General features: G+C 47.8%; 2 protein-coding genes across 5 annotated transcripts; both read right to left on the bottom strand.

Moving 5' to 3' along the window:
• Window positions 1–22,182: 22,182 nt before the first annotated feature.
• layna (layilin a) lies at window positions 22,183–51,050 on the bottom strand. Of its 4 annotated transcripts, none has more exons than XM_067970830.1 (7): window positions 49,961–51,050; window positions 39,148–39,445; window positions 38,444–38,590; window positions 31,245–31,303; window positions 28,509–28,586; window positions 27,414–27,516; window positions 22,183–23,776 (listed from the first exon to the last, which is right to left on the bottom strand). In XM_067970830.1, exons 1-7 carry the CDS (start codon window positions 50,031–50,033, stop codon window positions 23,446–23,448), a joined length of 1,089 nt encoding a protein of 362 aa, XP_067826931.1. In that variant the 5' UTR covers window positions 50,034–51,050; the 3' UTR covers window positions 22,183–23,445. The 4 variants fall into 4 exon arrangements, with proteins under 4 accessions (XP_067826931.1, XP_067826930.1, XP_067826933.1 ...); XM_067970829.1 differs by having other exon boundaries at window positions 31,241–31,303; window positions 38,433–38,590; window positions 49,961–51,049; XM_067970832.1 differs by lacking the exon at window positions 28,509–28,586 and having other exon boundaries at window positions 49,961–51,049.
• Window positions 51,051–61,639: 10,589 nt separating this feature from the next.
• Window positions 61,640–121,993, bottom strand: hoatz (HOATZ cilia and flagella associated protein). Its single transcript, XM_067970735.1, has 6 exons — window positions 121,722–121,993; window positions 120,981–121,019; window positions 117,938–118,008; window positions 83,586–83,645; window positions 70,031–70,083; window positions 61,640–61,796 (listed from the first exon to the last, which is right to left on the bottom strand). Exons 1-6 carry the CDS (start codon window positions 121,927–121,929, stop codon window positions 61,727–61,729), a joined length of 501 nt encoding a protein of 166 aa, XP_067826836.1. The 5' UTR covers window positions 121,930–121,993; the 3' UTR covers window positions 61,640–61,726.
• Between the last annotated feature and the right edge of the window lie 22,186 nt (window positions 121,994–144,179).

Genomic DNA, 144,179 nt, shown 5'->3' with positions numbered 1-144,179 from the left:
TCAATCCCACCACACCCAATCCCACCTCACTCAATCCCACCTCACACAACCCCACCTCACTCAACCCCAGCTCACTCAACCCCACCTCATCCAATCCAACCGCACTCAATCCCACCTCACTCAACCCCACCTCACCCAATCCCACGTCACTCAATCCCAACTCACTCAACCCCACCTCACTCAATCCCACCTCACCCAACCCCACCTCACTCAACCCCACCTCAGCCAATCCCACCTCACTCAATCCCACGTCACTCAATCCCACCTCACCCAACCCCACCTCACTCAACCCCACCTCAGCCAATCCAACCTCACCCAATCCCACCTCACTCAATCCCACCTCACCCAACCCCACCTCACTCAACCCCACCTCAGCCAATCCCACCTCACTCAATCCCACGTCACTCAACCCAACCTCACTCAATCCCACCTCACCCAACCCCACCTCACTCAACCCCACCTCAGCCAATCCAACCTCACCCAATCCCACCTCACTCAATCCCACCTCACCCAACCCCACCTCACTCAACCCCACCTCAGCCAATCCCACCTCACTCAATCCCACATCACTCAACCCAACCTCACTCAATCCCACCTCACCCAACCCCACCTCACTCAACCCCACCTCAGCCAATCCCACCTCACTCAATCCCATGTCACTCAACCCAACCTCACTCAATCCCACCACACCCAATCCCACCTCACTCAATCCCACCTCACTCAACCCCACCTCAATCAACCCCACCTCACTCAATCCCACCTCACTCAACCCAACCTCACTCAATCCATCCTCACTCAACCCCACCTCACTCAATCCCACCTCACTCAATCCCACCTCACTCAATCCCACCTCACTCAACCCCACCTCACTCAACCCCACCTCACTCAATCCCACCTCACTCAACCCCACCTCACTCAACCCCACCTCACCCAACCTCACCACTCAACCCCACCACTCAACCCCACCTCACTCAATCCCACCTCACCCAATCCCACCTCACTCAATCCCACCTCACTCAACCCCACGTCACTCAATCCCACCTCACTCAACCCCACCTCACCCAATCCCAACTCACCCAATCCAAACTCACCCAACCCCACCTCACCCAATCCCAACTCACTCAATCCCACCTCACTCAACCCCACGTCACTCAATCCCACCTCACTCAACCCCACCTCAGCCAATCCCACCTCACTCAATCCCACGTCACTCAACGCAACCTCACTCAACCCCACCTCACCCAATCCCACCTCACTCAATCCCACCTCACCTAACCCCACCTCACTCAACCCCACCACACTCAATCCCACCTCACTCAATCCCACCTCACTCAACCCCACCTCACTCAATCCCACCTCACCCAACCCCACCTCACCCAATCCCACCTCACTCAATCCCACCTCACCCAACCCCACCTCACCCAATCCCACCTCACTCAACCCCACCTCACCCAATCCCACCTCACTCAATCCCACCTCACCTAACCCCACCTCACTCAACCCCACCTCACTCAATCCCACCTCACTCAATCCCACCTCACTCAACCCCACCTCACTCAATCCCACCTCACTCAACCCCACCTCAATCAACCCCACCTCACTCAATCCCACCTCACCTAACCCCACCTCACTCAACCCCACCTCACTCAACCCACCTAACTCAATCCCACCTCACTCAATCCCACCTCACTCAACCCCACCTCACTCAACCCCACCTCACCCAACCTCACCACTCAACCCCCCCATTCAACCCCACCTCACTCAATCCCACCTCACTCAATCCCACCTCACTCAACCCAACCTCACTCAATCCCACCTCACCCAATCCCACCTCACTCAATGCCACCTCACACAATCCCACCTCACTCAACCCCACCTCACCCAACCCCGCCTCACTCAACCCCACCTCACCCAACCCCACCTCACTCAATCCCACCTCACTCAACCCCACCACTCAACCCCACCTCACTCAACCCAACCTCACTCAACCCCACCTCACTCAACCCCACCTCACCCAACCCCACCTCACCCAACCCCACCTCACTCAATCCCACCTCACTCAACCCCACCACTCAACCCCACCTCACTCAACCCCACCTCACCCAACCCAACCTCACCCAACCCCACCTCACTCAACCCAACCTCACTCAACCCCACCTCACTCAACCCCACCTCACTCAACCCCACCTCACCCAACCCCACCTCACTCAATCCCACCTCACCCAACCCCACCTCACTCAACCCCACCTCACTCAACCCCACCTCACTCAACCCCACCTCACCCAACCCCACCTCACTCAATCCCACCTCACCCAACCCCACCTCACCCAACCCCACCTCACTCAATCCCACCTCACCCAACCCCAACTCACTCAATCCCACCTCACCCAATCCCACCTCACTCAACCCCACTTCACTCAATCCCACATCACTCAATCCCACCTCACCCAACTCCACCTCACTCAACCGCACCTCACCCAATCCCACCTCACCCAATCCCACCTCACTCAACCCCACTTCACTCAATCCCACTTCACTCAATCCCACCTCACTCAATCCCACCTCACTCAACCCCACCTCAACCAATTCCACCTCACTCAATCCCACCTCACTCAATCCCACCTCACCCAATCCCACCTCACTCAACCCCACCTCAACCAATCCCACCTCACTCAATCCCACCTCACCCAATCCCACCTCACTCAACCCCACCTCAACCAATCCCACCTCACTCAATCCCACTTCACTCAACCCCACCTCACTCAACCCCACCTCACTCAACCCCACCTCACTCAATCCCACTTCACTCAACCCCACCTCACTCAACCCCACCTCACTCAACCCCACCTCACTCAACCCCACCTCACTCAACCCCACCTCACTCAACCCCACTTCACCCAATCCCACCTCACCCAATCCCACCTCACTCAACCCCACTTCACTCAACCCCACCTCACTCAACCCCACCTCACTCAATCCCACTTCACCCAATCCCACCTCACCCAATCCCACCTCACTCAACCCCACCTCACTCAATCCCACCTCACCCAATCCCACCTCAACCAATCCCACCTCACTCAATCCCACCTCACTCAATCCCACCTCACCCAACCCAACCTCACTCAACCCAACCTCACCCAACCCCACCTCACTCAATCCCACCTCAACCAACCCCACCTCACTCAATCCCACCTCACCCAACCCCACCTCACTCAATCCCACCTCACCCAACCCAACCTCACCCAACCCAACCTCACTCAACCCAACCTCACCCAACCCCACCTCACTCAATCCCACCTCAACCAATCCCACCTCACTCAATCCCACCTCAACCAATCCCACCTCACACAATCCCACCTCACTCAATCACACCTCACCCAACCCAACCTCACTCAACCCAACCTCACCCAACCCCACCTCAACCAATCCCACCTCAACCAATCCCACCTCACTCAATCCCACCTCACCCAACCCCACCTCACTCAACCCAACCTCACCCAACCCCACCTCACTCAATCCCACCTCAACCAATCCCACCTCACTCAATCCCACCTCACTCAACCCAACCTCACCCAACCCCACCTCACTCAACCCAACCTCACCCAACCCCACCTCACTCAATCCCACCTCACCCAACCCCACCTCACTCAATCCCACCTCACGCAATCCCACCTCACTCAATCCCACCTCAACCAACCCCACCTCCCCCAATCCCACCTCACCCAAGCCCACCTCACTCAACCCCACCACACTCAACCCCACCTCACTCAATCCCACCTCACCCAATCCCACCTCACCCAACCCCACCTCACTCAATTCCACCTCACCCAATCCCACCTCACCCACCCCACCTCACTCAATCCCACCTCACGCAATCCCACCTCACTCAATCCCACCTCACCCAATCCTACCTCACTCAACCCCACCTCACTCAACCCCACCTCACTCAACCCCACCTCACTCAATCCCACCTGACTCAATCCCACCTCACCCAACCCTACCTCACTCAACCCTACCTCACTCAATCCCACCTCACCCAACCCTACCTCACTCAATCCCACCTCACTCAACCCCACCTCACTCAATCCCACCTCACCCAACCGTACCTCACTCAATCCCACCTCACTCAAACCCACCTCACTCAATCCCACCTCACTCAACCCTACCTCACTCAACCCCACCTCACCCAACCCTACCTCACTCAATCCCACCTCACTCAATCCCACCTCACCCAACCCTACCTCACTCAATCCCACCTCACTCAATCCCACCTCACTTAACCCCACCTCACTCAACCCCACCTCACTCAACCCTACCTCACTCAACCCTACCTCACTCAATCCCAACTCACCCAACCCTACCTCACTCAATCCCACCTCACTCAATCCCACCTCACTCAACCCCACCTCACTCAACCCCACCTCACTCAACCCTACCTCACTCAATCACACCTCACCCAACCCTACCTCACTCAATCCCACCTCACTCAACCCCACCTCACCCAACCCCACCTCACCCAACCCCACCTCACTCAACCCCACCTCACAACCCCACCTCACCCAACCCCACCTCACCCAACCCCACCTCACCCAATCCCACCTCACTCACCCCCACCTCACTCAACCCCACCTCACTCAACCCCACCTCACCCAACCCCACCTCACTCAATCCCACCACCCAACCCCACCTCACTCAACCCCACCTCACTCAACCCCACCTCACTCAATCCCACCTCACCCAACCCTAACTCACTCAATCCCACCTCACTCAATCCCACCTCACCCAACCCTACCTCACTCAACCCTACCTCACTCAATCCCACCTCACCCAACCCTACCTCACTCAATCCCACCTCACTCAACCCCACCTCACTCAATCCCACCTCACTCAATCCCACCTCACCCAAACCTACCTCACTCAATCCCACCTCACTCAATCCCACCTCACCCAACCCTACCTCACTCAACCCCACCTCACTCAACCCCACCTCACCCAACCCTACCTCACTCAATCCCACCTCACTCAACCCCACCTCACTCAATTCCACCTCACCCAACCGTACCTCACTCAATCCCACCTCACTCAAACCCACCTCACTCAATCCCACCTCACTCAACCCTACCTCACTCAACCCCACCTCACCCAACCCTACCTCACTCAATCCCACCTCACTCAATCCCACCTCACCCAACCCTACCTCACTCAATCCCACCTCACTCAATCCCACCTCACTTAACCCCACCTCACTCAACCCCACCTCACTCAACCCTACCTCACTCAACCCTACCTCACTCAACCCTACCTCACTCAATCCCAACTCACCCAACCCTACCTCACTCAATCCCACCTCACTCAATCCCACCTCACTCAAACCCACCTCACTCAACCCCACCTCACTCAACCCTACCTCACTCAATCCCACCTCACCCAACCCTACCTCACTCAATCCCACCTCACTCAACCCCACCTCACCCAACCCCACCTCACTCAACCCCACCTCACAACCCCACCTCACCCAACCCCACCTCACTCAACCCTACCACCCACAATACCCGGGGATGAGGGGGTGGACATATGAGGAGAGGTTGAGTAGATTGGGACTCTACTCATTGGAGTTCAGAAGAATGAGAGGCGATCTTATTGAAACATATAAGATTGTGAAGGGTCTTGATCGGGTGGATGTGGTAAGGATGTTCCCAAAGATGGGTGAAACTAGAACTAGGGGGCATAATCTTAGAATAAGGGGCTGCTCTTTCAAAACTGAGATGAGGAGAAACTTTCACTCAGAGGGTGGTAGGTCTGTGGAATTTGCTGCCCCAGGAAGCTGTGGAAGCTACATCATTAAATAAATTTAAAACAGAAATAGACAGTTTCCTAGAAGTAAAGGGAATTAGGGGTTACGGGGAGCGGGCAGGAAATTGGACATGAATTTAGATTTGAGGTTAGGATCAGATCAGCCATGATCTTATTGAATGGTGGAGCAGGCTCGAGGGGCCGATTGGCCTACTCCTGCTCCTATTTCTTATGTTCTAAAATGTTCTCACTCAATCCCACCTCACTCAACCACACCTCACTCAACCCTACCTCACTCAATTCCACCTCACTCAACCCCACCTCGCTAAACCCCAACTCACCCAATCCCACCTCACTCAACCACACCTCACTCAACCCCACCTCACTCAATCCCACCTCACTCAACCACACCTCACTCAACCCCACCTCACGCAATCCCACCTCACTCAACCCCACCTCACTCAACCCTACCTCACTCCATCCGACCTCACTCAATCCCACCTCACTCAACCCCACCTCACTAAACCCCAACTCACCCAATCCCACCTCACTCAACCACACCTCACTCAACCCCACCTCACTCAATCCCACCTCACTCAACCCCACCTCACTCAATCCCACCTCACTCAATCCCACCTCACTCAACCCAACCTCACTCAATCCCACCACACCCAATCCCACCTCACTCAATCCCACCTCACACAACCCCACCTCACTCAACCCCAGCTCACTCAACCCCACCTCATCCAATCCAACCGCACTCAAACCCACCTCACTAAACCCCACCTCACTCAATCCCACCTCACTCAACCCAACCTCACTCAATCCCACCACACCCAATCCCACCTCACTCAATCCCACCTCACACAACCCCACCTCACTCAACCCCAGCTCACTCAACCCCACCTCATCCAATCCAACCGCACTCAATCCCACCTCACTCAACCCCACCTCACCCAATCCCACGTCACTCAATCCCAACTCACTCAACCCCACCTCACTCAATCCCACCTCACTTAACCCCACCTCACTCAACCCCACCTCACTCAACCCTACCTCACTCAACCCTACCTCACTCAATCCCAACTCACCCAACCCTACCTCACTCAATCCCACCTCACTCAATCCCACCTCACTCAACCCCACCTCACTCAACCCCACCTCACTCAACCCTACCTCACTCAATCACACCTCACCCAACCCTACCTCACTCAATCCCACCTCACTCAACCCCACCTCACCCAACCCCACCTCACCCAACCCCACCTCACTCAACCCCACCTCACAACCCCACCTCACCCAACCCCACCTCACCCAACCCCACCTCACCCAATCCCACCTCACTCACCCCCACCTCACTCAACCCCACCTCACTCAACCCCACCTCACCCAACCCCACCTCACTCAATCCCACCACCCAACCCCACCTCACTCAACCCCACCTCACTCAACCCCACCTCACTCAATCCCACCTCACCCAACCCTAACTCACTCAATCCCACCTCACTCAATCCCACCTCACCCAACCCTACCTCACTCAACCCTACCTCACTCAATCCCACCTCACCCAACCCTACCTCACTCAATCCCACCTCACTCAACCCCACCTCACTCAATCCCACCTCACTCAATCCCACCTCACCCAAACCTACCTCACTCAATCCCACCTCACTCAATCCCACCTCACCCAACCCTACCTCACTCAACCCCACCTCACTCAACCCCACCTCACCCAACCCTACCTCACTCAATCCCACCTCACTCAACCCCACCTCACTCAATTCCACCTCACCCAACCGTACCTCACTCAATCCCACCTCACTCAAACCCACCTCACTCAATCCCACCTCACTCAACCCTACCTCACTCAACCCCACCTCACCCAACCCTACCTCACTCAATCCCACCTCACTCAATCCCACCTCACCCAACCCTACCTCACTCAATCCCACCTCACTCAATCCCACCTCACTTAACCCCACCTCACTCAACCCCACCTCACTCAACCCTACCTCACTCAACCCTACCTCACTCAACCCTACCTCACTCAATCCCAACTCACCCAACCCTACCTCACTCAATCCCACCTCACTCAATCCCACCTCACTCAAACCCACCTCACTCAACCCCACCTCACTCAACCCTACCTCACTCAATCCCACCTCACCCAACCCTACCTCACTCAATCCCACCTCACTCAACCCCACCTCACCCAACCCCACCTCACTCAACCCCACCTCACAACCCCACCTCACCCAACCCCACCTCACTCAACCCTACCACCCACAATACCCGGGGATGAGGGGGTGGACATATGAGGAGAGGTTGAGTAGATTGGGACTCTACTCATTGGAGTTCAGAAGAATGAGAGGCGATCTTATTGAAACATATAAGATTGTGAAGGGTCTTGATCGGGTGGATGTGGTAAGGATGTTCCCAAAGATGGGTGAAACTAGAACTAGGGGGCATAATCTTAGAATAAGGGGCTGCTCTTTCAAAACTGAGATGAGGAGAAACTTTCACTCAGAGGGTGGTAGGTCTGTGGAATTTGCTGCCCCAGGAAGCTGTGGAAGCTACATCATTAAATAAATTTAAAACAGAAATAGACAGTTTCCTAGAAGTAAAGGGAATTAGGGGTTACGGGGAGCGGGCAGGAAATTGGACATGAATTTAGATTTGAGGTTAGGATCAGATCAGCCATGATCTTATTGAATGGTGGAGCAGGCTCGAGGGGCCGATTGGCCTACTCCTGCTCCTATTTCTTATGTTCTAAAATGTTCTCACTCAATCCCACCTCACTCAACCACACCTCACTCAACCCTACCTCACTCAATTCCACCTCACTCAACCCCACCTCGCTAAACCCCAACTCACCCAATCCCACCTCACTCAACCACACCTCACTCAACCCCACCTCACTCAATCCCACCTCACTCAACCACACCTCACTCAACCCCACCTCACGCAATCCCACCTCACTCAACCCCACCTCACTCAACCCTACCTCACTCCATCCGACCTCACTCAATCCCACCTCACTCAACCCCACCTCACTAAACCCCAACTCACCCAATCCCACCTCACTCAACCACACCTCACTCAACCCCACCTCACTCAATCCCACCTCACTCAACCCCACCTCACTCAATCCCACCTCACTCAATCCCACCTCACTCAACCCCACCTCACTCAACCCCACCTCATCCAATCCAACCGCACTCAAACCCACCTCACTAAACCCCACCTCACTCAATCCCACCTCACTCAACCCAACCTCACTCAATCCCACCACACCCAATCCCACCTCACTCAATCCCACCTCACACAACCCCACCTCACTCAACCCCAGCTCACTCAACCCCACCTCATCCAATCCAACCGCACTCAATCCCACCTCACTCAACCCCACCTCACCCAATCCCACGTCACTCAATCCCAACTCACTCAACCCCACCTCACTCAATCCCACCTCACCCAACCCCACCTCACTCAACCCCACCTCAGCCAATCCCACCTCACTCAATCCCACGTCACTCAATCCCACCTCACCCAACCCCACCTCACTCAACCCCACCTCAGCCAATCCAACCTCACCCAATCCCACCTCACTCAATCCCACCTCACCCAACCCCACCTCACTCAACCCCACCTCAGCCAATCCCACCTCACTCAATCCCACGTCACTCAACCCAACCTCACTCAATCCCACCTCACCCAACCCCACCTCACTCAACCCCACCTCAGCCAATCCAACCTCACCCAATCCCACCTCACTCAATCCCACCTCACCCAACCCCACCTCACTCAACCCCACCTCAGCCAATCCCACCTCACTCAATCCCACATCACTCAACCCAACCTCACTCAATCCCACCTCACCCAACCCCACCTCACTCAACCCCACCTCAGCCAATCCCACCTCACTCAATCCCATGTCACTCAACCCAACCTCACTCAATCCCACCACACCCAATCCCACCTCACTCAATCCCACCTCACTCAACCCCACCTCAATCAACCCCACCTCACTCAATCCCACCTCACTCAACCCAACCTCACTCAATCCATCCTCACTCAACCCCACCTCACTCAATCCCACCTCACTCAATCCCACCTCACTCAATCCCACCTCACTCAACCCCACCTCACTCAACCCCACCTCACTCAATCCCACCTCACTCAACCCCACCTCACTCAACCCCACCTCACCCAACCTCACCACTCAACCCCACCACTCAACCCCACCTCACTCAATCCCACCTCACCCAATCCCACCTCACTCAATCCCACCTCACTCAACCCCACGTCACTCAATCCCACCTCACTCAACCCCACCTCACCCAATCCCAACTCACCCAATCCAAACTCACCCAACCCCACCTCACCCAATCCCAACTCACTCAATCCCACCTCACTCAACCCCACGTCACTCAATCCCACCTCACTCAACCCCACCTCAGCCAATCCCACCTCACTCAATCCCACGTCACTCAACGCAACCTCACTCAACCCCACCTCACCCAATCCCACCTCACTCAATCCCACCTCACCTAACCCCACCTCACTCAATCCCACCTCACTCAATCCCACCTCACTCAATCCCACCTCACTCAACCCCACCTCACTCAATCCCACCTCACTCAACCCCACCTCAATCAACCCCACCTCACTCAATCCCACCTCACCTAACCCCACCTCACTCAACCCCACCTCACTCAACCCACCTAACTCAATCCCACCTCACTCAATCCCACCTCACTCAACCCCACCTCACTCAACCCCACCTCACCCAACCTCACCACTCAACCCCCCCATTCAACCCCACCTCACTCAATCCCACCTCACTCAATCCCACCTCACTCAACCCAACCTCACTCAATCCCACCTCACCCAATCCCACCTCACTCAATGCCACCTCACACAATCCCACCTCACTCAACCCCACCTCACCCAACCCCGCCTCACTCAACCCCACCTCACCCAACCCCACCTCACTCAATCCCACCTCACTCAACCCCACCACTCAACCCCACCTCACTCAACCCAACCTCACTCAACCCCACCTCACTCAACCCCACCTCACCCAACCCCACCTCACCCAACCCCACCTCACTCAATCCCACCTCACTCAACCCCACCACTCAACCCCACCTCACTCAACCCCACCTCACCCAACCCAACCTCACCCAACCCCACCTCACTCAACCCAACCTCACTCAACCCCACCTCACTCAACCCCACCTCACTCAACCCCACCTCACCCAACCCCACCTCACTCAATCCCACCTCACCCAACCCCACCTCACTCAACCCCACCTCACTCAACCCCACCTCACTCAACCCCACCTCACCCAACCCCACCTCACTCAATCCCACCTCACCCAACCCCACCTCACCCAACCCCACCTCACTCAATCCCACCTCACCCAACCCCAACTCACTCAATCCCACCTCACCCAATCCCACCTCACTCAACCCCACTTCACTCAATCCCACATCACTCAATCCCACCTCACCCAACTCCACCTCACTCAACCGCACCTCACCCAATCCCACCTCACCCAATCCCACCTCACTCAACCCCACTTCACTCAATCCCACTTCACTCAATCCCACCTCACTCAATCCCACCTCACTCAACCCCACCTCAACCAATTCCACCTCACTCAATCCCACCTCACTCAATCCCACCTCACCCAATCCCACCTCACTCAACCCCACCTCAACCAATCCCACCTCACTCAATCCCACCTCACCCAATCCCACCTCACTCAACCCCACCTCAACCAATCCCACCTCACTCAATCCCACTTCACTCAACCCCACCTCACTCAACCCCACCTCACTCAACCCCACCTCACTCAATCCCACTTCACTCAACCCCACCTCACTCAACCCCACCTCACTCAACCCCACCTCACTCAACCCCACCTCACTCAACCCCACCTCACTCAACCCCACTTCACCCAATCCCACCTCACCCAATCCCACCTCACTCAACCCCACTTCACTCAACCCCACCTCACTCAACCCCACCTCACTCAATCCCACTTCACCCAATCCCACCTCACCCAATCCCACCTCACTCAACCCCACCTCACTCAATCCCACCTCACCCAATCCCACCTCAACCAATCCCACCTCACTCAATCCCACCTCACTCAATCCCACCTCACCCAACCCAACCTCACTCAACCCAACCTCACCCAACCCCACCTCACTCAATCCCACCTCAACCAACCCCACCTCACTCAATCCCACCTCACCCAACCCCACCTCACTCAATCCCACCTCACCCAACCCAACCTCACCCAACCCAACCTCACTCAACCCAACCTCACCCAACCCCACCTCACTCAATCCCACCTCAACCAATCCCACCTCACTCAATCCCACCTCAACCAATCCCACCTCACACAATCCCACCTCACTCAATCACACCTCACCCAACCCAACCTCACTCAACCCAACCTCACCCAACCCCACCTTACTCAATCCCACCTCAACCAATCCCACCTCACTCAATCCCACCTCAACCAATCCCACCTCACTCAATCCCACCTCACCCAACCCCACCTCACTCAACCCAACCTCACCCAACCCCACCTCACTCAATCCCACCTCAACCAATCCCACCTCACTCAATCCCACCTCACTCAACCCAACCTCACCCAACCCCACCTCACTCAACCCAACCTCACCCAACCCCACCTCACTCAATCCCACCTCACCCAACCCCACCTCACTCAATCCCACCTCACGCAATCCCACCTCACTCAATCCCACCTCAACCAACCCCACCTCCCCCAATCCCACCTCACCCAAGCCCACCTCACTCAACCCCACCACACTCAACCCCACCTCACTCAATCCCACCTCACCCAATCCCACCTCACCCAACCCCACCTCACTCAATTCCACCTCACCCAATCCCACCTCACCCACCCCACCTCACTCAATCCCACCTCACGCAATCCCACCTCACTCAATCCCACCTCACCCAATCCCACCTCACCCAACCCCACCTCACCCAATCCCACCTCACCCAACCCCACCTCACTCAATCCCACCTCACTCAACCCCTCCTCACTCAATCCCACTTTACCCAATCCCAGCTCACTCAACCCCACCTCACCCAACCCCACCTCACTCAACCCTACCTCACTCAAACCCACCTCACTCAACCCCACCTCACTCAAACCCACCTCACTCAACCCCACCTCACTCAACCCCACCTCACTCAATCCCACCTCACCCAACCCCACCTCACTCAACCCCACCTCACTCAATCCCACCTCACTCAAGCCCACCTCACTCAACCCCACCTCACCCAATCCAACCTCACCCACCCCACCTCACTCAATCCCACCTCACCCAATCCCAGCTCACTCAACCCCACCTCACTCAATCCCACCTCACTCAATCCCGCCTCACCCAACCCCACCTCACTCAACCCCACCTCACTCAATCCCACCTCTCTCAACCCCACCTCACTCAATCCCGCCTCACCCAACCCCACCTCACTCAACCCCACCTCACTCAACCCCACCTCACTCAATCCCACCACTCTCAACCCCACCTCACTCAATCCCACCTCACTCAATCCCACCTCACCCAATCCCACCTCACTCAACCCCACCTCACTCAACCCCACCTCACCCAATCCCACCTCACCCAATCCCACCTCACTCAATCCCACCTCACTCAACCCCACCTCACTCAATCCCACCTCACTCAATCCCACCTCACCCAATCCCACCTCACTCAACCCCACCTCACTCAATCCCACCTCACCCAATCCCACCTCACCCAATCCCACCTCACTCAACCCCACCTCACTCAACCCCACCTCACTCAATCCCACCTCACCCAATCCCACCTCACTCAACCCCACCTCACTCAATCCCACCTCACCCAATCCCACCTCACTCAATCCCACCTCACCCAACCCCATCTCACTCAATCCCGCCTCACTCAACCTCAACTTACTCAACCCTACCTCACTCTACCCCATCTCACTCAACGTCATCTCACTCCATTCAGGGAGCATCTCTTCGGAGTTGTAGATTAGGACAAAGGGCAGACATGGTTTAGGGAGGGACACTGGAACAGTCGACAGTTTTTGGAGGAAATGTTTATGTTGTTCTGTAAAACAAATATGGCTTTTTGCACCTGGATTTCTGTTTATAGATTCTGTTTTTATGGTCTGGATGTTGGGAGGAGGGCTCTCGCCTTGTGTAGGAATTTAGCAAAAGTCTTTGGGGTAATTTTCACTTTAGGCGATCATACACCCCCCTGTTATACACCCGCCCGTCATACACCCCCCGTCATACACCCCCCGTCATACACCCCCCGTCATACACCCCGTCTGTCATACACCCCCCGTCATACACCCGCCCGTCATACACCCCCCTGTTATACACCCGCCCGTCGTACACCCCCCGTTATACACCCAACCGTTGAAATCACCCGCTTTACATTATCTTCCAATGTGAAAGTTACTCCCTTTGTCAGTGAGGGACTTTGGGGGAGTAATGTCAGGTGTTAAATTATTATATTTGGAGAGTCAGATTTTATTCAGTGATAGCACTGAGCTATTGGCTGTGATCTCCTCTAACTGCTGGCTGCTCTGCCCCGCCCCCTCTCCTTTTTGTGCCCATCCTCATCCTGTGGGATTGGAGGCTCTTTGAGCCCCTTTTCATCATCACCCCCTTCAGTTTCTGGAAGCAGAAAGCTTTTCCTTCCTGTGAAATTATGCAGAATGTACAGAATCTACAGCTCATGTTTATATTCCACACGAGCTTCCTCCCACTCTAATTACCTCTTCCCACCCTGCCCCCATACCCCCGAACCCTCTATTACCTTCTCCCTCCTGTATGCGTCAAGCCTCCCCTCAAATGCATCAAAGCTCTCTGCTTCACCCACTGCATGTGGCAGCGAGATCCACATTCTCACCACACTGTGGAAAGAAATTCCTCCTAAATTCTCTATTTGATCTGTCAGTGACTATATCTTATATTTATGCCCCTTTGTTCTGGGCTCATCCACAAGTGGAATCAATTTCTCCACATCCACCCTATCGAACCCCTTCGTAATTTTAAAGACCTCTATCAGGTCACCTCTCAATCTTTTTTCCAGAGAACAGAGCCCCAACCTGTTCAATCTTTCCTGATAGTTGCTTCCTCTCAATTCTGCACTTTCTCCAGTGCCTCTATATCCTTTTTATAATATGGAGACCAGAACTGTGCACAGTGCTCCGAGTGTGGTCGAACCAAGGCATATGGAGACCAGAACTGTGCACAGTGCTCCAAGTGTGGACTAACCAAGGTATATGGAGACCAGAACTGTGCACAATGCTCCAAGTGTGGACTAACCAAGGTATATGGAGACCAGAACTGTGCACAGTGCTCCAAGTGTGGACTAACCAAGGTATATGGAGACCAGAACTGTGCACAGTGCTCCAAGTGTGGACTAACCAAGGTATATGGAGACCAGAACTGTGCACAGTGCTCCAAGTGTGGACTAACCAAGGTATATGGAGACCAGAACTGTGCACAATGCTCCAAGTGTGGTCTAACCCAGGTATATGGAGACCAGAACTGTGCACAGTGCTCCAAGTGTGGACTAACCAAGGTATATGGAGACCAGAACTGTGCACAGTGCTCCAAGTGTGGACTAACCAAGGTATATGGAGACCAGAACTGTGCACAGTGCTCCAAGTGTGGACTAACCAAGGTATATGGAGACCAGAACTGTGCACAATGCTCCAAGTGTGGTCTAACCCAGGTATATGGAGACCAGAACTGTGCACAGTGCTCCAAGTGTGGACTAACCAAGGTATATGGAGACCAGAACTGTGCACAGTGCTCCAAGTGTGGTCTAACCAAGGTATATGGAGACCAGAACTGTGCACAGTGCTCCAAGTGTGGACTAACCAAGGTATATGGAGACCAGAACTGTGCACAGTGCTCCGAGTGTGGTCGAACCAAGGTATATGGAGACCAGAACTGTGCACAGTGCTCCAAGTGTGGACTAACCAAGGTATATGGAGACCAGAACTGTGCACAGTGCTCCAAGTGTGGACTAACCAAGGTATATGGAGACCAGAACTGTGCACAATGCTCCAAGTGTGGTCTAACCCAGGTATATGGAGACCAGAACTGTGCACAGTGCTCCAAGTGTGGACTAACCAAAGTATATGGAGACCAGAACTGTGCACAGTGCTCCAAGTGTGGACTAACCAAGGTATATGGAGACCAGAACTGTGCACAGTGCTCCAAGTGTGGACTAACCAAGGTATATGGAGACCAGAACTGTGCACAGTGCTCCAAGTGTGGACTAACCAAGGTTCCATATAAATTTAACAATACTTTCCTGCTTTTCTATTCTATTCTTCTAGCAATGAACCCCATCACTTTGCAATCTTTTCCACCTTATCAACTTGTGTTGCTACTTTTAATGATTTATGTATCTGTATTCCCAGATCTCTGCTCCTCTACCCCCACTTAGTTCCTTATCTTCCAAGGAATGTGAGCTCCTTATTCCTTTTACCAAACTCCCATTTTCTTCCTTGTTCCCGGCCCAAAACAGGTAATAATTCGGAGGATAACCTGGGCCCATCGGCCGTGAGGGCTCCCATTGGCCAGGAGGTGCTGCTGGTCAGTGAAGCTCTCAGGAGCAGCATGTGACCTTTCATCTCCAAATGTTCATCCCCACCCGGCTTATTGGTGCAGGAAGTGGCTGCTTGGACGGGCGGGTTTAACAAACAAGAGTCAGACAAGTCCAAGCAGTAACCGGGACCGGTCTACCATGGAACTGCTTCATAGTGTGACTCATCTCTCAATGTCCATAAACACTTTCAATAAAAACAAAACATGCTGGAACATTGCAACATCTGAACAGGGAGAAGGGCCGTTAATGTTTCTTGCACAATCAAAATTGAAATCTAAAAATTAAGCAAGTTCCTGAATAAAGTATCAGCAAGAAATAGCAACAAGAAAAAGCAGAACAGACAATGCTGACACTGAAAGGTCAGAAATGGCTTTAACAACCTGGAAACTGAGGAGTGGTCTCTATGGTCTCCCACACTGTTCCACTCATTCATGCAAATTCCAGGAATAGGATCTTAACCTGAGCACTCTGTAACCCTGTGTATGAGGTTGCTGGAGATGTGGGTCGGGTCTGTCAGTGTCTGGCGGGGAGCAGGGGCCTGTGTTGGGGCAATGCTGGTTCTATTCTCTGTTTGGACTTGTGTCCTATTTTATTTCAGACCTGATGAATTTGCAGTTTTTTTCCTCTTTCTCCCATTTTGATCCTACAAATCTTCCCCAAATTGTTTCACCCTCCTATTTGTTCTTTTCATGTCTCTTCCTCCTGATCATCTTCTATATAAAGGACTTGTATTTATAGAGCGTCTTTCACCAACTCAAGACCTCGCAAACAAATGCAGCTGTCAATTTACACACAGTGAGTTTCCACAAACAGCAATGGGACAAATAACCAGATAATCTGTTTTTTAGTGATGTATGTTGAGGGATAAACTCTCTTCTCCCCCTTTTTCACTCTATTTTTCCAACCTTATTAAAATATTTACCGATCTTTTAGGCTTCAGTTGTGTTGAAGGATTGGACCCGAGACTTTAACCTTTTCATCTCTCTTCACAGATGCTCAGAGTATTCCCACAGTTGAAGTTTTTCTTTCTATATCTGTACCGCTGAATAGAAAAGCAGGGAATGTTTTAGACCATAGAAACTGAGTGACACCCGACCAGGCACTAAAAGTAGAAATTAACGTGCCAATTGCTAAGATGTCATCCCCGGCTCAGTGGCAGCTCTCTCACCTCTGAGTCAGCAGCTTGTGGATTCATAGTCCCACTGAAGAGACTTGAGCACATAATCCAGGCTGGCACTGTCGGAGAGTCAGTACTGAGGGAGCGCTGCACTGTCGGGGGGTCAGTACTGAGGGAGTGCTGCACTGTCGGAGGGTCAGTACTGAGGGAGCGCCGCACTGTCGGAGGGTCAGTACTGAGGGAGCGCTGGACTGTCGGAGGGTCAGTACTGAGGGAGCGCTGCACTGTCGGAGGGTCAGTACTGAGGGAGCGCTGCACTGTCGAAGAGTCAGTACTGAGGGAGCACTGCACTGTCGAAGAGTCAGTACTGAGGGAGCGCTGCACTGTCGGAGGGTCAGTACTGAGGGAGCGCTGCACTGTCGAAGAGTCAGTACTGAGGGAGCGCTGCACTGTCGGAGGGTCAGTACTGAGGGAGCGCTGCACTGTCGGAGGGGCAGTACTGAGGGAGCGCTGCACTGTCGAAGAGTCAGTACTGAGGGAGTGCTGCACTGTCGGAGGGTCAGTACTGAGGGAGCGCTGCACTGTCGGAGGGGCAGTACTGAGGGAGCGCTGCACTGTCGAAGAGTCAGTACTGAGGGAGTGCTGCACTGTCGGAGGGTCAGTACTGAGGGAGCGCTGCACTGTCGGAGGTGCTGTCCTTCGGATGAGATGTTAAACTGAGGCCCCGTCTGCCCTCTCATGTGGATGTAAAAGATCCCATGACACTATTTGAAGAAGAGCAGTGGAGTTGTCCTGTGGCCAATTTTTATCCCATAACCAACACATCACTAGAACAGATTATCTGGTCATTATCACATTGCTGTTTGTGGGATCTTGCTGTGCGCAAATTGGCTGCCACGTTTCCTACATTTCAACAGTGACTACACTTCAAAAAGTACTTCATTGGCTGTAAAGCACTTTGGGACGTCCTGAGGTCGTGAAAGGAGCTATATAAATGCAAGTCTTTCTAAGATGGTGAGAAGGCTCAGGGAATGTCCATAGAAGGAAAACAGGGCAACAAAAGAAATGGAGAAAGTCAAAAAAAGGAAAAGAAAAGATGCCGATGGGAAAGAGCAGAATGAAAACGGGAAAAAGTGCAAACTCACAACAGATCTGCCAAACCCCTCCCCACCAAAACCTTCCCACCCCCCCCAGAGACTGACACAACCCCCCAGCTCCCTGTCCCCAATCCCCGACCCCTGCTGTAAAATAAACAGGGGGTGTAGCTAAGGTCTGAAATGAGTCAGATTAATGTGTCTGTGGAATGCTCCTCACTGAAGTAGTGTCCCTTTAAGGGATACGGTTTGCCCACTCGCTGCTCACTCTCTGTGATCTATCAGTTCTCTCTCTCTCTCTTTGCCTCCTTCCATTTCCTTGTTTTTCTTACTTTAATCAGGAACTAAATTTTCAGTTTTCAGAACTGACAAAGGGCCTGCCCCAAAATGTTCCCCTTGCAGAGGCTGACTGACCCACTGTGTGTGTTTCCAGAATGTTCTGTGGAATGCTGCTCGTGCCTGAACCTGACATCACCCAACAAGAAGTCCGACAAAGCTCTGACCGACATCTTGAAATCTCACATTCTGTTCTTGTGTTCACTGTCTGGAGATTTCTCAAATAATATAAACCAGGGCTGTGATTTTTAATAGAAATGCACTCTACACTTAGTATTGTGTCTTATAATATGAGTCATTATGAATTATTAATATTTACCATTGTTATTAATATTTATATTACTTATTACACGTTCAATAAATTGTCATCGGCACCAATGTGACACCTAAAGTCCAACTGCGACCCTGTACAGCCCCAATCTGGGTTTTGTGCTTGGCTTGTGGCTTGAGATGAGAAGGGGTTTGGTCGTGTGTACTAATATTACTGGACTGTAATCCAGAGAACGTGAGTGCAAAACCCACACACAGCAGTTTGTGAATTTGAAGTCAGTTTACTGAAGGGCTGACATCACCAGTCTGACCAACGTATAACAGGGATGAGAAACTAGGGTTATAAGGAGAGACTTGAGATACTGCAGCAGAGAAAGTTAACAGGAAATTTCATAGATTTTTTTTAAATTATGAAGGGTTTTGACAGTGAATTGGGAAAGACTCTTCCACTGATTAGGGTATCAGCGGCATCAATAAGAGCGAAGAGAGAGGTTGGGAGAAATTTCTTTACACAGAGGGTTGCTGAAGCAGGAAAAGATAGAGACCATTGCATCTTTTAAGGGAAATCAGAAGGAGATACAGGGCTGTGGGGAAACAGCAGGGCAGTGGGATTAATTTTGGATTGTTCCAGCAAAGACCCAGTACAGGCATGATGGGCCAAATGGCCTCCTTCTGTGCTGAAAACCTCTAGTGAGGTGACTATTAAGCGGCCACTCAGTTGTATCAAACCACAGGAGTGGCTCACCACCACCTCAGGGCAACTGGGGATGGGCAAGAAACGCCGGCCTCTCCAGTGACGCCCACATCTTAAGAGGTAATAAAAATAAATCTTATAATTAAGAGGTTTGGGGGGGGGGTGTATAGGGGGTCACAGCTAAGTTGGAAAATGCAGCACGCAGGGGGTGACCCAGGTCCAAACCCAGACCCAACACTTTGTAACGTTGGGGTTGATCACTGCAAAGAGGCCGGTGAAATGAAATATAAAATTAAATATCAAATTTAAAAACAAATCTCAATAACACAGACCTCGCGACCCGTCTCTGAATCACAGAGATTTTCTGGTCAAACCTGGTAGCAGTTTAAATAATGTCAACCTTTCAAAAATGTTACCATGGACGAGGAAAATGGAACCAAAATAAAACATCGCAGATCTCTAAATAAAAACATTCACACTTTAAACAAATAAATCTGTGTGGAGCGATGAATGAACATCTTGTCTTCGAGGTGAGGGCTCCTTTCAGGAATCTGATCTCATGGATTTGTGGTATAGATTTAAGAAACATAGCACCAACAGTCAACTCTGCCCGAGTCCAGCGGCTCAGGGCAGCGATTGGTGACACATGGGGTCGGAATGCTGCTCGACTACGTCGGCCTTCACGGCCTCATAACCTGAGTTTGTGTCCAAACCAAGGGGACTGGGGATGTAGTGAGTCACCACACTGACCTATCAGATCTGGCACCTTGGTTCGAATCCAGTCACACTGTGGGATACGACAGACTCTTTCTGTTGGTTGGAAGAGTCCAAGTGAAATGAGTAAGTCCCAGTTTCAACTCAATTCCCAACGGGTCTCCCCAACTCAGCACAGTGTAACTAAATCGGCAATTTCACCCAGCGAGTCTAAAAGGACAGTTAGTGTGGGAAATGGATCACACACTCACCCCCGCTCACACTCACACTCACCCCCACTCACACTCACCCTCCCACTCACCCACCCACTCACCCCCACCCACACTCCCTCTCACCCACCCACTCACCCCCACCCCCACTCACACTCCCACACTCCCTCTCACCCACCCACTCACCCCCACCCCCACTCACACTCCCACACTCCCTCTCACCCACCCACTCACCCCCACCCCCACTCACACTCCCACACTCCCTCTCACCCACCCACTCACCCCCACCCCCACCCCCACTCACCCTCCCACACTCCCTCTCACCCACCCACTCACCCCCACCCACACTCACACACCCTCTCACCGACCCACACACACTCTCTCACTCACCCACACACCCTCTCACCCACCGACACTTTCTGCATTATTTTATCATATTGTAATATAGATATTGGGGAGTCCTTCACCTGATCACAGACCAGAAGTTGAAAGAACTCCCGAATTGTTACAAAGTGAAGCTTTTAACTTATCAGATGCTGAAACCCTCGGTTCTGGGAAATCTCAACAGTTGCCTTTCCGGAGATAATATCAGACGCTATCAGTAACAGTGAAATCATTGCACTTTCATCTGTTAATGGCATGAAAAGCTTTCTTGGTCGGCCCTTTCAGTTGCATTAACAATAAGTACAATCCACACAGGACAAATTACTTTTCTATTGGACATGAATGAAAATCTAGAAATGTTGAGTAGGAAAAATAATCAAATAATCTCATGTGGAATTTTCCAATTACGGAAATTGCATAAAAATGGTTTCGTGAACAATCAGCTCGACTGTAAATCCCGTTAAACCGGAAAAAAGATCACATCACGTCCCAAAGGATCAAAGGATATCCCAAATCACAGCTACAATTCAAACAGTTGATTGGGTGTGTGCTGGGTTATGTATCTGTATAACAGAGAGTTGCAGGAATCCCTGCCAGTTACAGCAATGCAGCAACATACAATTTAAAACACCCAATCTGATCGCTCTGTAAATGAAATAATTCACACTGTGCAGCAGATTCTGTGATCAGAGGGCTGATATGTTGGAAGGTGAGGGTTGAAGATCCAAATGGCCTTTGCTCCTTTCTGATTTCCCTCCTGTTTCTCCTGTTCTGCCCCATTCACTGAACCTAAAAATAAGGTTCCAAAAAAGCAGTTTTTGAGAAAATAATGAATTTCGATTTTGCTGGAACTGAGGTGAATGGGGGCTTGGGGAAACCCCAATGACTGATTTACAAAAACAACGGCAATGATTTATTACAGCAGAAAAGCCATTGCAGGTTTCATCATAGTTCTGTGGAACATACAGGAGTTTTGGAGGAAACGGCAGCATGCCCAGATACACACGTTTACACATCACCCAGCACATCTTCAGGTAATTACACAAAATCCACAGAAATTCATTCCCAGCAAAAAAAATAATTTACACATTTTTTAAAGTATTAATTGGACTCAGAAATTATGAAAATAAAATCCAGTGAACGTTCCAGATGTTAAAAACCATCAAATTGAAATCCCCAAAACTCAACCCTTGCTTTTCTAACAGTCACTGCTAATGTTTAGGCTTTTGCCCAAAGCATTAACACAAATCTTGGATTTAATAATCTGGAACTCTCTCCCCCAAAAGGCTGAGTTGCTGGGGGACAATTGGGGCTTTCAAGTCTGAGATCGAAGGATTTTTGTTGGGTATCGAGGGATGTGGAGCAAAGGCGGGTAAGTGGAGTTGAGGTGTAGAGCAGCCATGATCTGATTGAATGGCGGTGCAGGCTCGAGGGGCTGAATGGCCTCCTCCTGTTCCTAAAGTCCTCTGTCAGGTCGAAGGTCAGGTCTAAGTGCTACAAAAGAGGTTCTGAAAACCCAGGCATAGGATGTTTATCGAGAGTCGGTGGCATTTTGTGAGCAGGAGTCCAACGTCCAGAGAGAAGGAGCAGGGATGAGGTCTGAGCAGCCGTCGATTAAATGTTGACCTTGTGCGGTTTGCGTCTTGGTATCATTCAGTCCTTCACTACACGGAGATATATTTGGAGTTTGTTTCCCGTCAGCTGGCAAAGAAAGTGGGGTACCACTCAGTGACATTCTGGGGGAGACACCCAGCCACTATTTGGCAGACTCGGAAGGGGTGGTGAGATGCTGTGATGAACAAGGCTGTAAGATCTTTGAACCAAGTGTCCCCCACACTGGGCAGTCCCTCTGGGAGGCTTGGTTCCTGTTTCTGTCTCGATGAGATGCAGTTCGACTGTTCAATTGTTCATTAAAAGCTTCACTATTTACAGATGTTTCTGCTCACGAGCGCTGTGTCATTGGCTGTAACTCCTGCTGCATCATCAAACTGAAACAAAAGGGAAAATGGAGTCTTCTGTCTAGTCAAAAATGCATCCCCTCCCCATTGGGGAACTAAACCCTAGTATCGAGCATGGCTGGGACTCCCAGTACTGTACTCAAAGGAGCACTGTGGGGGAGCTCTCAGTTTGGGTCCTCACAGCTGTATAAAGGATTTCCAGGTCCTAGTAGCCATATATCTCGTTTTCCACCCAGCCTGACTCTCTGCTCCTCATTGGTTGGTCGTTGCAAGGTTCGTAGATCTCATTGGTGACGAAGCCACTCTCGGAAGAGTTGCCGGCCATGTTGTCGTAGTCCCCGGATAAATTGTCCAAACCTTGGTTAACAGGAGATACCTGGAAGGACGTGTTCTTTACGTGAGGCCTAGTTCTGGTCAGGTCTGCCTCCGACTGCTTCATGATCACATTGTAGATCTCCAGGTTTGGTGAGTTGTTTCTGATGGGCTCCATCCAGAAATTGTTCTCCTTCACGATGTTTTCACTTCTTTCCTTCTGCCTGAAGGGAAGAGGATTTTATTAATGGGAATCCTGAAAATTATATAACAGGAGCAGTTGTACAGGGTCCGGGGAGGGGGAGAGGCAGGGAAGGGGGAGGGAGAGAGGAGGAGAGGGGAAGGGGACTGTTCTGCTCGATGCCTGCTCTTCCTCGCTCCACAGAAATGAAACTATTAAAAACTTTGCTAACCTTTTTGTGGGTGGCCTCCAGTGATCGCTTTAAGGGTGGGCCACTGAAGATGTCGAACAATGGACGGAGCAAGCACAGTGTGTGGGAGCACGTTCCCATTCGCTCATCGATATTGCATCAGGATCCTTAAACTGGCGTTAGGACCCCGATTCGCAAATACAGGAAGCCCAACACCTGTCCCAGGCACCCTGAGCAACTGACTCACTTCCGGGGGAGGCTGGGAGAGAGAGAGTCCAGGGGAGGCTGGGAGAGAGAGAGTCCAGGGGAGGCTGGGAGAGATTCCGGGGGAGGCTGGGAGAGAGAGATTCCGGGAGAGGCTGGGAGAGAGAGATTCCGGGGGAAGCTGGGAGAGATTCCGGGGGAGGCTGGGAGAGAGAGATTCCGGGGGAGGCCGGGAGAGATTCCGGGGGAGGCTGGGAGAGAGAGAGTCCAGGGGAGGCTGGGAGAGAGAGGTTCCGGGGGAGGCTGGGAGAGAGAGATTCCGGGGGAAGCTGGGAGAGATTCCGGGGGAGGCTGGGAGAGATTCCGGGGGAGGCCGGGAGAGATTCCGGGGGAGGCCGGGAGAGATTCCGGGGGAGGCCGGGAGAGATTCCGGGGGAGGCCGGGAGAGATTCCGGGGGAGGCTGGGAGAGATTCCGGGGGAGGCCGGGAGAGATTCCGGGGGAGGCTGGGAGAGAGAGAGATCGGAACCCAAGATTCATCCCTCCAACTGTAATTTTTTTAAAACAGGAGAAATGAGGTTGAATTTCTCCCCATGTGCTCAACTGGGGAAAACTCACTGCTGATAATTCTCTCTATGTGCGAGAGTGTAAAACAGGAGATAGCAAATCGGCAGCGATTTTACACCTAATGGAAAGAAAGATGTGCATTTATATAGCGCCTTTCACAGCCTCAGGACGTCCCAAAGGTCTTTACAGCCAATGAAGTACTTTTGAAGTGTCGTCACTGTTGTAATGTAGGAAACGTTGCAGCCAGTTTGTGCACAGCAAGATCCCACAAACAACAATGTGATAATGACCAGATAATCTGTTTTAGTTACATTGGTTGAGTGATAAATATTGGCCAGGACACCGGGGAGAACTCCCCCAGCTCTTCTTCGAATACTGGCCATGGGATCTTTTATGTCCAGCTGAGAGGGGCAGATGGGGCCTCGGTTTAACGTCTCATCTGAAAGACGGTATCTCTGACAGTGCAGCGCTCCCTCAGTACTGACCCTCCGACAGTGCAGCACTCCCTCAGTACTGACCCTCCGACAGTGCAGCGTTCCCTCAGTACTGACCCTCCGACAGTGCAGCGCTCCCTCAGTACTGACCCTCCGACAGTGCAGCGCTCCCTCAGTGCTGACCCTCCGACAGTGCAGCGCTCCCTCAGTACTGACCCTCTGACAGTGCAGCGCTCCCTCAGTACTGACCCTCCGACAGTGCAGCCCTCCCTCAGTACTGACCCTCCGACAGTGCAGCGCTCCCTCAGTACTGACCCTCCGACAGTGCAGTGCTCCCTCAGTGCTGACCCTCCGACAGTGCAGCGCTCCCTCAGTGCTGACCCTCCGACAGTGCGGCGCTCCCTCAGTACTGACCCTCCGACAGTGCGGCGCTCCCTCAGTACTGACCCTCCGACAGTGCAGCACTCCCTCAGTACTGACCCTCCGACAGTGCGGCGCTCAGTACTGACCCTCCGACAGTGCGGCGCTCCCTCAGTACTGACCCTCCGACAGTGCAGCGCTCCCTCAGTACTGACCCTCCGACAGTGCAGCGCTCCCTCAGTACTGACCCTCCGACAGTGTCGGCCTGGATTTTGTGCTGAAGACTCTGGAATGAGACTTGACCCCGTGACCTTTTGAGTCAGAGGAATGGGGAGAGATGTCGATCGGGCTGTCGATTCGCTGTCACCCGTTTTACACCTTTGCACAAAGTCAGAATGAGCCGCACTGTGTCCGGAAGTGTTTGAATGGCCTCGGTCACTGGAGCCGCTCGCACTGGAAACCCCGTTTCTGCATCATTGTTCATTCTGCAGCACAAGCACTTGCAATGCTGTTTCCTGCTTTTATTCAAACTCCGAAGGGATTGTATTTACTGGGCTGTTGAATCCCAATCAGTCCTGTCACTCAGTGAGACACTCCGCACAGGAGGAGGGGAAACCATTCCAGTGAGTATCATGCCCCTCAATAACCAGTGTCAGCTGCTGCTTGCGAACAGTTCAACCAGGCAGGGGAATAAATAATTGAGGAATTTCCTGGGACCGCAATGGGTCTCTGTTCCTGGGGTAACGGAGGGTTTATTCAGCCAAGGTTCCTGCGTCTTTACGCTACCTGCTGACTGCTGGCGTAAAATCCATGGTCGAATAGCTTCCTTCAGTTTCTCCCTCCTCCCAAACTCCAAACTTAATCATTGCCTTTTAACTTAATTCGTCGTCTCTGCCAGAGAAGCTTTGAAGAAAACACACACTGCTCCTTTCTCCTTCACACAAAAACTGCCAGAAACTAAAGCCAGGAATTGATTTAAGCCGAGCACCCTCCACAGGTAGTCTCACCGTCAATCGCTCGAAGACCCACCCCCTGCCCAGTTTGGGACCGGAAAAAAATGGCGACGACCCTAATTGAGGAGCAATGTCCCAAATGAGCCTCTGACCCTCAGTGAGGCAGCTTCTCAGTTACTGAGGAGTGTCTCCTCTCACTGTGTGTCCATACAGCTGTGTCTGTGTACAATTTGCATCAGTGTTAAACCTAACCCCAGCTATGGGGGTACATGATTGTGGGCATTATTGTCCCAGCCTCAGAGGTCACAAGTTCAAATCCCACCATTGTGAAACTGAATTCAATAAATCTAGTTAAGTTATTTAAGACTTTAATGAACCAGTTGGGTTTTTGCAACATCTGGTTTAGTTGTACTAAATCATTAATGTCTTTGTGACTCTAGTCCTACGTGACTCACTCTGAAGGGCTCGGTTGTAAAAACAATCCATGTGACGGAGGGTCAGTCCTGAGGGGCACTAAACGTGGCCTGGCCAGTGTGGTCACATCCTGAGAACTAATCAAAAAATAGAAATAAAAGCTTACTTGAAAGCTGTTAAATCTCTAACTTCTTCCAGTTCTGATGAAAGGTCATCGACCTGAAACATTAACTCTCTCTCTCTCTCTCTCTCCCTCTCCCCACGGACGCTGCCTGACCTGCTCAGTGTTTCCAGCATTTCCTGTTTTGATTTCAGATTTCCAGCATCCACAGTATTTTGCTTTTGTTGAATTTTTAAACGTATAGTTGGATTAAAATCATTCAGGCGTGTATTTTCCCAAATCTTACTGTCAAATGGAGGTCAGACTCTGGGCTGCTTTCGCCTTGGTGTGGTTATATTCTGAGAGCCGCCTGAGAGTTCAGTGCGGGACGAGAAGGTCCAGGAACTGAGGACGGGGATTGGTCACTGAGGGGGAGAGCAGGCCTGATTCCTAACTCACCTTCTTACACAGAGGCGGAAACAAAACACCGCGGTCACTACCAGCAACAGGAGGAGCAGTGGGATTGTGGGAATGACGATGTAGATGATGTTTAGAGCATTGCCTGCAAGAAATAAAACTCCAATTACAACAGGAAACCTGCCTGTCTGAAACCAGCTAAATAGCATCTGAGGGCTTATTAGGTTCCTGCAGTTCAATCGAAATATTCAGATTAAAAGTGAATTTTGTTTAAGGCAGAGTCGAGGTTTTATCCTGGTCAGTGCTGACCCAGGATCACAGCAGCTACGAGACCGAGAAACTAATTCCTCTGGTGAGGGAACCAAGAACAAGGGGACTTAACCTTAAATTTAGAGCCAGGCTGTTTAGGAGTGAAATCAGGAAGCACTTCCTCACACAAAGGGGAGTGGAAATCTGGAACTCTCTCCCCCAAAAGGCTATGGGTGCTGGGGGTCAATTGGAGTTTTCGAGACTGAGATCGATGGATTTTTGTTGGGAAAGGGTATTGAGGGATGTGGAGCAAAGGCGGGTAAATGGAGTTATGATACAGATCAGCCCTGATCTAATAGAATGGCGGAACAGGCTCGAGGGGCTGAATGGCCTCCTCCTGTTCCTATATTCCTAAATCCACCAGGATTCCTGGTCACTATCCCACTGGAACACACACACTGAGCGAGGACAGGATCTGATTAGCTGTGATATCCAACCAGCACTCACTCTCTGGATGCCCACATGGGCCCGTGGGTGAGGTACAGGAGGGCACTCACCCTAACCCTAACCCCAGTCCAGCACGGGTCCAGCACCTTCAGGAGAGGAGGGGGCCTGTACCCCAGGGAGAGTCGGCACTGAGACAGATCGCACTGACACAGATTAAATACTTTATTAATAAAAATATTGTTTTAAAAAATGAATTGCTGGACAGATGACCTCGAGCCTTATGTGACCCCAGGTCACTCCCGCCACAGGTCAATGACACGCCTTCGTTAGAGGTTCCGTGAGCTGGGATTGGTGCAACAATGTTTGGCGATGCCAGAGGGATTGGGGGAAACAGAATTAAGCTTCAGATGGGCAGAAGGTGCCCAATATTTCCAAATTTACCTTCCGATTCCCTGACGATAACAGTCAAGTCCTTCTCACTCTCGACAGACAGGGGTCTGACGGAGACTGCAGAACCATCTAGAAGATTCAAAATGGAAAGAGATTTGAGATGATTATGTTTTGCCTGCTCTGGGGGTTAGTCAGGGCTCTAAGTGTTTGGGTGAGGGTCAGGGAGCTTGAGATACAGCCCCCGTTGGCCACAGTCACTGGGCCCTCACTGTGATGGTTCACTCGGTCACACCACGAACTCTGGTTTATGAAATCGTTCTCTGATATTCAGGGGAGATGATAACAGGCAGATTATGCTCCAGATTTTACAGCAGGTCTTTGAGGTTTGTGGAATTGATATATTCGCACCGACCCCCCCCTCACCGTATCCCCCAAACCCACCGACCCCCTCCTCACCGTATCCCCCAAACCCACCGACCCCCCCTCCTCACCGTATCCCCCAAACCCACCGACCCCCTCCTCACCGTATCCCCCAAACCCACCGACCCCCCCTCCTCACCGTATCCCCCAAACCCACCGACCCCCCCTCCTCACCGTATTCCCCAAACCCACCGACCCCCTCCTCACCGTATCCCCCAAACCCACCGACCCCCCCTCCTCACCGTATCCCCCAAACCCACCGACCCCCTCCTCACCGTATCCCCCAAACCCACCGACCCCCCCTCCTCACCGTATCCCCCAAACCCACCGACCCCCCCTCCTCACCGTATCCCCCAAACCCACCGACCCCCCCCTCACCGTATCCCCCAAACCCACCGACCCCCCCCTCACCGTATCCCCCAAACCCACCGACCCCCTCCTCACCGTATCCCCCAAACCCACCGACCCCCCCTCCTCACCGTATCCCCCAAACCCACCGACCCCTCTCCTCACCGTATCCCCCAAACCCACCGACCCCCCTTCTCACCGTATCCCCCAAACCCACCGACCCCCTCCTCACCGTATCCCCCAAACCCACCGACCCCCCCTCCTCACCGTATCCCCCAAACCCACCGACCCCGCTCCTCACCGTATCCCCCAAACCCACCGACCCCCTCCTCACCGTATCCCCCAAACCCACCGACCCCCCCCTCACCGTATCCCCCAAACCCACCGACCCCCCCCTCACCGTATCCCCCAAACCCACCGACCCCCCCTCCTCACCGTATCCCCCAAACCCACCGACCCCCTCCTCACCGTATCCCCCAAACCCACCGACCCCCCCTCCTCACCGTATCCCCCAAACCCACCGACCCCCTCCTCACCGTATCCCCCAAACCCACCGACCCCCTCCTCACCGTATCCCCCAAACCCACCGACCCCCCCTCCTCACCGTATCCCCCAAACCCACCGACCCCCTCCTCACCGTATCCCCCAAACCCACCGACCCCCCCTCCTCACCGTATCCCCCAAACCCACCGACCCCCCCCTCACCGTATCCCCCAAACCCACCGACCCCCCCTCCTCACCGTATCCCCCAAACCCACCGACCCCCCCCTCACCGTATCCCCCAAACCCACCGACCCCCCCCTCACCGTATCCCCCAAACCCACCGACTCCCCTCCTCACCGTATCCCCCAAACCCACCGACCCCCCCCTCACCGTATCCCCCAAACCCACCGACTCCCCTCCTCACCGTATCCCCCAAACCCACCGACTCCCCTCCTCACCGTATCCCCCAAACCCACCGACCCCCCTCCTCACCATATCCCCCAGACCCACCGACCCCCCTCCTCACCGTATCCCCCAGACCCACCGACCCCCTCCTCACCGTATCCCCCAAACCCACCGACCCCCCCTCCTCACCGTATCCCCCAAACCCACCGACCCCCCCCTCACCGTATCCCCCAAACCCACCGACCCCCCCTCCTCACCGTATCCCCCAGACCTTTCTATCTCCACATTACTCTTTAAGTGAAAAGGTTTGGCAGGACCTCCCCTCCCACTCCCCTCCCCTCCCACTCCCCTCCCCTCCCCTCCCACTCCACTCTCCTTCCCTCCCATGTCATTCCCCTCCCCTCCCCTCCACTCTCCTCTCACTCCCCTCCACTCTCCTTCCCTCCCATGTCACTCCCCTCCCCTCTCACTCCCCTCCCCTCCACTCTCCTCTCACTCTCCTCCACTCCCCTCCTCTCCACTCTCCTCTCAAACCCCTCACCTCCCCTCCACTCTCCTTCCCTCCCATGTCACTCCCCTCCCCTGTCACTCCCCTCCCCTCCCCTCTCCTCTCACTCTCCTCCACTCCCATGTCACTCCCCTCCCGTCCCGTCACTCCCCACCCCTCCACTCTCCTCTCACTCCCCTCCACTCTCCTCCCCTCCCATCTCACTCCACTCTCACTCCTCATTTCCTGATTGTTAACTTGCGTCCCCTGGTATTTGAACCCTTCACTACAGTGAGCAATTTGATTGGATGAACTTTGCCACCCTCCCCCATATAATCCTGAAAACTTAATTTCCAACTTAATTTCTTAACTTCCAATGCCACATGATCTGCTCCCCCCACCCCATTACCCCCTCGCTCCATCTCACACCCCCGTCGCCCCGATCCCCACCTTTCCCCCCACTCCCCCAGCTCCCCACCCCCACTCCCTCCAGTCCCAGCCCCTGCTCCCTGCCCCGCCCGCCTGCCCCCACAGCCCCCATGCTCCCCCCCCCCATCCCAGCCCCTTGCCCCCACTCCTCGACCCCCCCCCTCCCCTTCTCAGGTACTGCAGTGCGGAGAGTGAATACATCGCCTCTCACCCACATGGGAGCCGTTCCCACCAGTCGGAGTCGGAGTCGGAGTCAGAGTCGGAGACCCTCGAACTGTAAGCAAAAGACACACGGTCAGGGTAAGGGTCAGAGGTCAGCAGCTGTGGGAATAAACTGACACCAGGGCCTTCACTGACACTTCACTTTAAAAATACAATTCCAGTTTCTCCCCTCCTTTCCTGGCCTGTCTCTTCCCACGCCTCAGTTCCTCAGGGGGAAACTCTCCAGTGGCTGGAGTCATACCTAGCACAAAGGAAGATGGTAGTGGTTATTGGAGGCCAATCATCTCAGCCCCAGGGCATTGCTGCAGGAGTTCCACAGGGCAGTGTCCAAGGCCCAACCATCTTCAGCTGCTTCATTAATGACCTTCCCTCCATCATAAGGTCAGAAATGGGGATGTTCACTGATGATTGCACAGTGTTCAGTTCCATTCGCAACCCCTCAAATAATGAAGATGTCCGAGCCCACATGCAGCAAGACCTGGACAACATCCAGGCTTAGACTGATAAGTGGCAAGTAACATTCGCGCCAGATAAGTGCCAGGCAATGACCATCTCCAACAAGAGACAGTTTAACCACCTCCCCTTGCCATTCAACAGCATTACCATCGCCGAATCCCCCACCATCAACATCCTGGGGGTCACCATTGACCAGAAACTGAACTGGACCATCCGTATAAATACTGTGGCTACAAGAGCAGGTCAGAGGCTGGGTATTCTGCGGCGAGTGACTCACCTCCTGACTCCCCAAAGCCTTTCCACCATCTACAAGGCACAAGTCAGGAGTGTGATGGAATATTCTCCACTTGCCTGGATGAGTGCAGCTCCAACAACACTCAAGAAGCTCGACACCACCCAGGACAAAGCAGCCCGCTTGATTGGCACCCCATCCACCACCCTAAACATTCACTCCCTTCACCACCGGTGCACTGTGGCTGCAGTGTGTACCATCCACAGGATGCACTGCAGCAACTCGCCAAGGCTTCTTCGACAGCACCTCCCAAACCCGCGACCTCTACCATCTGGAAGGACAAGAGCAGCAGGTACATGGGAACAACACCACCTGCACGTTCCCCTCCAAGTCACACACCATCCCGACTTGGAAATATATCGCCGTTCCTTCATCGTCGCTGGGTCAAAATCCTGGAACTCGCTCCCTAACAGCACTGTGGGAGAACCTTCACCACACGGACTGCAGCGGTTCAAGAAGGCGGCTCACCACCACCTTCTCAAGGGCAATTAGGGATGGACAATAAATGCCGGCCTTGCCAGCGACGCCAACATCCCATGAACGAATAAAAAAAAAGGCATCAGGGACGCCCTCCAGGCAAGAGGCCATTCTTCACATGTGAACCCAGAAAGCATCTTGATCTGGTCCAGCCCCCCTCATCTGAGCTCAGCCCCTCACCCGAGCCAAGCCCCTTACCCGATTCCCTCACCCGAGCCAAGCCCCTTACCCGAGTCCCTCACCTGAGCACAGCCCCTCCCCTATCTCCTCATCCGAGCCCCTCATCCAAGCTTCTCACCCAATGTCCCCACATATTTTGTAGCAGGGGACCCTGGATAGAGACCAGGAGTGGGAATTCTGGCTGATTTGTCTCCTCCCTGACCCATGGGCTGTGAGACCGATTGCTGATACTCTCTCTGAGGTCAGCGACATAAGTACAGTCCAGGAATCGAACCTGGGATCTCAGGGCCAGATTGAAAGGCACTTTTAGCCATATGGCAATTGTCACTCTCAGGTTAGAACTGAAAACAAATGACCTGCAGCTTGAGAAGGGCTGGCCTCCCCCTGCCTTCTCCCCACTCTGCAACATTCCCTGAGGAAACTACCAGGCAATGGCCAGACAGCGGGGAGGCATCTCAGGTTGGAGAGAGTTGCGGAGGGTTGATTGCCGATTGTGTGCTTTCCTTGTTCAACTGGGGATGGGAAATAGGGAAAACAGAAAACAAAAGTGAGGATTATCACCGTACCCAGCTCACCTTAAACTGTGTGCAGATAGAAACAGAACTAACGTTTCAGGGCGATGAGCTTTCATCTTAAATCGCACTAATGCTGCTTGAAGCAGTATCTCTCCTTCTTTTCACGGACCCCACCGAACGCAATCCACTGGGACAGAGCTGAGCCAGGCTGTGCTGCACTAAACCATATCACTCATGGCTGGGGGAACTGACCCGTTTCCCACAGGTAACCTGGGATATACTCGCAGGCTGCAACAGGCAGGCAAGGACAAGATTAGTGAGTGTGTTTCTGTCGGTGAGTGTGTTTCTGTCGGTGAGTGTGTTTGTCGGTGAGTGTGTGTTTGTCGGTGAGTGTGTTTCTGTCGGTGAGTGTGTTTCTGTCGGTGAGTGTGTTTGTCGGTGAGTGTGTGTTTGTCGGTGAGTGTGTTTCTGTTGGTGAGTGTGTATTTGTTGGTGAGTGTGTTTCTATCGGTGAGTGTGTCTGTCGGTGAGTGTGTCTGTCGGTGAGTGTGTTTCTATCGGTGAGTGTGTTTCTGTCGGTGAGTGTGTTTGTCGGTGAGTGTGTTTCTGTCGGTGAGTGTGTTTCTGTTGGTGAGTGTGTTTGTCGGTGAGTGTGTTTCTGATGGTGAGTGTGTATTTGTCGGTGAGTGTGTTTCTGTCGGTGAGTGTGTTTCTGTTGGTGAGTGTGTTTGTCGGTGAGTGTATTTGTCGGTGAGTGTGTTTCTGATGTTGAGTGTGTTTCTGTCGGTGAGTGTGTCTGTCGGTGAGTGTGTTTCTGTCGGTGAGTGTGTCTGTCGGTGAGTGTGTTTCTGTTGGTGAGTGTGTTTCTGTCGGTGAGTGTGTCTGTCGGTGAGTGTGTTTCTGTCGGTGAGTGTGTCTGTCGGTGAGTGTGTTTGTCGGTGAGTGTGTTTCTGTCGGTGAGTGTGTCTGTCGGTGAGTGTGTTTGTCGGTGAGTGTGTTTCTGTCGGTGAGTGTGTTTCTGTCGGTGAGTGTGTTTGTCGGTGAGTGTGTGTTTGTCGGTGAGTGTGTGTTTGTCGGTGAGTGTGTTTCTGTTGGTGAGTGTGTATTTGTTGGTGAGTGTGTTTCTATCGGTGAGTGTGTCTGTCGGTGAGTGTGTCTGTCGGTGAGTGTGTTTCTATCGGTGAGTGTGTTTCTGTCGGTGAGTGTGTTTGTCGGTGAGTGTGTTTCTGTCGGTGAGTGTGTTTCTGTTGGTGAGTGTGTTTGTCGGTGAGTGTGTTTCTGATGGTGAGTGTGTATTTGTCGGTGAGTGTGTTTCTGTCGGTGAGTGTGTTTCTGTTGGTGAGTGTGTTTGTCGGTGAGTGTATTTGTCGGTGAGTGTGTTTCTGATGTTGAGTGTGTTTCTGTCGGTGAGTGTGTCTGTCGGTGAGTGTGTTTCTGTCGGTGAGTGTGTCTGTCGGTGAGTGTGTTTCTGTTGGTGAGTGTGTTTCTGTCGGTGAGTGTGTCTGTCGGTGAGTGTGTTTCTGTCGGTGAGTGTGTCTGTCGGTGAGTGTGTTTGTCGGTGAGTGTGTTTCTGTCGGTGAGTGTGTCTGTCGGTGAGTGTGTTTCTGTCGGTGAGTGTGTGTCTGTCGGTGAGTGTGTGTTTGTCGGTGAGTGTGTTTCTGTCGGTGAGTGTGTTTCTGTCGGTGAGTGTGTTTCTGATGGTGAGTGTGTTTGTCGGTGAGTGTGTTTCTGTCGGTGAGTGTGTTTCTGATGGTGAGTGTGTTTGTCGGTGAGTGTGTCTGTCGGTGAGTGTGTTTCTGTCGGTGAGTGTGTGTCTGTCGGTGAGTGTGTGTTTGTCGGTGAGTGTGTTTCTGTCGGTGAGTGTGTTTCTGTCGGTGAGTGTGTTTCTGATGGTGAGTGTGTTTGTCGGTGAGTGTGTTTCTGTCGGTGAGTGTGTTTCTGATGGTGAGTGTGTTTGTCGGTGAGTGTGTCTGTCGGTGAGTGTGTTTCTGTCGGTGAGTGTGTTTCTGTCGGTGAGTGTGTCTCTTGGTGAGTGTGTTTCTGTCGGTGAGTGTGTCTGTCGGTGAGTGTGTTTCCGTCGGTGAGTGTGTTTCTGATGGTGAGTGTGTTTGTCGGTGAGTGTGTTTCTGTCGGTGAGTGTGTTTCTGTCGGTGAGTGTGTTTCTGATGGTGAGTGTGTTTGTCGGTGAGTGTGTTTCTGTCGGTGAGTGTGTTTCTGTCGGTGAGTGTGTTTCTGATGGTGAGTGTGTTTGTCGGTGAGTGTGTTTCTGTCGGTGAGTGTGTCTGTCGGTGAGTGTGTTTCTGTCGGTGAGTGTGTTTCTGTCGGTGAGTGTGTTTCTGTTGGTGAGTGTGTCTCTTGGTGAGTGTGTTTCTGTCGGTGAGTGTGTCTGTCGGTGAGTGTGTTTCTGTCGGTGAGTGTGTTTGTCGGTGAGTGTGTCTCTCGGTGAGTGTGTTTCTGTTGGTGAGTGTGTTTCTGTCGGTGAGTGTGTCTGTCGGTGAGTGTGTTTCTGTCGGTGAGTGTGTCTGTCGGTGAGTGTGTTTCTGTCGGTGAGTGTGTTTGTCGGTGAGTGTGTCTCTCGGTGAGTGTGTTTCTGTTGGTGAGTGTGTTTCTGTCGGTGAGTGTGTTTGTCGGTGAGTGTGTCTCTCGGTGAGTGTGTTTCTGTCGGTGAGTGTGTTTCTGTCGGTGAGTGTGTCTGTCGGTGAGTGTGTTTCTGTCGGTGAGTGTGTTTGTCGGTGAGTGTGTCTCTCGGTGAGTGTGTTTCTGTTGGTGAGTGTGTTTCTGTCGGTGAGTGTGTCTGTCAGTGAGTGTGTTTCTGTCGGTGAGTGTGTTTCTGTCGGTGAGTGTGTCTGTCGGTGAGTGTGTTTCTGTCGGTGAGTGTGTTTCTGTCGGTGAGTGTGTTTGTCGGTGAGTGTGTCTCTCGGTGAGTGTGTTTCTGTCGGTGAGTGTGTTTCTGTCGGTGAGTGTGTCTGTCGGTGAGTGTGTTTCTGTCGGTGAGTGTGTCTGTCGGTGAGTGTGTTTCTGTCGGTGAGTGTGTTTCTGTCGGTGAGTGTGTTTCTGTCGGTGAGTGTGTCTGTTGGTGAGTGTGTTTCTGTCGGTGAGTGTGTCTGTCGGTGAGTGTGTTTGTCGGTGAGTGTGTTTCTGTCGGTGAGTGTGTCTGTCGGTGAGTGTGTTTGTCGGTGAGTGTGTTTGTCGGTGAGTGTGTTTCTGTCGGTGAGTGTGTTTCTGTCGGTGAGTATGTTTCTGTCGGTGAGTGTGTTTCTGTTGGTGAGTGTGTTTGTCGGTGAGTGTTTCTGTCGGTGAGTGTGTTTCTGTCGGTGAGTGTGTTTCTGTCGGTGAGTGTGTTTGTCGGTGAGTGTGTTTCTGTCGGTGAGTGTGTTTCTATCGGTGAGTGTGTTTGTCGGTGAGTGTGTTTCTGTCGGTGAGTGTGTTTGTCGGTGAGTGTGTTTCTGTCGGTGAGTGTGTCTCTCGGTGAGTGTGTCTGTTGGTGAGTGTGTTTGTCGGTGAGTGTGTTTCTGTCGGTGAGTGTGTTTGTCGGTGAGTGTGTTTCTGTCGGTGAGTGTGTTTGTCGGTGAGTGTGTTTCTGTCGGTGAGTGTGTATTTGTCGGTGAGTGTGTCTCTTGGTGAGTGTGTCTGTCGGTGAGTGTGTTTGTCGGTGAGTGTGTTTCTGTCGGTGAGTGTGCTTCTGTCGGTGAGTGTGTTTCTGTCGGTGAGTGTGTATTTGTCGGTGAGTGTGTCTCTTGGTGAGTGTGTTTGTCGGTGAGTGTGTTTGTCGGTGAGTGTGTCTGTCGGTGAGTGTGTCTGTTGGTGAGTGTGTTTGTCGGTGAGTGTGTCTGTCGGTGAGTGTGTCTGTCGGTGAGTGTGTCTGTCGGTGAGTGTGTTTCTGTCGGTGAGTGTGTCTGTCGGTGAGTGTGTCTGTCGGTGAGTGTGTTTGTCGGTGAGTGTGTTTCTGTCGGTGAGTGTGTTTGTCGGTGAGTGTGTTTCTGTCGGTGAGTGTGTCTCTCGGTGAGTGTGTCTGTTGGTGAGTGTGTTTGTCGGTGAGTGTGTTTCTGTCGGTGAGTGTGTTTGTCGGTGAGTGTGTTTCTGTCGGTGAGTGTGTTTGTCGGTGAGTGTGTTTCTGTCGGTGAGTGTGTATTTGTCGGTGAGTGTGTCTCTTGGTGAGTGTGTCTGTCGGTGAGTGTGTTTGTCGGTGAGTGTGTTTCTGTCGGTGAGTGTGCTTCTGTCGGTGAGTGTGTTTCTGTCGGTGAGTGTGTATTTGTCGGTGAGTGTGTCTCTTGGTGAGTGTGTCTGTTGGTGAGTGTGTTTGTCGGTGAGTGTGTTTGTCGGTGAGTGTGTCTGTTGGTGAGTGTGTCTGTCGGTGAGTGTGTCTGTCGGTGAGTGTGTTTGTCGGTGAGTGTGTTTCTGTCGGTGAGTGTGTCTGTCGGTGAGTGTGTTTGTCGGTGAGTGTGTTTCTGTCGGTGAGTGTGTCTGTCGGTGAGTGTGTCTGTCGGTGAGTGTGTTTGTCGGTGAGTGTGTTTGTCGGTGAGTGTGTTTCTGTCGGTGAGTGTGTCTGTCGGTGAGTGTGTCTGTCGGTGAGTGTGTCTGTCGGTGAGTGTGTTTGTCGGTGAGTGTGTCTGTCGGTGAGTGTGTTTGTCGGTGAGTGTGTTTCTGTCGGTGAGTGTGTCTTTCGGTGAGTGTGTTTGTCGGTGAGTGTGTCTGTCGGTGAGTGTGTTTCTGTCGGTGAGTGTGTTTGTCGGTGAGTGTGTCTGTCGGTGAGTGTGTCTGTCGGTGAGTGTGTCTGTCGGTGAGTGTGTCTGTTGGTGAGTGTGTTTCTGTCGGTGAGTGTGTCTGTCGGTGAGTGTGTCTGTCGGTGAGTGTGTCTGTCGGTGAGTGTGTCTGTCGGAGAGTGTGTTTGTCGGTGAGTGTGTTTGTCGGTGAGTGTGTCTGTCGGTGAGTGTGTCTGTCGGTGAGTGTGTTTCTGTCGGTGAGTGTGTCTGTCGGTGAGTGTGTTTGTCGGTGAGTGTGTCTGTCGGTGAGTGTGTCTGTCGGTGAGTGTGTTTCTGTCGGTGAGTGTGTTTGTCGGTGAGTGTGTCTGTCGGTGAGTGTGTCTGTCGGTGAGTGTGTTTGTCGGTGAGTGTGTCTGTCGGTGAGTGTGTCTGTCGGTGAGTGTGTCTGTCGGTGAGTGTGTCTGTCGGTGAGTGTGTCTGTCGGTGAGTGTGTTTCTGTCGGTGAGTGTGTTGCTCCGGTCTCCCAGCCTGGTCCTTTTCCCCAAGGAGCAGGTTTACCTGCCGCGTACTTGCAGATAAAGTTGTTCTTCATGTTGCATCGGTCGTCGTTCCACTGGTATAGGTACGGCCCGCCAATGCCCGAGGAAGCAGAGGGCTGGTGATACATCACCACACACACCTCACTGCCACACGACGGCTCATCCACATACCAGTTTCTGAAAGAGACGAGAAAGGCCAGACTGTGACAACCCAGCAAACGGCCAACAATAGGAAGACTTAGAAATCAGACTGACTCCCCGCGTTGATGGATCCTACACTCGCGGGCTTTTAACCCCTGCCCCGGTGATTATTCCTGGACAACAGTTCCTTGCTCCATTGGCAGCCTGGATTGGGTTTGCTCTGTGATCAGTGGTTTAGTTTCCCTGAGGGAGGACTGGGGAACATCCAGGTCTGTTGATGTCCAACATCCAAAGATGGGCGCAGTGAGCAGGAGAAACTCAGAAAACAAACGTGAGTAAAATTGACTGTCTGTCAAAGACGGAATCTTCAGTTAAAAGCCACTCAGTCGAAGAAGGCTCACCACCACCTTCTCAGGGCAACTCGGGACGGACAATGGATTCCGGCCTTGCCAGCAACGCCCACAGCCCGAGAATGAATAAAATAGAGTATTGCATATCTGTGAAACCCAGGGGAGGGCGAATGGGGGGTGAGGATGCTGATGGGGGTGAGGATGCTACCAGACCCGGGGGCACCAGGCTGGACTGCTGCCTACCTAAACTTGGCATCACTCCCGTCCAACCACTCGTACAAGCCGGGACAGGCCACCGAGCTCTCGTTACTGCTCTCTCTCCGCCAGAGTCCGATCCAGAAATCACCATCGCCTGCAGACAAGCCTTGTATCAGTTTCTCGATGAGCTGCTGCTCGTTCATTGACTCGATGCTGAGCAGGTGCCCCCCATCGCTCCGACACGCACTCCGCGCCTCCTCGAAACCCAACCTGCGCGACACGTCTTGGAAGTAGGCGATTTTGTAACACGGGCGCTCGACTCCTCTGCGGCACACGGTCTGACCTGTGGTTAAACGGACAGAGATGGTGAAAGGGTGCTTCTAAACCCAACAACAATATCTTGCATTTATATTGCATCTTTAATGTAGTAAAACGTCCCAAGGCGATTCACAGGAGCGATTACCAAACAAAATTTGACACCGAGCCACATAAGGAGATATTAGGACAGGTGACCAAAAGCTTGGTCAAAGAGGTAGGTTTTAAGGAGCGTCTTAAAGGAGGAGAGAGAGGCGGAGAGGTTTAGGGAGGGAATTCCAGAGCTTAGAGCCCAGGCAGCTGAAGGCACGGCCACCAATGGTGGAGCGATTAAAATCAGGGTTGTGCAAGAGGCCAGAATTGGAGGAGCGCAGAGATCTCGGAGGGTTGTGGGGCTGGAGGAGGTTACAGAGATAGGGAGGGGCGAGGACATGGAGGGATTTGAAAACAAGGATGAGAATTTTAAAATCGAGGCGTTGCCGGACCGGGAGCCAATGTAGGTCAGCGAGCACAGGGGGTGATGGGTGAACGGGACTCGGTGCGAGTTAGGATACAAACAGCAGAGTTTTGGATGAGCTCAAGTTTATGGAGGGTGGAAGGTGGGAGGCCGGCCAGGAGAGCATCAGACACTCCCAGGGCAGGTACAGCATGGGTTAGATCCAGAGAAAAGCTCCCTCTTTACTGGTCAATCATTATGCCTTAAACCCAAGCTCCGGGGACTATTTTTGCCTGAATTGAATTAGTTTGGATCGGGCGCAGTTCCAGTGACGTCCTGTTGGTGCCACTGTGGGTCAGTAAATGGAATAATCGTTGGCAGCGCCGCCAGCAGGAACACGATGGTATCGCAGTCACAGTTTTACTATTTTGTTGTCACTAAATTTAAGCATTTTTTTTGGGTTAAATTTTAAAAGTCTTTAAATCTATGGACAAACATGTTTATAGCATCTGCCATACAGCCTATAGGCATCACCAAGGGATAGCAGGACACACAATCTGTCCCATTTGGTCAAACCAAATTAGCAATAATACTGTGGGGGATGAATTCCTGGAGTGTGTACATGATGGTTTTCTAGACCAATACGTTGAGGAACCAACTAGAGAACAGGCGATCCTAGACTGGGGATTGTGCAATGAGAAAGGATTAATTAACAATCTTGTTGTGCGGGGTCCCTTAGGGAAGAGCGACCATAACATGATAGAATTCCTCATTAAGATGGAGAGTGAAATAGTTGAATCCGAAACTAGGGTCCTGAATCTAAATAAAGGAAATTATGAAAGTATGAGGTGCGAGTTGGCTATGATAGATTGGGGAACTTTACCAAAAGGGATGACAGTGGATAGGCAATGGCTAAAATTTAAAGAACGTGTGCAGGAATTACAACAATTATTCATTCCTGTCTGGCGCAAAAATAAAACAGGAAAGGTGGCTCAACCGTGGCTCACAAAAGAAATTAGGGATTGTATTAGATCCAAAAAGGAGACATATAAAATTGCCAGGAAAAGCGGCAAGCCTGAGGATTGGGAGCAGTTCAGAATTCAGCAAAGGAGGACAAAGAGATTGATTAAGAGGGAAAAAATAGAGTATGAGAGTAAACTAGCAGGGAACATAAAAACTGACTGTAAAAACTTCTATAAATATGTCAAGAGAAAAAAATTAGTGAAGACAAATGAAGGTCCCTTACAGTCCGAAATGGGGGAAATTATAATGGGGAACAAAGAAATGGCAGAACAATTAAACACATACTTTGCTTCCGTCTTCACAAAGGAGGTCACAAAAACCTCCCAGAAATGTTAGGGAAGCAAGGGTCTCGTGAGAGGGAGGAACTGAAGGAAACCAGTATTAGTAAAAAAAAAGTGCTCGGGAAATTAATGGGGCTAAAGGCTGACAAATCCCCAGGGCCTGATAATCTACATCCCAGAGTAATAAAGGAAGTGGCCCTGGAAATAGTGGATGCATTGGTGATCATCTTCCAAAATTCTATAGACTCTGGAACAGTTCCTACAGATTGGAGAGTGGCAAATGTAACCCCACTATTTAAAAAAGGAGGGAGAGAAAAAACAGGGAATTACAGACCAGTTAGCCTAACATCAGTAGTGGGGAGAATGCTAGAGTCTATTATAAAATATGTGATATCAGAACACTTGGAGGCATTAATGGGATTGGACAAAGTCAGCATGGGTTTATGAAAGGGAAATCATGCTTAACAAATCTACTAGAGTTTTTTGAGGATGTAACCAGTAGAAAGATAGGGGAGAACCAATGGATGTGGTGTACTTGGATTTTCAGAAGGCTTTTGATAAGGTCCCACACAAGAGGTTAGTGTGCAAAATTAAAGCACATGGGATTGGGGGGAATATACTGGCATGGATTGAGAATTGGTTGACAGACAGGAAACAGGGAGTAGGAATAAATGGGTCTTTTTCAGGGTGGCAGGCAGTGACTAGTGGGGTACCACAGGGATCAGTGCTTGGGCCCCAGCTATTCACAATATATATCAATGATTTGGATGGGGGAACTAAATGTAACATTTCCAAGTTTGAAGACGACACAAAGCTGGGGTGGAATGTGAGCTGTGAGGAGGATGCAAAGAGGCTCCAATGTGATTTAGACAAGTTGGGTGAGTGGGCAAGAACATGGTAGATGCAGTATAACGTGGATAAATGTGAGGTTATCCACTTTGGTTGTAAAAACAGAAAGGCAGATTATTATCTGAATGGTGATAGATTGGGAAAAGGGGAGGTGCAACGAGACCTGGGTGTCCTTGTACACCAGTCGCTGAAAGCGAGCATTCAGGTGCAGCAAGCAGTTAGGAAGGCGAATGATATGTTGGCCTTCATTGCAAGAGGATTTGAGTACAGAGCAGGGATGTCTTACTGTAGTTATACAGGGCCTTGGAGAGACCACATCTGGATATTGTGTGCAGTTTTGACCTCCTTATCTGAGAAAGGATGTCCTTGCCATGGAGGGAGTGCAACGAAGGTTTACCAGACTGATTCCTGGGATGGCAGGACTGACGTATGAGGAGAGATTGGGTCGACTAGGTCTATATTCACTAGAGTTTAGAAGAATGGGAGGTGATATCATCAAAACATATAAAATTCTAACAGGACCAGACAGACTAGATGCAGGGAGGATGTTCCCGATGGCTGGGGAGTCCAGAACCAGGGGTCTCAGTCTCCGGATACGGGGAATGCCATTTAGAACCGAGATGAAGAGAAATTTCTTCACTCAGAGGGTGGTGAACCTGTGGAATTCTCTACCACAGAAGGCAGTGGAGGCCAAGTCATTAGATGTATTCAAGAAGGAGATAGATATATTTCATAATGCTAAAGGGATCAAGGGATATGGGGAAAAAGTGGGAACAGGGTTCTGAGTTCGACGATCAGCCATGATCATTTTGAATGGGGGAGCAGGCCCGAAGGGCCGAATGGCCTACTCTTGCTCCTATTTTCTCTGTTTGTTTGTTAACAGACTACAAAGAGGAAGAGATTTTTTTGTATTTCAGTTCACAGAAACAGGCCGTTTGGTCCAGAGTTCATCGTCTGTGTCCTAATCCCATGCCCCTGCCCTTTACCTCCTTTCCTTCACCCACCCCTCTAATCTATTCTTAAATGTTGACATGGTCTCTTCAAACCGTGAATTTCACAGCCTCACAAACCGCTGTGTAAAAAAAAAAGTTTCTCCTGCTCTCTGTCCTAAATCTCTTACATTTCTCTTAATTCTTTTTTGATTGATGGTTCATTGATTTATGTATCGTCAGTTTTACTCCCTGGAGCGGTGAGTGTGTGACGGAGGAAGTATCCTCTCTCACAAGGCTGAGTGAGAAAACAATGCGACAGCCGTGCACTGTTCCTGCCACAACCGCACCATGTGCAAGTGGTGCAAGGAGATTTTGTAATGTGTTTTGACATGATTTTCCTGAAGATGTCCCGTTTAACAACCAACTGCTGTCCCTGATAGAGCTCCAGGTATCGCTCCCTGCCCTTCGAATGGCTCCAGCTCCAGCTCCCCTTTTCTTTTCCCCCACTAAAACCCCCCCTCCCCATTCCGACTCTATCGAATAGTCCCAAGTGTGTGGGCATCGGGAGAGGCCGGGATCGTGCTCAACTGTGATGCCTACCATGGCCAAGTAGCCGGCTGACGCTCACTGTCTGGGCTCAGGAAATAGAGAAGCGGGGTAAAGGGCAGAAAAACAGAAAGAAAATTGACGATATATAAATTAATGAACGATCAATCAATGAAGAATTAATATATCAAAGAAACAAATACACATATTCAGCAGTCCCGAGATCAGCACCGCTCCTGTATCTGCCCTGGTAATTAAATAAAGAAAATTACATTTTAAAATGTAGAAATAGGAGGTGTCAAAGTCAGCGATGGGATTGAGTAAATACATCCTCAGGGGAGCCGGATCGCAGAGCTGGTTCATGGCTTCATCACTGCTGAGATTTGTGGCTGTTCTTTGTATCTGATTCTCTCACATGAACAGACACATGGAGATGAAACAATCTCACCTCATACAATTATCACCAAATTCTGAAGCCATTCTGCACATTCTGAATATTAGCAGCAGTGTAATTTTATTAAATTTTAAAAGAATAATTAAATATAATGTGAAGTCGATCTCCACCATAAAATCCTCACTCAAAATCAAGGGATCAGTCCAATCCCACAACCAGGAACGGGACCCCAGAAATAGGGGGATCAGTCCAATCCCACAACCTGGAACAGGACCCCAGAAATAGGGGGATCAGTCCAATCCCACAACCAGGAACAGGACCCCAGAAATAGGGGGATCAGTCCAATCCCACAACCTGGAACAGGACCCCACAAATAGGGGGATCAGTCCAATCCCACAACCTGGAACAGGACCCCACAAATAGGGGGATCAGTCCAATCCCACAACCTGGAACAGGACCCCAGAAATAGGGGGATCAGTCCAATCCCACAACCTGGAACAGGACCCCAGAAATAGGGGGATCAGTCCAATCCCACAACCTGGAACAGGACCCCAGAAATAGGGGGATCAGTCCAATCCCACAACCTGGAACAGGACCCCACAAATAGGGGGATCAGTCCAATCCCACAACCTGGAACAGGACCCCAGAAATAGGGGGATCAGTCCAATCCCACAACCTGGAACAGGACCCCAGAAATAGGGGGATCAGTCCAATCCCACAACCTGGAACAGGACCCCAGAAATAGGGGGATCAGTCCAATCCCACAACCTGGAACAGGACCCCACAAATAGGGGGATCAGTCCAATCCCACAACCTGGAACGGGACCCCAGAAATAGGGGGATCAGTCCAATCCCACAACCTGGAACAGGACCCCAGAAATAGGGGGATCAGTCTGATACAATACACTGCCTGTGAGGAGATAAACAAATGAAAATGATTGGGTGCTGAAGATTAAATCTCAATGCTTCTCATTCCGATTCTCACATCACAAAAAAAAATCCCAATCCGGATCAAAAGGAAAGTGACACGGGCTGGACATCGCACGCATGGAGTTTGGAGCAAGTGTCTCTGGCTCTGCCCATAAAGCATTTTCTATTTTTATTGATGAAAATTTACATGCTTGGTGTTAAAGTTAAATATTGTTAATGTAACATTAAATAGTTAGAATGCAGCACAATATAGAATCTTTGTGAACAACACACTGCACCGTCTAAGGATTTATCAGTAGTGCGAGATGATGTCATACTGCTCACTACAGTTGTGCAACTGCTGTAGGTACTGGAGCTCGAGGCAAGTAAATGGCTTCAGAGATTAGCAGAAGATTCAAACCTATATACGGCTAAATGTACAATAGTGGGATATGTGATGGACAGCAAATACCAGGGCAGAGACAATAAAAAGAGACTGGGGATAGATTGTGAGATAGGCTGGGCATATTAATGTGATAAATACAGAGTGGTGGATAGATAGTGAGGATGTACCGAGAATAGAGTGAGGACCTGACCCAGGATTAACAGAGTGAGGATATAGGAACAGGAGGAGGCCATTCAGCCCCTCCACCCTGTTCCACCATTCAATTAGATCACGGCTGATCTGTATCTTAACTCCATCTACCCTAAACGAGAATACAAGAAAGTCTAAGACTGGTTTACAGTGCATGTGTGTAAACACACGAAATGCGGTAAAGAAGGTTGGTGAGCTGCAGGTGCAAATAGCCACATGGGATATGATGTGGTGGTGATAACGGAGACCTGGCTCAAAAAAGGGCAGGATTGGGTACTAAATATTCCTGGATACAAGGTGTTCAGGAAAAATAGGGAAGGAAAGAAAGGAGGAGGGGGGTGGCAATATTGATTAAGGAGAATATTGCAGTGCTGGAGAGAGAGGATGTCCTGGAGGGGTCAAGGACAGAATCTATTTGGTTAAAGTTAAGAAATAATAGAGGTGCCATTACACTATTGGGTGTATTCTATAGGCCACCAACTAGTGGGAAGGAGATAGAGGAGCAAATTTGCAGGGAAATTACAGAGAGCTGCAAAAGTCATAGAGTAGTGATAATGGGGGACTTCAACTATCCGAATATAGACTGGGATAGTAATAATACAAGGGGCAAAGAGGGGGAGGAATTTCCGAAATGTGTTCAGGAGAACTTTCTTGACCAGTACATTTCTGGCCCAATGAGGAAGGAGGCATTGCTGGACTTGGTTCTGGGGAATGAGGTGGGCCAAGTGGAGCAAGTGTCAGTGGGAGAACATTTAGGGAACAGTGATCATAGTATCATAAGGTTTAGATTAACTATGGAAAAGGACACAGAGCAATCTAGAGTAAAAATACTTAATTGAAGGAGGGCCAATTTCAGTGGGCTGAGAACAGATCTGGCCTGAGTGAATTGGAATCATAGATTGGCGGGAAAAACTGTAATTGAAGAATGGGCGGCCTTTAAAGAGGAGATGGCTCGGGTACAGTCTAGGTACATTCCCACGAGGGGGAAAGCCAGAGCTCCCTGAATGATGAAAGAGATAGAGAGTAAGATGAAGCAGAAAAAGGGGGCGTATGACAGATGTCAGGTTGTTAATACAAGTGAGAACCAGGCAGAATATAGAAAGTTCAGAGGGGAAGATAAAAAGGAAATAAGAGGGGTAAAGAGAGAGTATGAGAATAGACTGGCAGCTAACATAAAAGGGAATCCAAAAATCTTCTGCAGGCATATAAACAGTAAACGGGTAGAAGGAGGAGGGGTGGGGCCGATTAGGGACCAAAAAGGAGATCTACTCATGGAGGCAGAGGAGATGGCCAAGGTACTAAATGAGGACTTTGCATCGTCTTTACCAAGGAAGAAGATACGGCCAGAGTCACAGTAAAAGAGGAGGTAGTTGAGAGATACTGGATGGGATAAAAATTGATAAAGAGGTACTAGAAAGGCTAGCTGTACTTAAAGTAGATAAGTCACCCGGTCCAGATGGGATGCGTCCTAGGTTGCTGAGGGAAGGGTGGAAATTGCGGAGGTACTGGCCAAAATCTTCCAAACATCCTTAGACACAGAGGTGGAGCCGGAGGACTGGAGAATTGCAAATGTTACACCCTTGTTCCAAAAAGGGTGTAAGGATAAACCCAGCAACTACAGGCCAGTCAGTTTAACCTGTCGGTGGGGAACTTTTAGAAACGATAATCCGGGACAGAATTAACAGTCAGTTGGACAAGTGTGGATTAATAAGCGAAAGCCAGCACGGATTTATTAAAGGCAAATCATGTTTGATTAACTTGATAGAGTTTTTTGATGAGGTAACAGAGAGGGTAGATGAGGGCAATGCGGTTGATGTGGTGTATATGGACTTCCAAAAGGCGTTTGATAAAATGCCAAATAATAGGCTTGACAATAAAATTGCAGCCCATGGAATAAAAGGGGCAGTGGCATCATGGATACAAAAATGGCTAAGTGACAGGAAACAGAGAGTAGTGGTGAACGGTTGTTTTTTGGACTGGAGGGAGGTGTACAGTGGTGTTCCCCAGGGTCAGTGCTGGGACCACTGCTTTTCTTGATATATATTAATGACTTGGACTTGGGTGTACAGGGCACAATTTCAAAATTTGCAGATGACACAAAACTTGGAAGGGTAGTGAACAGTGAGGAGGATAATGATAGACTTCAAGAGGACATAGACAGGCTGGTGGCATGGGCGGACACGTGGCAGATGAAATTTAACGCTGAGAAGTGCAAAGTGATACATTTCGGTAGGAAGAATGAGGAGAGACAATATAAACTAGAGGGTGCAATTCTAAAGGGGTACAGGAACAGAGAGATCTGGGGGTATATGTACACAAATTGTTGAAGGTGGCAGGACAGGTTGAGAAAGCAGTTAAAAAAGTATACGGGATCCTGGGCTTTATAAATAGAGGCACAGAGTACAAAAGTATGGAAGTCATGATGAACCTTTATAAAACACTGGTTCAGCCACAACTGGAGTATTGTGTCCAGTTCTGGGCACCGCACTTCAGGAAAGATGTGAAGGCCTTAGAGAGGGTGCAGAAGAGATTTACTGGAATGGTTCCAGGGATGAGGGACTTCAGTTATGTGGATAGACTGGAGAAGCTGGGGTTGTTCTCCTTGGAGCAGAGACGATTGAGAGGAGATTTGATAGAGGTGTTCAAAATCATGAAGGGTCTAGACAGAGTAGATAGAGAGAAACTGTTCCCATTGGTGGAAGGGTCGCGAAAGAGAGGACACAGATTTAAGGTGATTGGCAAAAGAAGCAAAGGTGACATGAGGAAAAACTTTTTTGCACAGCGAGTGGTTAGGATCTAGAATGCACTGCCCGAGGGGGTTGGTGGAAGCAGGGTCAATTGTGGCTTTCAAAAAGGAATTAGATAGGTACCTGAAGCAGAAAAATTTGCAGGGCTACGGGGAAAGGGCGGGGGAGTGGGATTAGCTGACTAGCTGGATTGCTCTTGCATAGAGCCGGCATAGGCGCGATGGGCCGAATGGCCTCCTTCTGTGCCGTAACCATTCTCTGATTCTATAACTGCCTTGGTTCCATAACCCTTAATACCCTTACCTAACAAAAATCAAACTATTTCAGTTTTTTAATTTTCATTGACCCCCAGTCTCAACAGCTTTTTGGGGGAGAGAGTTCCAGATTTCCACTCCCCTTTGTGTGAAGAAATGCTTCCTGACATCACCCCTGAACGGCCGAGCTCCAATTTTAAGGTTATGCCCCCTTGTTCTGTGCTGTCCTACCAGAGGAAATAGTTTCTCTCTCTCTACCCTATCAAATCCTTTAATCATCTTAAACACCTCAATTACATCACCCCTTAATCTCTATACTCGAGGGAATACAAGCCCAGTCTGTGAAACCTGTCCTCATAATTTAACCCTTTTAGCCCAGGTACATATTGAGGAGTTACACTGAGTTACATCAAGTCTATAGTAGAGAAACAGGCCATTCGGCCCAACTGGTCTATCCCGGTGTTTATGCTCCACACGAGCCTCCTCCCTCCCTACCTCATCTCACCCTATCACCATATCCTTCTATTCCTTTCTCCCTCATGTGTTTATCGAGCTTCCCTTTAAATCCATCTACACTATTCACCTCAACTACTCCTTGTGGGAGTGAGTTCCACATTCTCACCGCTCTCTGGGTAAAGACTTTTTATCTGAATTCCCTGTTGGATTTATTAGTGACTATTTTATATTTATGACCTCTAGTTTTGGACTCCCCACAAGTAGAAATCTATCAAACCCTTTCATTATCTTAAAGACCTCTCTCAGTCTTCTCTTTTCTAGAGAAAAGAGCCCCAGCCTGTTCAGTCTTTCCTGATAGTTATAACCTCTCAGTTCTAGTATCATCCTTGTGAATCTTTTTTGCACCTTCTCCATTGCCTCTATAACCTTTATATAATATGGAGACCATATTTTATAATATGGAGGATAGATAGGTAGACAGAGAGACAGACAGACAGCACTGACTACAGTGAAAATGTCCTCACTCATCAGTCCCTTGACAGCTTTCATCATTCTCTGGGTTAATGGGATTGCTGTTTCACTGAGTGCGAGTGACTGGTTTTACTGGCGATGGATGAATGGAGATCAGAGGGCGATGGATTGAGGCAGAGCTGATGATATTCGCCTGTCCCCCTCTAATGCCCAACCTTCTCACTCACATTCCACATTTTTTTTAGAAAAACGCAAGAATTGCAGAAATTAAAACAAACTATTAAATAACTCAATGAAAGTAAGTTTGTATCCCTGATTAGTTTTTGACTTTTTTTTCAACACTCTGTAAGGGACCGAGTCTAACGGTAATTATCATTATTTAAACACACCACTAATTTATGAAATTTTCGTTTTTTTAATCTGATTTTCTTGTTTATTTGATAAATTGAAGCCGCCCAGAGGGAAGGAAACAGGAACTGAAAATCCACCCGAATCTCAAACACACTGAAGTTTCTGCCTGAATGTTTACCCCAACAACCCTCAGAATGTCAGAATAAAACCTTTCTCGCACCCAAGAAGTTAATTATTCCCAGAAAGACAATAATCAATCTGGACTTTTGTTACTTGTTGTGATTCTCTCTCTGACTCACCGCTCAGTAGTTTGGAGCCGTGGCCGGAGTGCAGGCAGACAGCGATCACCATCAATACTGTCCTGGGCTCCATGTTCCCAGTGCATCGCCTCAAGACCCGGGGGCAAGAAGCAGATCAGCGGCCGGGCCAGCTCCGGGCACCCAGTCTCTCCATACCGCGTCCACCGGGAAGGGCAGTAAATCCGTGTAGGAAGCCGGCAGTACTCGGGAGGGCTGGAGAATCTCTCCCTCTCTCTGTGTATCTGCGCCTCTCTCTATCTGTCTGTGTGTCTGACTGTCTCTGTCTGTATTTCTCTCTCTGACTATCTCTCTCTCTGTCTCTCTCTGAGTCCCTCTCTCTCTGACTATCTCTGAGTCCCCCCTCTCTCTGTCACTCTCGCTGACTCTCTCTCTGACTATCTCTGTCTCTCTCTCTGTCACTCTCTCTCTGACTATCTCCCTCTCTCTCTCTCTGACTCTCTCTGTCTCTGACTCTATCTCTGACTCTGTCTCTCTCTATCTCTCTCTGACTATCTCTCTCTCTCTCTGACTATCTCTGTCTCTCTCTGACTATTTCTGTCTCTCTCTGACTATCTCTATCTCTCTGACTGTCTCTCTCTCTGACTATCTCTGTCTCTCTCTGACTATCTCTATCTCTCTGACTGTCTCTCTCTCTGACTATCTCTGTCTCTCTCTGACTATCTCTATCTCTCTCTCTCTGGCTCTCTCTCTCTGACTATCTCTGTCTCTCTATCTCTCTCTCTGACTATCTCTATCTCTCTCTGACTATCTCTCTCTCTCTGACTATTTCTCTATCTCTCTCTGACTATCTCTATCTCTCTCCGTCTCTCTCTCTGACTATCTATCTCTCTCTCGATCTATCTCTCTCTCTCTCCGTCTCTCTCTCTCTCTCTATCTCGGGTGCAGAGGTACTGCAGGAAGTTAGAGCCACTCTTGAACATCAGCACTTTATAACCAGCTCAGAGAGAACAGCAGAGGGAGTCTGATCAATAAACCAATTAACCAAAGAACAGTGTGGGAAAAAAACGGTGAAACATTTAAATCCAGTCTCCAGGCATTAAACTTGTTAATTTCTAGAGGTTCAAATCTGTCAACATCTGGATAAAGGAGAAAAGTAGCAAAGATTCAGAATCAGGTTCCAAGGTAACAAAAAAAGCAAAAAGAATAATGATATACTTTATGTCGTGGAAACGACCGTGTGATATTAGTGTACGAAAACTTTGGGTATCTTACAATGACAATACTTTGTCAGCTAGCGATGGGCAATAAATGCCGGCCTCGCCAGCGACGCCCACATCCCATGAACGAATTTTTAAAAAAGCTAGACTGTTTAAAATAAATGGTTAACGTTTTCTTTAAATAACAAAGTAATGTGGTGAGAACTCATTAAACATTTATAGACTAGTATTACACATACGTTTCTGGGCTAATAATCTTAACACTTTTAACACTGAGACAGTTAGTATGGTTATAAGGACATAACCATTGAGGTGTCTAAAATTATAAAGGGTTTTGATAGAGTAAATAAGGAGAAACTGTTTCCAGTGGCAGGAGGGTCAGTAACCAGAGGGGACAGGTTTACTATAATTGGCAAAAAAAAAGAGGGGAGATGAGGAGAATTTTTTTTACGCAGCGAGTTGTTATGATCTGGAATGCGCTGCCTTGCAGATTCAATAATAACTTTCAAAACTTCCAATTGTCACACCCTTAATGCCACTCCGGTTCAGGTAAATTAACGCAATCATATATCGCCATTCCTTCATCGTCGCTGGGTCAAAATGCTGGAACTCCCTCCTTAACAGCACTGAGGGAGAACCTTCAACCTGCAATGGTTCATGAAGGCGGCTCACCACCACCTTCTCAAGGGCAACTAGGGATGGGCAATAAATGTCGGCCTTGCCAGTGATGCCTACATCCCAAGAATGAAAAAATTGAGTGTGCAGAGTACTGGCTCAGCACCACACTGGGCCATGCATTCACCAACTGAACCATTGGGACAGCATCTAATTTAACTTATTCTGCGCTAGAAACCCAGGGAAATTATTTTAGTGGACTTTATAGAATCATAGAATCTTACAGCTCAGAAGGAGGCCATTCGGCCCATATTGCCTGTGCCAGCTCTTTGAAAGAGCTTTCCAATTAGTCCCGCTACCCCCGTTCTTATAGAATCATAGAATTTTACATTCTATGATACTTGGGAGACTATTCAGTAATAAAGTGCTGCATGTAGAACCTATCACAGTCCAGTTACAGGGAGTCACTGAAAGGGTTAATTTCTCAAACATGTCATTTTGCCTCTCCTCGTGAATGCTGGAGTATTTTTTTTCACATCTTCATTTTGTTCTGTTTCTTTTATTTTTGCGTCACTCGCGATGCAGTCCAGTCGGGTTTTAATTCCCTTCCGACCAACGGTTAAAATAAACACCGTTCTTCCTGCAGGAGCTGAGGGAAAAGGCCAACTCATATATAACAAGGCAGCACTGTTTAATGTCAGCTTCAGACCAGGCAGTGAGGGAAGTGAACAAGGAGAAAATCAGTAGATTTGGCACTGTCAATGAGTCAGGTCATATTTAATGCGAGGAAGCATTGAACGACATGTCCAGGGAGAAACGCTGTAACCCCCTGGGGTCAACCAAGAGGTCTGTTAAAGTTCCGAGACCCCCCCCCCCACCACCATCCGAGGAATCTTGAATGTCAAACCTCACCAGCCTCACAGATTTTTAACCCTCCCCTCACTACTCAAAAATAGTAGGAAAATAAGAAAGTCCAGAACAAGGAAAAGCCATTTGGCCCATTAATCCCACTCCTCCCAGAGCACATGTTTGATTATTTTATCATGGACTCCCCAACCAAACCACCCATTGATCCCCTTACTTATATGAATGGTAATTTCCTTCCCTACCTCCCTGAAAAAAGTCAGGCAGTGCTGTGAATATCTCTCTAACTCTCACTCCCTCTTCTCAACAAACATTGATTCAACTCCTTTTTAAAACTTCCAATTGACCCTGAACTAACTGCCTTCTCTGGGAGTCTGTTCCTCATCCACTATCCTGCAGGAAAAAGTCTCTCTAATCTTAAGTTTGGATGGACCAGGCCCTCCGTTACCTTTAGTGGGTCACCCCTTTAAGGGGGGGCACTTGTACTCATCCCAGTGAGGTTAAGGTTTGTCTGGCTCCACAATTCAACCAGCTTACTCAGTGGGTATCACTCTTGCCTCTGAGTCAGAAGGTTGTGGGTTTGAGTCCCACTCCAGGACTTGAGTACATGATCTAGGCTGACACTCCCATTGTAGTGCTGAGGGAGTGCTGTATTGTCAGAAGTGCCGTCTTTCAGGTGAAATGTTAAACCAAGGACTGTCTGCCTGTAAGAGATCCCATGGCACTATTTGGAGTTCTCCCAGTGTCCTGGCCAACATTCATCTCTCAAGCAACATCGCCAAAGCAGATTAATTGGCCATCAATCTCACTGCTGTTTGTGGGATCTTGCTGTGCGCAAACTTCCTGCCGCGTTGGCCTACAAAATGATAACTACACTTCAAAAGTAATTCATTGGTTGTGATGCAAGTTGGGAGAAGCTGAGGATATAAAAGGTACTATATAAATGCAAGTTCTTTCTTTACTTAAAGTAGGAATCTTTCATATTAAAGACATGTTTACTGCCACCTCTCCTTTATGCATTACCATACATTTATCCACATTAAAATCCATCTGCTATATAGCTGATCCATGCAATTAGTCCAAATATCTCTGAAGATAGTTAATCACCTTTTTATTTGGTATCTGTCCACATAGCTTCATGTCATCAGCAAAGTTAATAATCTTACTACAAGGTTGGGTGAAGCATGCTTAGTCCTATTTTGTACCTACAGACATCCTGTTCTATATCACTCACAGTTATTGAGAACAGCAGCAGGTCCTAGAACAGATCACAATTGGTTATTTTATCTCAGGCAGAAACTTTTCCATTTAGCATCACCTTCCTGAGTCGCTGGGCCAATTTCAATTCATGTGGGACATTTACCATCTAATCTATGAGCCTTAACCTTCCCTTCTCACATGAAGGACTTTGATGATATAATTTCTACTTATCACTTGTTGTTGACTAGTTGGACACATGTCAGGGAAAATTTCAGAACATAGGATAATACATCCCTTGAGCGATGGGCAGACAGCAACCAGCAGAAGGGAAAGAATGGCATGCATTTCTTGATATCTAGAATTGGATTATGTTCTGTACCCTCGCATAATGAAGCAGTCCGAGCCCGCATGCATCAAGACCTGGACAACATCCAGGTTTGGGCTGATAAGTGGCAAGTAACATTCGCACCAGACAAGTGCCAGGCAATGACCATCTCCAACAAGAGAGAGTCCAGCTTCCTCCCCTTGACATTCAACGGCATTACCATCGCCGAATCCCCCACCATCAACATCCTCGGGGTCACCACTGACCAGAAACTGAACTGGACCAGCCACATAAATATTGTGGCTACAAGAGCAAGTCAGAGGCTGGGTATTCTGTGGCGAGTGACTCACCTCCTGACTCCCCAGAGCCTTTCCACCATCTCCAAGGCACAAGTCAGGAGTGTGATGGAATACTCTCCACTTGCCTGGAGTGCAGCTCCAACAACACTCAAGAAGCTTGACACCATCCAGAACAAAGCAGCCCACTTGATTGGCACCCCATCCATTACCTTAAACATTCACCTCCCCTCACCACCAGCGCACTGTGGCTGCAGTGTGTACCATCCACAGGATGCACTGCAGCAACTCGCCAAGGCTTCTTCAACAGCACCTCCCAAACCTGCAGCCTCTACCACCTAGAAGGACAAGAGCAGCAGGCAGATGGGAACAACACCACCTGCACGTTCCCCTCCAAGTCACACACCATCCCGACTTGGAAATATATCGCCGTTCCTTCATCGTCGCTGGGTCAAAATCCTGGAACTCCCTTCCTAACAGCACAGTGGGAGAACCTTCACCACACGGACTGCAGCGGTTCAAGAAGGCGGCTCACCACCACCTTCTCAAGGGAATTAGGGATGGGCAATAAATGCTGACCTCGCCAGCGACGCCCACATCCCATGAACAAATAAAAATAAAACCCTACTGCTTCCAGCTCTATGTGACACTCTCCTAGTTATTATTTATCCTGTGAGTGATTCTTTCCTGGTTATTAGTTATTCTGTGTGTAACACTCTCCCAGTTATTAGTTATTCTCTATATATTTTGCTTATATTTCTCCAAACCTTCCCTTTAAATACTGTAAATGAGCCCAGTGGGTAATTCACGTTTGTGTTTTATTAGTTTACATGTAAATACGTTTACATTTTGGAAATATAGTTTTTCAATGTTCCCCCTGGGAACCCTGCACACAAATCTAATTGAAACATTGTACTCTATTGATGGAGCAAGTGTAATATTTAATTAATATGATGCAACTGGATCTTAATCTGCTTGCACAGGGCTTTACGGTTTACAGCATTGTCCCCAGAGTACGGGAATGAAACCTCACTGATGTCCCGGGCAGTTCAGGTATTTGCGAATCTTCTCTAAATGCTGCCGTTGATTTCCAGTCCGACTGGTTGTGGCGCCAGTGCAGGCCGATGCAGCATCTCATTTCAACTCGCAGGGGGTAAGTGCTCCCCCGGGGCTGTGTCTGGCAGCCGCTGTGATTTCTCTATTTGAACACTTGCACCCTACGGTTCTCATCACGGTTTTCATGTTTGATGATTTTTTCCCCCTTCTTTCCAAAAGACACTGGCTCGTAGAGATATCCCTCACCCGTGAGCCTGGACAGTGGGCATCGTGAGAGAATTCAATCGTGGGAGCTTCACGGTGAGGGGATCTGTAACTAACTCTGCATTGCCCCTTGCTCAGAAAATAGAGCGTTTGACACAGACAACTAATATTCAAATCTGTGTTACATGTCATATAGCTGATAACCAGATGTGTGTTACATACGGGTTAACTGATAACCTGTACATACACTCATCTGGTTAACTGATAACCAGGTGAGTGTATATACGGGTTAACTGATAACCAGATGAATGTTACACACAGGTTAACTGATAATCAGATGAGTGTATATACAGGTTAACTGATAACCAGATGAGTGTTACACACAGGTTAAATGATAACCAGATGAGTGTATATACAGGTTAACTGATAACCAGATGAGTGTTACACACAGGTTAAATGATAACCAGATGAGTGTATATACAGGTTAACTGATAACCAGATGAGTGTTACACACAGGTTAAATGATAACCAGATGAGTGTTACATACAGGTTAACTGATAACCAGATGAGTGTTACATACAGGTTAAATGATAACCAGATGAGTGTTACATACAGGTTAAATGATAACCAGATACATGTTATATACAGGTTAACTGATAACCAGATGAGTGTATATACAGGTTAACTGATAACCAGATGAGTGTTACATACAGGTTAAATGATAACCAGATGAGTGTTACATACAGGTTAACTGATAACCAGATGAGTGTTACATACAGGTTAATTGATAACCAGATGAGTGTATATACAGGTTAACTGATAACCAGATGAGTGTTATATACAGGTTAACTGATAACCAGATTATCCACGTGCATGACTGACACGAAGGGGCTGCTGCAACGTAAATGGGGTGTAATGGATGTGGAGCAGGAGCAGGAGCTTCCACTTAACGCAACGGCAGATATTAAACGCACGTCATCTTTACAGCTACTCACAGACTGAATCTTCTCCCTGATATTCTGAGCTACACTGATGTGGAGGATTTAAGTTGTACTGCAGTCATTTTCCACCATACAATTGGGTACAGTAGTGTACCACTGGATTTGTAATTCAGAGGCCTGGACTAATAATGCAGAGAACACGAGTTCAAATTCCACTATGGCAGTTTGAGAATTTGAATTCAGTTCAAGAAATCTGGAAATAAATAATAATATTATATTGACACAGAAATACAACCCAAACGCAAAAACACATGCCTTTAAGGGAAGGAAACCTGCCGTCCTCACCCTGCCTGGCCTGTACGTGACTCCAGTCCCACACCAACATGATTGGTTTGTTAGTTAATAGCCATTCAGTTCCATCAAACCGCTCATGGGCTGCAGAGGTTTTAGAAGGCGGCCCACCGTAACCTTCTCAGGGCAATAAGGGGAGGGCAATAAATGCCGGCCTTGTCAGCGACACCCACATCCTGAGAGTGAGTTTTAAAAAGTACAGGCAGCAGCATTTAGCTCCTTTACTGCTCATTTCATGGCTGGCAGGCTTCCCAGGGTAGATTTCCCAGTTGGAATGCGTTACTGTGTAATTATAACTGTATTTGCAGCCTGTTTTTGTTTGGCGAATGTGTCCCACCTGAGACCAGCTATGCTTGGAACTGAATCAGGTTAGGTCACTATCAATGATCAATACACGGAAGTGAGTTACTGGTTGGAATTCATGAGAGATCTCAGCTGGTTTCTATGTAGAATAGAGAGAACAAACGTGCATTTATACAGGCCCCTTTGACATCTCTCAGAAACATCCCAAGTGCTTCACACAAGGAATTGCTTTGAAGTTTAGTCACTGTTGTAATGTAGGAAATGCAGCAGTCAGTTTTAACACTGCAAGGTCCCACAGACAGCAATGAGATGAATGACCAATAAGTCGGTTGTAATGCTGACATTGGATGAGGTAAGAATGTTGGCCAGGATACAGATACCCAGGAGCGAGGTACAGGAACGGAATTTAATCAAAGGGTTTGGATGGTTTATATAAAGAATAAAGATATACAGGAGTGTATCACAGGTTGCGATCTAATCAAGGATGTACTCAGGACATCCCAAAATGTTTCATAGCCAATGAAGTACTTTTGAAGTGTAGTCAGTGTTGTTTTACATAAGAACAGAAGAACATAAGAAATAGGAGCAGAAGTAGGCCATACGGCCCCTCGAGCCTGCTCCGTCATTCAATCAGATCATGGCTGATCTTCGACCTCAACTCCACTTTCCCACCCGATCCCTGTATCCCTTGATTCCAAAAATCTATCCATCTCAGCCGTGAATACGATTCAGCATCCACAGACCTCTGGGGTAGAGAATTTCAAAGATTCACAACCCTCTGAGTGAAGAAATTCCTCCTCATCTCAGTCTTGAATGGCCGACCCCTTATCCTGAGACTGTGTCCCCTAGTTCTAGACTCTCCAGCCAGGGGAAACAGTTTTTCAGCATCTACCCCGTCAAGCCCTCTCAGAATCTTATATGTTTCAATGAGATCACCTCTCATTCTTCTAAATTCCAGAGAGTAAAACCCATTCTACTCAACCTCTCCTCATAGGACAACCCTCTCATCTCAGGAATTAATCTAGTGAACCTTCATTGCACCCCCTCTAAGGCAAGTATATCCTTCCTTAGATAAGGAGAACAAAACTGTACACAGTACTCCAAGTGAGGTCTCTCCAAAGCCCTGTACGACTGTAGTAAGACTTCCTTACTCTTGTACTCCAACCCCCTTGCAATAAAGGCCAACATGCTATTTGCCTTCCTAATTGCTTGCCGTACCTGCATAATAACTTTTTGTGTTTCTTGTACGGGACGCTCAAGTCTCTCTGAACACCAACATTTAATTGTTTCTTTCCATTTAAAAAATATTCTGTTTTTCTATTCTTCCTACCAAAGTGAATAACCTCACATTTCCCCACATTATACTCCATCTGCCACCTTCTTGCCCACTCACTTAACCTGTCTATATATGTTTGCAGACTCTTTGTGTCCTCACAGCTTACTTTCCCACCTAGCATATAAATACTGTGGCTACAAGAGCAAGTCAGAGGCTGGGTATTCTGCGGCGAGTGACTCACCTCCTGACTCCCCAAAGCCTTTCTATCATCTACAAGGCACAAGTCAGGAGTGCGATGGAATACTCTCCACTTGCCTGGATGTGTGTAGCTCCAGCAATGCTCAAGAAGCTTGACACCATCCAGGACAAAGCAGCCCGCTTGATTGGCACCCCATCCATCACCTTAAACATTCACTCCCTTCACCACAGGCGCACCGTGGCTGCAGTGTGTACCATCCACAGGATGCACTGCAGCAACTCGCCAAGGCTTCTTCGACAGCACCTCCCAAACTCGCGACCTCTATCACCTGGAAGGACAAGGGCAGCAGGCACATGGGAACACCACCACCTGCACGTTCCCCTCCAAGTCACACACCATCCCGACTTGGAAATATATCGCCGTTCCTTCATCTGGGTCAAAATCCTGGAACTCCCTTCCTAACAGCACTGTGGGAGAACCTTCACCATACGGACTGCAGCGGTTCAAGAAGGCGGCTCACCACCACCTTCTCAAGAGCAATTAGAGATGGGCAATAAATGCTGGTCTCGTCAGCGACGCCCACATCCCATGAACGAATAAAAAAAAGCTTTGTATCGTCAGCAAACTTGGATACATTACACTCGGTCCCTTCATCTAAGTCATTAATATAGATTGTAAACAGCTGAGGCCCAAGCACCGATCCTTGCGGCACCCCACTAGATACAACCTGCCAACCTGAAAATGACCCGTTTATCCCTACTCTCTGTTTTCCCTTCTTTAACCAATCCTTTATCCATGCTAATATATTACACCAATCCCATGAGCCCTTACCTTGTGTAACAACCTTTTATGTGGCACCTTATCGAATGACTTTTGAAAATCCAAATATACTACATCCACTGGTTCCCCTTTATCTACCGCTAGTTACATCCTCAAAAAACTCTAATAAATTTGTCAAACACGATTTCCCTTTCATAAACCCATGTTGACTCTGCCTAATCATATTATGATTTTCTAAGTGCCCTGTTACCACTTCCTTAATAATGGATTCCAGCATTTTTCCGATGACTGATGTACATACGCACGTCAGGCTAACTGGCCTGTAGTTCCCTGTTTTCTCTCTCCCTCCTTTCTTGAATAGCGGGGTAATATTTGCTACTGTCCAATCCACTGGGACTGTTCCAGGATCTACAGAACCAATGCATCCACTATCTCTGCAGCCGCCTCTTTTAGAACCCTAGGATGTCGGCCATCAGGTCCAGGGGATTTATCGACTTTTAGTCCCATTAGTTTCTCCAGTAATTTTTCTCTACTGATATGAATTGTTTTAAGTTCCTCACTCTCATTCACCCTTTGGTAGCCCACTATTTCTGGTTTGCTTTTGTGTCTTCTACTATGAAGACAGGTACAAAATATTTGTTTAACGCATCTGCCATTTCCTGATTCCCCATTATAATTTCTCCTGTCTCAACCTCGAAGGGACCAACATTTACTTTTGCTACTCTTTCCTTTTTAAATACTTTAGAAGCTCTTACAATCTGTTGTTATATTTCTTGCTAGTTTACTTTCATAATCTATTTTCTCCCTTATCATCAATTTTTTGGTCGTCCTTTGTCGGGTTGGGTTAGTGTTAGAGTTTGGGTTTTGTAGGAAATGTGGTGACCAATTTGTGCACAGCAAGATCCCACAAACAGCAATGTGATGAATGACCAGATAAACTGCTTTTGGTGATGTTGGTTGAGGAATAAATGTTGACCAGGACACCAGGAGAACTCCCCTGCTTGTCTTTGAAATAGTGCCATGGGATATTTTACGTCCACCTGAGAGGGCAGACGGGGCGTCAGTTTAACTTCTCATCCGACAATACAACACTCCCTCAGTACTGAGGACACCCTCTAATTGTTTATATGCTGAGGACTCTCTCAATACTGCACTGAAGTGTCAGCCTAAATTATGTAATCAAGTTCTAGAATGGGGCTCAAACGCACAATCTTTTGCATCAGAAGCGGGAGCGCTATTACTGAGTCGAGCTGACACTCTACATATAAAATATCGGATACCTGGGTGTGAGTTACAGACTGGATTCCAATTAAGGAGCTTATACGTGTTTTGTGTATCGTGTGATTAGGTACCTTGCCCGCTTGTATCTGTTGTTTTTGATGTGTACTCTGTGGGGAATTTTAACTTGAAATCTTGACAGATTTCAGCTACAGCAAGTCAGCGTTTCCTGATGGCTATCGGTGATACAGGCTGGTGAACGAGCAGAGCCTCTCTTGTAAACTCCCAGAAAGTAATGCTGGGCCATAAAAAATAAAAACACGTCCCCAGGGTTCCGCAGTCTCGATTTAATTATAACTACAGAAAGAAATAGCCTCGCACAGCCTCACAGGCTTGACAGCCAAATATTTAACCTGGGAATAAAGTAGAAATGCCATTTTTCTTTTCCCTGAGCTGGATGAATAATCAGACTATTTACAGACTGAGAGGAAATAAACATCGCAGCGAGTCCAACCAATTTATGCTCTTTTTAAAAAATTTCAGCATGGATTGGCTGGGTGGGTGAAACATTAAAAGTAGCGAGTTTCACCACGAGATTCTCTGCTGTGTGTATGGGCATTAGAGGACAACAGGATTGGGCTTGGCTGTGATGCCCCTGTGATGGGATAGTCTGCCAATATTCAACATGTAGGCTCACGCAGGTGGAATCTCTGCTTGGTCAAAGAAGCAAAGGGCGCCTGCCCTTTGGAACAAAGATTAAATAAATCAGAGTCATTGCGCAGGCACAAGTACAACAGACTCACGCCAGCTGGGCGATGTGAAGAGGAAATGCTGAATTAGAAAAAGGACAATACAGACAATTAAACAGACAAGGAAAGGAAACTGCAGTATTTATTGAATCCAAATAATCCTTCATCCTCTCCTAGAGGTCTCTCTGTCTCTGAAGGATTTGCTGAACATTCAGTCAAACTGCCTCAAGGCCTGATAGGTCTCCTGAGCGTCACTGCTGGACTCTGGGCATGCTGGCTTTCTGGAAGTAAAAAGATTGGGATGGTAAACTGATTGGACAGGTTAGACTGGAGTGGCTCCTCTGTGCACTGCATGCACCAGCTGTATAATAAGCAGTTACTTAGCCCTTGTCCCTTACACCGATGGTAGGAGGCGTGAGTGTGCAAGGTGTCGTGTGACACACTCCTGGAGCGTACGCTTCTCCAAAGATCCACTGCAGAAAATGAAAACTATGCTGACAATCTTGAAGATGCCCACAGAGGCTGCAAAACAACAATGAGCTCTGTGGGCAGTCCCTCTCCCGTGTCCTGTTACACCACACGTTTTATATTGTAGCACATTTGAAAAAAAGAATATAAAGGGCTCCCAGATTGTTTAGTTGTAAATTCCCTCCCGTTGTGGAACTGAGTCATACAGATGAGGAAGATCCCAAGTGACCATTCTTCACGTTTGAGCCTAGTCAGTGAGTGTCGGCAGGCTCCTTAACCATGAGAGGCATCACAGTCTGTCTCCATCTGGCAAACAAACAGGCACTTTTGCATGGGAAGTGATCCACAACGGGAATCCTGGTTGAATTTTCTCTTCCCTACGCTAGGGAATGCCTGGATTGTTGCCCTGGCTGTAATCAGCTCACTGAGCAGACCATGGATCCAATCCCACACTTCCCTGGTCTGTGTGGCTCGGCACATTCACCCACTGAGCTTCAGTGAAGACAATGTCAAATTAACAAAATGTCGCACCTCAAAGTGAGCTGACCAGTTTGTGTGATGACTGCAAGTTGTCTTCGCTGAAGCTCAGTGGGTGAATGTGCCGAGCCACACAGACCAGGGAAGTGTGGGGTTTGATCCATGGTGCCTGGCATTGTTCTCTGACTATATATGTGGTAACCTTCAAGGAATCCCACACTCACCTGACGAAGGAGAAAGCCTCCGAAAGCTTGTGATTTTCAAATAAAACTGTTGGACTATAACCTGGTGTTGTAAGATTCCTTACATTTGGACTCAGGAATTGAAAGTACAATTTCAAAATTTGCGGATGACACTACATTGGGGGTATAGTTAATGCAAAGGAAGAATGCGTCAAAATGCAGGAATAATAAACTTGCAGAATGGGGGTGTAATTGGCAAATTAATTTCAATATAGGTAAGTGTGAGGTGGTGCATTTTGGCAGGAAGAATAAGGAGGCCACACACTGCTTGGATAATAAGAGTCTAAATGGGGTAGAGGAGCAGAGGGATCTGGGGGGTACAGATACACAAATCACTAAAAGTAATGACGCAGGTTAATAAGGCCATAAAACGAGCAAATCAAACACTGTGGTTCGTTTCTAGCGGGATAGAATTGAAAAGCAGAGAAGCTATGTTAAAATTGTATAGAACCTTAGTTAGATCACACTAGGAGTATTGTGCACAGGTCTAGTCCTCATATTATAAAAAGGATATAGAGGCACTGGAGAAGGTGCAAAAAAGATTACAAAGGTGATATCAGAATTGAAAGGATATCCTTATCAGGAAAGGCTGAACAGGCTGGGGTTCTTTTCTCTAGAAAAGAGAAGACTGAGGGGTGGCCTTTAAGATTATGAAAGGGTTTGATGGGGTAGACGTAGAGAAAATGTTTCCACTTGTGGGGGAGACCAAAACTAGAGGTCATAAATATAAGGTCGCCACTAATAAATCCAATAGGGAATTCAGGAGAAAGGAATAGAAGGTTATGCTGATAGGGTGAGAAGAAGTAGGGAGGGAGGAGGCTCGTGTAGAGCTTAAACACTGGGATAGACCAGTTGGGCCTGTTTCTGTGCTGTACTCAATGTAACACTGCCAGGAAACTCACCGTCACCGTAGGTGTATCAGGCAATCAGTTCAGTGTGGTTTCTGACCCAGGGCCAATGCAGAGTCAGTGAAGGACGAGCTGTCATAACTCAAATTAAATGTTAAGAAAAAAAGAACAGTGAAGTGTTTTACTCATTGGTGCTGTCAGGGAGTCCTCACTTTCAAACACTTTTTCTCCTAATCCATCCAAATCTTGTTAGCTGCAAAATGCTGATCCCAGTATGTTTTGCACTAACTCAGCTTCTCAGACAGGACCTGATTCAGCTGCTTCTCAGTGGGTGAAAGCATCAAGCATTCTTACTTCCTATTTCTCCTGGAGATGCCGACACTTCGTTAATGTATGGTTCCAGGGGGGTCAGGGAGTCCCAGGGGGGGGGTCAGGGAGTCCCAGGGGGGGGGGTCAGGGAGTCCCAGGGGGGGGGGTCAGGGAGTCCCAGGGGGGGGGGTCAGGGAGTCCCAGGGGGGGGGGTCAGGGAGTCCCAGGGGGGGGGTCAGGGAGTCCCAGGGGGGGGGGTCAGGGAGTCCCAGGGGGGGGGTCAGGGAGTCCCAGGGGGGGGGTCAGGGAGTCCCAGGGGGGGGGTCAGGGAGTCCCAGGGGGGGGGTCAGGGAGTCCCAGGGGGGGGGGTCAGGGAGTCCCAGGGGGGGGGGTCAGGGAGTCCCAGGGGGGGGGTCAGGGAGTCCCAGGGGGGGGGTCAGGGAGTCCCAGGGGGGGGGGTCAGGGAGTCCCAGGGGGGGGTCAGGGAGTCCCAGGGGGGGTCAGGGAGTCCCAGGGGGGGTCAGGGGGTTCCAGGGGGATCAGGGAGTTCCAGGCGGTCAGGGAGTTCCAGGGGGTCAGGGGGTTCCAGGGGGGTCAGGGGGTTCCAGGGGGTTCCAGGGGGGTCAGGGGGTTCCAGGGGGTCAGGGAGTTCCAGGGGTGGGGCTCTGCTGCACTCTGGGTCCCTGCCCAAGTGCCTATTCTTTATTTGTGAGTCTAGGCGATGAGTGTCATTTGGCTATTTGACCTCAGGGGTCGTCACAGCAGAGTCCGAACCTATCCAGATCTGATGTCCACTAGGGGTCACTGAATAATGATCCGGAACCTCAACTGATTTGTTCTCTGCCCAGTGCCGCGGTTTTGAGGCCAACTGTAGTGCTCCTAGTGATGCCGCAGCTGAAATCAGCACAGACCAGGGGGTTCTGGTTTCTGGTTTCTGGTTTCTATGCGTTTGGAGCACACCCCGTGTTGCATTTACCCACAAGACCATCGGGGGAAGCTATCGCGGTGAGGTACATGCTCTGATTGAGCGAGGGTGCCGTTCCACAGTCTGACAGAAGCTGAATGTTGGGGGTGGGGGGAGTTGAGGGGAGAAGAATCTGAAAGCTGCTCTCTCAGTGGCACCTGTTGTACATCTGAGACTCACTGGGTGGGGAATTGTGAAACTGAAAGTTTATTTAGGATACTAATTAAACTAATTAGAGGCGCAGAGCTGAGCTCTGAAATATTAAACAACAGTAGATCTGCAGTTGCAATTCCAGCACTCTGTTTATGTCTGGACACATTGTCAGAGGGAGGAAACTGTATAATTCTGCAAAAGAGGGAGAGTCAGGCATTCAGCCCATGAATCACTCTTGTCAACCTAACCTGATACAAAATCAGAGGCATGGCAGAAGACTGGCTGTCATACAGGAGGCCTAAGAGTGGGCTTTTCCTCTCACACTGGGACCAGGGGAGGAGACCCCCTGCCCTCTCACACTGGGACCAGGGGAGGAGACCCTCTGCCCTCTCACACTGGGACCAGGGGAGGAGACCCTCTGCCCTCTCACACTGGGACCAGGGGAGGAGACCCTCTGCCCTCTCACACTGGGACCAGGGGAGGAGACCCTCTGCCCTCTCACACTGGGACCAGGGGAGGAGACCCTCTGCCCTCTCACACCAGGTGGTGCTCAGCTCAGGATCCAGAAAGTGGAATGAGTCAATAATAATAAATACATTTTTTTAAAAATAGCTCACTACTCCCAGCTGTTTGCGGTGAGAGAGAGGGAGGGCAAGTAAGGGGGAGAAGATGCAGAGAGAGAGCAAGACAGAATAAGAAATAGATAGAGAGATAAACAGAGAAACAGGGACACAGCGAGACACACAGACAGACAGAGAGGGAAAGACAGAGACTGAGGCAGAGAGGTACAGACACAGGCATAGAGTGTAAGCAAGAGTTCCCAAATAGAAAGGAATTGCTGCAAAGCCTGATTAAAATGCAGACTCTGTTTCCCCATTCTGCTGGCAGCAGTTCCTGTATCTAACATCCTTTCTCTGGATGTTTTTGTTTAACTTGTGACAATGAGACTGACTTGAGGCTAACATTGCCAGTCAGGTCACAAGGCGGGCACACTGGAAGTAGCTGCTGAGGGCAGTCTGACACACTGATACTGACAATGTATGTTGGTGTGCTGCAGTCCAAATCCCTCATTGACAGAATAGAGCAGCACTGCAGGGAAAATCTGCAGCACCTTCTGCAGCCCAGGTTAGAGAGGGGGAGACAGATAGAGAGGGAGGGGGAGACAGATAGAGAGGGAGGGGGAGACAGATAGAGAGGGAGGGGGAGACAGATAGAGAGGGAGGGGGAGACAGATAGAGAGGGAGGGGGAGACAGATAGAGAGGGAGGGGGAGACAGATAGATAGATAGAGAGGGGGAGATAGATAGATAGATAGATAGAGAGGGGGAGATAGATAGATAGATAGAGAGGGGGAGATAGATAGATAGAGAGGGGGAGATAGATAGATAGAGAGGGGGAGATAGATAGATAGAGAGGGGGAGATAGATAGATAGAGAGGGGGAGATAGATAGATAGAGAGGGGGAGATAGATAGATAGAGAGGGAGAGATAGATAGAGAGGGAGACACACACAGAAACACGGAGAGACAGACAGAGATAGAGATAGATGCACAGAGAGAGATGCACAGAGAGAAGGTGGCAGAAAGGGATAGGTAGACAGACAGACAGAGAAAGAGAGACAGAGCACTACAGACGCGCAGTCACAACAGAGAAATAATGACAGAGGGAGTGAGAGACACACCCAAAAGGAAAGAGAAAGATAGATACAGAGACAGAGAAACACAGACAGGGCCGGGGGGCAAGGACAGAAACAGAGAGATGCAGAGACTGACACAGACAAAGAGACACAGACAGAGAGAAAGCACAAGCTCCCCAATAGAAAGAAATGGCAAAAATTCCACAAAGCCTGATTAAATTGCAGGTTTTGTTTTCTAGCCTGTCTTGATCTTTTCCCACTATGTTGCCCCTATGGTGCACTCTCTCTCGGCCTTGATCTTTCTCACCAACTCTCCCATTATGTCTCTTTGTCTCTGTGTCTCATCATTTTAAGTGTACATTAGGCAGTTTTCACAACTCATTTTAAATTCAAAAGAGAAAATCTCCCCATCAGGACCTATTTAAAGTAGGAAATTATCAAAGGCTCTGATTTTATCTGGGTTTGTACCTGACTTTTGTGGCCCTACTTTATGTGTGAGGTCAGACATTGAGTATTCACAGTCTAATCAACTATGGGAGGCATCAGGAGTGGGTCACTAGATGGCAGTCAGATGATTTTCCTCTCTCTCTCTGGCCCAGAGATGCTGACGCCAATTGGAGCTGCCCCACTCTATCTTGGCTGACATCAGTCAACACAGCACAGACCAGGGATTGAGTGTGCATCCTCTGCGACTCAGTAACACTGAACACTGTGTGATCACTGGAGGAAATCTGTGTCCCCAGGCCGGGTGAAGAGTTGCAACAAATGGACTAGCCGCTAAGCATATAACACATGTTGCTGCTCAGGGGCGTACCGCAGTCGAACAATAAATATGAAACCTTTAATGTGCCAGCAACTGAGGTCAGCAACCAGGAAAAAGCAGCTACAACAATAAGGAAATAGGTGGAAAGTTATTAACTCATTGTAAGCATATTCATACAGTCAGATATAAGCTACAAGGACCATATTCTCAGTCATCCCAACACTGAAACACTGAGCCTCAATCAGGGATATACCCTCGAAACCACAACTGAAACCAGCAACACTGAAGAAAAAGCTTTACCTACATTCCAACTTGCTTTTCACTATTCTTTTCCTCCTCTCCTGAAGGTGCTGGCTTTTCCAGAGTATCTGTAGCACTCTGGTACCCATCCAAGTGCCTGTTCTGCATTTGGGAGGCAGGGCAATGGGTGTTGGCAAACTATTTGACTGTGGGGGCATCACAGTTTCATCACCTGATAACCACATACGCACACTTTCCAGCAGGGTCCACTGGATAGCGGTCAGAAGTGAGAACCCTGACTGATTTTTTTCCTCCCTAGCATGGGGACACTGAAGCCAATGCCAGCACTCCAATTGCTACCCAGCTGAGCGCAGCATGTCCCAGAGAGAGGATACTGGAGATATATTTATATCCACACATGGAGACTTTCTTTCCCTCAAGGGCTGCCTAAATTCAAGCTAAAGTTCTGTAAGTGCATGAACAAGACCTGTTTTATTGAGGAAGTGTCTTTTCAATCTGGGAACAAAACTGGGCCAATCAGGGATGTGGGACAATTGGGGAATTTATGGAACAATTCTACACTGGGTGTAATTGTGTTTGTACATTGCCTGATATTCTACACTGGGTTTTGTACATTGCCTGATATTCTATACTGGGTTTTGTACATTGCCTGATATTCTATACTGGGTTTGTACATTGCCTGATATTCTATACTGGGTTTGTACATTGCCTGATATTCTACACTGGGTTTGTACATTGCCTGATATTCTACACTGGGTTTTGTACATTGCCTGATATTCTACACTGGGTTTTGTACATTGCCTGATATTCTACACTGGGTTTGTACTCTGCCTGATATTCTATACTGGGTTTGTACATTGCCTGATATTCTACACTGGGTTTGTACTCTGCCTGATATTCTACACTGGGTTTGTACATTGCCTGATATTCTACACTGGGTTTGTACATTGCCTGATATTCTATACTGGGTTTGTACATTGCCTGATATTCTACACTGGGTTTGTACATTGCCTGATATTCTACACTGGGTTTGTACTCTGCCTGATATTCTACACTGGGTGTGATTAATATATATGTATATTAATATTAATATATATGGTGAAAAGCTGAGGGAACACCTTTTGTCACATCTCACCAACCAGAGAATGTTCCCTTTATTCCTACTCTCTGTCTCTTACCTTCCAACCAATTACCAACCCATATCACAAGTTTATCTCCAATTCTGTTAGCTCTAATTTTTGCTAATAATCTCTTATGTGGAAATTTATCAAATGTCTTCTGAAAATCCACATAGACAACATCCATAGACACTCCTTTATTCACTATGTTAGTGATCTCCTCAAAAAATTCAACTAATTCGTCAGACATGGCCTACCCTTTACAAATCCATGCTGATATATTTATCCAAGTGCTCAGTCCCTCTGTCCTGATGATAGATCCTAGTAACTTCCCCACACCTGATGTTAAACTGACAGGTCAGTAATTTCCTGGTTTCACCCTCCCTCCCTTCTTAAATAATGGAATGACATTTGTAATTTTCCAATGCATAGGCACAATTCCTGAATCTAGAGATCGTCGGAAAATGATGACTAATGCCTCACCTATTTCCTTTAATACCCTGGGATGGAAACCATCATGAGGTTTGTAAGTTATTCTATGATTCTGTTACCCTTTGTTTGAAAAAGCTTCTTCCGAGTTCCCTGTTTATTTTTAATTTTTAAATATTTAAGCCAAACCCTTGAAACATCACAGGTCACTTGGAGTTTCCTTTCTGCCCCCAATGAGAACATGCCCAGTTTCTTTAACTTATCTCATACTGTAATATCTCGGACTCCTGTGATATTTGCCCTACACTGTACCCACTCCAGACATTTTTTCTCTCTTTCAAGCTTACTTTTTCCTCTCAGATTTTCCTGTTTTCTCTCAACCAGTAATCAGTCATCAACAACTTACATTTTGAATCTGTAATTTACAGCACAGAACGGGGCCATTCAGCCCATTGTGCCTGTGCTGTTACACCATACTTTTCTTGTAACAAAATCTCCCAAGGAGTTTTACAAGGGAAAACTGCACAGGGAGTAAGGGAGACATTAGGGGAGGTGACAAAGTGCAATGGCTTGAGAAATAGATGACTCTATATGATGGCCATTATCAACTGACAGGAAATTATTTTGGACCAGGGTATGGTGGAGTGAAATCCAGAGATAAAGGAAAACATTCTGACTGATGACGCCACCCAGTCACCTCTCATTCTTTTCTAAAACAAAATGGGATAGTATTTTGACATATTACCAGAGTTGAGAAAATAGCATGTATCACATGATTGATAAATTAGACATTTTAACAGAATAAAATGAAAGAAATGTCCGTGTACTGTGACACCAGCAGACACTTACCGTGGAGACTGCACCATTCTTTTTGGTTTGTATGGAAGAGCCAATAGTTCTTTCTGTGGAAGAGAAAGTTGAAAGTGATTTGTCCAGCCATTTGCAGAAACACCAACAAACTGATTTCTTGTGTTTACAAAACTGCAAATACACTGTCCCTCCTCCCTGCTTTCCTTATCATTCTTTCCCAAGTCCTAGAAAGTGGAACTTAGCTTCCTTCCATTTCCCCTTCCTCCTACAACCCACGGGCCTTTAAAACAGTTTCACCTAACTACTTCTTGACCGAAATGGAGACAGGGGTAGGGGGGCTTAGAGTGAAGGTCAAACTGAACAAGATAGGTTCTATGTGGCTGTATCATATTGGTGATTTCATCTTAGCCCCAGCTTCTTGTATTGAGCAACTAAAATGGAGACTCAACGCCCATAGGGCAGGATACTGTCAAGAACAGAAGAAGTAAGGGAGAAGTAAAATAAATCAAGAAGTAGTTAGGTGAAACTGTTTTAAAGGCCTGTGGGTTGTAGGAGGAAGGGGAGATGGAAGGAAGCTAAGTTCCACTTTCTAGGACTTGGGAAAGAATGATAAGGAAAGCAGGGAGGAGGGACAGTGTATTTGCAGTTTTGTAAACACAAGAAAGGAAAGTTCAAAGGAACACTGACCAGAGTAGTATCAAAAAAAAAGACACAAAACGGTTGTGATGGAGAGTAAGAGTTTGGAAGCTAGACGTGAAAGAGGGATTCACAATCAGAACACAAACTTTTGCTTGTATCCTGTACAAATAGTAATATCTTTATCTCTATGGATGAAACTCAATATCCCCTCCTCAAAAGTACAGCCAATGCTATCGAAAAGGATGCATTTGAGAACCACTCCAAAGCCTTGCTACGAAGTTCGCTACAAGTCCTTCACAAGACAGAAAAAGCTACTTAAGAAAAATATCCTGTACTTAGGAAGCAATAAATGTTTGGAATAATAGGCAAGAGGAGGAAAAGCATTCGGATGCCATGATGGGACAGTTGATGCACTGGAGATGTAGGTATCAATGTGCCAAATGGACAATTCATGTGGCATTAAAGGTAAATTTATTTCCTGTTAGAATGTAAAGCACAGAACGAGGAAACACTCTGTCTCCACTCAAAAGTACAGCCCTTATCTCCAGTTTGAAGTCATTATGTAAGGCAAGCCATTACTGCTAACCGAGATATCAGGATCAGAGGCAAATGTTTTTTTTAGTTTTTCATTCATGGGATGTGGGCGTCGCTGGCAGGGCCAGCATTTCTTGCCCATCCCTAATTGCCCTCGAGAAGGTGGTGGTGAGCCGCCTTCTTGAACCGCTGCAGTCCGTGTGGTGAATGTTCTCCCACAGTGCTGTTAGGTAGGGAGTTCCAGGATTTTGACCCAGCAACAATGAAGGAACGGCAATATATTTCCAAGTCAGGATGGTATGTGACTTGGAGGGGAACGTGCAGGTGGTGTTGTTCCCATGTGCCTGCTGCTCTTGTCCTTCTAGGTGGTAGAGATGGCAGGTTCGGGAGGTGCTGTCGAAGAAGCCTTGGCGAGTTCCTGCAGTGCATCATAGAATCATAGAAGTTACAACATGGAAACAGGCCCTTCGGCCCAACATGTCCATGTCGCCCAGTTTATACCACTGAGCTAGTCCCAATTTCCTGCACTTGGCCCATATCCCTCTATACCCATCTTACCCATGTAACTGTCCAAATGCTTTTTAAAAGACAAAATTGTACCCGCCTCTACTACTGCCTCTGGCAGCTCGTTCCAGACACTCACCACCCTTTGAGTGAAAAAATTGCCCCTCTGGACCCTTTTGTATCTCTCCCCTCTCACCTTAAATCTGTGCCCCCTCGTTATAGACTCCCCTACCTTTGGGAAAAGATTTTGACTATCGACCTTATCTATGCCCCTCATTATTTTATAGACTTCTATAAGATCACCCCTTAACCTCCGACTCTCCAGGGAAAAAAGTCCCAGTCTGTCTAACCTCTCCCTGTAAGTCAAACCATCAAGTCCCGGTAGCATCCTAGTAAATCTTTTCTGCACTCTTTCTAGTTTAATAATATCCTTTCTATAATAGGGTGACCAGAACTGTACACAGTACTCCAAGTGTGGCCTCACCAATGCCCTGTACAACTTCAACAAGACATCCCAACTCCTGCATTCAATGTTCTGACCAATGAAACCAAGCATGCCGAATGCCTTCTTCACCACCCTATCCACCTGTGACTCCACTTTCAAGGAGCTATGAATCTGTACTCCCAGATCTCTTTGTTCTATAACTCTCCCCAACGCCCTACCATTAACGGAGTAGGTCCTGGCCCGATTCGATCTACCAAAATGCATCACCTCACATTTATCTAAATTAAACTCCATCTGCCATTCATCGGCCCACTGGCCCAATTGATCAAGATCCCGTTGCAATCCCAGATAACCTTCTTCACTGTCCACAATGCCACCAATCTTGGTGTCATCTGCAAACTTACTAACCATGCCTCCTAAATTCTCATCCAAATCATTAATATAAATAACAAATAACAGCGGACCCAGCACCGATCCCTGAGGCACACCGCTGGACACAGGCATCCAGTTTGAAAAACAACCCTCTACAACCACCCTCTGTCTTCTGTCGTCAAGCCAATTTTGTATCCAATTGGCTACCTCACCTTGGATCCCATGAGATTTAACCTTATGTAACAACCTACCATGCGGTACCTTGTCAAATGCTTTGCTGAAGTCCATGTAGACCACGTCTACTGCACAGCCCTCATCTATCTTCTTGGTTACCCCTTCAAAAAACTCAATCAAATTCGTGAGACATGATTTTCCTCTCACAAAACCATGCTGACTGTTCCTAATTAGTCCCTGCCTCTCCAAATGCCTGTAGATCCTGTCCCTCAGAATACCCTCTAACAACTTACCCACTACAGATGTCAGGCTCACTGGTCTGTAGTTCCCAGGCTTTTCCCTGCCGCCCTTCTTAAACAAAGGCACAACATTTGCTACCCTCCAATCTTCAGGCACCTCACCTGTAGCGGTGGATGATTCAAATATCTCTGCTAGGGGACCCGCAATTTCCTCCCTAACCTCCCATAACGTCCTGGGATACATTTCATCAGGTCCCGGGGATTTATCTACCTTGATGCGCGTTAAGACTTCCAGCACCTCCCTCTCTGTAATATGTACACTCCTCAAGACATCACTATTTATTTCCCCAAGTTCCCTGACATCCATGCCTTTCTCAACCGTAAATACCGATGTGAAATATTCATTCAGGATCTCACCCATCTCTTGTGGTTCCGCACATTGATGACCTTGTTGATCCTTAAGAGGCCCTACTCTCTCCCTAGTTACCCTTTTGCCCTTTATGTATTTGTAGAAGCTCTTTGGATTCACCTTTGCCTGATCTGCCAAAGCAATCTCATATCCCCTTTTTGCCCTCCTGATTTCTCTCTTAACTCTACTCCGGCAATCTCTATACTCTTCAAGGGATCCACTTGATCCCAGCTGCCTATGCATGTCTTATGCCTCCTTCTTCTTTTTGACTAGTGCCTCAATCTCCCGAGTCATCCAAGGTTCCCTACTTCTACCAGCCTTGCCCTTCACTTTATAAGGAATGTGCTTACCCTGAACCCTGGTTAACACACTTTTGAAAGCCTCCCACTTACCAGACGTCCCTTTGCCTGCCAACAGACTCTCCCAATCAACTTCTGAAAGTTCCTGTCTAATACCATCAAAATTGGCCTTTCCCCAATTTAGAATTTTAACTTTTGGGCCAGACCTATCCTTCTCCATAGCTATCTTAAAACTAATGGAATTATGATCACTTGTCCCAAAGTGATCCCTCACCAACACTTCTGTCACCTGCCCTTCCTTATTTCCCAAGAGGAGGTCAAGTTTTGCCCCCTCTCTAGTTGGGCCATCCACATACTGAATGAGAAATTCCTCCTGAATACACTCAACAAATTTCTCTCCATCCAAGCCCCTAATGCTATGGCTATCCCAGTCAATGTTGGGAAAGTTAAAGTCCCCTACTATTACCACCCTATTTTTCTTGCAGCTGTCTGTAATCTCCTTACATATTTGCTCCTCAATTTCCCGTTGACTATTTGGGGGTCTGTAGTACAATCCTATCAAAGTGATCTCTCCCTTCTTATTTTTCAGTTCTACCCATATGGACTCAGTGGGCGAACCCTCGGATATATCCCCTCTCACTACTGCCGTGATGTTCTCCCTAATCAAGAACGCAACTCCCCCTCCTCTCTTACCTCCTGCTCTATCTTTCCTATAGCATCTGTACCCTGGAACATTGAGCTGCCAGTCCTGCCCCTCCCTTATCCATGTTTCAGTAACAGCTATAACATCCCAGTCCCATGTACCCATCCATGCCCTGAGTTCATCTGCCTTGCCCATCAGACTTCTTGCATTGAAATAAATGCAGTTTAATCTAGACTTCCCTTGGTCTTTGCCCTGCTTTCTCAGACCATCTGTCCGGTCATGTTTTGTACACTCTCCCTTACTGCCTTTTGTTTCTGTCACCATTTTATTTCCCACTGACTTCCTGCATCGGTTCCCATCCCCCTGCCACATTAGTTTAAACCCTCCCCAACAGCACTGGCAAACACTCCCCCTAGGACATTGGTTCCAGTCCTGCCCAGATGCAGACCGTCCAATTTGTACTGGTCCCACCTCCCCCAGAACCGGTTCCAATGGCCCAGGAATTTGAATCCCTCCCTCTTGCACCATCTCTCAAGCCACGTATTCATCTTAGCTATCCTGTCATTCCTACTCTGACTTGCCCGTGGCACTGGTAGCAAACCTGAGATTACTACCTTTGAGGTCCTACTCTTTAGTTTAACTCCTAACTCCCTAAATTCAGCTTGTAGGACCTCATCCTGTTTTTTACCTATATCGTTGGTGCCTATATGCACCACGACAACTGGCTGTTCACCCTCCCCCTCCAGAATGTCCTGCAGCCGCTCCGAGACATCCTTGACCCTTGCACCAGGGAGGCAACATACCATCCTGGAGTCTCGGTTGCGTCCGCAGAAACGCCTGTCTATTCCCCTTACAATCGAGTCCCCTATCACTATAGCTCTGCCACTCTTTTTCCTGCCCTCCTGTGCAGCAGAGCCAGCCACGGTGCCATGAACCTGGCCACTGCCACCTTCCCCTGGTGAGCCATCTCCCCCAACAGTATCCAAAACGGTATACCTGTTTTGGAGGGAGATGACCGCAGGGGACCCCTGCACTGCCTTCCTACTCTTCCTCTGTCTGTTGGTCACCCATTCACTATCTCCCTCAGTAATTTTTATCTGCGGTGTGACCAACTCACTGAACGTGCTATCCACGACTTTCTCAGCATCGCGGATGCTCCAATATGAGTCCATCCGCAGCTCCAGAGCCGTCAAGCGGTCAAACAATAGCTGCAGCTGGACACACTTCCCGCAGGTGAAGGAATCAGGGATACAGGAAGGAGCCCTGAATTCCCACATCTCACAAGAGGAACATGACACGGCTCTGGGATCTCCTGCCATGACTTAACTCTTAAGTTAGCTTAACAACAACTGCAATGTCAAGAGAAAAAAAAGGAAAGAAAAACTACTTACCACTCCCTTTAAGGAGTTTACTCCTTCAAATTGTTCTCAATTTAGAGAATGTTAACTACACTAGGGACCTTGATTCACTAAAAAATAAACGCTACTTCCTATAAGACCTGCAGACCTTCCCTTTCCTTTTACTTCAGTTACTGTAGATAAGTAGAAATACTCACCTGAACCTACTCACCAATCAGGTGCCTCCCCTGTGTCGCGTCCCGATCTGATTCCTGACGTCACTTCGAACTCGGTCGCAGCTCGGCTCCGCTTGGCTCCTCTCAGCGCTCTGAAATCCCGCCTTTTATCGGACGCTCCCTCCGCTCGGCTCGGCTCCTCTCAGCGCTCTGAAATCCCACCTTTTATCGGACGCTCCCTCCGCTCGGCTCGGCTCCTCTCAGCTGTTCTCAGCGCTCTGAAATCCCGCCTTTTATCGGACGCTCCCTCCGCTCCGCTCGGCTCCTCTCAGCCTGTGGATGGTACACACTGCAGCCACGGTGCGCCTGTGGTGAAGGGAGTGAATGTTTAGGGTGGTGGATGGGGTGCCAATCAAGCGGGTTGCTTTGTCCTGGATGGTGTCAAGCTTCTTGAGTGTTGTTGGAGCTGCACTCATCCAGGCAAGTGGAGAGTAGTCCATCACACTCCTGACTTGTGCCTTGTAGATGGTGGAAAGGCTTTGGGGAGTCAGGAGGTGAGTCACTCGCCGCAGAATACCCAGCCTCTGACCTGCTCTTGTAGCCACAGTATTTATATCGCTGGTCCAGTTAAGTTTCTGGTCAGTGGTGAACCCCAGGATGTTGATGGTGGGGGATTCGGCGATGGTAATGCTATTGAATGTCAAGGGGAGGTAGCTGGACTCTCTTGTTGGAGATGGTCATTGCCTGGCACTTGTCTGGCGTGAATGTTACTTGCCACTTGTCAGCCCAATCCTGGATGTTGTCCAGATCTTGCTGCATGCGGGCTCGGACTGCTTCATCGTCTGAGGGGTTGCAAATGGAACTGAACACTGTGCAATCATCAGCGAACATCCCCATTTCTGACCTTATAATGGAGGGAAGGTCATTGATGAAGCAGCTGAAGATGGTTGGGCCTAGGACACTGCCCTGAGGAACTCCTGCAGCAATGTCCTTGGGCTGAGATGATTGGCCTTCAACAACCACTACCATCTTCCTTTTTTTATTCCTTCATGGGATGTGGGCGTTGCTGGCGAGGCCGGCATTTATTGCCCATCCCTAATTGCCCTTGAGAAGGTGGTGGTGAGCCGCCTTCTTGAACCGCTGCAGTCCGTGTGGTGACGGTTCTCCCACAGTGCTGTTAGGAAGGGAGTTCCAGGATTTTGACCCAGGTATGACTCCAGCCACTGGAGAGTTTTCCCCCTGATTCCCATTGACTTCAATTTTACTAGGCTCCTCAGTGGCACACTCTGTCAAATGCTGCCTTGATGTCAAGGGCAGTCACTCTCACCTCACCTCTGGAATTCAGCTCTTTTGTCCATGTTTGGACCAAGGCTGTAATGAGGTCTGGAGCCGAGTGGTCCTGGCAGAACCCAAACTGAGCATCGGTGAGCAGGTTATTGGTGAGTAAGTGCTGCTTGATAGCACTGTCGATGACACCTTCCATCACTTTGCTGATGATTGAGAGTAGACTGATGAGGCGGTAATTGGCCGGATTGGATTTGTCCTGCTTTTTGTGGACAGGACATACCTGGGCAATTTTTCACATTGTCTGGTAGATGCCAGTGTTGTAGCTGTACTGGAACAGTTTGGCTAGAGGCGCGGCTAGTTCTGGAGCACAAGACTTCAGCACTGCAGCCGAGATGTTATCGGGGCCCATAGCCTTTGCTGTATCCAGTGCACTCAGCCGTTTCTTGATATCACGTGGAGTGAATCGAATTGGCTGAAGACTGGCTTCTGTAATGGTGGCCATATCGGGAGGAGGCCGAGTCGGATCATCCACTCAGCACTTCTGGCTGAAGATGGTTGCAAACGCTTCAGCCTTGTCTTTTGCACTCACGTTCTGGACTCCGCCATCATTGAGGATGGGGATGTTTACAGAGCATCCGCCTCCCGTTAGTTATTTAATTGTCCACCACCATTCATGACTGGATGTGGCAGGGATGTGCAGAGCTTTGATCTGATCCGTTGGTTGTGGAATCGCTTAGCTCTCTCTACAGCATGTTGCTTCCGCTGTTTAGCATGCATGTAGTCCTGTGTTGTAGCTTCACCAGGTTGGCACCTCACTTTTAGGTACGTCTGGTGCTGCTCCTGGCATGCTCTTCTACACTCCTCATTGAACTAGGGTTGATCCCCTGGCTTGTTGGTAATGGTAGAGTGAGGAATATGCCGGGCCATGAGGTTACAGATTGTGCTGGAATACAATTCTGCTGCTGCTGATGGCCCACAGCACCTCATGGATGCCCAGTTTTGAGCTGCTAGATCTGTTCTGAATCTATCCCATTTAGCACATTGATAGTGCCACACAACACGTTGGATGGTGTCCTCAGTGCGAAGACGGGACTTCGTCTCCACGAGGACAGTGCGGTGGTCACTCCAACCAATACTGTCATGGACAGATGCATGTGTGACAGGTAGATTGGTGAGGACGAGGTCAAGTAGGTTTTTCCCCTCGTGTTGGTTCGCTCACCACCTGCCGCAAGCCCAGTCTGGCAGCTATGTCCTTCAGGACTCGGCCAGCTCGGTCAGTAGTGGTGCTACCGAGCCACTCTTGGTGATGGACATTGAAGTCCCCGACCCAAAGTACATTCTGTGCCCTTGCCACCTTCAGTGCTTCCTCCAAGTGGTGCTCAACATGGAGGAGGACTGATTCATCAGCTGAGGGAGGACAGTAGGTGGTAATCAGCAGGAGGTTTCCTTGCCCATGTTTGACCTGGTGCCATGAGATTTCATGGGGTCCGGAGTCAATGTTGAGGATTCCCAGGGCCACTCCCTCCTGACTGTATATCACTGTACCGCCACCTCTGGTTGGTCTGTCCTGCCAGTGGGACAGGACATACCCAGGGATGGTGATGGATGAGTCTGGGACATTGGCTGAAAGGTATGATTCTGTGAGTATGGCTTTGCCAGGCTGTTGCTTGACTAGTCTGTGGGACAACTCTCCCAATTTTGGCACAAGTCCCCAGATGTTAGTGAGGAGGACTTTGCAGGCTCGACTGGGCTTGGTTTGCCTTTGTCGTGACCAGTGGTCTCATGCCGGGTGGTCCGTCCAGTTTTATTCTTATTGTGCCTTTCTGCAGCGAGATTGTACAACTGAGTGGCTTGCCAGGCCATTTCAGAGGGCAATTAAGAATCAACCACATTGCTGTGGGTCTGGAGTCACATATAGGCCAGACCGGGTAAGGATGGCAGGTTTCCTTCCCTAAAGGGCATTAGTGAACAAGATGGGTTTTTACGACAATAATGGCTACCAATTTTTTTTAATTCATTGGATGTGGGCGTCGCTGGCGAGGCCAGCATTTATTGCCCATCCCTAATTGCCCTTGAGAAGGTGGTGGTGAGCCGCCTTCTTGAACCGCTGCAGTCCGTGTGGTGAAGGTTCTCCCACAGTGCTGTTAGGAAGGGAGTTCCAGGATTTTGGCCCAGCGACGATGAAGGAACGGCGATATATTTCCAAGTCGGGATGGTGTGTGACTTGGAGGGGAATGTGCAGGTGGTGTTGTTCCCACGTACATGCTACTCTTGTCCTTCTAGGTGGTAGAGGTCGCGGGTTTGGGAGTTGCTGTAGAAAAAGCCTTGGCGAGTTGCTGCAGTGCATCCTGTGGATGGTACACACTGCAGCCACAGTGCGTCGGTGGTGAAGGGAGTGAATGTTTAGGGTGGTGGATGGGATGCCAATCAAGCGGGTTGCTTTGTCCTGGATGGTGTTGAGCTCCTTGAGTGTTGTTGGAGCTGCACTCATCCAGGCAAGTAGAGAGTATTCCATCACACTCCTGACTTGTGCGTGGTAGATGGTGGAAAGGCTTTGGGGAGTCAGGAGGTGAGTCACTCGCTGCAGAATACCCAGCCTCTGACCTGCTCTTGTAGCCACAGTATTTATATGGCTGGTCCAGTTAAGTTTCTGGTCAATGGTGACCCCCAGGATGTTGATGGTGGGGGATTCGGCGATGGTAATGCTGTTGAATGTCAAGGGGAGGTGGTTAGACTCTCTCTTGTTGGAGATGGTCATTACCTAGCACTTGTCTGATTACTGATACTTGTTTTTTTATTCCAGATTTTATTTAATTAATTGAATGTAAATTCCTCAGCTGCCATGGTGGGATTTGAACTCATGACCCCAGATTATTAGTCCAGGCCTCTGGATTACTAGCACAATAACATAACCACTATGCTACTGTACCCGTATGTATGATGCAATGGTTCTTAGTTTATCGCCTAATGGTTTTGAAGTGACTCACTTTAACTGGATAGATGGGGAAGGGTATGGGGATGTTACCCTGTGTCCACAGGGTATGAAAACGTTGCCTGTTCCCACACCCTGTGATTTGTTTCTTTAATTAAATGTTTTCGTGTGGATGGTTTTGCTGCTGTCTGACTCAATTAGGAACTTACAACAATTGAGCAAATTAATTCATATTTTCCAAGGTAATTTTATTATAACCACACACCTCACCATCCCTTTCACCTTTTTACTGGTGCACCTAATATTCATGGTTGCCTGTTCCCAAAGGGGGGCTTTCAAAGTACACAACTCCCAGAGCAGCTGCACTGAGCTATCACCAGTACTGACACACAAGGCCTGTGTGACCTTTTCCAAACCTCAACTTTAAAGGCAAATGTGAAAGTACATGAACCTGAGGCAGTAGTGGGTTTGTGCAGCTTACTCACCCTAACCTGGGCTATAAGGGGAGGGGGCTGTGCAATCTCTGCTACAAGGGCTTTACATGGAGATTGACCCCATTCCCTGTGTGCACACACTGATTGACGGACATGGAAAATGATGTCAACCCCAAAACCAAACAGGAGGCAGTTGGATAGAGGCAGAACAAGAGATGGGATCACGGTTTAAGTTCTGAGATTTGCCTCACTGTTGATAAAAACCCTTATTAATCTCAACAGCAAGAATTCACATTTATATAGCACCTTTAATGCAGCAAACTATCCAAAAGTGCCTCACAGTAAGGGTGGACTCGAAGAGGAGTAGGAGGCACATTAAGGGAAGTTGCCAAAGGCACTGTCAAAGAGGTAATCTCAAGGAGGCTTTTGAAAGAGAGGAGAGAGCCGGCAGGGTGGAGGGGCTTAGGGAGAGAGTTCGCTGGCTGAGTTCAAGATGGCTGCAGGCACTGCTACTGACAGTAGAATAGATGGAGGGGCAGAAGACAAAAGCTGGAAGAGCAAAGGGTATGGGCCGGGACATACAGCTGGAGAAGGTTGAAACGGCTGGGTCGAGAGAGGCCATGGGGGGATTTGGAAATAAGGATGAGGATCATCAAAAAGACGCACTGAGGAACAGGAAACTAATGGAAGTCAGCAAGCATTGGGGTGAGAGGTGACAGGAGATTTGTGAGCAAGGATGTGTTGGAGTTTATGTTGAGTGAAGTGGAGGAGGCCAGCAAGGTGGAAAAGTTGAGTCTGAAGGTGACAAAGAACCTCAGTAACTAGTGTCTTTACATCAGGAAGTACAGTAGTAAGAGAGAAATTGAATTTTTTTTTAAAAAACAGATATCTTTGTGTCCTGTTTACATCTGAAAGGTTTCCAGCAACACACTCACAAAATGAACTCTCTATTACAAAAACAGATGGTCTGACATCATAACTGTAGGCAAAGTAACAACCCAATCTATTCACAGAGTTACAGGGTCTGTACTGAGAGTCACCCCAATCTATTCACACAGTTACAGGGTCTGTACTGAGAGTCACCCCAATCTATTCACACAGTTACAGGGTCTGTACTGAGAGTCACCCCAATCTATTCACACAGTTACAGGGTCTGTACTGAGAGTCACCCCAATCTATTCACAGAGTTACAGGGTCTGTACTGAGAGTCACCCCAATCTATTCACACAGTTACAGGGTCTGTATAGAGTGTGCCCCAATATATTCACATCTAGAAGGGATTGTGTAGAGTGTGCCCCAATATAGCACAGCTCGAAGGGGTTGTAAAGAGTATACCCCAACATATTCACAGCTAGAAGAGACTGTGTAAAATGTAACCCAATATATTCACAGCCACAGGAGCTGTGTGGGGCTTTGTCTGTGCAGTGAGTACGTTGGGGGGAGAGGTAATAGGGGAGAAATGCTCCTACACACTGCAGCATAAATCTTCAACATTGCGACATGGTCAGAATCTATTTTTTTTTGCTGAAAACAGCAGCACAGAGCAGCGGGCTGGGCACACATGAAGGAAATGCTAAAAGAAAAATCATATTTTTTAAGAACTCCAATGAAAGATTTCTACAGGAAAATTGCATTTATTGATTTTTCAACAGCATAAGTGTTTCACTCAGGATTTTTTAAAACCTAATCCTGAAGCACTCCTTTAAATCTTGGGTGTTTAGTAAAAGTGCTGACAGAGTCTGCAGAGCCCACTCATGGATCAGCGCAATTGATTTTTATTAAAGATTATCCCCCTTCTGTTTAATCTTTCGCTCTGGTGAGCAGATCAAAAAAATAAGGTGTCTGGATTTGTTTTTTGCCAATTTTCTCTCCTGCAGTTGCCTGTCGTGCTGAAGTACACATCTACAGGTGCCAGCGGCCCTCAAATGGCCATCTTTCATGTGTGAGTTGGCAGGATAATTGACTGCAGGGGCATCACAATTAGCTGGCCCTGTGCACTGAGTAGCAGGAATCATTAAATAGCCATCAGGAGGGAGAATCCTGGTTAATTCTTTTTCCCTTTTTAGCCCAGGGGTGCTGAGACAATTGTTGACATACCGGATAAAAACAGCCAACTCAGACTAGGCCAGCAATTGAACCTGGGACATTCTGGTCTGTAGGACTCAGTCACACACTTGACCAACTGAGCCACTGGCTGTTGACCCACTGGATCTTGAAGGAAATGATGAAAGAAAGATCTTCTGTTAGTGTCTCCTCATTAATGTGAAATGGTGCTAGGCCAATTTACACCAAGTGATGGGGACCAAGGATTTCCAGGCCATGTACAGATGGGATCAGCTGTCGTGATATCACCTCCTGCTCAATGTACAATAAACTTGAAAAAGGGCACCTTTTACTGTGCCACTCCATGTTAACCTTTTGTCAATGGCCACAATCCCAAGCAGCATCTTGCTTGAGGGCCACTCTCAGGAATGCTCCAACACACTATCACAGAATGGTCGGCCTGGGTCCACACCATCAATATCTCACACAGTGAGCTCCTGAGATCACTGGTGCAGCGTTGTGCAGCTGCCGAGTATCCCTTTCACTTGTGCCACAGATGCTGGGATTGCCCCATCTCCTAATTACTGTTTCCTTGTTCCCTATAAAGAGAATGGGCTGAAAATGGAATGCCAGAGTCTGGCAAAAGCTTCAGATGAGGGGGGCCGCATAATCCCTGAGTATCATTACTCTAATCTTTGCTGCTTCTAACTGGAGCCGATCCGGCATAGAATTCTGAAGCTCATGAAAGCAGATTGCACCAGGTAGGATTAATTTATGGAGCATTTTGGGGACTACTGCAGATAGAGCCTTACCTTCTTTTTAATGTGGGACTGAATGAGCAGCTAAATGACACGGTGAGCTAGATGGAAGGAATGGCCTCCTCATATGATATTTATTGACTCATATTACGTGGCTGAGTTAAAAACCAGTCACAAAGCTGTTATTGAGAAAAAGTCAACAGAATAGGAACAATCCTGGTCAAACTGGTGCAATATATCGCGTGGTTGCATACAGAGAGCGCTTTGTCCTGTACAACCCGCAGGCTGGTTTTTGGCTCCAGTATATTGACTGCTCCATGTATCCCCAACAGTCCCTGCATTACCTGTAGAATGAAGGATTTCTCTTACCTTTATTCTCTCCTCCCTCTGTTTATTGATTAACTCTAAGATCTCTTCTCGTTTCTTTGCCTACAAAAAGAAGGAATGATTGTAGTCATTGCTCTTATTTGTCCCATTCTTTATTCCTAGTTCCAGGGAATCATAGTAAAGACAATCTCTGCATATTCCTTATTCAATAAATAAAACCACCTTCTGTCCTGGGCATTCTGACATCATCAATAAATCCTTCCATTTATACAGCACCTTATCGCATTGAGTACTTCACACAATCAATAATGTCCAAATCTCAGTGAGCATTGTTATGGAGGCAAACACAGCAGCCCATTCTGTGCATAGCAACATTCCCAAGCAGGCAATGAGATGAATGACCAGTTAGCTTGTTTTGGTTGAGACAGGAATGTTTGGCCGGGCACCAGGAAAACTCCCTGCTCCACTGCCACAGGATGCGTAACATCCACCCGAACCAATGGAAGGTTTAAGGCCTCACCCAAAGGACAGCACCTCTGACAATTCAGCACTCCCCGAGCGCTGCACCGGAGTGTCACCTCAATTATGATTGCAAATCCTAGAGTAAGACTTGAGCCTACAACTTCCTGCTCCAAACACAAGAATGCTATGAACTGAGTCATACAAACATAGAAAATAGGAGCAGAAAAGGCCTTCGAGCCTGCTGCGCCATTCAATATGATCATGGCTAATCCTCTATCTCAATATTCCCATTCTCTCCCCATACCCCTTGATGCCTTTTGTGTCTGGAAATCTATCTATCTCCTTCTTAAATATATTCAGTGACTTGGCCTCCACAGCCTTCTGTGGTAGAGAATTCCACAGGTTCACCACCCTCTGAGTGAATAAATTGCTCCTCATCTCAGTTCTAAATGTCCTACCCCGTATCCTGAGACTGTGACCCCTCGTTCTGGACACCCCCAGCCAGGGGAAACATCCTCCCTGCATCCAGTCTGTCTAGCCCTGTCAGAATTTTATATGTTTCAATGAGATCCCCTCTCATTCTTCTAAACTCGAGTGAATACAGGCCAAGTCGACCCAATCTCGCCTCATACGACAATCCTGCCATCCCAGGGATCAGTCTGGTGAACCTTCGCTGCACTCCCTCCATGGCAAGTATATCCCTTCTTAGGTAATGAGACCAAAAATGCACACAATACTCCAGGTGTGGTCTCACCAAGGTCCTGTATAACTGCAGTAAGACATCCTTGCTCCTGTACTCAAATCCTCTTGCAATGAAGGCCAACATACCATTTACCTTCCTAACTGCTTGCTGCACCTGCATGTTTGCTTTCAGTGACTGGTGTACAAGGACACCCAGGTCCCTTTGTACATCAACGTTTCCCAATCTATCACCATTTAAATAATAATCTGCCTTTCTGTTTTTCCTTCCGAAGTGGATAACTTCATATTTATCCACATTATACTGCATCTGCCATGTATTTGCCCACTCACTCAACTTGTCTAAATCGCCTTGAAACCTCTTTGCATCCTCCCTCACAATTCACAATCCCACCTAGTTTTGTGTCATCAGCAAACTTGGAAATATTACATTTGGTTCCCTCATCCAAACCATTGATATATATTATGAATAGCTGGGGCCCAAGCACTGATCCATGCGGTACCCCACTAGTCACTGCCTGCCACCCTGAAAAAGACCCATTTATTCCTACTCTCTGTTTCCTGTCTGTTAACCAATTTTCAATCCACGTCAGTATATTACCACCAATCCCATGTGCTTTAATTTTGCACACTAACCTCTTATGTGGGACTTTATCAAAGGCCTTCTGAAAATCCAAATACACCACATCCACTGGTTCTCCCTGATCTATTCTACCAGTTACATCCTCAAAAAACTCCAGTAGGTTTGTCAAACACGATTTCCCTTTCATAAATCCATGTTGACTTTGTCCAATCCCGTTGATATTTTCCAAATGTCCTGTTATCACATCCTTTATAATAGACTCTAGCATTTTCACTACTACTGATGTTAGGCTAACTGGTCTGTAGTTCCCTGTTTTCTCTCTCCCTCCTTTTTAAAATAGTGGGGTTACATTTGCCACCCTCCAATCTGCAGGAACTGTTCCATAATCTATAGAATTTTGGAAGATGACAACTAATGCATCCACTATTTCCATGGCTACCTCTTTCAGAACTCTGGGTTGCAGATTATCAGGCCCTGGGGATTTATCGGCTTTCAGTCCCATTAATTTCTCCAGCACTGTTTTTTTTACTAATACGAATTTCCTTTAATTCCTCCTTCTCACTAGTCCCTTGGTTCCCTCGCAGTTCTGGGGAGTTATTTGTGTCCTCTTCCGTGAAGACAGAACCAAAGTATTTGTTTAATTGCTCTGCCATTTCCCTGTTCCCCATTATAAATTCTCCCGTTTCTGACTGTAAGGGACCTACATTTGTCTTCACTAATCATCTTCTTTTTACATACTTGTAGAAGCTTTTACAGTCCGCTTTTATGTTCCTTGCAAGTTTACTCTCATACTCTATTTTTCCCCTCTTAATCAAACTCTTGGTCCTTTTTGAGTCAAGTTGACACATTACAATAGATTCTTATTTAAGTTTTTCATGGGGTAATTATTGTGTCAGATATTATTAGGTGTCACAGCTGATTACACAGTCACTTTTCCTCACTTGTTATTTTTTCTTTATCATTTGTGATCCACATAACATTTCCCAGGCTAGAGGTGACCTGCCACTGGGCATCGGTCAGTGCCACTCTGCAATATGATCACGAAGTCCCATCTTCGCAATAAGGATACCATCCAATGTGTTGTGTGGCACTACCACCGTGCCAAAATGGGATAGATTCAGAACAGATCTAGCAGCTCAAAACTGGGCATCCATGAGGTGCTGTGGGCCATCAGCAGCAGCAGAATTGTATTCCAGCACAATCTGTAACCTCATGGCCCGGCATATTCCTCACTCTACCATTACCAACAAGCCAGGGGATCAACCCTGGTTCAATGAGGAGTGTAGAAGAACATGCCAGGAGCAGCACCAGGCGTACCTAAAAATGAGGTGCCAACCTGGTGAAGCTACAACTCAGGACTACATGCATGCTAAACAGCAGAAGCAACATGCTATAGACAGAGCTAAGCAATTCCACAACCAACGGATCAGATCAAAGCTCTGCAGTCCTGCCACATCCAGTCATGAATGGTGGTGGCCAAATAAACAACTAACGGGAGGAGGAGGCTCTGTAAACATCCCCATCTTCAATGATGGCGGAGTCCAGCGTGTGAGTGCAAAAGACAAGGCTGAAGCGTTTGCAACCATCTTCAGCCAGAAGTGCCGAGTGGACGATCCATCTCGGCCTCCTCCCGATATCCCCACCATCACAGAAACCAGTCTTCAGCCAATTCGATTCACTCCACGTGATATCAAGAAATGGCTGAGTGCACTGGATACAGCAAAGGCTATGGGCCCCAACAACATCCCAGCTGTAGTGCTGAAGACTTGTGCTCCAGAACTAGCTGCACCTCTAGCCAAGCTGTTCCAGTACAGCTACAACACTGGCATCTACCCAACAATGTGGAAAATTGCCCAGGTATGTCCTGTCCACAAAAAGCAGGACAAATCCAATCCGGCCAATTACTACTCTCAACAGTGCTATCAAGCAGCACTTACTCACCAATAACCTGCCCACCAATGCTCAGTTTGGGTTCTGCCAGAATCACTCGGCTCCAGACCTCATTGCAGCCTTGGACCAAACATGGACAAAAGAGCTGAATTCCAGAGGTGAGGTGAGAGTGACTGCCCTTGACATCAAGGCAGCATTTGACCGAGTGTGGCACCAAGGAGCCCGAGTAAAACTGAAGTCAATGGGAATCAGGGAGAAAACTCTCCAGTGGCTAGAGTCATACTTAGCACAAAGGAAGATGGTAGTGATTGTTGGAGGACAATCATCTCAGCCCCAGGACATTGCTGCAGGAGTTCCTCAAGGCAGTATCCTAGGCCCAACCATCTTCAGCTGCTTCATCAATGACCTTCCTTCCATCATAAGGTCAGAAATGGGGATGTTCGCTGATGATTGCACAGTGTTCAGTTCCATTCACAACCCCTCAAATAATGAAGCAGTCCGAGCCCGCATGCAGCAAGACCTGGACAACATCCAGGCTTGAGCTCATAAGTGGCAAGTAACATTCACGCCAGACAAGTGTCAGGCAATGACCATCTCCAACAAGAGAGAGTCTAACCACCTCCCCTTGACATTCAACGGCATTACCATTGCCGAACCCCCCCACCATCAACATTCTGGGGGTCACCACTGACCAGAAACTTAACTGGACCAGCCATATAAATACTGTGGCTACAAGAGCAGGTCAGAGGCTGGGTATTCTGCGGCAAGTGACTCACCTCCTGACTCCCCAAAGCCTTTCCACTATCTTCAAGGCACAAGTCAGGAGTGTGATGGAATACTCTCCACTTGCCTGGATGAGTGCAGCTCCAACAACACTCAAGAAGTTCGACACCATCCAGGACAAAGCAGCCCGCTTGATTGGCACCCCATCCACCACCCTAAACATTCACTCCCTTCCCCACCGGCGCACAGTGGCTGCAGTGTGTACAATCACAGGATGCATTGCAGCAACTCGTCAAGGCTTCTTCGACAGCACCTCCCAAACCCGCAACCTCTACCACTGAGAAGGATAAGAGCAGCAGGCACATGGAAACACCACCACCTGCACGTTCCCCTCCAAGTCACACACCATCCCGACTTGGAAATATATCGCCGTTCCTTCATCGTCGCTGGGTCAAAATCCTGGAACTCCCTTCCTATCAGCACTGTGGGAGAACCTTCAGCACACGGACTGCAGCGGTTTAAGAAGGCGGCTCACCACCACCTTCTCAAGGGCAATTAGGGATGGGCAATAAATGCTGGCCTCGCCAGCGACGCCCACATCCCATAGAGTCATAGAGTTATACGGCACGGACAGAGGCCCTTCGGCCCATCGTGTCCGCGCCGGCCATCAAGCCCTGTCTACTCTAATCCCATATTCCAGCATTTGGTCCGTAGCTTTGTATGCTATGGCATTTCAAGTGCTCATCCAAATGCTTCTTGAATGTTGTGAGGGTTCCTGCCTCCACAACCCTTTCAGGCAGTGAGTTCCAGACTCCAACCACCCTCTGGGTGAAAAAGTTCTTTCTCAAATCCCCTCTAAACCTCCCGTCTTTTACCTTGAATCTATGTCCCCTTGTTATAGAACCCTCAACGAAGGGAAAAAGCTCCTTAGTATCCATCCTATCTGTGCCCCTCATAATTTTGTACACCTCAATCATGTCCCCCCTCAGCCTCCTCTGCTCCAAGGAAAACAAACCCAATCTTCCCAGTCTCTCTTCATAGCTGAAGCGCTCCAGCCCTGGTAACATCCTGGTGAATCTCCTCTGCACCCTCTCCAAAGCGATCACATCCTTCCTGTAGTGTGGCGACCAGAACTGCACACAGTACTCCAGCTGTGGCCTAACCAGTGTTTTATACAGCTCCATCATAACCTCCTTGCTCTTATATTCTATGCCTCGGCTAATAAAGGCAAGTATCCCATATGCCTTCTTTACCACCTTATCTACCTGTTCCGCCGCCTTCAGGGATCTGTGAACTTACACACCAAGATCCCATGAACGAATAAAAAAAAAACTAGGAGCCTCAATTGTCTTTACCCCTGGAGCACGGGCCTAGAAATTTGATGGCACCATGCCCATTTTCTGGCACGATCGAATTTCTAGGCTATGGTGTTTGGTTTGTACTCAGTGCTGTCTTCCTGATGGTATAGGAGCTTGCCAAGTCCCAGGCATAAAGCCCCATACTGTCACTCAGCCTTGGCTCAATGCAGTGGAGCACCATCAAATGTGCTCCCTCACCATTGCTATCCAGTACCTAAGTTCAAAGTGCAATAATTATATTTAACCAAACTCAGTGATGAATCTTTGTTCAACTCAAAGGGAGACAGAATGCACTAGAGGTCAGTCACATGCAAGGTTAAACTCTGAGGTTTTAGGATTGATGAAATTTAAGCCAGTTTGGTTCAAAATCAGATTATTGCGGTCTCTGATAGCCGTACATGCTCCACTTTCCGTGTTGCAAATACTATTTTCATTCTGCCAGTTTTCTTCTCTCTTCTTCTGACTATTTGCTGCATTGCAGCAAAGGCAGCCAAAGCCCATCCTGTCTGCACTTTCACTCCACAGGTGCACATATTTCAGCAGAGATCACTGGATGGTTAGCAGGAGGGGAAATTCTGGCTGATGTTCCCCTCCATAACCTAGAGGCATTTAAACTAATTTTACTGCCAAACATTTTTCCAAGGGGAGACCAGCTAACTCTTCCCAGACTAGGGATCCAGCCAAGGACCTTCTGCTCCGTTATAACATAAGAAATATGAGCAGGAGTCGGCCATCCAGCCCCTCGAGCCTGCTCCACCATTCAACAAGATCATGGCTGATCTTCTACCTCAACGCCATTTTCCTGCACCATCCCCATATCCCTTGATGCCTTTAATATCTAGAAATCTATCAATCTCTGTTTTGAATGTACTCAATGACTGAGCCTCCACAGCCCTCTGGGGTAGAGAATTCCAAAGATTCACCAGCCTCTGAGTGAAGAAATTTCTCCTCATCTCAGTCCTAAATGGCCTACCCCTTATTCTGAGACTGTGACCCCCGGTTCTAAACTCCCCAGCCAGGGGAAACATCCTTCCTGCATCTACCCTGTCGAGCCCTGTAAGAATTTTGTATGTTTCAATGAGATCATCTCTCATTCTTCTAAACTCTAGAGAATACAGGCCTAGTCTACTCAATCTCTCCTCATACGACAATCCCACCATCCCAGGAATCAGTCTGGTGAACCTTCGTTGCATTCATGCTATGGCAAGTATATCCTTTCTTAGGTAAGGAGACCAAAATTGTACACAATATGCCAGGTGCGTTCTCACCAAGGCCCCATATAATTGCAGTAAGACATCTTTACTCCTGTACTCAAATCCTCTTGTAGTAAAGGCCAACATACCATTTGCCTTCCTAATTGCTTGCTGCATTTGCATTTTAGCTTTAAGTGACTCATGTACAAGGACACCCAGGTCCCTTTGAACATCAACATTTCCCAATCTCTCACCATTTAAAAAACACTCTGCAATTCTGTTTTTCCTACCAAAGTGGATATCTTCACCTTTTTCCACATTATATTCCATCTGCCATGTTCTTGCCCACTCACTTAGCCTGTCTATATCCCCTTGAAGCCTCTTTGTTTCCTATACCAGTATAACCATCAAACCATCCTTTATCTCTGCTTTTTCTCCATTTTTTTCCTCCCCTCCTTTTTTGAAGGTGTTGACTCCCCATTGAGGTAGGATTCCATGAGCACTTGAGGTTCTCTGATGTTTTATCCAAGTAGCTGTTCTTCACGTGAGAGAGAGCCTGGACAGTGAGTGACAGCAGGCTACTTCACCGTGGAATGTCACATCCACACCTGATCCTGTTGTAAGCCATCCAATCAATGCAGACTTTCCAGCAGGAGTCACTGGATACACTTTTTAAAAAGTATAAATAGTTGGTCCTTAAGCTATACGCATTGTCATTACACTCGCTTGACGTAGCCTCACTCTGTTTGAACTTTTCCATGTGTGCTTTCCAGCACAAGTCACTGGACTAACAATCAGGAGCCAGACCACAGCCATGGAAAGAGACTGTGAATCAAGCCTTTAGACCTTCTGGTCTGTACAGATCAATAACACACTGGTCAGTGCATCTACTCACTGAACCATTGGAGAATCCCCTTCCTTTGTTCTTTTGCAGCATTTCAGTCATGTTTAGAACCAGAAGGGTTTTCTGGTTCAAATTGTTGAAATAAACTTGAAGTCAAAAGAAATGAAACTTTGCTTAGAGTTCAATCTGATCCTAGTTGTCCTATCATTTCCCTTCCCAAATCATAGTATCACAGTATGATACAGCACAGAAGGAGGCCATTCGGCCCATCATGCTTGTGCCGGCTCTTTGAAAGAGCTGTCTGATTAGTCCCATTCCTTTACACTTTCCCCATAGCCCTGCAAATTTTTTCCCTTCAAGTATTTATCCAATTCCCTTTTGAAAGTTACTACTGAATCTGCTTCCACCGCCCTTTCAGGCAGCGTGTTCCAGATCATAACAACTCGCTGCATAAGTTTCCTCATCTCACTCTGGTTCTGTTGCCGATCACCTTAAATCTGTGTCCTCTTTTTACCAACTCATCTGCTAATGGGAACAGTTTCTCCTTATTTACTCTATCAAAACTGATCATAATTTTAAACACCTCTATTAAATCTCCCCTTACCTTCTCTGCTTTACGGAGAACAACCCCAGCTTCTCCAGTCTCTCCACATAACTGAAGTCCCTCATCCATGGTACCATTCTAGTAAATCTCTTCTGCACCCTCTCTAAGGCCTGGACATCCTTCCTAAAGTGCGGTGCCCAGAATTGAACGCAATACTCCATCCAGTGTTTTATAAAGGTTTAACATAACTTCCTTGCTTTTGTACTCTATGCCTCTATTAATAAAGGTCTCTATTAACAGCCTTCTCAACCTGTCCTGCCACCTTCAAAGATTTGTGTACGTACACCCCTAGGTCTCTCTGTTCCTGCACCTCCTTTAAAATTGTGCTATTTAGTTTTGCCTCTCTTTATTCTTCCTACCAAAATGCATCACTTCAACTGCTCTGTGTTAAATTTCGTCTGCCACGTGCCTGTGCCGGCTCTTTGAAAAAGCTGTCCAATTAATCAAATTCCTTTGCTCTTTCCCCATAGCCCTGCAATGTGTCTGCCCATTTCACCAGTCTGTCTACGTCCTCCTGAAATCTGTAACTATCCTCCACATTGTTTACTACATTTCAGAGTTTCATGTCATCTACAAACTTTGAAATTATACCCTGTATTCCCAAGTTCAGGTCATTAATATGTATCAAAAATGCAATGCACTTCTGCAAATCCTGCGACAGTGCAGTTTGCAGTGACAAGACCACAACAGCCTTTCAAAGCGCTCCATCCAGATCATTTCAGCCAAACTTGTATCCATTGTACTTTTCCCTTTATTAACCCAATAGTATGTATTATTTAAAATAATAGTGCATTGAAAGTGAGTAAAAGGCTATAATTTAATTTCACTGTTTGAATGATGCTCCAAAAACCATTCCCACTTCTCTCCTATGGTTTATGATGTAATCTAAATCCCCCCATTAAATTATTCCTTATTCCAACCAACTCCTAATTCTGTACAGATTTTTATTTCTCTACTGAAACCAGCCAACGCTCATCAAAGTAACACTGCCTCAACCTGAAATCTTTGAATAATTTATGAATTCTGGGGAGGTAAATTTATGATCATTTTGGGCCAACGAGCTAATCTAGCAATGTAATAAAACATAGATGAATGTTTATTTGATATATACCAGACTTGTAATGATTGTATAATTCCACTTCAGAACTGCAAAATAATCCCTTATGTGAAGACAACAGCCTCACACACTCCTCTCAATCAGTCACTGCATTCAAAGCTTTCACTTTTATTAACTTTTCATTTTATTGATAGTACAATATTCATCATTTCCAATTTTCTCCCCTCAACTCTTGAACTTACAGACTCTTGCTGGGGTTCAGTGCCAGTCCCACTCAGCACTTTGTCAACTCATCCAAGTGGCTATTCTTCACATGTGAGCTTTGACAGTAAATGGTGCCATTTACTTGATTGTGGAGGAGAGGTCATCGCAGCGAAGCCTGGTCCTAACCTTTCTCCAACAAATGTGCTTTTTGCAGCAAGTGTAACTGGATAGTAATCAGGAGCAAGAAGCCTGATTGATTTCCCCCTCCCTACCCTAGAGTCAGAGGCTAATTACTTCATTTGCACTACTTATCCTGACAAGATCAGCTAACAAAACACAGACTGGGGACTGAATGTAGAACTTTCCTGGTCTATATAGGTCAGTGCCACACCGGGCACTGCAGTTATCAACAGAGCCACTAAGGAATCCACACATTATATTCAGAAGCTGGAGGATTGTACTGTCCTGCAGTTAATGTGTTCACTTCTGTACCCTTTGGCCACAGGCTCACAAGAATTTATGAAAAATCAGGAATGAGAAAAGGCCATTTGGACCATCTGTCAAAGTGTACCTTTTAGAAAGAATGTCTTGAATTTCACATCCTAAGGATGTCCCAAAGTGCTTCACAGACAATGACTTACTTTTGAAATGCAGTCACTGTTGTTTTGTAGGCAAATGCGGCAGATCCCACAAACAGCAATTGAGGCGAATGACCAATTAATGTGTTTTTGGTGATGCTGGCTAAAGGATAAATATTGGCCGGTACACCGGAAGAACTCCTCTGCTCTTCTTTGATTAGTACTGTGGGACCTTTTACATCCACTTGAGCATTCAGACAGTGCCTCAGTTTAACATCTCATCCAGCTCCGACTCCCTTAGTATCAGCCTAGGTTATGTGCTGAAGTCCTGGAATGGGACTTCAGCCACTCCCATCTGACTCAGAGGGAAGAGGGCTGCCCATTGAGCCATGGCTGACAGAATTAGTACATGAACTGTCCCAGCACAGCATCTATTTCTGTTTTGAATAGCCCCAATCGTTTGTCTCCATTAACTTGCTCAGTACTTTATTCCAGACATTTCTCACACTGAGTACAGAAGTTGTCTTTCTGATACTGTATCTGGTCTAAATTTATTTTTCACTCATTTCCATTTCTGTCCTCTAATCTTACTTTCTTGGCATATTTTGAAGTACTAGTCTCGATTTGCCTTATCTACATTTTATATATTCAATGACGTCCTCCCTTGGCCACCTTCCTTCTGGACTAAAAATCTTAAGCATCTCTAATGATCCCCTTGTAGATACAAATAACTGTTACAAATGGTGAAAATTGAAATAAAAACTGGAAATCCTGCAAATACATGTCAGGTCTGCTAGCTTCTGGACAGAAAAATGGCAGATTAATGTTTGGGGTGTAGACCCCTTAGTTCTGATGAAGGGCGTACACCCAAAACATTAACCAGTTAATTTCTCTTTGCAGGTGCTGATAGGCCTCCTGTGTATTTTCAGCATTTTCTGCTTTTGTTTCATCCCCTTTCCACTTGGGATCAGACCCCAACTTCTTTCATCTTTCCTCAACACTTTACATTCTTGAAATCAGGTATTGTCTTTGTTACCTTGTACATCCTTTGCAAGCCAGTAACGTCCCTCTGTTGGTGTGGTGATCCGAGTTGCACGGAGTACTCCTGATGAGGTCTAAACTGGCCATGAAAGAGTTAAGCCCAGCATTCAATCACTGTTCTTCATTCACAGGATCAGAAAGGCTGCAAAGGTTAATTAGCTAAACAGTCTCCAAGTGAAACTGACCCTCGACTCTCTTCCCGTTAATAATTGCCGAGTGTGTTCTGGGCAGTGGTCCCTCTGGGAACTGCATCCCATCTTGGCCACATAAATCCCTAAAACTGCAGCTGTTTGCAAACCTCACGTAGCTCAGGCATTTGTCAGCGCTGCAGAGCATTTACACAAACTGTTCCAATTTCTAAGAAGAGCTTCGCATTCTACACTCAATCACTAGTTGAATAACAGTGTAATGACCCATTGGGAGAGACCTATACCAGGTCACAGATATGATGTGGAGATGCCGGTGATGGACTGGGGTTGACAATTGTAAACAATTTTACAACACCAAGTTATAGTCCAGCAATTTTATTTTAAATTCACAAGCTTTCGGAGATTTTCTCCTTCCTCAGGCAAATGTTTCAAGATCTCCTTGAAGCCTACGCATTTATACATATTGAACAATAATACATGGTGTTTACAGACTGCCCCTGCAACTGCCCGTTGCCAAGGCAATCACCGTGTTCAGACAGAGAGGTGTTACCTGCAGAACCTCCGAATACACATTCAACAAAAAAACAAACAGGGAAAAAAAACAGAGAAAAAAAAAAACACAGAGAGAGGTAGAAACATCCGGAAGGCAGAGAGAGCCAGCAAATGACCCATTATATTAAAAACAGATAACATTTGTTCGCTGGTGGGGTAACGTGTAGCGTGACATGAACCCAAGATCCCGGTTGAGGCCGTCCTCATGGGTGCGGAACTTGGCTATCAATTTCTGCTCGACGATTTTGCGTTGTCGTGTGTCTCGAAGGCCGCCTTGGAGTACGCTTACCCGAAGGTCGGTGGATGAATGTCCATGACTGCTGAAGTGTTCCCCGACTGGGAGGGAACCCTCCTGTTTGGCGATTGTTGCGCGGTGTCCGTTCATCCGTTGTCGCAGCGTCTGCATGGTCTCGCCAATGTACCATGCTCTGGGGCATCCTTTCCTGCAACGTATGAGGTAGACAACGTTGGCTGAGTCACAGGAGTATGAACCATGCACCTGGTGGGTGGTGTCATCTCGTGTGATGGTGGTATCTGTGTCGATGATCTGGCATGTCTTGCAGAGGTTACCGTGGCAGGGTTGTGTGGCGTCGTGGACGCTGTTCTCTTGAAAGCTAGGTAGTTTGCTGCGAACGATGGTCTGTTTGAGGTTGGGTGGCTGTTTAAAGGCGAGTAGTGGAGGTGTGGGGATGGCCATAGCGAGGTGTTTGTCCTCATTGATGACATGTTGAAGGCTGCGGAGAACATGGCGTAGTTTCTCCGCTCCGGGGAAGTACTGGACGACAAAGGGTACTCTGTTGGTTGCGTCCCGTGTTAGTCTCCTGAGGAGGTCTATGCGATTTTTTGCTGTGGCCCGTCGGAACTGTCGATCGATGAGTCGAGCGTCATATCCCGTTCTTACTAGGGCGTCTTTCAGCGTCTGTAGGTGTCCATCGCGTTCCTCCTCGTCTGAGCAGACCCTGTGTATTCGCAGGGCCTGTCCATAGGGGATGGCCTCTTTGACGTGGTTAGGGTGGAAGCTGGAAAAGTGGAGCATCGTGAGGTTGTCCATGGGCTTGCGGTAGAGTGAGGTGCTGAGGTGCCCGTCTTTGATGGAGATTCGTGTGTCCAAGAAAGAAACTGATTCTGAGGAGTAGTCCATGGTGAGCTTGATGGTGGGATGGAACTTGTTGATGTTATCGATAACATCAACAAGTTCCATCCCACCATCAAGCTCACCATGGACTACTCCTCAGAATCAGTTTCTTTCTTGGACACACGAATCTCCATCAAAGACGGGCACCTCAGCACCTCACTCTACCGCAAGCCCACGGACAACCTCACGATGCTCCACTTTTCCAGCTTCCACCCTAACCACGTCAAAGAGGCCATCCCCTATGGACAGGCCCTGCGAATACACAGGGTCTGCTCAGACGAGGAGGAACGCGATGGACACCTACAGACGCTGAAAGACGCCCTAGTAAGAACGGGATATGACGCTCGACTCATCGATCGACAGTTCCGACGGGCCACAGCAAAAAATCGCATAGACCTCCTCAGGAGACTAACACGGGACGCAACCAACAGAGTACCCTTTGTCGTCCAGTACTTCCCCGGAGCGGAGAAACTACGCCATGTTCTCCGCAGCCTTCAACATGTCATCAATGAGGACAAACACCTCGCTATGGCCATCCCCACACCTCCACTACTCGCCTTTAAACAGCCACCCAACCTCAAACAGACCATCGTTCGCAGCAAACTACCTAGCTTTCAAGAGAACAGCGTCCACGACGCCACACAACCCTGCCACGGTAACCTCTGCAAGACATGCCAGATCATCGACACAGATACCACCATCACACGAGATGACACCACCCACCAGGTGCATGGTTCATACTCCTGTGACTCAGCCAACGTTGTCTACCTCATACGTTGCAGGAAAGGATGCCCCAGAGCATGGTACATTGGCGAGACCATGCAGACGCTGCGACAACGGATGAACGGACACCGCGCAACAATCGCCAAACAGGAGGGTTCCCTCCCAGTCGGGGAACACTTCAGCAGTCATGGACATTCATCCACCGACCTTCGGGTAAGCGTACTCCAAGGCGGCCTTCGAGACACACGACAACGCAAAATCGTCGAGCAGAAATTGATAGCCAAGTTCCGCACCCATGAGGACGGCCTCAACCGGGATCTTGGGTTCATGTCACGCTACACGTTACCCCACCAGCGAACAAATGTTATCTGTTTTTAATATAATGGGTCATTTGCTGGCTCTCTCTGCCTTCCGGATGTTTCTACCTCTCTCTGTGTTTTTTTTTTTCTCTGTTTTTTTTCCCTGTTTGTTTTTTTGTTGAATGTGTATTCGGAGGTTCTGCAGGTAACACCTCTCTGTCTGAACACGGTGATTGCCTTGGCAACGGGCAGTTGCAGGGGCAGTCTGTAAACACCATGTATTATTGTTCAATATGTATAAATGCGTAGGCTTCAAGGAGATCTTGAAACATTTGCCTGAGGAAGGAGAAAATCTCCGAAAGCTTGTGAATTTAAAATAAAATTGCAGGTCACAGATAGGTTCACAGCTTGTAGCCTGTAGTGAAATCACAGTGCAACACGCTCTCGCACATGCTTCCTGAACACATTCAGATATATTCTACAAGAGAGAGTGCTCACATTTTTGTGCTTGTGGGTCTCTGACCAAGGCAACTGAATGGTAAGCCAGTGGACCACTGAGCTAGTTCGTGACCCACAAACTAGTGAGGCAGCCAGTTAGCTGACTGAATGCTACATCATTAAATCAATTCCACAGTGAACGAATAACAAATGGTTCTAGATTCAATACCCCATTTAAGTTAGGTGATCTCATCAGGGGCTGCAGTTGAGGTGCTGCTGTTGACCTCAACATCCCTAAGCTAGGGAGGGCAGGGGAAAATAAACCAGCCGGGGTTCCTGCTCCTGATCACTGCCCAGCGGCACATACTGGAAAGTGCATGGCCTATAAATTCAGCCACCCAGCACCTGTTTTTCCGGCCTACTTCGCCCCCAATATGGCAAGCAGGAAGTGCGCCACACACCTTACTGGGAAAGGAAAAGAAAGGTTGTGGTGCCAACACCCGCAATAGGTGTTAATTCCCTTATTTGCATATGCAAAGGACCTAAGGCATGTTTCAGGCCCACTGTGCCCTGAGGCAGCCGGGTCCCTGGGACCACCTGCTATCAAAACCGTACATTTTTACTAACCTGAATGTGGAGCCGGACTTTCTACCCTCGTGTGTGAGGACATGGGGTGAAGCCAGTACTGGCCTCGGTTGGAATGTCCTCCACGATTAAGTAGTCTCCTGGTCACACATAAGGAAGATGGTAGTGGTTGTTGGAGGCCAACCATCTCAGCCCCAGGACACTGCTGCAGGACTTCCTCAGGGCAGTGTCCTAGGCCCAACCATCTTCAGCTGCTTCATCAATGACATTCCCACCAACATAAGGTCAGAAATGGGGATGTTCGCTGATGATTGCACAGTTCCATTCGCAACCCCTCAGATAATGAAGCATTCCGAGCCCGCATGCAGCAAGACCTGGACAACATCCATGCTTGGGCTCATAAGTGGCAAGTAACATTCGCGCCAGGCAATGACCATCTCCAACAAGAGAGAGTCTAACCACCTCCCCACAACATTCAATGGCATTACCATCGCCGAATCCCCCACCATCAACATCCTGGGGGTCACCATTGACCAGAAACTTAACTGGACCAGCCATATGAATACTGTGGCTACAAGAGCAGGTCAGAGGCTGGGTATTCTGCAGCGAGTGACTCACCTCCTGACTCCCCAAAGCCTTTCCACCATCTACAAGGCACAAGGCAGGAGTGTGATGGAATACTCTCCACTTGCCTGGATGAGTGCAGCTCCAACAACACTCAAGAAGCTCGACACCATCCAGGACAAAGCAACCCGCTTGATTGGCACCCCATCCACCACCCTAAACATTCACTCCCTTCACCACCAGCGCACAGTAGCTGCAGTGTGTACCATCCACAGGATGCACTGCAGCAACTCGCCAAGGCTTCTTCGACAGCACCTCCCAAACCCGCGACCTCCACCACCTAGAAGGCCAAGAGCGGCAGGTACATGGGAACAACACCACCTGCACGTTCCCCTCCAAGTCACACACCATCCCGACTTGGAAATATATCGCCGTTCCTTCATCGTCACTGGGTCAAAATCCTGGAACTCCCTTCCTAACAGCACTGTGGGAGAACCTTCACCACACGGACTGCAGTGGTTCAAGAAGGCGGCTCACCACCACCTTCTCAAGGGCAATTAGGGATGGGCAACAAATGCCGGCCTCGCCAGCGATGCCCACATCCCATGAACGAATAAAAAAATATAACCACTTTGGTGAGGTACCAGAATGTGTCTGGAACCTGTGAAATTCTACCGATTATAAGTCAAGAGAGGAGAGGAGAGGAGAAAATTAAAATAAAATGCTTTTATTCTGAATTCTTAGCAAGCCACTTACTTGTATCTCCAGAAATTTGAATACACTGTGCTTAGCAAACAAAGACTCGGCAGAGTAAGGCAAACGGAATCCATTCCCTCCCTCCAAGCACTTCAAACAAAATCCACCAAGCTGGTGATGGATTGCTTTCTGTAACCTCTGCTACCCCAATGTGCATTTCACGTTGAGCCCCCAGCCATGAGACTCCCATACCGAGACAGCACCATGCAAGTGACAGAGATCCTCTGCGATGGGGAAGAGAGGGCTCGAGTTCACACATATTTACATATTTTAATATAGTTACTGAAAGCATAAAATAAAACACCTCATATTCATAGGATCTTCTCTAAAATCGATGGAATTAATCAAACTGATCTGCGTGTTAGGTTGGAATATTTCACCATAAATCTTCTTAATACAACAATTTCTTCCACCTCGATCTCACCAAGAGTTCATACAAAGTGGAAGCTGTAAATCGATTGCCCATATTGTCGTGGAAGTTGAGAAATTAAATGATTATTTCACCAAAAATGATGGCCTGGCTCCTAATCAGATTGCTAAGGAAGATGTAATGGATGCTAATGGACGATATGCAGTGTATTGCCTTATTAATCAGAGGCACAGGACTGCTGACGAGGGTGCTTCTGATGTGGGCAGGCTGCAGGTCTCAGCAGCTTTATAAAACCATCCAGCCAGATTGCTTGCGCTTGGCAGTGTTCCCAGCTGAGGGGAGCTTTGTGCAAACGATGCACTATCAGAAGACAGTATTAAAAAGCATTTACTTTTTTCAGAATGTAAATTTATTTACAGAACATTCCTGACGACCAGAATTTTCTTTTAGAGGGGACATGTGCTCAATTCTGATTATTTTCCTGATTATTCTGCAGCTTGTATAATAAGAACACAGGAATAAAGGGGATATTTTTTCACCTTGCCAGGGAGGGATTGCTATTAAGAGGCTTCTAATACTGCGTTCGTTATCCTTAATCCCTCCGGTCTCAGTTTACAGCTTCGCCCTGGGAGGTCTGTTGTCAGGAGAGATTCATTTACAGATTAAGGGAGTGGAGGAGGTGTGAGCTGGTGCTAGGGATGGGGATCCTCTATCAATAGATGGCTGGCCCACACCCCTCGGGTCTACCTATCTTTCTTCCGCCACATTTCCATGCTTCCCTCCCCCTCTGTTATTCTGCTGTAACCATTTACGCCTCCTCTGCTTGGTCCTTCACTTGTCCCATTACCACCCCCTTTTGTCTTGCACCATCATCCCTTTTGTCATTTAATCATTCCTGCCCTCCATCCGATCACAGACCTTCCCTGTTGTTCTTTTCCTGCCCCTTTATCCCTGACTCTAACATAAGAACATAAGAAATAGGAGCAGGAGTTGGCCATTCGGCCCCTCGAGCCTGCTCCGCCATTCAATCAGATCATGGCTGATCTTGACCTCAACTCCACTTTCCCGCCCGATCCCCATATCCCTCGATTCCCATGGAGTCCACAAATCTATCACTCTCAGCCTTGAACATACTCAACTTCTGAGCATCTAAAGCCCTCTAGGGTGGAGAATTCCAAAGATTCACAACCCTCTGAGTGAAGAAATTTCTCCTCATCTCAGTCCTAAATGGCCGACCCCTTATCCTGAGGCTATGCCCCCCCCCCCCCCCCCAGTTCTCTAGAATCTCCAGCCAGGGGAGCCAGCCTCTCTGCATCTACCTAGTCAAGCCCTCTCAGAATCTTATGTTTCAATGCGATCACCTCTCGTGCTTCTAAACTACAGAGGGTATTCTACTCAACCTCTCCTCATAGGAAAACCCTCTCATCCCAGGAATTAATCTAGTGAACCTTCGTTGCACTGCCTCTAAGGCAAGTATATACTTCCTTAGGTAAGGAGACCAAAACTGTACACAGTACTCCAAGTGTGGGTCTGACTAAGGCTCTATACAATTGTGGCAAGACTTCCTTACCCCTGTACTCCAATCCTCTTAGGAACATAGGAACAGGAGTAGGCCATTCAGCCCCTCGTGCCTGCTCCGCCATTTGATAAGATCATGGCTGATCAGTGATCTAACTCCATATACCCGCCTTTGGCCCATATCCCTTAATATCTTTGATTGCCAAAAAGCTATCTTGCAATAAAGGCCAACATCACATTTGCCTTCCCATTTGCTTGCAGTACCTGCATGATAACTTTGTTTTTTTTATTCATTCATGGGATGTGGGTGTCGCTGGCAAGGCCAGCATTTATTGCCTGACCCTAATTGCCCTTGAGAAGGTGGTGGTGAGCCGCATTCTTGAACCGCTGCAGTCCTTGTGGTGAAGGTTGTCCCACAGTACTGTTAGGAAGCGAGTTCCAAGATTTTGACTCAGTGATGATGAAGGAACGGCGATATATTTCCAAGTCGGGATGGTGTGTGACTTGGAGGGGAACGTGCAGGTGGTGGTGTTCCTATGAGCCTGCTGCCCTTGTCCTTCTATGTGTTGCAGGTCGCGGGTTTGGGAGGTGCTGTCAAAGAAGCCTTGGCGAGTTGCTGCAGTGCATCTTGTAGATGGTACACACTACAGCCATGGTGCGCTGGTGGTGAAGGGAGTGAATGTTTAAGGTGGTGGAAGGGGTGCCAATCAAGCGGGCTGCTTTGTCCTGGATGGTGTTGAACTTCTTGAGTGTTGTTGGAGCTGTACTCATCCAGGCAAGTGGAGAGTATTCCATCACACTCCTGACTTGTGCCTTGTAGATGGTGGAAAGGCTTTGGGGAGTCAGGAGGTGAGTCACTCACCACAGAATACCCAGCCTCTGACCTGCTCTTGTAGCCACAGTATTTATATGGCTGGTCCAGTTAAGTTTCTGGTCAATGGTGACCCCCCAGGATGTTGATGATGGGGGATTTGGCGATGGTAATGCCAATGAATGTCAAGGGGAGGTGGTTAGACTCTCTCTTGTTGGAGATCGTCATTGCCTGGCGCGAATGTTACTTGCCACTTATGAGCCCAAGCCTGGATGTTGTCCAGGTCTTGCTGCATGCGGACACAGACTGCTTATGAGGAGTTGCGAATGGAACTGAACACTGTGTAATCATCAGCAAAAATTCCCACTCCTGATCTTATGATGGAGGGAAGATCATTGGTGAAGCAGCTGAAGATGGTTCGGCCTAGGCCACTGCCCCGAGGAACTCCTGCAGCAATGTCCTGGGGCTGAAATGATTGGCCTGCAACAACCACGACCATCTTCCTTTGTGCCAGATATGACTCCAGCCACTGGAGAGTTTTCCCCCTGATTCCCATTGACAGTGTTTCGTATACAAGGACACCCAAAGATGGGAGGAGAACACAAAGAGTCTGCAGAGAGATATAGACAGGTTAAGTGAGTGGGCAAGAAGGTGGCAGATGGAGTATAATGTGAGGAAATGTGAGGTTATTCACTTTGGTAGAAAGAATAGGAAAACAGAATATTTTTTAAATGGTGAGAAACTATTAAATGTTGGTGTTCAGAGGGATTTGGGTGTCCTTGTACATGAAGCACAGAAAATTAACATGCATGTACAGCAAGCAATTAGGAAGGCAAATGTTATGTTGGCCTTAATTGCAAGGGGGTTGGAGTATAAGAGTAGGGAATTCTTGCTGCAATTGTACAGGGCTTTGGTGATACCATACCTGGAGTAGTGTGTAAAGTTTTGGTGTCCTTACCTAAGGAAGGATATACTTGCCTTAGAGGCGGTGCAATGAAGTTTCACTAGATTAATTCCTGGGATGAGAGGGTTGTCCTGCAAGAAGGATGTGGAGATGCCGGTGATGGACTGGGGTTGACAATTGTAAACAATTTTACAACACCAAGTTATAGTCCAGCAATTTTATTTTAAATTCACAAGCTTTCGGAGGCTACCTCCTTCCTCAGGTGAACGATGTGGAAATGAAGTCCTCGAAATGAAGTCGCATTTATAATTCACAGAACAATGCTGGTGATAACAGACAGTTTTTTCAACTGCCCGTTGCCAAGGCAATCAGTGTGCAGACAGACAGGTGTTACCTGCCAGGTCTCAGAATATACAAATCACCAAAAAAAACAACAAACAAAAAAAAACAGAGATAGAGAGGTAGAAACATAGAAAAGACAGCAACTGACCCGTTATATTAAAAACAGATAACATTTGTTCGCTGGTGGGGTAACGTGTAGCGTGACATGAACCCAAGATCCCGGTTGAGGCCGTCCTCATGGGTGCGGAACTTGGCTATCAATTTCTGCTCGACGATTTTGCGTTGTCGTGTGTCTCGAAGGCCGCCTTGGAGTACGCTTACCCGAAGGTCGGTGGCTGAATGTCCTTGACTGCTGAAGTGTTCCCCGACTGGGAGGGAACCCTCCTGCAAGAAGGAGATTGAGTAGAATGGGCCTATACTCTCTGTAGTTTAGAAGAATGAGAGGTGATCGCATTGAAACATATAAGATTTTGAGACGGCTTGACAGGGTAGATGCTGAGAGGTTGTTTCGCCTGGCTGGAGTGTCTAGAACTAGAGGGCACAGTCTCAGGATAAGGGGTCGGCCATTTAGGACTGAGATGAGGAGAAATTTCTTCACTTTTAGGGTTGTGAATCTTTGGAATTCTCTACCCCAGAGGGCTGTGGATGTTCAGTCGTTGAGTATATTCAAGACTGAGATCGATAGATTTTTGGACTCTAGGGGAATCAAGGGATATGGGAAGTGGGCGGGAAAGTGGAGTTGAGGACGAAGATCAGCCATGATCTGATTGAATGGTGGAGCAGGCTCGAGGGGCCGTGTGGCCTACTCCTGCTCCTATTTCTTATGTTCTTATGCCGAAGGTAACTGGCACCTTCACCGTGACCCCTGGCAGAAATTCTGCTCCATGTGTCCCTAAGCCTCCATTCATATCCTACCTGGCCATGGGATGTTGACCAAGCTGGGATTTAGTGACGTTCCTTTTTTTTTATTAGTCTCTAGCAAAATAAAGCAAAGTATGTTATTAGGAGGCAACATTGTCGCAACTTCCACAGAGCAAGTGAAAAGGCCGTTATAAGAAAGAATTATTGGTCCTATAGTTTTTACTTCCTCTTAAAATACTCAGCCTTTCACTTGGCAACTGCCCACAGAGACAAGACTGAAATCGGGAACTCCTGTTGGGAGGGCGAATCAAAACATTGCCTCTAAGTTGCTGTCCACGGTGCTGCATTCCTGAGAGCAGCCCTCGAAGGAATTGGTTCAGACAGAGGTTCATCAAAAAGTTTGTAATGCTGATGTATAATGTTTGCCAAAGGGGAATGTTTTGCTTCGTGGGGAGAGTTTCTTGATAGAGGGATTGTAAAGTATAACCTCGTCTCCAAATGAGAACTGAGAATCAGACACTCCCTGTCCCTGTGCTATGCCGTTTCAGCATTTACTGCCTACTTATCTACTCAAAGGTTGCAGAGTTTTGTAAAAGGCTGACAGCGGTCTAAATAGTTTATCTTTCTGATGGGAAACCTTTCAACAGGCCAGGGCCTTCCTGACACTTCACACGATCCGGAGAAGCCCATCACAACTTGACACCAACACTTCCCATTCCCCACAATTCTGCACCTGCTGACATGTACCTGGACAATCTGATCTGCAAAGGGACTGTAAACTTTAGAAGGCCCAGAATTCAGGCACTGCAGGAGACAAGCTGGCGCAGGGCCGCTTGCATAGTACACACTGGCCAAGAGCTGCCAATTCACTCCTATCCAGTACTGTATGGCTCGTGTTATGATTCAGTGTCAACCCTTGTAAATGTTCCCAACACATGAAGGTAAAATGGAGACAAAACATTGACTGACAGCTTGTTACACAGAGAACAGACAATGGCTGGGATTGTTTTACGCAGAATATAATCAATGCCTGGAAATGAAACCAATGCCAAAAATATTTTTTTCCAAATATAATAAATAAAGATTAATTTCCCTGCTGAGCTGTACTACACATCACAACCTCTGGCTCCAAGAATGTTCAAGGCTGACATCGAGTGCCAAAACCCAGCACACTCAGAAATGCTTTAACAGAGTCGTAAATATCACATAAATTGGGAGGGGGGGGGGGGGGCATTTGATATTTTGGGGGTGAATTTCCCTGAAGGTCCTCCTGCTTTTCCCCTGTAGCTTCAGCAGAGGAGCCATGGAAGTCCTGGAAAAATGTGTAACACCATTTATGGCATATTTTGCAGTTTCCACGGCACGGAAGTCCCAGAGGATGAGCAGGAAAATCCCCACGAAAGTTCACCTCTTATGTTATAGAATCATAGAATCATAGAAGTTACAACATGGAAACAGGCCCTTCGGCCCAACATGTCCATGTCGTCCAGTTTATACCACTAAGCTAGTCCCAATTGCCTGCACTTGGCCCATATCCCTCTATACCCATCTTACCCATGTAACTGTCCAAATGCTTTTTAAAAGACAAAATTGTACCCGCCTCTACTACTGCCTCTGGCAGCTCGTTCCAGACACTCACCACCCTTTGAGTGAAAAAATTGCCCCTCTGGACCCTTTTGTATCTCTCCCCTCTCACCTTCCATTTATTATAAAAGTAAGAGAGGTAATATATGTTAGAAAGGCTGGTTGGTGATGGAATAGCAGGATTGTCTAGCGTCCCACTTTGCCTTTACACTTTTTAACTCACTCAAATTTCATATTCAACAAATCACAACTCAGGAGCTTCATAATGCAACCAAGATCTACATTAAATCAAAGGAGAACCTGAGCCAAACAAATACTTTTTGAAATGTTTTTGTCTGCCATTTTCCCCCCTCAGCCTCCCGTTCAAACCCAGATAAAATATATAATTTACAACATAACTAACAAGTAAAATCAGAAAAAGTATGCAGAAGATATTTTAGCTTCCTCATAAAATTGCCCAACTCCCCTCAGAAAGCTAGCTAAGTTACATTTTCTGAGGCCTGACCCCTGTCAGATGCCTGGGACTTATGGCCCACTCCGAACTGCCCTACATTGTCCCCAGCATGTTGTGCTCTTGCCCATCGTGACCCTAAAATATTCTTTGTCCACCTAGCCTGTAGCCCCAGCACTGACCTATTCCCATCTATCCCTACATTGCTGGCGAAGGCACTTTTCAGCATTTGCTAACTCAGCTTACCAGTTGTTGGAAATCCTGGGCTTTTAAAAAAATGCAAGAGGCAAAAATTGAATACACTTGTAAATAAAAATACAGGAATTAAAACCACTAATTTACAGTTTCACAGAAAACTGGGTGGAATTCATTGGTAAAAAATTCCAGAACACCACAAAATAAAAATGCAATTGCCATATTAAATCACCAAATTCAGCAGCCCTGTTAATAACTTGTGAATTATGTAGCGTAACAACCTTATTGTTTTAAAATAGCACTCCCTCAACTCACCAGAGAAAACTCCATGGGAGATCCCCATATCAAAAAGTCTGTCCCATTTCAGGCATCAGAGGATAGACTTCCACCTTTACCTCCTGGCCATTAGGCATCAGCTGGGCGGAGGCCAGGGAGAATCTTGCAGGATGGAACGCGGGCCAGTAATAGCACCTGCCTGATTTTCCTTCCATTTAAATGTTGGCGGGTTCAGCAAGAGGCGTGCGATCCTTCCCGCCAGATCTTTGTCCCTGTGCTTAGCCCAGCTGACACTTAACTCAGAATCATAGAATCACACAGCACAGAAGGAGGCCTTTCGGCCCATCGTGCCTGTGCCGGCTCTTTGAAAGAGCTCTCCAATTAGTCCCACTCCCCTGCTCTTTCCCCATAGCCCTGCAAATTTTCCCCCTTCAAATATTTATCCAATTCCCTTTTGAAAGTTATTATTGAATCTGCTTCCACCGCGCATTCCAGATCATCACAACTTCCAGGTGGTAAAGACAAAAATCTCTGCCCACACTTTCCTATTGGTAAATCCTCTGCCTAAATTTTAAGTCAATAAACCGGTGGCAAATCGCAACTGAGCAGATACAGAATGAAAACTACTAATTAGCAATTTCAAAACAAATTCCAATCGGAAGCTGGCAGACAGCAGCGACTAAGAGCAAGGAACCAAAGTGAAGCCAATCAAATTATTTCCTGAATTTTTCCCAAAATCCAAAAGCCTGTATCCTGCTTTCTCCATTAAGCGCAGCACACACAAACAGAAATAAGGTAACATAATAAAGAGAGCAAGAATTACAAAACAGCACCTTTCACCACCTCAGGATGAACCAAAGTGCTTTACAGCCAAAGAAATATTTTGAAGTGCAGTCTGTTGTAATGTAGCAGCCAATTTGTGCACAGCAAGATCCCACAAACAGCAATGTGATAATGACCATTCTGTTTTAGTGATGTTGGTTGTAAAAGTAGAAATATTGCTCATGAGAATTACAATAAATAAATAAAATATATTCCACCATGTACATGAGCAAGTAAATCCCACCCAATAAACAAAAACAGCTCCATTTCAACTGATCAGAAATTACATCAAAGTTCAAATACCTGTTCTGAGTGGGGTGGGGGGGGGGGGGGGATGTTGGGGAATAAGAAAATAACAACTATTTTCCTGAAGGTGTGGGGAGTTCTGTTAACCGCTGCTTGATCACCACTCAGTACGTCCTATGTTCCGATACACAATACTGAAATGAAATAAAATGTTTCTTAAAAAAAAAGAACTTGTTCCACGTGTTTGGTCTCAGCGGAAGTTTATATAAAATAGTGACAACAGCAGCAGACTGTCAATACGAAGCTTTTTAGTTTCATTTGTTTTTTCTTCCCCTACTTTTTCAGGGACTCTGGGCATGTGTGTCACATGCTGGTGCCCACATAGGTTAGCCAAGGCCCTTGCAGGTCTTTATCCACAATGCTCTTCAATAGTCTGCTGGGGGCTGGTATTCAGGAGCGTTTAATTTTCCAGCCTATCTGCCCACCCTCTCACAACCCAGCCAAGATAGGGAACTCGCAGCCTACCTCTTCCTGAAGTGCACTCACTAATATACCATTGTCGCTGGTCTGCCTTACCGACACCAGGTTCTCTGTATGAAACAGACACGATAGCTTCGTGTATCACCTTGTGTGATACTGAGACATGCAGGTTCGAGCCGCAGTCTGCTGAGTTAGTTGATCTCAGCCATGGCGGTATCCCTGGGCTCAGGAAGGGGTGGTGGAAGCGGAAGCAGCTGGGGATCCTGCTCCTGATCGCTATCCGGCAATCCCTGCTGGAAAGTCCACTTGCGGTGAGGACGGGATTGGTTTGGACTGTGATTCCCCTGCAGTCAAATAGCCTTCCCACACTCACCATCCAGGATGCATATTTGAAAAGCAGCCACTTGTGCTGGATGCTGGAGGGCTAACAGCATCTGTGGGACCATACGCCTGTACATGCAGGTGGCTTTAGGAAAGGAGGGGGGGAAATCTGGGGGTGAAAATAGGAGGGAAAAAAAGCATCAGACTTTCAAACCACAGTTAGTTTTGTTTGGAGAGAAAAAACAAGACCAGCCCAAGGCAGCCAGCTGCCATGACATGGCTAGAGGCCCGTTTATCCCTCCTCATGCCATAAAGCGCTCGCAAGCTGCTCGGATCCCAGCCACACATGGAGATAAGTACAAGTTCCCTTATCTAGTTGACTGCAGCCACCAGCATCCTATTCCCTAGACACTTTCCAGCTTCTTCCGGAATCTGCTCACAAACCCACAGGCTGTTTCTCAGAGGAAGAGGACGAGGCTCTGTGTCTAGGAAAGCATGCTGCAGAGGCTTGGGAACAGGCAGCGATGACGGAGGAATCCCACGGAGTTCCTTTCAACTGTTTCCTGCGGACTGTTTGCTTCCTCTACCTTTCTTTTCCCTACATCGTTCACAGCCTGGAATATCCACCATGTTTTATATTCTGATTGTGAAGTGTCAGAGGATAAGCATCACCATCAGGGCTGCTCTTAATTGTAACTCCTCCAGAAAATGTTGATTCTTAAAACAATTTTTTAAAAGCAATTTTTAAATGAGAGTCCCTTGCCTTATTAGCCTCTAGCCGAGGAGCTTGTCATCCCTCATTACTTCAGGCTGAATTCAGGCCAATTTTTATTTTAAGATTTTAATGCAAGTAAACCCAACAGGTAATTCAGGAGAAACTTCTTTACCCAAAGTGTGGTAAGAATGTGGAACAAGGAGTAGTTGAGGTGAATAGCATCGATGCATTTAAGGGGAAGCTAGATAAACACATGAGGGAGAAAGGAATAGAAGGATATGCTGACAGTGTGAGATGAAGTAGGGAGGGAGGAGGCTCAAGGGCAGCATAAACACCGGCATAGACCAGTTGGGCCGAATGGCCTGTTTCTGTGCTGTAGACTCGATGTAACTCAATGTAAATGTCAGCCTTGGCTCAGTGGGCAGCACTCTCTCCTCTGAGTCAAAAGGTTGTGGGTACAAGCTCCATTCCAGCAATTTGAGCACGTAATCCAGGCTGGCACCCCAGTGTAGTACTGAGAGTGCTGCACTCTCGGAAATGCTATCTTTTGGATGAAACATTAAACTGAGGCCCCATCTGCCCTCTCAGTGGGACGTACCGAGATTGCATGGCACTATTTGAACAGCAGGGAAGTTCTCCCCAATGTCCTGGCCAGTATTTATCCCTCAACTAACATCACTAAAATAGATAATCTGGTCATTATCTCATTGCTGTTTGTGGGATCTTGCTGTGTGCAAATTGGTTTCCTACGTTGCAACAGAGATTGCACTTCAAAAATACTTTATTGTCTGTAATGTGCTTTGGGGAAGGATGTGAAGGTCTTAGAGAGGGTGCAGAGGAGATTTACTAGAATAATTCCAGGGATGAGGGACTTTAGTTACATGGATAGACTGGAGAAGCTGGGATTGTTCTCCTTGGAACAGAGAAGGTTGCGAGGAGATTTGATAGAGGTATTCAAAATCATGAAGGGTCTAGACAGAGTAGATAGAGAGAAACTGTTCCCATTAGCGGAAGGGTCAAGAACCAGAGGGCATAGATTTAAGGTGATTGGCAAAAGAACCAAAGCTGACATGAGGAACAACTTTTATACGCAGCGAGTGGTTAAAATCTGGAATGCACTGCCCGAGGGGGTGGTGGAGGCAGATTCAATCATGGCCTTCAAAAGGGAACTGGATAAGTACTTGAAATGAAAAAATGTGCAGGGCTACGGGGATAGGGCGGGGGAGTGTGACTACCTGGATTGCTCGTGCATAGAGCCGGCACGGACTTGATGGGCCAAATGGCCTCTTTCCATGCTGTAACCTTTCTATGATTCTATGGAGTGTCCTGAGGCTGTGAAAGGCGCTATAGAAATGCAAGTCTTTCTTTCTTTTATTTTTCCATGACTTTCTTTCAGCTCATGCTATGCTGAAATGTCGCTGGTTTGTTAGAAGTATTTTACCCGTGGTCCCACTGCCACACGGAATTGTTCAAAATAAATGACATATCAATCAGATGAATCCCACAAGAGCACCACACGGTCATAATCTGGAAAATCACAAGAGACAGAAGGCCAGGAGGTCAAACAGTTTACAGACACTGCAACTTGCATAAGAAATATTTTGTTTTGCAAAGTCCACTGGGTGATTTGGGGCCAGCTACGAGACACCAAGGAGCAATGAGATTTAACTTTTTCTCTGTCTTCAGATTCACAGAAACAGTTGGGCCAACTACTTTCACCTTCAGCTCAAACACTGGCACTGAAGTGAACACTAACATTACAGTAATAAAGCTACTCAAAGATCGGGAATAATAACTCCAAACTAAATTAACTTACCTCTTCTCTACAGCTCACAATCCATTTTGGGAATGGACACCATTTTATTTTTAAAGAAGGATTTTCACTGGGTGTAAACCTTTTCCAGATGATGAAAAGCCTAGATGACGAAGTTGTGATGAAGTTAGGGAATTGGGAAATAAATTAAAAAGCAGGACCTCGAAGGTAGTAATCTCAGGATTACTCCCAGTGCCACTTTTTAGGAATAGGAACATAGACCAGATGAATGCGTGGCTTGAGAGATGGTGTAGGAGGGAGGGGTTTAAATTCCTGAGGCATTGGGACCGATTCTGGGAAAGGCGGGACCTGTACAAGCTGGACGGGTTGCACCCAAGCAGAACCGGGACCAATATCCTCGCGGGGGCATTTGCTGGTTCTGTTGGGGAGGGTTTAAACTAGTATGGCAGGGGGATGGGAATCAAAGGGCAGGTACAGAAAGGACAAATTCAGACCAGGAAACGGGAAGTAGAAAAGCAGTTAGTGACGTAGTTAGCGACTCAGAAAGGCAAAAGAAGCAAAGGTTAAATAGTGTTCAGCACAGGAATTTGAAAGGGTGAAAGGGGATATACTTCAATGCCAGGAGTATTACAAACAAAGCAGATGAGCTAAGGGCACAGATAGACACATGGCAGCATGATATCATTGCTATAATGGAAACCTGGCTTAAAGAGGGGGATAATTGGCAGCTCAATATCCCTGGATATAGAGTTTTCAGGCAGGATAGAGTGGGTGATAAAAAAGGAGGGAGGTAGCATTATTGGTTAAAAAATCAATTACAGTTGTGAGAAGGGATGATATGCTAAATGGATCATCAATCGAAGCCATATGGGTTGAGCTAAGAAATAAAAAAGGGGCAGTCACACTACTAGCAGTGTACTATAGATCCCCGAATAGCGAAAGGGAGATAGAAGAACAAATATGTAGGCAAATTTCTGAGTGCAAAAATAAGAGGGCAATAATAGTAGGGGACTTCAACTACCCTAACATCAACTGGGATTCAAACAGTGCGAGGGGCACAGAGGGCGCAAAATTCTTGATCGGTGTCCAGGAGAACTTTTTTAGCCAGTACGTGACAAGCCCAACAAGAGGGGATGCAATTCTAGATTTAGTCCTGGGAAATGAAGATGGGCAAGTGGGTGAAGTGACAGTGGGTGACCATATTGGGGATAGTGACCACAATTCAGTTAGTTTTAGCATTATTATGGAAAAGGACACAGTTAAATCAGGAATAAACGTTTTAAATTGGGGGAAGGCAAATTTTACAGAACTAAGAGGTGATTTGGCAGAAGTGGACTGGACACAACTACTTGAGGAGAAATCAGTGGCAAGTCAGTGGGAGTCACTAAAAAGTGAAATTCTACGGGTACAATGCAGACACGTCCCCTCAAAGAAAAAGGGTGGCACTGCCAAATTTAGAGCCCCCTAGTAGTCTAGAAGTATATGGGGCAAGATAAAGCAGAAAAAGAAAGCTTATGACTGTCACAGAAAACTAAATACTGCAGAAAGCCTAGAGGAATATAGAAAATACAGGGATGACGTAAAAAAGGAAATAAGGAAAGCAAAGAGAGGGCATGAAAAAATATTAGCTAGTAAGGTTAAAGAAAACCCAGATGTTTTATCAGCATATTAAGAACAAGAGAATAGCTAAGGAAAAGGTGGGACCTATCATGGATGATGAGGGTAACTTGTGTGTAGAAGCAGAGGATGTGGGTAGGGTTTTAAATGAATATTTTGTCTCCGTATTCACAACGGAAAGGGATGATCCGGACGCAGTAGTTAAAGAGGAGAGGTGTGAAATATTGGATAAGGTAAACATTACGAGAGAGGAAGTACTAGAGGGACTGGAATCCTTGAAAGTTGATAAGTCACCAGGACCGGATGGATTGTTTCCTAGGCTATTCAAAGAAGCCAGGGAGGAAATAGCGGATTCTCTGAGGATCATTTTCTAATCCTCACTAGATACAGGGGAGGTACCGGAGGACTGGAAGACTGCAAATGTAGTACCATTGTTTAAAAAGGGTACGAGGGAAAGGCCGAAAAATTATAGGCCAGTCAGTCTCCAGTCAGTCTTACCTCGGTGGTGGGCAAACTATTAGAATCAATACTGAGAGATAGGATAAACTGTCACTTGGAAAGGCATGGTTTAATCAGGGATAGTCAGCATGGATTTGTTCAGGGAAGGTCATGCCTTACAAATCTGATTGAATTCTTTGAGGAAGTGACAAGGAGGATTGATGAGGGTAGTGCAGTGGATATTGTCTACATGGATTTTAGTAAGGCATTTGACAAGGTCCCACATGGCAGACTGGTCAGAAAGGTAAAAGCCCATGGGATACAGGGAAATGTGGCAAATTGGATCCAAAATTGGCTCAGTAACAGGAAACAAAGGGTAAAAGTCGATGGATGTCTTTGCGAATGGAAATCCGTTTCCAGTGGTGTGCCACAGGGCTCAGTGTTGGGTCCCTTGCTGTTTGTGGTGTATATTAATGATTTGGACTTGAATGTAGGGGGCATGATTGGCAAATTTGCAGACAACACAAAAATTGGCCGTGTAGTTGATAGTGAAGAGGATAGCTGTAGACTCCAAGAAGATATCAATGGGTTGGTGGAGTGGGCGGAAAAGTGGCAAATGGAGTTCAACCCGGAGAAGTGTGAGGTAATGCACTTAGGGAGGGCAAACTGTAAAAGGGAATGCGCAGTAAACGGGAATATATTGAGAGGGGTAGAGGAAGTGAGAGACCTTGGAGTGCATGTGCACAGGTCCCTGAAGGTGGCAGTACAGGTAGATAAGGTTGTGAAGAAGGCATACAGAATGCTCTCCGTTATTAGCCGAGGTATAAAATACAAAAGCAGGGATGTAATGATGGAACTGTATAAAACGCTGGTAAGGCCACAGCTGGAGTGTTGTGCGCAGTTCTGGTCACCAAATCACAGGAAGGACCTAATTGCTTTGGAGAGAGTGCAGAGAAGATTTACAAGAATGTTGCCAGGGCTTGAAGGAGAGATTGGATAGGCTGGGGTTGTTTTCCTTGGAGCAGAGGAGGCTGAGGGGAGACTTGATTGAGGTGTACAAAATTATGAGGGGCCCAGATAGAGTAGACAGGAAGTACCTGTTTCCCCTAGCGGAGAGTTCAAGAACTAGAGGACGTAGATTTAAGCTGATTGGCGGAAGGATTAGAGGGGACATGAGGAAAAACTTTTTTACCCAGAGGGTGGTGGGTGTGTGGAATTCGCTGCCCGAATTGGTGGTAGAGGCAGGGACCCTCAACTCTTTTAAAAAGTACCTGGACCTGCACCTAAAGTGCTGTAAGCTGCAGGGCTACGGACCGGGTGCTGGAAGGTGGGATTAGAATGGGCACCTGGTTGTTCTTCGAGCCAGTGCAGACACGATGGGCCGAATGGTCCCCTTCTGTGCCGTATCTTTTCTATGGTTCTATGAAGACTGACAGGGTCACAACTACACACATTGTCCACCCAGACACCAACCAGATGAGCAATCTGGTCCACGTAGTAATAAACAAATGAACTAGAAAAATAAAACAAATCCTCCAGCCAGGTGCTCTTTGTGTAAGTGGAGTTGGTCACAGAAAGGAATATGTCGGTGAGGTAGCCAGCATTTTCTCACACAAGCGGTAATAGAATTGCAGAATCAGTTACCAGGACCTTGAAGTGGACAATATTAATAATTTTAAGGGACAATTTGATGCATTCCTGGAGATAAAAGCAATTGAAGAATATGGTGAAAAGGGAGGTAAACAAAGAAAGAACTTGTATTTATATATCTTTCAGGTCCTCAGGATATCCCAAAGCGCTTTACAGCCAATGAATTAACTTTTGAAGTGTAGTCACTGTTGTTATGTAGGAAATGTGGCAAGCAATTTGTGCACAGCAAGATCCCACAAATAGCATTGAGATAACTCACCAATTAATCTGTTTTGGTGGTGTAGATTGAGGGATAAATGGAGGCCAGGACATCAGAAGAACTCCCCTACACCTATTCGAATAAGATCTTTTACATCCACCTGAACAAACAGACTGGGTTTCAGTTTAACATCTCATCCAAAAGACAGCATTTCTGACAATGCAGCACTGCCCTCAGTGTCAGCTTGGATTATGAACTCAAGTGCTGGAGTGGTGTTTGGACCCATGACCTTCTGACTCAGAAGCGGAAGTGCTACCACTGAGCCCAGCTGATATTTGGAGGTGGGGTTCATCCGGCTCGTTGGGATTTTCCTGCACCTAAAAATTCTGATGTTCTCAAGTGAAGTTGCAGAAGTGGTGTCACGTTTTAGGAGCAGAGAAACCTGGACCCAGTGTTACTCATACAGTGAGTATGGATCAAAATGTGATGGCATCTGTACAACCAGGAACCTAACGGGAATTCAAACCACCACTGGGAGAGAACTGAACAGAAAGGTTCCCGACTCGGAATTGATGGAGGTGCCGAAGGTCAAGAATCAGACCTGTAATATATTCAAACAAAACAAAGCAAGGAACTGCTCAATTACTGCTGCTGCAATTAAAAGTTAAATCAGCTCCTCGCTTGAGTTTTCCATTTAATGATTAGCAATAAAATCCAATTTTAAAAAATTAATTTAAAGCCCTTGGATTAAATGGACAATCTCATCAAAATCTTCCCCAGTGTGATGGTGAGGGAACATCAGATTATTCCTATTGATCCGAATTGACTCGCACGCAGGGTAGCTAATTTAATTCCTGCGTTGCTCCAGGTGAGAATGTTAATTGCCTTGTTGAGCTTCTGTGGCACCAGCAGAGCTTAAAGTAAGCAAAAGCCATCCTGGCCACTTCATCAGGCTGTATGTTGGGAATTCAAAAGGACTTGAACTATAAAGCATCCACATAATTAGCTTCCAGTGAGTCCGAGACCTAGTCTCCCTGCTGCAAAGTGTGCGCGGGTTACAGAACGGGCACTGCAATCTGCGGACTGGAGACAATTGGACGTTCTGTGTGTAACAGACATACTGGGAAATTTATAAAGAGTTAAATGGTTAGGCTAAGAGATAATAGTTAATGGACTCACACGGATAAAATTAATGGGGAGTTGAGAAAATAAATCACTATCAAATCTCCATCATTCCTTTTTATTTTCACAGTGGTGAATTGAAAGAGGAAAAGCTGGTTCAGAGAAACAGCTCTGTAATTTACATGTGACTGATCGACGTTTCAGTGCAGTGTCGATACAGACGATGACTGATGGGCCTTCATACAAAAACAGGCCACTGGGCTTAACCTGTCTGTGTAAGAATTACTGCCTGGATCTAGCAACCAACACAAACGTCACCTCCTGTGGAGAAAGGACCACATACTAAGAGGGAAGCTTGCTAATGGCTACGAGCTCTGGAACTCTCTTCCCCTTTCCTCCTTCCCTCTCCCCCACCTAAGTGGATTTTCTGATCATCAAGGTGAGCCACGCCATTGCTGGGGAGTGGACCATTTTCAGATTTCGGGGGCACCCACTGTCAAATCACATTCAAATCGGTTTACAGCAGAGTTTGATGCAGAGTAAAGCTCCTACTATTCTACCTCAACAATGTGTCTGAATCCCCATTGTGCCTGAACCCAAAACTGAAAAGAGCACCCCATACGGCACCAGCATTAGAACATTGGCCTGTGCTTGGTATCTCCACCTTCTGGTGCAGGCCAGAACTAGGATCAGCAACAACCTGCGTTTAGATAGAGCTTTTAATGTAGTAAAACGCCCCAAGGCGCTTCAAAGGAGCATTATCAGACATAAATTGACACCGAGCCAAAGAAGCAGATATTAGGATGGGCAACTAAAAGCTTGGTCAGAGGTAGGTCGGTTTTAAGGAGCGTCTCCAAGTTCTTGGAGAGTTGTAGGGCTGGAGGAGGTTACAGAGATAGGAAGGGACGAGGCCATGGAGGGATTTAAACATGAGGATGAGAATTTTAAAATCGAAGTGTTGGTGGACCGGGAGGCAGTGTAGGTCAGGGAGCAGAGGGGATGATGAGTGAACAGGACTTGGGGCGGGTTAGGATACGAGCTCCAGTTTATGGAGGGTGGAATTTGGGAGGCCGGCCAGGACAGCGTTGGAATCTCACTGTATAAAGAATTATGGGCCCAATCCACCTGACCTAGCTTCCTGTGATGCACTGCAGCAGTGCAGCAAGCTGTTACCAGTTATCACCACTTAAAGCAGTAACATGTGAGAGATGCAGTCAGAAAGCTCACCACAAAATGTCACCACTACATCTCACAGACTCACCTTCTCAAAGTACCTTGCCTTTTCCTCTGCTTTCAGCTGCATATGAGCTTCAATCAGTAGCTGTTTAGACTCTGAATTGAGAGAAAAAAAGCTGTTAGAAAGATCTCCATCATATCTCAGAATGGTTTCAAAGCACTTCACATATTACGAATTACTTTGAAATGCAGTGATTGCTGTTATACAGACAAAGATGACAGCCATCTTGCACACAGCAAGACCTCACAATATTGAGATGAATGACGAGTTCATGCTTTTTGTGGTGTTAACTGAGGGAATAACCTTGCCCAGGATAGCAGAAGAACTCCCTGCACTTCTTCAAATAGCACCACCTAAAACACCAGAACAGGCAGTCAGGACTCTGGTTTAACATCTTATAAGAATAGCTCCTTCAACAATACAGCAGGTACTGCACTCGAGTCAGTCTAGATTATAACCTCCTAATGAAGAGTGCTAACAGCTGATCCAAGGTGACACAGCCCAATGTTCTACAGCACTTTGACCAGTGTGTTGGAGCACTAACACACAACAGTACATAATTATGGCATGAGTTTACATTCACAATCTGCCGCACACTGAGTTCCTGATCTGAATCACATCACACTGGGAACGTGTGAAGCAGCAGCAACTTGCATTGATACAGCACTTTTACTGTATAAACCGCCCTGAGGCACTTCACAGGAGTACAATCGGACAAAAATTGACACTGAGACAAAGAAGGTGATTAAAAACTTGGTCAAAGAGGTAGCTTTTAAGCAGAGTGTTAAAGGTGGAGAAGTGGAGAGGCAGAGAGGTTTAGGGAGGGAATTCCAGTGCTTAGGACCTAGGCAGCTGAAGGCACAGCCGCCAATGGTGGGGCAAAGGAAACCTGGGGATGCGCAAGGGACCAGGATTGTAGGAATGCAGAATTCTTGGAGGGTTGTAGGAAGTTACAGAGATAGGGAGGGGCGAAGCCATGGAGGGATTTGAACATGAGGAAGAGAATTTTAAATTTGAGGTGTTGCTGGACCAGGAGCCAATATAGGTCAGCGAGCACAGGGGGTGATGGGTGAACGGGACTTGGTGCAAGTTAGGATACGGGCAGCAGAGTTTTGGATGAGCTCAAGTTTATGGAAGATGGAAGGCCGGCCAGGAGAGCATTGGAATAGTCGAGTCTGGAGGTAACAAAAGCACGGATGAGGGTTTCAACAGCAGATGGAGCAGACACCAGGTGCTTTATGGGGCTGTTACGGAGGAAATTCTGAGGGTGCTCCTTGCTTGTCGACTTGTCGCCAATTCAAAGCAGCACTGATAAAGCCTGAAAGCACTTCAGGAATCTGCCTTCTTGGCCACCCTTTCACAGTACCACACAGGAGTGAATGATTAACTTTGTACCCTAAACTCCAAAACTGCTCCCTCTGGTGGTGTTTTTGGCTTATTCACAACTTGGTGCTGAGCTCAAATAGATTTCCAACAGATTTTTGCTTTCACATATTTTATGAAACTATTTTACATTTTGATTGCACGGTACTTCAGTGGTTGTAGGAGGTGTGCATCGATTCATCCAGATTTCTTGGCAGGACTATGCTTGCGTCAAGGGGGTGAGGCAACTTGTTTGGTTTTGGTTTTGGTTTTGGAGGACGGGGTTAGAGCTGTGGAGGTGAGGGGCAAAGGGGTGGTCTGCAAAATAGTAGACATGTTGTTACCCTTCCTGCTTAGATAGTTGCTTTTCTGGGTGGGGGTGGGGGGGAGGGGGGGGAGGGGAGGGGAGGGGGGGGGAGGGGAGGGGAGGGGGGGGGAGGGGAGGGGGGGGAGGGGAGGGGGGGGGAGGGGAGGGGAGGGGAGGGGGGGGAAGTTCGTGCTACTTGGTATTTCTCCAGTTCCAGGAGAGGCAGAACATCACTCATTCGGATTGGGACTTGTCCCAAGTGTGCTCCATGCGTTGTGGGGAGGGCTGCACCTTGCCACAGAGGAGGGGTGCACCTCCTTGCAGCTGGTAATGAGTTATGCTAGTCTGCTCTCCCTCTCCAGCGGGTAGACCCTGCAATGACTGTGCTGGGTCCTCTGGGATTGCAAGACTTGTCATGATCTACGTGACCTCACAGACTGAGATCCAGAATGGCTGAAGGCAGCAGCATGACCAGAATATGTAGCAGGGTGCCCTTTCAGCTACAGGCCATCCAGCAGTCATCTGTTATGGAGGGCTGAAATTTGTGGAGCTTGCGAGAGTTGCAGTACGATCTTAAAAAGATTTATTTACATAGTTCTGGAGAAGGATATCTCAAAACATGCACTGTCTGTTCTTTTCACAGATGCTGATTGACTGCTGTGTTACTAGCTTTCTCTGTTTTTGTTTCAGATTGCCAGCATTTGCAGTATTTATCAGAATTCTACCCAAATCACAGCTCAGGGACGTACCACATTGTTACACTGGCACACTGTACTGCATACTAAGCACCCACACTGCACGTTGCCAAGCTTGGTGCTGTCGTCAGAGAGAGGTGTGATGGCTCAGAGAGGGAAATCTTAGGCAAGTCAGGCTGGACTGTGCCAAAGCACCTACCAGTGATTTGTCACACTGAGGACCCAGCATTCCCTTCCCTCCCAGAACCATGATAGGGTCCCCCTTGTCCTCACCTTCCACCCTCCACACTCAGCGGATCATCCTCTGCCATTTCTGCCATCTCCAGCACAATCCCACCACCAAACACATCTTCCCCTCCTCTTTCAGCATTCCGAAGTGACCGCTCCCTCCGCGTCAACCTGGTTCACTCTTCCATCTCGCTCAACACCAGCTCTCCTCCCCATGGCACCTTCCTGTGTGAGCGCAGTCTACCTGCTGTGCATTTTCTGTTTTTGTTCCTGGCTCAGCCAGCGATGATTCACTCTGGATTTGAACTACGCTTCACAGGGAACAGAGTGCCTGTTGATTCCTACAACTTCTAAGTGCAGCCTAAATGTGATACAAATGAATCTATTGGACACTTGAGGGCCCATAGCAACAATAACTCAAAGAGGAGGCATTATACTAATGGTAGGGAAGATTATTTATGGAGCATGTACTTACTGATGTCTGCCTGGGTCGGTTTGCAGTGGCAACATTGGCCTGAAAACCAAAAGTACATTTTACAATTTTAGACGAAGTGTCCTCAATTCCAAATGAGGTTTATCCAACACCCCTCCAGTATCTGTGACTCCTGTCCACCTCGCAGGCTCGGGGTCCCAGTGGCTCCATAGACCCCACCTGCTCTCTCTACCTCCCCCTCCGACCCTCCCTTTCACCTCCCCCCAGGGTTCTTCACCTCTAAACCAGTGCAGCCTCTTCCTCTGCCCCGACCCCCTCTCACTCCATCCACCCCCTCTATCCCCCCTCCACCTCCATCCTCTCCCTCTATCCCCCCTCCACCTCCATCCTCTCCCTCTATCCCCCCTCCACCTCCATCCTCTCCCTCTATCCCCCCTCCACCTCCATCCTCTCCCTCTCTCCCCCCTCCACCTCCATCCTCTCCCTCTATCCCCCCTCCACCCTCTCCCTCTATCCCCCTCCACCTCCATCCTCCCTCCACCTCCATCCTCTCCCTCTATCCCTCCTCCCCTCCATCCACCCCCTCTATCCCTCCTCCCCTCCATCCACCCCCTCTATCCCCCCTCCATCCTCCTCTAACCCCCTCTCTATCCTCCCTCCTCCTCTATCCTCCCTCCACCTCCTCCTCTATCCTCCCTCCACCTCCTCCTCTATCCTCCTCCTTCCCTCCATCCACCCCCTCTATCCTCCCTCCACCTCCTCCTCCTCTGTGCCTCCAATTACCTCCGCGCTGAGCCACTTTCAGCCGCTGTTTGATGTCCCCGGACACCAGGCGGGACTCGAGCGGCGGCTGCAGGGACAGCGAGCTCCAGAACACTTTGGCGTAGGCGACATCCTCCTGTGAGGAGCCGGCGAACACCGTGTAATGGGAGCGGGAGCCCGCCTCCGGGCTCGGCTCTAACTCGGCGCCGGCCGGCGGCTCCTCACCCATCGTCCGCAGGCCGCGAGCGCGCGGCCCGCCCTCCCCATGGCAACCAGCGAGCGCGCGGCCCGCCCTCCCCATGGCAACCAGCGAGCGCGCGGCCCGCCCTCCCCATGGCAACCGGCGAGCGCGCGGCCCGCCCTCCCCATGGCAACCAGCGAGCGCGCGGCCCGCCCTCCCCATGGCAACCAGCGAGCGCGCGGCCCGCCCTCCCCATGGCAACCAGCGAGTGGGAGGCGAGTGGGACCAATGAGTGAATGAGTCGTTCCCATAGCAACCAGGAGGCGGGCACTAACAACGGTCTCCCGTGGAGACGGCGTCCTCCCGCGCACGTGACTTTTCTCAATGGGAGGCAGTGTGTTTCCCACAGAGTCATCAAACCAATCAGAGAACAACATTGTTCCCCCCCCTCTCACAGATTGTCCCCTCTCAGAGATTGTCCCCTCTCAGAGATTGCCCCCCCCAGAGATTGCCCCCCCTCAGAGATTGCCCCCCCTCAGAGATTGCCCCCCCTCACAGATTGCCCCCCCCAGAGATTGCCCCCCCCAGAGATTGCCCCCCCTCACAGATTGCCCCCCCTCAGAGATTGCCCCCCCTCACAGATTGCCCCCTCTCACAGATTGCTCCCTCTCAGTGATTGCCCCCTCTCAGAGGAGCACAAGGGGTAGGAAGGAAACTGGTCTATTTATTTAAGATTGGACACAAGGTTCAGAGAAGGTTCACTCGACTGATTCCTGGGATGAGGGGGTATTTTATGAGGAAAGGTTGGACAAGTTGGGCCTGTATACATTGCAGTTTAGAAAAATGAGAAGTGATCTTATTGAAACATATAAGATCCTGAGGGGACATGAAGGGGTCGGTGCTGAAAGGATGTTTCCCTTTGTGGGAGAGACTAGAACTAGGGACACACTTTAAAAATGAGGGGTCTCCCATTTAAGACAGAGATAAGGAGAAATTTTTGCTCTCAGAGGGACGTGAGTCTGTGGAACTCCCTTCCCCAGAGAGCGGTGGAGGCAGGGTCATTGAATATTTTTAAGGCTGAGTTAGATAGATTCCTGATTAACAAGGGAGTCAAAGATTATCAACAATGATCTTCCCTCCATCATAAGGTCAGAAATGGGGATGTTCACTGATGATTGCACAGTGTTCAGTTCCATTCGCAACCCCTCAGATAATGAAGCAGTCCGAGCCAGCATGCAGCAAGACCTGGACAACATCCAGGCTTGGGCTCATAAGTGGCAAGTAACATTCGCGCCAGACAAGTGCCAGGCAATGACCATCTCCAACAAGAGAGAGTCTAACCACCTCCACTTGATATTCAACAGCATTACCATCGCCGAATCCCCCACCATCAACATCCTGGGGGTTACCATTGACCAGAAACTTAACTGGACCAGCCATATAAATACTGTGGCTACAAGAGCAGGTCAGAGGCTGGGTATTCTGCGGCAAGTGACTCACCTCCTGACTCCCCAAAGCCTTTCCACCATCTACCACGCACAAGTCAGGAGTGTGATGGAATACTCTCCACTTGCCTGGATGAGTGCAGCTCCAACAACACTCAAGAAGCTCGACACAATCCAGGACAAAGCAGCCCGCTTGATTGGCACCCCATCCACCACCCTGAACATTCACTCCCTTCACCACCGGCGCACAGTGGCTGCAGTGTGTACCATCCACAGGATGCACTGCAGCAACTCGCCAAGGCTTCTTCGACAGCACCTCCCAAACCCGCGACCTCTCCCACCTAGAAGGACAAGAGCAGCAGGTGCGTGGGAGCAACACCACCTGCACGTTCCCCTCCAAGTCACACTCCATCCCGACTTGGAAATATATCGCCGTTCCTTCATCGTCACTGGGTCAAAATCCTGGAACTCCCTTCCTAACAGCACTGTGGGAGAACCTTCACCGCATGGACTGCAGCGGTTCAAGAAGGCGGCTCACCACCACCTTCTCAAAGGCAATTAGGGATGGGCAATAAATGCCGGCCTCGCCAGCGACGCCCACGTCCCATGAACGAATAAAAAAAGGTTATAGTAGGTAGACTGGAAAGTAGTGTTGAGGTCGCAATCAGATCAGCCATGATCTTATCAAATGGCAGAGCAGGCTCGAGGGGCCGAATGGCCTACTCTTGCTCTTAATTCGTATGTTCGTATGTATCAAATTAAATAGTCATATTGCCAGCCGTGTCCAGTGCCTGGGGTGCCCGCGGGTGGCGGAAGGCACGGCGTGCACGGGCAGACATAGTGTGCTCCTTCTCCAGGGCCATCCGGGCGCGGATGAGGCCACAGAGAGAGGCAGACAGTCGGAGCGACCGCCCCCGTGGGCCGCGTCTAGCCTTGACCTGTGGATTGTGGGTGACCTTGGCTGTGCTCCTTCTCCAGGGCCACCTGGGCACGGATGAGGCCATGGAGAGAGGAGGGACTGACATACACGAGCAGCCTTCCGTGGCCAGGGGGCATCGCAGGGACTGAATAGTTGATACTGCAAATAATATTATTCATTCATTTGATAAATTTCCTTTATCTTTTGTGTGATTGGGTGTTCGTTAATTGTGCCCCTTTAAAAGGGGGCACTTTTGTTGGTTTATTTGGGTTGATGACATTGGGGCAACTCAGTGTCTCCTAACGGGTTTATTAAAAGGGGGATACATGAGCAGGTTAGTGAGCAGTTTGTATAAAGGCTCCGCTACTACAGGGAAAGATCCCACCATATTTGTTTGAGGTTTACTGGAATGGTACCAGGGATGTGGGACTAGAAAAGCTCTTCCCTGGATCTAGTTTAAAATCCAGCCATCAATATTCCTATAACGATAGGATATACTGTAACTATAACTGCACCTTAAAATGGTCTTTCTCGAAGGTGTTCGAACATCCGGGTGAAGGTGTGAGCTGAGAGGGTTTATTGTTATATGGATTTTAAACTGGAACCAGGGAAGAGCATATTTTGCCTGTGTGACACCATGACCAATTTTAGCAGTAATAAATATCACCTTCCCGGTCAGTGAAATTTCAGTCAAACATTACTACACCCCATTATTAAGATCAAAGGCAGTGAAATGATTGCACTCGGTGTAACTATGGGTTAATGCAATGGGAGGCTCCCTTTAATGTGTCCAACAACTCCCAACCTCAACAGATCACCAATACTGCCCACCAGCCAAACCTGTGCCCTACCGGAGTGAGATTTACTAAACTGTGGGATGAGCTCTGGTCAGGCCCAGGTCCATTCCAAGAACAGAGTTGGGCTTTCCCTGTTACAGCCAGAAGAGAGAAAGGACTTTATCCCATCCCTCTGAGATGGTCTGGAATCCTGGTCCCAAAGGTGAAAGGGCCGTTGCATGTTAATGCACTGAGTTATACTGCGTTTCACATCACTGTAACAATATCACTGCTCACACGGTGAGAGAGGTGGAGGTAGAGCATGGAAGGAGATCAGTTGCTGAAATGAGGAATAGAATAATAATCTATCTCGTTCACTGTTTGAGGAGGATCTAAGCACTGGGGGAAGGATAGAGGAGAAGGGGGAAATACAGAGGACAAGGGAAGGACAGAGGAGTAGGGGAGGACAGAGGAGTGAGGAGGATAGAGGAGTAAGGGCAGAGGGGGGAGGATGGAGAAGAAGAGGAGGATAAAGGAGGAGGGTAGAAGGGGAGCGGAGGGGGAGGATAGAGAAGGGAAATGATAATGGAGAAGGGGAGAGGATAGAGGAAAGGAGAGGCGGGGAGGATAGAGGAGGGTCAGAATGGGAGGATAGAGGAGAATGGGTCAGGGCAGAGGAAGAGGTGAAGGGGCTGCACTGGTTTAGAGGTGAAGAACCCTGGAGGAGGTGAAAGGGAGGGTCGGAGGGGGAGGTAGAGAGAGCAGGTGGGGTCTATGGAGCCACTGGGACCCCGAGCCTGCGAGGTGGACAGGAGTCACAGATACTGGAGGGGTGTTGGATAAACCTCATTTGGAATTGAGGACACTTCGTCTAAAATTGTAAAATGTACTTTTGGTTTTCAGGCCAATGTTGCCACTGCAAACCGACCCAGGCAGACATCAGTAAGTACATGCTCCATAAATAATCTTCCCTACCATTAGTATAATGCCTCCTCTTTGAGTTATTGTTGCTATGGGCCCTCAAGTGTCCAATAGATTCATTTGTATCACATTTAGGCTGCATTTACACTACAACTGTAGTGTTGATGTGAAGTATTTTTACCTCTCAGGTAAACTTAGAAGTTGTAGGAATGAACAGGCACTCTGTTCCCTGTTCCCTGAAAAGTACTTCATTGGCTGTAAAATGCTTTGGGATGTCCTGATGTTGTGAAAGGCACTATAGAAATGCAAGTCTCTCTTTTCTTATTTCTGCAGACTCCAAAACATCTGCTCATCACAAAAATCAAAACGACTGTCAATGTTTCTGTCACATTGCAGGATAGAGGAGTAGGGGCAGAGGGGGAAGGATAGAGGAGAAGGGGAGGATAAAGGAGGAGGGTTGAAGGGGAGCGGACGGGGAAAGGTTTCCCTAAACGTGCTTTCACAAAAATGTGAAAATTGTGAAAATGACTCGTTTCACAGTAAGTCAGTATCAAAACTGTTCAACTAAACAGCAACTGTGGAATTAATATAAGAAATCACTGAATGAGAAAAGGCCACTCAGCCCTTTAAACCTCCTCCCCTTCAACAGATCCAGGATATGGGGTGGGGGTGGGGGTCATTCTGGGTTTTGGGGCTGTGGGAGAAGGGGACATAACCCAGCCCAAGAATGTGTGTGGGTCTCACATCCCTTCAACCCCGCCCAACGGCTGCTCCAGTGAACAGGATGAACTCCACACAATTTTCTGTCTTGGACTCTATCCATCCATTCAATCCCCAGAGGAAAGATTCTGCAAAATCTCCCCTCCCTCCCCCCAAATAAAGATAAATTTCAGAGAACTCCAGAATGCCCCAACTAACCGGCCATCCTAAACTATTCACCCTTTTCCTTCCTTTCGGTGGCTTATTCATGAATCCTGCACTGGTTTGTCTGAGAGATCATAAAATCATAGAATCATAGAATGGTTAAAGCACAGAAGGAGGCCATTCAGCCCGTCAAGCCAGCTCTCTGTAACAGCAATCCAGTTAGTCCCACTCCCCCGCCCTTTCTCCGTAGCCCTGCAAATTTTTTCCCTTCAATTATTTATCCAATTCCTTTTTGAAATCTGCGATTGAATCTGCCTCCACCACCCCCTCGGGCAGTGCATTCCAGATCATAACAACTTGCTACATAAAAAGTTTTTCCTCATGTCACCTTTAGTTCTTTTTCCAATCACCTTAAATCTATACCCTCTGGTTCTCAACCCTTCCGCCAATGGGAACAATTTCTCTTTATTTACTTTATTTAAACCCTTCATGATTTTGAAAACTTCTATCAAATCTCCTCGCAACCTTCTCTGCTCTAAGGAGAACAATCCCAGCTTCTCCAGTCTATCCACGTAACTAAAGTCCCTCATCCCTGGAATCATTCTAGTAAATCTCTTCTGCACCCTCTCTAAGGCCTTCACATCTTTCCTAAAGTGCGGTGCCCAGAACTGGACACAATACTCCAGCTGTGGCCGAACCAGTGTTTTATAAAGGTTCATCATGACTTCCTTGCTTTTGTATTCTATGCCTCTATTTATAAAGCCCAGGATCCCGTATGCTTTTTTAACCACTTTCTCAACCTGCCCTGCCACCTTCAACGATTTGTGCACATAAACCCCCAGATCTCTCTGTTCCTGCACGCACTTTAGAATTGTACCATTTAGTTTATATTGCCTCTCCTCGTTCTTCCTGCCAAAATGTATCACTTTGCACTTCTCAGCGTTAAATTTCATCTGCCATGTGTCTGCCCATGCCACCAGCCTGTCTATATCCTCTTGAAGTCTATCACTATCCTCCTCACTGTTTACCACACTTCCAAGTTTTGTGTCATCTGCAAATTTTGAAATTGTGCCCTGTACACCCAAGTCCAAGTCATTAATATATATCAAGAAAAGCAGTGGTCCCAGCACTGACCCCTGGGGAACACCACTGTACACCTCCCTCCAGTCTGATAAACAACCGTTCACCACTACTCTCTGTTTCCTGTCACTTAGCCAATTTCATATCCATGATGCCACTGCCCCTTTTATTCCATGGGCTTCAATTTTACTGACAAGCCTATTGTGCGACACTTTATCAAACGCCTTTTGGAAGTCCATATACATCACATCAACTGCATTGCCCTCATCTATCCTCTCTGTTACCTCATCAAAAAACTCAATCAAGTTGGTTAAACACGACTTGCCTTTAACAAATCCATGCTGACTTTCCCTAATCAATCCACACTCGTCCAAGTGACTGTTAATTCTGTCCCGGATTATTGTTTCTAAAAGTTTCCCCACCACCGACAGGTTAAACTGACTGGCCTATAGTTGCTGGGTTTATCCTTACACCCTTTTTTGAGCAAGGGTGTAACATTTGCAATTCTCCAGTCCTCTGGCTCCACCCCCTGTATCTACGGATGTTTGGAAGATTATGGCCAGTACCTCCACAATTTCCACCCTTACTTCCCTCAGCAACCTAGGATGCTGAGGGAAGTAAGGGTGGAAATTTTTAGCCCATCCAGTATCTCAACTATATCTCCCTTTACTGAGACTCTGGCAGCATCTTCTTCCTTGGGAAAGACAGATGTTAACGTTCAAAGGATAGACTAAAGGCGAAGTTCATCTGGAACAATCATATTCTCAACACAGAAACATGACATCAACTTCAAACAAATGTTTTTATTTACTGAACAATACACAAAACGAGCAGGTGTGGAAGGGCTGGAGACTTTAATGTTCGAAAATCTTTGTCACTTTCCCTCTCTTCTTTCTCGGTTCTTGCTGTGTTTTGACACCTGGTCCAGTTCCTAATCCATGCCGGGCTTCGTTCTGTGATACCGTCCTTTTTGCCTGGCTGTGTGGTTAGTGATTGCTTAGTTAGTGGTTACCAATCAGCTAACTACACTGCCTAGCAACCAGGCGATTAACAAATACAAACGGCACTGGATTCCAGCACAGAGACAGGCACAAAATACAAACTCAGCAGAAAATAAATCTTAACTTTGTGATACAAAAAACAACAAATGTTTAAAATACAAACCAAACATCTGGTGACGAAATAAATGATATAATAAACATTGTTATAAATTAATATTAATGAACTTTTGTTAAATGTAACGAGTGAAATGTTTCCAAAGATAAAAGGATACATGATTTGGGATAAAACATTAAACGTTCATAATGAGAAAATATCAGTTTATGAGCCGTAAGGTTCGTGAAATCGGGAATTTTATTGATCAGAAACTTATTGGACCGACTGACCGAGCTCTTCAAACTTTCCCAATTGCTGAATGATATTGTGGCCACATGTCAGGTTTTAAAAGTGTAACAGAATATTATCGGTCCTTTGAACTTTGCCAGCGAACTTGTTCATTTCAATCTATATTTCGGGAAGTAAAAAGATAAATAAACGAATTGGGATCTCGTTACACAATTAAATATTACCGGTGATGGAGAGGGATGTGTCGAGTATTGGAGGGAGCGATGCCCCTGAGAGAGGGACCCCCGGGCGAGGTGCAGGTGGGGCAAACACTGGCCTGGCGGAGGGTGGGGAGGTGCAGCCTCTTTTGATGGTAGTGTAAGTAGCGATTGTCCTATACTGCCCGCAATCAGCTAACGACACTGCCTACAAACCAGGCCTGCCCCTGCAACACTGAGAGAGGGGGAGAGGGAGGGGGAGAGAGGGGGAGAGGGAGGAGGAGAGAGGGGGAGAGAGGGGGAGATGGAGGAGGAGAGAGGGGGAGAGAGGGGGAGAGAGGGGGAGAGGGAGAGGGGTAGGGGGAGAGGGAGGAGAAGGAGGGGGAGAGGGAGGAGAAGGAGAGGGAGAGGGAGGAGAAGGAGAGGGAGAGGGAGGAGAAGGAGGGGGAGAGGGAGGAGAAGGAGGGGGAGAGGGAGGAGAAGGAGGGGGAGAGGGAGGAGAAGGAGAGGGAGAGGGAGGAGAAGGAGAGGGAGAGGGAGGAGAAGGAGGGGGAGAGGGAGGAGAAGGAGGGGGAGAGGGAGGAGAAGGAGGGGGTTCCACAAATACCAGCCTGGGTGAAAAAAAGGAAAAGATTAGCAAGAATTAACATTCCGATCAGAAATATTCCAATCATTTAGACGCTGCTCACTATACACATTTCTCAGACATTTGCCTAAACTATCAACGGTTTAAACAAGATAAACATCAACAATCTTCAACTTATTATTACAAACTCTTTAAAGAAAATCTGTCCGAGTTTTCTGACATCCTAACCGGCGCATTCATTTTTAATTTAATTTAATTATTAGAACGCGGCCGTTATAAGTTAGTAAAATGATTGCTCACTAATTACTGAATTAGTTCTCGCTCTGGGAGTTTATGGACACTGATTATTTAAAAGATTAAATCACTCAGTGGCACTTTCAATAAAAGTTAAATATTTTTAGTTCGGTTTAATTTTTAGATGCACGGAATCACCCAGAAAAATATTAAACTCGAATTTACTGAAATACACAGATTAAAGGAAATAACACCGTCACCCGGCGGGAGTTTGTTTACCTGTTTATTAAAAGTTTAGTGAGTTATAGAATTTATATATGAATTAAAATCAAATCTAGAAACGAAATTCGTTATAAAATGATCCCAAATATCCCGATTTGACTCCCTGGATCGAATCCAATATTCAGCTGAACAATTTCTCGTTTCCCAAAGAATCGAAACATTCTCTGAAATGTGACAAACCTGCACTTTGATTATTTAGTAATCGGACCGACTGTACCTGGAAACCAAAAGGTTCGGAGTTTGCTCCAAGTTGCAGGTCCATTTGTTGCTGTAAAGTTGCTGGAGTCCCGGGGAGACTGTCAGCTCCGCACTCACTCTGTGTACAGTGTGTAGTCAGGGGGACAGTGACGCAGGGGGCGGGCCACCTGGATCCACCGCTACCTGTGGCCATCACTGAGGCTGATCTTCCATCTGTAAAGGTATGTGAGCCGCTCTGGGTACCACTTACCATGGGCAGCGCTGGCTATCCCAGGAACACACGGGTAATATTGCTCACACACTGCTCCCTCACTACATTTGATAAATGGGTGTGTGTTTGTACCAATGTGGATATATATTAAACTGATCTCAGTTCTGATGAAAGGTCATCGACCTGAAACATTAACTTTGTTTCTTGCTCCACAGATGCTGCCTGACCTGCTGAGTATTTCCGGCATTTTCTATTTTGATTCTATATGTGAAACCTTTGTTCCACACAAACTGCTGGCTCATCACTGAGTGCATTAACTGGTGTTATTTCCCTGGTTAACTCTTGTCCCAGAGACTCAGCACTAGTTTATTGTGAGATTCTGTACTTTTAAGCTTAATCCAACACAGGATTTTTAAAAATCATATGAACATGGGAACATAGGGATAGGAGGAGGCCATTCAGCCCCTCGAGTCTGTTCCGCCATTCAGTGAGATCATGGCTGATCTGTGACCTAACTCCATATACCCACTCTGGCCCCATATCCCTTAATACCTTTGGTTAACAAAAATCTATCAATCTCAGATTTAAAATTAATAATTGAGCTAGCATCAACTGCCATTTGCAGAAGAGAGTTCCAAACTTCTACCACCCTTTGCGTGTAGAAGTGTTTCTTAACTTCACTCCTGAAAGTCCTGGCTCTAATTTTTAGGCTATGTTCCCTAGTCCTGGACTCCCCAACCAGTGGAAATAGTTTCTCTCTATCTACCCTATCAGTTCCCCTTAACATCCAGAAAACTTTGATCAAATCACCCCTGAATCTTCTAAATTCCAAAGACTACAACCCTAGTTTGTATAATCTCGCCTCGTAATTTAACCCTTGGAGTCCAGTAAATTCTAGTAAATCTACCCTCCAAGGCCAGTATATCTTTTCTAAGGTGTGGTCCCAGAACTGAACACAGTACTCCGGGTGTGGTCTAACTAGGGCTTTGTATAGCTGTAGCATAACTTCTACCCCCTTGTATTCTAGACCTCTAGTTCCATTAGCCTCTTTGATTATTTTCTGTACCTGTCCATGACATTTTAATGATTGATGTACATGGGCCCCTAAATCTCTTTGGACTCCAGTCAACCTACTTGAAGAAGAAAAGGACGAGGACCTGCTGTTTGACTGATGTTGCTGAGGGGCTTTGGTTGCCTGTTATTATTGATGTAGCAAACATTTTGAGCTTGACAAATATTAACACCTGAGATGTATTTGTATATTTATTATATTTAATGTAAGATGTTTGACCTTTTCACCATTTAGAAAGTACCCTGATCTATCCTTTTTAGGTCCAAAGTGGATGACCTCACACTTGCCTACATTGAAATCCATTTGCCACAGTTTTGCCCATTCACTTAATCTATTGATATCTCTCTGTAATTTTATGCTTCCATCTACACTGTTTACAATGCCACCAATCTTTGTGTCATCGGCAAACTTGGATATGTGGCTTTCCATCCCATCATCTAAGTCGTTAATAAATACAGTGAATAATTGAGGCCCCAACACAGATCCCTGTGGGACTCCACTGGTCACATCCTGCCAATTTGAGTACCTGCCCATTATCCCTACTCTCTGTCTCCTGCCGCTCAGCCAATTTCCCAACCAGGTCAATAATTTGCCCTCAATTCCATGAACTTCAACTTTAGCTAACAGTCTCTTATGAGGGACTTTATCAAATGCCTTCTGGAAGTCCATATAAATAACATCCATAGACATTCCCCTGTCCACTACCTTAGTCACCTGTCATGACAGTCCATAATATTCACTGCAGTCAGAGCTGCGATCACTCTCAGTAAAGTGACATTCACTCAGCGTTAGAGATAAACTGAAACCACAGGGTGAGATGACAGACAGACAGACGGACGGCTAAACAGGATCGGTTTGTTTTCGGCTCAGCTTCTCTGCAGAATATTGATTGTAGAGAACGAAATAAATGGTCAGAACTTCCTGCAAACTTCCGCTCCTATTGGTTTCATTTTTGCTTTTTTTCTGCCCAATCTGATCTACCTCTTCTTTCCCCTAAATATTGATGTTTGAATATTTTATTTGCCTTGTTCCTGGTCGCGATGAGCTGACAGTGTGAGCGGGTCACTGTCCGAAGACGGGGATTCACTGTAAACCAATCCCTGGGACAGTGAGAATATCAGAGTCGGACTCTGGGACAGTGAGAATATCAGGGTCAGACTCTGGGCCAGTGAGAATATCAGAGTCAGACTCTGGGACAGTGAGAATATCAGGGTCGGACTCTGGGCCAGTGAGAATATCAGGGTCAGACTCTGGGCCAGTGAGAATATCAGGGTCAGACTCTGGGCCAGTGAGAATATCAGGGTCAGACTCTGGGCCAGTGAGAATATCAGGGTCAGACTCTGGGACAGTGAGAATATCAGGGTCAGACTCTGGGCCAGTGAGAATATCAGGGTCGGACTCTGGGCCAGTGAGAATATCAGGGTCAGACTCTGGGCCAGTGAGAATATCAGGGTCAGACTCTGGGCCAGTGAGAATATCAGGGTCAGACTCTGGGCCAGTGAGAATATCAGGGTCAGACTCTGGGACAGTGAGAGTATCAGGGTCGGACTCTGGGCCAGTGAGAATATCAGGGTCAGACTCTGGGCCAGTGAGAATATCAGGGTCAGACTCTGGGCCAGTGAGAATATCAGGGTCAGACTCTGGGCCAGTGAGAATATCAGGGTCAGACTCTGGGCCAGTGAGAATATCAGGGTCAGACTCTGGGACAGTGAGAATATCAGGGTCAGACTCTGGGCCAGTGAGAATATCAGGGTCAGACTCTGGGACAGTGAGAGTATCAGGGTCAGACTCTGGGCCAGTGAGAATATCAGGGTCAGACTCTGGGCCAGTGAGAATATCAGGGTCAGACTCTGGGCCAGTGAGAATATCAGGGTCAGACTCTGGGCCAGTGAGAATATCAGGGTCAGACTCTGGGCCAGTGAGAATATCAGGGTCAGACTCTGGGCCAGTGAGAATATCAGGGTCAGACTCTGGGCCAGTGAGAATATCAGGGTCAGACTCTGGGCCAGTGAGAATATCAGGGTCAGACTCTGGGCCAGTGAGAATATCAGGGTCGGACTCTGGGCCAGTGAGAGTATCAGGGTCGGACTCTGGGCCAGTGAGAATATCAGGGTCGGACTCTGGGCCAGTGAGAATATCAGGGTCAGACTCTGGGCCAGTGAGAATATCAGGGTCAGACTCTGGGCCAGTGAGAATATCAGGGTCAGACTCTGGGCCAGTGAGCGAGTGTTGACCGTCACTGAGATCAGATTGAAGAGTGGTCAAGCCTCTGTCCGCACTCTTCAATGACCGGGGTCTCCGGACCCGCCGGTTATCCACAAGCCCACAGTAAAACCCATTGAACGGCCTCCGCTTTATCGGGACCCCCGGGAAGGTCCAGATCGGATCGACCTGTTTCTGACTCCGACTTTCTGAATATTCCGGACCCCCAAAACCCCGCACTTTCCACCATGAACCTCAGTATCACTCACCCCGCGCCTCTTCCTCACGGTGTCCGCCTCCCAGAGCTCGGGGCCGGTGAACAGTCCGTCCCCTCGGCCGCTTCATAAACCCCGAGCCCCGGCTTCGGATTTACCGCCGGCATCAGGCGCCGTCTCACTGGAGGGAGAAACAGAGTCAGCCCGGGAGATTCAAACAGAGAATACACAGCCCGGGAGATTCAAACAGAGAATACACAGCCCGGGAGATTCAAACAGAGAATACACAGCCCGGGAGATTCAAACAGAGAATACACAGCCCGGGAGATTCAAACAGAGAATACACAGCCCGGGAGATTCAAACAGAGAATACACAGCCCGGGAGATTCAAACAGAGAATACACAGCCCGGGAGATTCAAACAGAGAATACACAGCCCGGGAGATTCAAACAGAGAATACACTGAGTACACAGCCCGGGAGATTCAAACAGAGAATACACTGAGTACACAGCCCGAGAGATTCAAACAGAGAATACACTGAGTACACAGCCCGAGAGATTCAAACAGAGAATACACTCAGTGCACAGCCCGAGAGATTCAAACAGAGAATACACTGAGTACACAGCCCGGGAGATTCAAACAGAGAATACACTGAGTACACAGCCCGAGAGATTCAAACAGAGAATACACTCAGTACACAGCCCGGGAGATTCAAACAGAGAATACACTGAGTACACAGCCCGGGAGATTCAAACAGAGAATACACTGAGTACACAGCCCGGGAGATTCAAACAGAGAATACACTGAGTACACAGCCCGAGAGATTCAAACAGAGAATACACTCAGTGCACAGCCCGAGAGATTCAAACAGAGAATACACTGAGTACACAGCCCGAGAGATTCAAACAGAGAATACACTCAGTGCACAGCCCGAGAGATTCAAACAGAGAATACACTGAGTACACAGCCCGGGAGATTCAAACAGAGAATACACTGAGTACACAGCCCGAGAGATTCAAACAGAGAATACACTCAGTACACAGCCCGGGAGATTCAAACAGAGAATACACTCAGTACACAGCCCGGGAGATTCAAACAGAGAATACACTGAGTACACAGTCCGGGAGATTCAAACAGAGAATACACTGAGTACACAGCCCGGGAGATTCAAACAGAGAATACACTCAGTACACAGCCCGGGAGATTCGGACAATATGCAGTCAGGGAGATTGAAGTACATGAATGTAGGAGGCCAGAGTCTTAAAAATGGAGAATTATCGGAGGGTTGGAGCAAGTTTCAGAGATTGGGAGGGGGATCCCCGTGGAGGGATTTAAATATAAGGTTGAGAATTTCAACTTCAATGCAATACAGGACTGGGAGCCAATGTGGATCATCAATGATAGGAGTGATGTGTCATCGGGAGTTGGTGTGGGATAGAGTATGGGGAGCAGAGTTTTGGATGAGATGAAGTTTACGGAACATGGAGGATGTGAGTCCAGCCAGGAGAGCATCACGACTGGATGAGGGTTTTAGCAGTAGATGTGCTGAGGCAGAGGTGGAGGTGGGCAATGTGAAGGAGGTGGAAATCGGCAGAATTTGTGAGGAAGAGGATATGGGATCGGAAATTGCCAACAAGCCAGGGGATCAACCCTGGTTCAATGAGGAGTGTAGAAGAGCATGCCTGGAGCAGCACCAGGCGTACCTAAAAATGAGGTGCCAACCTGGTGAAGCTACAACTCAGGACGACATGCATGCTAAACAGCGGAAGCAACATGCTATAGACAGAACTAAGCGATTCCACAACCAACGGATCAGATCAAAGCTCTGCAGTCCTGCCACATCCAGTCATGAATGGTGGTGGACAATTAAACAACTAACGGGAGGAGGAAGCTCTGCAAACATCCCCATTCTCAATGATGGCGGAGTCCAGCACGTGAGTGCAAAAGACAAGGCTGAAGCGTTTGCAACCATCTTCAGCCAGAAGTGCCGAGTGGATGATCCATCTCAGCCTCCTCCCGATATCCCCACCATCACGGAAGCCAGTCTTCGGCCAATTCGATTCACTCCACGTGATATCAAGAAACGACTGAGTGCACTGGATACAGCAAAGGCTATGGGCCCCGACAACATCCCAGCTGTAGTGCTGAAGACTTGTGCTCCAGAACTAGCTGCACCTCTAGCCAAGCTGTTCCAGTACAGCTACAACACTGGCATCTACCCGACAATGTGGAAAATTGCCCAGGTATGTCCTGTCCACAAAAAGCAGGACAAATCCAATCCGGCCAATTACCGCCCCATCAGTCTACTCTCAATCATCAGCAAAGTGATGGAAGGTGTCGTCGACAGTGCTATCAAGTGGCACTTACTCACCAATAACCTGCTCACCGATGCTCAGTTTGGGTTCCGCCAGGACCACTCGACTCCAGACCTCATTACAGCCTTGGTCCAAACATGGACAAAAGAGCTGAATTCCAGAGGTGAGGTGAGAGTGACTGCCCTTGACATCAAGGCAGCATTTGACCGAGTGTGGCACCAAGGAGCCCTAGTCAGATTGAAGTCAATGGGAATCAGGGGGAAAACTCTCCAGTGGCTGGAGTCATACCTAGCACAAAGGAAGATGGTAGTGGTTGTTGGAGGCCAATCATCTCAGCCCCAGGACATTGCTGCAGGAGTTCCTCAGGGCAGTGTCCTAGGCCCAACCATCTTCAGCTGCTTCATCAATGACCTTCCCTCCATCATAAGGTCAGAAATGGGGATGTTCGCTGATGACTGCACAGTGTTCAGTTCCATTCGCAACCCCTCAAATAATGAAGCAGTCCGAGCCTGCATGCAGCAAGACCTGGACAACATCCAGGCTTGGGCTCATAAGTGGCAAGTAACATTCACGCCAGATAAGTGCCAGGCAATGACGATCTCCAACAAGAGAGAGTCTAACCACCTCCCCTTGACATTCAATGGCATTACCATCGCCGAATCCCCCACCATCAACATCCTGGGGGTCACCATTGACCAGAAACTTAACTGGACCAGCCATATAAATACTATGGCTACAAGAGCAGGTCAGAGGCTGGGTATTCTGCAGCGAGTGACTCACCTCCTGACTCCCCAAAGCCTTTCCACCATCTACAAGGCACAAGTCAGGAGTGTGATGGAATACTCTCCACTTGCCTGGATGAGTGCAGCTCCAACAACACTCAAGAAGCTCGACACCATCCAGGATAAAGCAGCCCGCTTGATTGGCACCCCATCCACCACCCTAAACATTCACTCCCTTCACCACCGGCGCACAGTGGCTGCAGTGTGTACCATCCACAGGATGCACTGCAGCAACTCGCCAAGGCTTCTTTGACAGCACCTCCCAAACCCGCGACCTCTACCACCTGGATGGACAAGAGCAGCAGGCGCATGGGAACAACACCACCTGCATGTTCCCCTCCAAGTCACACACCATCCCGACTTGGAAATATATCGCCGTTCCTTCATTGTCGCTGGGTCAAAATCCTGGAACTCCCTCCCTAACAGCACTGTGGGAGAACCGTCACCACACGGACTGCAGTGGTTCAAGAAGGCGGCTCACCACCACCTTCTCGAGGGCAATTAGGGATGGGCAATAAATGCTGGCCTCGCCAGCGACGCCCACATCCCATGAACGAATAAAGAAAAAAAAAACTCAGCTCAGGGTAGGAAAGGAAGCTGAGGTTGGGACCAGTCTGGTCCAAGTTGAGACAGGGAAGGGGTGACGAGAGTACAGAGTGTTGTTATTCAAATAACGTAAGAATGTTCAGTACATGGAGCAGCATGAACACAATGAATGAGTGGCCATTTCACCTATCGTAGTTCATCCATCCAGAGATACCATAAAGCTGTCCCATTGCAGCATTGAATTGGTTCTCTCTGCTACTCTGCCAAGAAGATCCTTCCAAGAGTTGACCATTTGGTGGGTGAAGAACTTCCTGATATCCATCCTAAATCTCTCCTTCACTAGCCTGACCCAGTGTTCCCTTGTCCTATTCACCCAGTTTAGTTTGAAGTAATTTCCGTCCCATCTAATATCTGTCGATAAGATCCACCACTGAACTGCTCCTTTCTACACTGATAAACCCAAGTTTCTCAGACCCCTGACACTAGGGATCAGTCTGTGGCTCTTCTCTACACTGCAGTGCTTGTATGTCTCTCTCGTGTCTTGGTGACCAGAGCTGGACGCCATACTCACGGTGCGGTCTGACCAGAGTCTGGTCCAGTTTGTGTTATTGGTTTGATTGTATAGTTCAGCATTCTGTTGGTTTTGTTGATTGCTGTTCTGCATTGGTTGGTCGTCCAGTCGAACACTCTTCTCATTCAGCTTCACATTCATGCCTGGCTCAGTGACAGCAGTCTTGCCTCAAGAAGGTCGAGGTTCAAGCTGCACTCCAGAGACTTGAGCACATAATCCAGGCTGACACTCCCAGTGCAGTAATGAGGCAGCGCCGCACTGTCGGAGGGTCAGTACTGAGGGAGCGCCACACTGTCGGAGGGTCAGTACTGAGGGAGCGCTGCACTGTCGGAGGGTCAGTACTGAGGGAGCGCTGCACTGTCGGTGGGTCAGTACTGAGGGAGTGCTGCACTGTCGGAGGGTCAGTACTGAGGGAGTTCTGCACTGTTGGAGGGTCAGTACTGAGGGAGTGCTGCACTGTCGGAGGGTCAGTACTGAGGGAGTGCTGCATTGTCGGAGGGGCAGTACTGAGGGAGTGCTGCACTGTCGGAGATGACGTCTTTTGGATGAGACGTTAAACCGAGGTCCTGTCTGCCCTCTCAGGTGGACACTATTTGAATTAGAGGAGGGGAATTATCCTGGTGTCCTGGGCAATATTTATCCTTCACCCAAAAGAAAACAGATTATCTGGTTGTTTATTTCATTCTTGTTTGTGGGATCTTGCTGTGCGCAAATTGGCTGCAGCATTTCCTACATCACAACAGTGACTACACTTCAAAAAGTTCTTCATTGTCTGTAAAGTGCTTTGGGACGTCCTCGGATTGTGAAATGCACGACAGAAATGCAAGTTCTCCTCATCTCTCGATATTTCAACAGCATTCATGGAATTTGTGCGTCACCTATTTTCCTTTCAAAAGAACAAGAATATTCCTATTGAAGGGTGGCAGCACGGGGAGGAAGACACTTCGAAACACAACAGGATGTTCAGCAAGTTTAGCACAAATGCAGAGCGTTTTGTGCATTAAAAAATGCGATTAAAATGGTGGAGTCCCAGCTCCGAACCTGGGAAACATCATGCTGTTTGTTGTTGTTTAAATGGCTCCTCAGGTTTGTGGACTTGTAACGAACACACTCACAGCAGTGTGCAAAAAGGAAATAGAAAAGAAAAATTGCAGCCTGCATCCAAGATAAACCATCTGTTTGGGCCCAAGTTCAGCCACAGTTTCTATGTGAGCACTGGTTACCAGACAAACACTTCAATAATGGAACTGTTCCCCCCCTGGTCATGTCTGGGCTTGTCCACAGAGGAATCTGTGAAAACCTGTCATTTAATCTATAGAAACCGATGGGAATCAAATTAACCCATGAACTGACATCAGTGTTAGTGTAGAGTATGGATATACCGTGTTAGTGTACAGTATGGATATACCGTGTTAGTGTACAGTATGGATATACCGTGTTAGTGTAGAGTATGGATATACCGTGTTAGTGTACAGTATGGATATACCGTGTTAGTGTACAGTATGGATATACCGTGTTAGTGTAGAGTATGGATATACCGTGTTAGTGTACAGTATGGATATACCGTGTTAGTGTACAGTATGGATATACCGTGTTAGTGTACAGTATGGATATACTGTGTTAGTGTACAGTATGGATATACCATGTTAGTGTACAGTATGGATATACCGTGTTAGTGTAGAGTATGGATATACCGTGTTAGTGTACAGTATGGATATTATTAATGTCTAGTTTGGATAAATTCAGTGTATATTATGGATAGTATTAATGAACAGTATGGATAGTATTAATGAACAGTATGGATAGTATTGGTGTATAGTGTGGATAGTATTAATGTAGAGAATGAATAGTTTTAATGTCCAGTGTGGATAGTACCTATATAGTATGGATAGTGATAATGTCCAGTGTGGATAGTATCAGTATATAGTATGGCTAACATTAATGTCCAGTGTGGATGGTATTGGTGTATTGCATGGACAGTATTAGTGCATAGTATGGATAGTATTAATGTACAGCATGGATCGTGTTAATGTCCAGTATGGCTCGTATCAGTGTATAGTATGGATAGTGTTAGTGTTTAGTATGCATTGTATAGGTGCACAGTATGGATAGTGTTAATGTACACTATGGATAGTATTAGTGTATAGTATGGATAGTATTAATGTACAGTATGGATAGTATTAGTGTATAGTATAGATAGTAGCGGTGTATAGTATAGATTAGTATTAGTGTATAGTATGGATAGTATTAGTGTATGGTATGGATAGTATCAGTATATAGTATGGATAGTATTAGTGTATAGTATAGATAGTATCGGTGTATAGTATGGATTAGTATTAGTGTATAGTATAGATAGTATCGGTGTATAGTATGGATAGTATCAGTATATAGTATGGATAGTATTGATGTATAGTATGGATAGTATTAGTGTATAGTATGGATAGTATCGGTGTATAGTATGGATAGTATCAGTATATAGTATGGATAGTATTAGTGTATAGTATGGATAGTATTAGTGTATAGTATAGATAGTATCGGTGTATAGTATGGATAGTATCAGTATATAGTATGGATAGTATTAGTGTATAGTATAGATAGTATCGGTGTATAGTATGGATTAGTATTAGTGTATAGTATGGATAGTATTAGTGTATAGTATGGATAGTATCGGTGTATAGTATGGATAGTATTAGTGTATAGTATGGATAGTATTAGTGTATAGTATAGATAGTATTAGTGTATAGTATGGATAGTATTAGTGTATAGTATGGATAGTATTAGTGTATAGTATGGATAGTATTAGTGTACAGTATGGATAGTATTGGTGTATAGTATGGATAGTATTAGTGTATAGTATGGATAGTATTAGTGTACAGTATGGATAGTATTAGTGTATAGTATGGATAGTATTAGTGTACAGTATGGATAGTATTAGTGTATAGTATGGCTACCCAGTATTAGTGTTTAGGATGGATATATAGTGTTAGTGTACAGCATGCATATACATTATTAGTATACAATACGAATACATAGTATTGGTGTACAAAAGATCACAAGGCACTATTGGAAGAAGAGCAGGGCGTTCTCCTGGGTGGGCTGATTAACAATCTTTCCTCAACCAATACCATCAAAAACAGATTAAGTGGCCATTCATCCCGTTGCTGATGGTGCGATCTTGCTGTGTGCAAACTGGTTGCACACTTGTCTATATGACCGGGCACCTGGAAAATCATAACATGATTAGGCAGAGTCAACACGGTTTTATGAAAGGGAAATCGTGTTTGACAAACTTATTAGAGTTTTTTGAGGATGTAACTAGCAGGGTAGATAAAGGGGAACCAGTGGATGTAGTATATTTGGATTTTCAAAAGGCATTCGATAAGGTGCCACATAAAAGGTTGTTATGCAAGGTAAGGCCTTATGGGGTTGGTGGTAATATATTAGCATAGATAGAGGATTGGTTAACAGACAGAAAACAGAGAGTAGGGATAAACGGGTCATTCTCAGGTTGGCAGGCTGTAACTAGTGGGGTGCCGTAAGGATCAGTGCTTGGGCCTCAGCTGTTTACAATCTATATTAATGACTTAGATGAAGGGACCGAGTGTAATGTATCCAAGTTTGCTGATGATACAAAGCTAGGTGGGAAAGTAAGCTGTGAGGAGGACACAAAGAGTCTGCAGAGGGATATAGACAGGTTAAGTGAATGGGCAAGAAGGTGGCAGATGGAGTATAATGTGGGGCAATGTGAGGTTATTCACTTTGGTAGGAAGAATAGAAAAACAGAATATTTTTTAAATGGTGAGAAACTATTAAATGTTGGTGTCCACAGAGACTTGGGTGTCCTGGTGCAAGAAACACAAAAAGTTAGCATGCAGGTACAGCAAGCAATTAGGAAGGCAAATGGCATGTTGGCCTTTACTGCAAGGGGATTGGAGTACAAGAGTAAGGGAGTCTTAATACAGTCGTTACAGGGCTTTGGTGAGACCTCGCCTGAAATACTGCGTACAGTTTTGGTCTCCTTATCTAAGGAAGGATAGACTTGCCTTGGAGGCGGTGCAATGAAGGTTCACTAGATTAATTCCTGGGATGAGAGGGTTGTCCTATGAGGAGAGATTGAGTAGAATGGGCCTATACTCTCTGGAGTTTAGAAGAATGAGAGGTGATCTCATTGAAATATGTAAGATTCTGAGGAGGGTTTGACAGGGTAGATGCTGAGAGGCTGTTTCCCCTGGCTGGAGAGTCTAGAACTAGGGGGCATGATCGCAGAATAAGGGGTCGGCCAGTCAAGACTGAGATGAGGAGGAATTTCTTCACTCAGAGGGTTGTGAATCTTTGGAATTCTCTACCCCAGAGGCTGTGGATGCTCATTCATTGAATATATTTAAGGCTGAGATTGATAGATTTTTGGACTCTGAGGGAATCAAGGGATATGGGGATCAGGCGGGAAAGTGGAGTTGAGGTCGAAGATCAGCCATGATCTGATTGAATGGCGGAGCAGGCTCGAGGGGCCGGATGGCCTACTCCTGCTCCTATTTCTTGTGCTCTTATAACAATACTGAGTGCATGTCAAAAAGTAACTCATTGGCTATGAAATCCTGACAAACATGATCAGGTTCTGCGTAAACACAGGCTATTTCTTTCTTCCCATTCTCTGTGCTGTAACTTTCTCTGATTCTGTGCACATGGGCCTTTAACAAGTTGAAGGATTGATTTATACAGCGATGAGGGTCACAAACTGGATTTTAACAAAAGAAAGCATCAAACACTCCCAGGGCAGGTACAGCACGGGTTAAATACAGAGTAAAGCTCCCTCTACACTGTCCCATCAAACACTCCCAGGGCAGGTACAGCACGGGTTAGGTACAGAGTAAAGCTCCTTATACACTGTCCCAACAAACATAAGACAGAAGAACATAAGAAATAGGAGCAGGAGTAGGCCATCCGGCCCCTCGAGCCTGCTCCGCCATTCAACAAGATCATGGCTGATCTTCTACCTCAACACCATTTTCCTGCACCATCCCCATATCCCTTGATGCCTTTAATATCTAGAAATTTATCAATCTCTGTTTTGAATGTACTCAATGACTGAGCCTCCACAGCCCTCTGGGGTAGAGAATTCCAAAGATTCACCACCCTCTTAGTAAAGAAATTTCTCTTCATCTCAGTCCCAAATGGCCTACCCCTTATTCTGAGACTGTGACCCCTGGTTCTAGACGCCCCCAGCCAGGGGGGAACATCCTTCCTGCATCTACCCTGTCGAGCCCTGTAAGAATTTTGTATGTTTCAATGAGATCAACTCTCATTCTTCTAAACTCTAGAGAATACAGGCCTAGTCTACTCAATCTCTCCTCATACAACAATGCCGCCATCCCAGGAATCAGTCTGGTGAATCTTCGTTGCACTCCCTCTATGGCAAGTATATCCTTTCTTAGGTAAGGAGACCAAAATTGGACACAATACTCACCAAGGCCCTATATAATTGCAGTAAGACATCTTTACTCCTGTAGTCAAATCCTCTTGTAATAAACACTCTCAGGG

Source organism: Heptranchias perlo, chromosome 33 (assembly GCF_035084215.1).
Source record: "Heptranchias perlo isolate sHepPer1 chromosome 33, sHepPer1.hap1, whole genome shotgun sequence".
Lineage (NCBI taxonomy): Eukaryota > Metazoa > Chordata > Chondrichthyes > Hexanchiformes > Hexanchidae > Heptranchias > Heptranchias perlo.
Note: the sequence above shows the minus strand (reverse complement) of the source record. Positions and strands in the feature narration are given on the sequence as shown.

Bases quoted from the DNA above. Each gene is read 5' to 3' on its own strand.
- hoatz (XM_067970735.1), bottom strand. From the start codon at position 121,929: ATGGGTGAGGAGCCGCCGGCCGGCGCCGAGTTAGAGCCGAGCCCGGAG. The intron at 83,646-117,937 runs GTGAGTCTGTGA...TTCTTTTTGTAG, and splicing joins AGGCAAGGTACTTTGAGAAG to GCAAAGAAACGAGAAGAGAT. The intron at 61,797-70,030 runs GTAAGTGTCTGC...TTTTACTTCCAG, and splicing joins AGAATGGTGCAGTCTCCACG to AAAGCCAGCATGCCCAGAGT.
- layna (XM_067970829.1), bottom strand. From the start codon at position 50,033: ATGGAGCCCAGGACAGTATTGATGGTGATCGCTGTCTGCCTGCACTCC. The intron at 31,304-38,432 runs GTAAACCTGCTC...TTTTGCTTACAG, and splicing joins TATCTGCAAGTACGCGGCAG to TTCGAGGGTCTCCGACTCTG. The intron at 28,587-31,240 runs GTGAGAGGCGAT...TGAATCTTCTAG, and splicing joins TGGGAACGGCTCCCATGTGG to ATGGTTCTGCAGTCTCCGTC.